Genomic DNA, 132,519 nt, shown 5'->3' on the forward strand with positions numbered 1-132,519 from the left:
TTGTGGTTCGGCCCCATCGACCTTAATGGGCAAGTTTGACAAGCAGTCTGTCAAACTTCCATGCTGAGTTCAAGTTACCGCAGCAGCCAAAGCATGTGTACTATCCCTACCAGCTGCCATGCCTGCTTATTAGGTGGGCTACCGGGGGAGGTATATACGTTTATCAACCACCTGTTTTACCGCCCTCCCTGGGGATCCAGAGGAAAGAACACTAAAGGCAAAATGTAAAAATTATTTAAGATGTGGAAATGTAGCTTTAACTAAATGCAGCAGCCTAACCGCCCTCATTCGCCCATCTGCATGAGCCCTTACTAAGCAAAAATCAGTGACGTTACCCACATGGAAGAAAAATATATTTGAAATATACTTTAAAAATATTCTTCCCAAATCTATTGACATATATTTGAAATGCTACAATTTTGGCCGTATTCAATATATTTGAAAATATATTTCAGTAAATATAAATATATATATATATATATTATTATACAGTATTTATAAAGCGCCAATAGTTCGCTCAGCGCTGTACATTACAAAGGGGGACAGAACATGTGACAGAACAATACCAATACAATGCAAAACATGAGGGGATGAAAAAAATATATATTTCAAACATACTATATGTCTTTAAAAATACAAATCTACATTTTTGGAATGCATTTAAAATATATGTTAATCTGAATATATTTTTAAAAAATATAGATGAATATAGATGAATGGGACCTCACCCATGTGGAAAAAAAATATTTTAAATATATTTAAAAAATATTCTTCCCAAATATATTGACATATATTTTAAATGCTACAATTTGGGCCATATTCAATATATTTAAAAATCTGTTTCAATAAGTATATATATATATATATATATATATATATATAATATGTATATATATGTAGATATATATATATACTTATATATATACACTGCATGTTGAAATGCGTTTTTATATATTACAAAATATATAAAAAATATTTTTTAAATATATTCTTAAGATTTTTTTTTAACATTTAAAAAAGTTATTTTAACCATTTCAATACCGGGCAATTTTACACCTTCCTGCCCAGGCCATTTTTCGCGTTTCAGCGCTCTCACACTTTGAATGACAATTGCGCGGTCATACAACATTGTACCCAAACTAAAATTTGATCATTTTCTTCACACAACTAGAGCTTTCTTTTGGTGGTATTTAATCACCGCCGGGGTTTTTATTTTTTGCTAAATTAACAAAAAAAGACCAAAAATTTTGAAAAAAAACCCACGTTTTTCTTTGTTTCTGTTATAAAAGTTTACAAATAAATAATTGTTCTTCATAAATTTAGGCCGAGATGTATTCTGCTACGTCTTTGGTGAAAATAACCCAAATTAGGATGTATTATTTAGTCTGTAGTAAAGTTATAGAGTTCACAAACTATTAGATAGATCTGAAAATTGATCAATCCTGAAGTACTGACAGCCAATCTAAATTCTTGAGGTCCAAGAATGTCAGACTAGTACAGATATCCCCCAAATGACCCCTTTTTGCAGAGTAGACAGTCCGACGTACTTCATAAGAGGAGTGGCGAGTTTATTGAAGTTGTATTTTTTTGTCATCATTTTTCGGAAAATTAAAAAAATTATTTTCACAATTTTTTTTTTTACATAATGTCACCAGTGCAGTACAGCGTCATCATATAACTGGCATGGCGGTGAACAGGGACACTGACTGGTGACAGTATGAAAATATATATATATATATATATATTTTTTTTATTTTTTTTATTTTTTTATTATTTTTAATTTTTTATTAAATTTTTTTTTTTTTTTAAGATTTTTTTTTCGTATTTTACTATGACCAAAGTAGTACAATGTTACCATAGTAACATTGTACTACTTTGGGGAAGTGATCAGTATTTTTTTTTTTTTACACAACTTGCTTATAGCAAAGAATTACTTGGCTATAAGCAAGCATTTACCTGAATTACATTGATTCATTCAAGTTTTTTTTTGTTTTTTTTTTTGTGCTTAGCTGTGATTTGGCCACAGCTAATCACATGACATGTGCATGTGATCTCTGGGACCATTCACAGCTAGACACTAGTATACAATGGATGGCATGAATGAAGCCATCCATTGTATACAACTGTCATGTGACCTGCTGTGATTGGTCACAGCAGGTCACATGGTACCGGCAACGGGGGCCGGTACTCAGATCTATCATCGGCTGTGTCCGAGGTACACGGCCGGTGACAGATCGCGCCGCTGTGCGGCTCTGCAACCGCGCGAACTGCGCATGTGCGGGAGGACGCCAAATGGCGTACACCCTAGAAAGCTAAACCATTTTTGCGGCCGCCAAACGACTATAGGCCGGGCGGCTAATGGTTAACATACATTTTTACATATATTTGTAAATGCATTCCAAAAATGTAGATTTGTATATTTAAAGACATACAGTATATTTGAAATGTATTTTTAAAAATATTTTTCATATATTTTGTAATAAAAACACATTTCAACATGAAGTATATTTATACATTTATTGAAATAGATTTTGAAATATATTGAATACGGCCAAATTGTAGCATTTCAAATATATGTCAATATATTTGGGAAGAATATTTTAAAAATATATTTCAAATATATTTTTCTTCCATGTGGGTAAGGTTACATTCACACTTCGTGTAGCAGGAACTCATATTCCCGCTTGTGATATGGCATAGGCGATTTTCACGCGATTGGGCGTGTTACGCATAGGGCAGCCTCTTCGCTCCAATAGGCTGCACTATGCACGTTTGTTGGCAAAAAGAAACTCCCTCTCCTTTTTGGGTGACAAGCGTTATGTGATATTTGGTGCGTTTTGCCTTGCGATTCTGTTGCTCGACAATCATGACAAATTAACATTGCGTTCGGAGTGCCATTTAGAATGACACCCAAAGGCACATTGCGCATTTTGCAGCGATTCCATATCGCCAAGTGTGAATGGGGCCTAAGAGAGCAGTTTTTCTTTTTCTGAGTTCCCCTCCAACCATATTTTTTTTTTACCTGTCCATCCAGCCGTTATCTTTCCATTTCCTGTAACAGGGTGACCACACTGTTTAATCATCAGTAAAATACACAATGTCTTCCTAATAAAACACTCCCAGATGTTAACCCCTTCCTGCCCCTTCCTGCCCAGTGTCATTAGTACAATGTCAGTGCTGTTTATTAGCACTGATCACTGTATTAGTGTCACTGGGGATGTCAGTGGCAGTTAGTCAGTTCCCCCCCGTGTCAGAATGCCCACCGCAGTCCCTCTATAAGTCGCTGATCGCCGCCATTTCTAATATAAAAAAATGTAAATAAAAATTCCAATATATATACTGCCATTTGTAGACGCAATTACTTTCACGTAAACCAATTAATTTGCACGTATTGGGATTTTTTTTTTTAGCAAAGACATGTCGCAGAATACATTTTGGCCTAAATTTATGACAATTAGATTTTTAAAATGTTTTTATTGGATATGTTTTATAGCAAATAGTAAAAAAAATATTGTTTTGTTTTTTTTTCCAAAATTGTCAGTCTTTTTTTTTTATAGTGCAAAAAATAAAAAATGCACAGGTGATCAAATACCATCAAAAGAAAGCTCCATTTGTGGGGAAAAAAGACATTTCATTTATGTACAGCGTTGTATGACCGAGCAATTGTCAGTTAAACTAATGCAGCGCTGTATCGCAAAAAATGTCCTGGTCAGGAGGGGGGGTAAATCCTAAAGGCCTGGTCAGGAACGTTGGTAAACCCTAAAGGCCTGGTCAGGAAGGGGGGTAAATCCTAAAGGCCTGGTCAGGAAGGGGGGTAAATCCTAAAGGCCTGGTCAGGAAGGAGGGGTAAATTCTAAAGGCCTGATCAGGAATGGGGTAAATCCTAAAGGCCTGGTCAGGAAGGGGGGTAAATACAAAAGACCTGGTCAGGAAGGGGGGTAAATCCTAAAGACCTGGTCAGGAAGGGGGGTAAATCCTAAAGACCTGGTCAGGAAGGGGGGTAAATCATAAAGGCCTGATCAGGAAGGGGGTAAATCCTTAAGGCCTGGTCAGGAAGGGGGGTAAATACAAAAGGCCTGGTCAGGAAGATGGGTAAATCCTAAAGGCCCAGCCATGAAAGGGGGGGGTAAATCCTAAAGGCCTGGTCAGGAAGGGGGGTAAATACAAAAGGCTAGGTCAGGAAGGGGGGTAAATCCTAAAGACCTGGTCAGGAAGGGGGGTAAATCCTAAAGACCTGGTCAGGAAGGGGGGTAAATCATAAAGGCCTGATCAGGAAGGGGGTAAATCCGAAAGGCCTGGTCAGGAAGGGGGGTAAATCCTAAAGGCCCAGTCATGAGGGGGGGGGGGGTAAATCCTAAAGGCCTGGTCAGGAAGGGGGGTAAATACAAAAGGCTAGGTCAGGAAGGGGGGTAAATCCTAAAGACCTGGTCAGGAAGGGGGGTAAATCATAAAGGCCTGGTCAGGAAGGAGGGGTAAATCATAAAGGCCTGATCAGGAAGGGGGTAAATCCTAAAGGCCTGGTCAGGAAGGGGGGTAAATACAAAAGGCCTGGTCAGGAAGATGGGTAAATCCTAAAGGCCCAGTCATGAAGGGGGGGGGGGGGTAAATCCTAAAGGCCTGGTCAGGAAGGGGGGTAAATACAAAAGGCTAGGTCAGGAAGGGGGGTAAATCCTAAAGACCTGGTCAGGAAGGGGGGTAAATCCTAAAGACCTGGTCAGGAAGGGGGGTAAATCATAAAGGCCTGGTCAGGAAGGAGGGGTAAATCATAAAGGCCTGATCAGGAAGGGGGTAAATCCTAAAGGCCTGGTCAGGAAGGGGGGTAAATACAAAAGGCCTGGTCAGGAAGATGGGTAAATCCTAAAGGCCCAGTCATGAAGGGGGGGGGGGGGTAAATCCTAAAGGCCTGGTCAGGAAGGGGGGTAAATACAAAAGGCTAGGTCAGGAAGGGGGGTAAATCCTAAAGACCTGGTCAGGAAGGGGGGTAAATCCTAAAGACCTGGTCAGGAAGGGGGGTAAATCATAAAGGCCTGGTCAGGAAGGAGGGGTAAATCATAAAGGCCTGATCAGGAAGGGGGTAAATCCTAAAGGCCTGGTCAGGAAGGGGGGTAAATACAAAAGGCCTGGTCAGGAAGATGGGTAAATCCTAAAGGCCCAGTCATGAAGGGGGGGGGGGGGTAAATCCTAAAGGCCTGGTCAGGAGGGGGGGTAAATACAAAAGGCTAGGTCAGGAAGGGGGGTAAATCCTAAAGACCTGGTCAGGAAGGGGGGTAAATCCTAAAGGCCTGGTCAGGAAGGGGGGATAAATCCTAAACGCCTGGTCATGAAGGGGGGTAAATCCTAAACGCCTGGTCATGAAGGGGGGTAAATCCTAAACGCCTGGTCATGAAGGAGGGTCAATCCTAAACGCCTGGTCATGAAGGGGGGTAAATCCAAAAAGCCCGGTCAGGAAGGGGGGTAAATCCAAAAGGCCCGGTCAGGAAGGGGGGTAAATCCTAAAGGGCAAGTGGTTAAGAAATGCATTAATCTTTGCAGTGTGTAATTTTAGACTAGTTTAGACCTTTCTGTGTACTCAGCACATCGAATGAAATAGAATTCTGTGGAAGTTCAGTGTTAACACATTAAAAGCCGTGTAAAATGTCTAACAATTGTAGTCTGGAAGCCAAAGTCTGTTTTTTTTTTTCAAACGTGTCAAAAAAAAAAAAAAGGAATTCCATTAGAAAATAATTTAATAACTTTGTCAACCTATAGTCCATAAAACAGTATCACTTGAAGGGATCCTAAGCGAAATCCTTATTCTCCAAAATAATCTGTACACATCCACTACGTAGCCTCCCTGGCGGTATTCCCGAGTGTAGTTCGGGGTAAAGTTTCAGTACCAAAGCGGTAACCCCGAGCTACACTCGGGCTTACCATGCGGCGCTGCTCTGGGATCCCTCAATCACTTACCTTGTCCTGCGCTCCCGCGATGTCCCCCCTGCAGTGTCCCCGGCAATGTCCTCCGGCCGATGCCGGCATTTGTCTTCCGGGTTCTGTCCCCTGTGACGTCGGGACGTACGGGGGACGGAACGGCGGGAAATTTGAAAATGACAAAAGTGACATTCACTAAATACATTAAAATCACATAGTATAACATTCCTGTATCAAACCATTTCACATACATTTTGTCCCGAGTGCTTTGTCCGGCGCCCTGCCTGCATTTTTACTGCTCTTTCTGTCTGGAAACTGAGAAACGTCCATGGCGTCCAAAAAGCGTCCCTTTTGGTCAAAAGCGGTTTTAGACCGGTTAGAGAACAGCGATTGTAAATCAGAACCACTTGCAGAATTGAGTGATAATGATTCGTGGGGGAAATTCCTCATCAGACACTGAAAACGATTCTGCGACTTTGCTCAGTGATGTGCGAACTTGGCGCTCTATTTCAAATTATTATTTTAATAATATATAATTATATTATTATTTTGTATGATTATTTGTTATATTATAATTTATGATTTCTTGTTTAAAATTTTATCATCCCCGGGATGTTTACTAGACTCTTGTTCAGACAGATTTCAGTGAGTTATTCCTAAAAATTACAGGCCTACAATAAAGGAAATACATATTTCCATGCAAAAAAATGTACCACTTTGAGGACAGAAATATGGACATAATCAGACCACTAGGAAGGTTAATGGCCCTGTAATCTATTTTTCATGAAAATGTTACTGTGTTTTTCTGCCTCCTTGCAACATCCTCTGTGAGCTCAAGAACCTCTCCTTTTCCCCCTTGCTTCCTGTTGTGTTGAATGAGCAGTGCATATTAGTTGCACTTCTCCGTTCCCACTACAGATCCCATAGTCAAACAAGTCGACGCGGTTCAGCCCTCATAACGACTAAGGCTCATTTAAAACGCGCCAACTTGTTTTGAATATAGAATTTAGATATGTCTGTGCTCAAATCCCAATAACCTATCCATATATATATATAACCCATCAGGTGCTAAAAGGGTGTGACCACATGCGAACAATAAAAAAATCAGCATCAACTCTATGCACGTTGCTATATATTCTTTTGAGCATAGTTTGCACAAAAACAGAGATTTTACATTCACATACATTGCAATACATGATTAAGCTGGCCAACTGCTTCAGTATGTTAGCACACCTGGAAGGTACAGGTGCAGCACAGGTGCATGAAGGAAATAGCCACAAAAAGGTAGCAGTGGATGAGCAGAAGTTGAATATCGCCTAGTGTTTAGTGTTTTATAGTGTTTATGATCTATCTTATAGGCAGGGGCGGACTGACAACTCATGGGGCCCCCGGGCAATAGGGGATCATGGGGCCCCTGTTTCCTTGCCCAAACTCAAAAAAGCCTATGAAAACGGTACCAGGGGCATCTCATGGGGCCCCCTACTGACCCCGGGCCCTCGGGCAGTGCCCGAGTTTCCAAATGGTCAGTCTGCCCCTGCTCATAGGTCAAGGAAGGAGCCTCTTCTATATGCTTTTTTTTAATGGGTTGCTGGCCGGCCGGCCGGCTTTCAGTGACAGATCCTGAGTCTTCTCCAGCGCTCACCACAGTGCACACATCGAGGACGCTGCCTTACCCCTCGGTTCATCATTTATGTCTAAGCCTGTTGTTTTACCTCATCATGTGAGTGGTTCTTATTATGTTGCTTTATAAATATGTTACGTATTACACTTAGAGGCGCTTTTTCTCCTTGTAGAGAGTTCCAGAGGAACGGGTGACTCTGGAGAAGTCCTGTAGACAAGCATGGGAGGAGAAGACAAGGGAGCAGGAGGTTGTGGGAGGACCGGAGAGGACAATTTGGGTGATTTTTGGAGACAAGATTGGTGATGAAATTTGGAGCAGAGTTATATATAATGAGTCTCTGGTAAATTCCTTGATTCCACCTTTGACAACTAGTATTGAAATGGAACTGTCAAACTAAATTTAGGAATTTAATCTGTCTGAATTTGTTAGATGCAAAAGCATTTTTTTTTTTTGTTAAATATGTACTTTGTCTGTGAGTCAGGGATCATTAATATACAGAACCAGTGTTGCTACCGGAACGAAAAGTAATAGAGTTGCTGGAAAAATAATTATCAAGACAGCTGCACATTCTGTAACATAGCAAGGGAACATACGAAGGTCCAGCAACATGGGATAAGGTCCAATCTTCTTTATTAATGTTCCATCAGGACATAGGGGGAATTCAATATACAAACACGTTGATGTGTTTCAGCTCCCACATGAGCCTTAGTCATTACGAGGGCTGAAAAGCATCAGCTTTTTATATATTGACTTCCCCCTATGTCTTGATGGAACATTAATAAAGAAGATTGGATTTTATCCCATGTTGCTGGACCTCCGTATATTCCCATGATATCTCAAGAGCTTTTTTGCGTCCAGTGTTATCATGGATCCCATTGGTCAGGCTCTGTTTTAGGCTGAACGATGGAAACTGACTGCTGGAAAACGTAGGTTAAAAAACGTCTGTTTAGCCACGTTTGCATACCACGTTTATGAGCATTTGCGTTTAGAAGCATTTTTTAAAGATAACCTCAGGAGACCTTCCAAAATTCCCAGAAAGCACTGAAAAACAGTAAATAATTAACTATTTCAGACATTTTGAGGGAAATAGAGAGAGCAGAAGCAGAGAGAGCAGTATGTGTTGAGATTAGCTGTCTTTTTTTTTTGTGGTGTTTGGATGTGTTCCAGCTCATTTCTGTGCAGAAATTATTGCAGCAGTGTCTAACATATTTTCTTTCATGCGAAACCTCAAAGTATGGTGTACCGGGTTCATTTGAGTACCGGGAAAACGCTTTGCATGCATTTTTCATGATGAAAAAAGGCTCTGGACAGCATCTGGAAATGGAAGAGTTAAAAAAATGTTCCAAACGCAAATGCTTATAAACGTGGTTAGCCGCGTTTACAAGCATTTGGCGTTTGAAACGCTGATAAAATCTACTCCTGAACGCAAGTTTGGTGCGTTAAAAAAAATGACTGTAAACTCAACTGCCTGTAAACGACGATGTGTACATGGACACATAGGAAAACATTAGGGAGAGTTCAGGGGCTGCTGAAAAAAACACTGAACAGCTCCTAAACGTGAGTTTATCAGCTGCCGTGTACATGGAGCCCAACACCTTTTAACTCTCTGTCCATGCATGTTATGTTTGAGTCCCCCAGAATCTCATTCTGCTTCAATAATATAATGAATCTCTGGTAGATTCATTAAGTCCACTTTTGACAACTATCACAAGAGTTTCTTCACATCCAATGCTACCCAATGATCAGGCTCCTTTATATTCACTTCCCAGGCATGTTTTGTGTGAATTGGTGACTGAATTAACCAAGCATGGGAAGAGGAGTATAGGAGTTCCGCCGAATTTCATGCTGATTCAGTACTGTAATGAATATCTAGCACACTGGTCTCCAAACTGTGACACAGGGGCCAGACGTGGCCCTTTGCTTGCTTTTATTTGGCCCTTGGGGAGAGATTTCATCCACTTATATCAACAACGGGGCACAATTCCACTTATATCAACAATGGGGCATAATTCCACGTATATCAACAACGGGGCATAATTCCCTCCACTTACACCAATGAAGAGGCACAATTCTTCCCAATGACACGAACAATAGGGCCAAGTGATAGCAAGGACGGGGCAAAATTCCTCACAATGACACCAACAATAGGACCCAATGATAGTAACAATGGGGCACAATTCCTTACAATGACAACAACAATGGGGATCCATTTTTCCCACTGACGTCAAAGAAAAGACAAAGGTTTATTCCCTTTGACGTTGGGACATTTTCTACTCCCAATGGCCATAATCCAGGTCCCTCAAAGTCTGAAGGAAAGTAAAATGGCCCTTCGTTTAGGTAGCTTGGAGATCCTTGTTCTATCAGATTTTATATTCCTTTCTTTGAGCTTTTTCAAGTCCAATGGTATCATGGGACCCAATGATCAGGCTCTGTTTTTAGGTTCTTATGTCCCCATAGAGCAGTGGTTCTCAACCTTCCTAATGCCGCGACCCTTTAATACAGTTCCTCATGTTGAGGTGACCCCCAACAATAAAATTATTTTCGTTACTACTTCATAACTGCAGCAGCTCTTCTCATTCGCGCTATACAAGGCATCACACCTCCCCCATCCCCACCACACAGAGCAGCCAGCTCTCTTCACACACGGCCCGCTCTCACCTCCATACCGCCACCATCTTGGATCCGCTCTCCCCTCTCCTCCACCCAGTCCCCAGCTAGCCAACTTCCTGACACAGGCCACGCCCAATCTGAGGACCTCAAAACTTCTTCATTGGCGCTTCCCATTGACACGTCACCTCATCTGGTTGGTCAAGTTCTAGTTTAATCCCGATAAACCCCGTCTCACATTTACAGCTGGGATGATGTCGCCGCTCAGCGATGATTGGGGGAGCAGTGCAGACAATGGGCAGGGTGGATGTTGTGGGAGATGATAGACTGGGGCAGAGGGGTCAGGTGTCATCACTGCTGACTGTTCTATTACTCGTATGTGGGCGTATCTGCATGTGGGAGGACCCGTCTGGAGACGGATAGAGGAGCAATGTCTCGTTTCCAAAGACCATCGGAAATATGTGTTTTCCGATGGTTTTAGGCAACCCCTGTGAAAGGGTCATTCGACCCCCAAAGGGGTCGCGACCCACAGGTTGGGAACCGCTGCCATAGAGGAAAGAAAATGGAAAATGGTACCACCATCTTGGAAAAAGAAAAATTCAATGAGATTAATGTATTACAGTGGTAAAAAGAAGTCATTGTTTTAATGAGTTCCCCTTTAATAGATTATTTAGATAACTATGTGATCATTTCATTAGAAAGAAAACATTTCACTTACACTAGATTTCTTCTTCGCATCACCCAACCAATGGAGAGGCAGAGATAGTGATCAAACAAGGGACTTTCTGTTGAGGGATTATTACCATAAAATGGGGAAGAAGCAAATCGGTGGAAGACATTACTAATAACAAAAGAGAATTGGAGGCAAAAACATATCTCTGCTATTTTCTGATTTACAATGGCTTCATTTTCCACCCACTAACACTAAATTTAGGAACAGCTAATTATTGTATTAAAAAGAGAAACTGAACTATGGGTAGAGTATGTGCCCAGCCCCGCATCCCTTTAAAAGGGTCAGTAGGGAAGGATCAGGACATCATGTGACCATTGTGATTTGCAGTCACAAAGGTCACATGATTGGGGGTTGACCCTGCATAGTCATTTGTAGGAACTGAGAGCTGTCCTTGACAGATTGGTCACTGTACAGAAAGCATTACGTGGGCGGCAAAAGGTTAAAAAGTAAACTTTAAGATGCACATAGGACCGTTTACAACTTTAACGCTGAGTATTTCGACATTTTATCTATAGAAATGCAGAAAACAGTGCAAGACCAAAATCCGATGAAAGAGTCCAAGACCATTTTATTTGTTGTAAAGAGTTATATAAAAACAGCCAACACGTTTCAGGGCAACACCATTTCCCCTTCATTAGGGTTCAACAGCGGATGAAACTTAAATGGACAGTGACTTCACAGATCTATATCATTGCTGTTAAGTTGTTACTCCATGTGAAGAGCCTTGTAGAACCAATATTTAACTCTCCACATGGGATACAAAATGTAAAGCAGAACTTTGCTTAAAATGTGAAGTTCTGCTCATCCTCCTCCTCCTGTCCTGCCTCTCCCATTAATGGAAGTTATTCCCACCCCCACCCCCATCCTTAGGGCTGGATTAAAGTGTTAGTAAACCCCGAACCCTGCCTTCACTATATCCGGTCTCCCCGGACCCTGCCTTCACTATATCTGGTCTCCCCGGACCCTGCATCCACTATATCTGGTCTCCCCGGACCCTGCATTCACTATAGCTGGTCTCCCCAGACCCTGCATTCACTATATCTGGTCTCCCACAGTACATAGAACACCAAAGTGCAATTATTTTAGTAAATACTGTATAAACTGCTAAATACCTTTTCTCATCAGCAGTTAGAGCAGTCTTGTGACTTCTATCAGTGTCCAGCAGAGCACTGGTTAAAGCTTGTACAAGGAGTTTTCTTTCTGCTATAGGAGGATGCAGAACCCCTGACCTCTGCCTTGACAGTGCTGATTGGCTCTGTGCTGATCACATGTACTCTCCCCCCCCAAAAAAAAACCTCTCCAGCAATACACATCAAACTGAGCATGTGCAGAGTGTCTCCACATGATACGTCTTATCAGGACATAGGTGGGTTGAACGAAAAAAAGAAAAAAACGATTCCTCCATCAACTTACATGATGTGGATGGAGGATTCACTCCCACAGTGCTAGTTTTTCCTGCCAGCGGGGAAACTTCCCCACCAGCAGAATACAATGATCAGTGGTGCTGCCTATAGCCAGTGGCACTGATCGTTCAGGAAAAACCTGATAGGCTGGTTCTATACAAGTCAATCAATAGATCAACTTGTGTACAACCAACTAGGCTATACAAGGATCAAAATTTCTCCAGATCCTGCTGAACCGGACAAATTTTGATCTATGATTGGTCGGATTAATGTGTTTTATTTTTCTCGAAGTGTGTACCTTTTTTGTGACAGGTACCCTATACGAGAATTTCATCAGTTTGGCTCATCCTCCCCTTTCAGTAATGTCCTTCCTGTCCTAGGATGACAATAATTACTCACTGTATAGAGAAGCAACCTTCTCACACTAGGACAAGAAGTGTGTTAGGACTACATAACCCCCACCCCACCACCACCACCTCTCCTTTTGTCCATAACATAGGGAAGAGGTGTTCCACAGTCCACATGAACATCTGGTAACAATGTAACACAGGCAGATAATACGGGAAGTTTTCCACTCACAAGATTTCCGGCAAATTCAATGTGTTTTTTTGTACTTACTGAACAAATACAACAAAATGCTTTCAATGGGAAATTTAAACTACCAGAGGACATGTTGGGGGGAAAGGTGCTTTTATAAACGCCCTAGCACAAATATACTTCTGGCAAAGCACTTTTTCCTCGTCACATTACATTTTATTAACAATAACTGTTTCATATGTACAAACAATATCATTCATCTTGGTTAATGCTTATATGACTGTGGTAGTGCAATGGAGTAGAAGGGGATTTTCACAGAATAACTGATCTGTCCTAGTTTTCCCATGAGCATCAGAGCCAAAAAGTGAAGTAGTGGTATGTGATGAGCATTTGTTTACTTCTGTTTGCAATAGTCATATGTTTCTAATGTGCCCTAAAACTGTGGCACCGGAATTTATTATAAATAAATAATTTAATTTAAAATATATAAATTATATATATATATATATATATATATATATAAAATATATACACACTTTTTTAATATTAATTAATTAATTAATTTATTTATTTTAATGTATTGAAACACTAATGACCAGTTCAAATTTAATAATAATTATATATATATATATATATATATATATATATATATATATATATATATAATTTACAACCATCATGTTTACATTAGGTATTAAAATATATATATATATATAAATATATATAAATGTATTATTTTATAAATATTTTATTTTATTTTTATTATTATTTTATAATTTACTGTACAACCATCATGTTTTCATTATCTATGTATTAAATAATATATATAAATATATATTATATATATATATTTATGTGTATGTATTATTTTTCTTTTAAATTATGAAATCTTATGTTAGGGTCACCTGAATATGTTTAAATATATAGTATGTACATGTGTGTATAAATGTGTTTTTGTTCCCTTTAAATCTATTGTAAGGGTTTTTAGTAAAATAAAAAAAAACTATATATATATATATATATATATATATATATATACATTCTTTGAACTCCTATGGCTCATTTTTAATAATTTGATATTGGAAAATATTGGAAATAGAAACATTTAATTACAGTGTTCAGGAATCAACAATTACACATACCATTGCTTCACTCTCTGTGATGCTGCTGGGAAAACTGGAACAGGTCAGCTGTTCTGTAAAATTCCCCTTCTACTCTACTGTACATCATTACAGCTATCATGTAAATATTAAGCAAGAGGAATGCATTGAATGCACATATAATACAGTTAACTGCCAAAAAAAAATGTAATGCGACAATGAAATAGTGCTTTGCAGGAAACATGTTTGCATTAGGGGGTTTAAATCAGTAAAAGCACCTTTTTTACCCACATTTTCCCTTTGGTCTCTCAAGTATAGCCTGTCATGACTTTGAAATAGTGCTTTACCTAACTATTTTTTTTATGCCGAGGGTTTACCGTATATTAGTATAAGTACCGTTCTTTTTTTTTTTTTTTTTTTTTTTTTTAATCTTCATTTTCCAGACAAATTTTATCTAGCTTACATATATCATGAACATTCTGCATCAACACTTGTAAAAAATTAGAGAAAAAAATGCAGTCATCAGGAAGGCATATTTATAATAGGTCAATGTATAACAATAAGGATACAAGGTTGTCATGAACAATTGTTTTAATTTTTTGTCAGAGTTCAGCAGGGACCAGCTGAGCTGCAATCCATCTATGGGCAGGCTGGTTGTACTGAAGCCAATCCATTGATCGACTTCAGTACAACCAGCCTGTTGGATTTTTTGCATTCAACTGCTGCCAGCAGCTGTACCTGCCAGCAATGATCATTGTTTTCTGTTGGCTGGGAAGGCTCCCTGCTGGCAAAACACAACAGCTCTGCAGGAGGGATTCCACCATCAACACTGACTGTAGTGATGGGGGAATTGAGTGATTTTCTTGGGTTGCATCATTGATGGCTTGCCTTAGGTAAATGGAGGTACCACAGAAAGTCAAGAAAAAAAAGAAAGGGTACGGTGAGAAATGGACTCCAAATTCCAAAATCATGGAAAATGATGGAACTTGAAGAGTGATAAAGGGCCATAGCAGGGGCAGACTGACAACTCATGGGGCCCCCGGGCAACGGGGATCATGGGGCCCTTGTGTCCTTGCCCAAACTCAAAAAAGCCTATGAAAAATGTACCAGGGGCATCTCATGGGGCCCCCTACTGACCCAGGGCCCTTGGGCAGTGCCAAATGGTCAGTCCGCCCATGGTCGTGGCTGGGATTCAAATACAGTATATATATATATATTTTTTTTTTTTTGTTGGCATTGTTTAGTATCCAACATAGGCTATACCACCCACAGGAGATGCAAATAAAAACAACAGGCCACTTAACTTCCAATATAATGAGCGATTCAGCTAAGTGTCTACCTAGGTCCATCATTTGTTGCTGCAGTGTGAACAGCCCTTGGGGCTAAGGGCATAATGACCAGCTTACATGCAGTGCTCTTTTGTGTAAGATTTTGGTATTGTTGCTGACCATTGGAGTTTCATTTGTGCTTTGTATAAATTACAGGGACTTTAATGCCAAGATATTCAGAATTCTTGGTTTCAACCAAACAGCCATTAGAAAGAGAAATGGTGTCACAACTACTCAACATATTTAACCTATAGTGTGTGTAAACTCTAAACATTAGACAATTGAAAGCAGATGCGTCACTATGGTGGGTGTCACCTAGGGCGGTAAAACGAGGTGGTTTTAACCCCCCCCCCCAGCAGGACAGGCAGTAGGGCACTAAAAAGGCTTGCACATCACTGTGGCTCCCCCCCCATTTTTGTCCTCAGTGACCCAGTTACTGTCCTCAGGCCCCCATTACTGTCCTCAGTCCCCCAATTCCTGTTCACAGCCCCCACCAATAATGTCCTCAGTCCCCCCCAATAATGTTCTCAGCCCCCCCCCAGTAATGTCCTCAGTAACCTCATTAATGTCCTCAGTGACCCATTTATGTCCTCAGTCACCCCAATTACTGCCCTCAATGACCTCATTACTGTCCTCTGTCCCCCCATTACTGTCCTCAGGCCCCCACTTACTCTCCTCAATGACCCCATTACTATCCTCAGTCCCCCCATTACTGTTCTTAGTCCCCCATTATTGTCCTCAGTGACCGCATTACTGTCCTCAGCCCCACCATTACTGTCCTCAGGCCCCCAATTACTGTGCTCAGTTTTCCCCATTACTATCCTCAGTCCCCCCCCATTAATGTCCTCAGGCCCCCATTACTGTCCTCAGTCCAGGGGCGGACTGACCATTTGGAAATTAAAAGTCCCGGTTTGACTAGAATGCCCCTTATATATAGTATTCATACAGCATTCATTGGTATCTTTTTATACCCGCCTGGAGCTTGGCTTTAATGTCATGATGCATTCTTGCATAGGAAAATACAAGTCTCAGCATCTTCAGACACATTTAAATTAGAAATAAAGGCATGTTGGGTTGGATAGAATAAAGGAGGGTTATAACCACTGTTTTTTTCCATCTATGCCCCATTGGGTGATTTTCCTTCACTTCCAGTCCCATAGCCAAAACAGGTATTAAGAGGAAATCCCTGAAAAATAAGGAAATCCCTAATTGTCACCAGAACTAGTGTTCCCATTGGAAGATTTCCCCTCTATTTCTGTTCTGGTGACAACACAAAATTTGGAATTTTCTGCTAGAAATTTTGTTACAATTCATTTCTAGGATGAACATTTCATTTTCAGAGACTTGGATGTATACAAATCTTCGAATGGACATAGTAGTGAATATCAATAAACTGGAAAAAAGTTATAACAAAATTAACAAATGCATTTGTTTCACTTGTTTCATTTGGATGATGTCACATGATGTGATAGTAGTTCAGACCCACGGGGAAATTAATTCAATTTTCGAATTTGTTCAATAATTTGTATTCAGAAAATGAATGGATCTGTATTTTGTTCCATTTGTTAAATCAGATGCACATGATGCCAGTCCCTACTGGCCAATCAGCTCATTCCCAGGGGCGGACTGACAACTCATGGGGCCCCCGGGCAATAAGGGATCATGGGGCCCCTGTGTTCTTGCCCAAACTCAAAAAAGCCTATGAAAAAGGTACCAGGGGTATCTCATGGGGCCCCCTACTGACCCCGGGCCCTTGGGCAGTGCTCGAGTTTCCAAATGGTCAGTCCCCCCCCGGCTCATGCCACTCCTCTTGGGGGGTTGGACTAGCATTAACAATATTGAATTTTTCCAAAATGAATCTATCCGATTAAATAATATATCGAATATATATATCAATCTTCCGGAAAAACCGCAAAATAGCACTGATCTTCAGAAGTAGGGCATATACATTGGTTAATGCAAGTTTCCAAAGAAAAACCTCTATCTACAACGAGCTGTGAACAATTAATAAAATGTTGATTCATGTTTCTTAGGTATGTGAATATCCCCAGGAAATGTTGGGAATCACAATGTGAACTTAGTGTAATGAAACAGGAAGTCTTATCCACCTCTGCAATGTTCTGACAAGGAGCAACGTTGAGGCAAGCCTGCAAGGAAACACTTAAAAAACAGAAATTTCACAACATGTAAGTTATTGCTGCTAGAGAATGACTCAGATCTTTGCTGCATACAGGTTCTTTATGCTGTATTCCTCCTAAGCAGGCCAGCTTAATTCTTAGGGACAGACCTGATGCTGATGGGTTGACTTGGCAGGGAATTGTAATGTAACACATACAAGGGTTTAATTAGCTATATTTTCTACTTGGTGTAAAAAAAATAAAGGATGGGTAATCTGTAAAAGAAGAAGATCAGAACTTCCCATCCAACAATTGGTGAGTCTGGCCTTTCTTTTTTTCAAGAGATGCCGATACCACTGCTATCTGATAATTCCAAGTGTGTTGGCTAGAGTTTCTCCTGCCATACGCTGCGGTTCCTTCTTTCAGTCACTATTTCATGATTCTGTTCTGTAGGGACAGTGGGAGGAACCACAGCATGTAGCAGGGGACACGCTATCTGACACACCTGCAAGCAGCAGGGCTGGTATTGCCTAACGCAAGATTTGACTTGCCAGATGGATAAGAATTGATTTTCTTCTTTTACATCAAGAAACAATATTATGCATAATAAAGGTACATATCAGACCCAGCACTCCAAAGACTAAGGATATGAGGCCATACAATCCATAAAGTCTATAAAAAGGTTAAAAAGGGGTATAGAACCAGCCAAAATTATTCTGTAGCTCCTTGTTTGAAGATCTGGGAATGATCAAAAAGAGGTGGAAGAGGGGTATGGAACCAGCCAAAATTATCCTGAAGCTGCTTGTTTGAAGATCTGGGAATGATCATAAAGAGGTGGAAGAGGGGTATGGAACCAGCCAAAATGATCCTGCAGCTCCTTGTTTGAAGATCTGGGAATGATCATAAAGAGGTGGAAGAGGGGTATGGAACCAGCCAAAATGATCCTGCAGCTCCTTGTTTGAAGATCTGGGAATGATCATAAAGAGGTGGAAGAGGGGTATGGAACCAGCCAAAATGATCCTGAAGCTGCTTGTTTGAAGATCTGGGAATGATCATAAAGAGGTGGAAGAGGGGTATGGAACCAGCCAAAATGATCCTGCAGCTGCTTGTTTGAAGATCTGGGAATGATCATAAAGAGGTGGAAGAGGGGTATGGAACCAGCCAAAATGATCCTGCAGCTCCTTGTTTGAAGATCTGGGAATGATCATAAAGAGGTGGAAGAGGGGTATGGAACCAGCCAAAATGATCCTGCAGCTGCTTGTTTGAAGATCTGGGAATAATCATAAAGAGGTGGAAGAGGGGTATGGAACCAGCCAAAATGATCCTGAAGCTGCTTGTTTGAAGATCTGGGAATGATCATAAAGAGGTGGAAGAGGGGTATGGAACCAACCAAAATTATCATGCAGCTGCTTGTTTGAAGATCTGGGAAGAATCATAAAGAGGTGAAAAAGGGGTATGGAACCAACACAAATGATCCTGCAGCTGCTTGTGGGAAGTTCTGGGAAGGATTTTACATGCCTGTATTTTTTTTTTTTTGTTGCGGAATGGTATCAGGGTTGCTTTAAAGTTAACCTTTAATCTTAAACTGGGTATAGACTAGTAGAATTTTGTTCAACATATTTCGTTTCAAGAAAGTTGTAAGAACGTTTGTTCATTTTTAATTATTAAAGTGATACTAACCAAACACTGTTTAATTTACATTATCGCTTCTCGTTCTGTATGTGGATGAGGGCACTGTAAATATTTCAGTTTAAAAAATACTGTATCTAAGTACCTTTCTTCTAATTCTGTGTTTCTCAGCCTTTTTTCAATCAAGGCACCCTTTAAAATTATGGACAGTCCCGAGGCACCCTTTAAAATTATGGACAGTCCTGAGGCACCTTTCAAACTTATGGACAGTCTTGAGGCACCCTCATTTTAGAATGGGGTACCTCAAGATTGTCCATAATTTTAAAGGGTGCCTCAGGAATATCCTGAATCTTAAAAGGGCACCCAATTCTAAAATGTGAAAAACGATTCTAATAGTTTTATATAACGCAGCAACATCCACACATGTAGGACACCCAACGTTAGGCAGTTTATTCTTCCAGAGCAAACACACTTTTGCACACTGGTACTGACTAGTATTCCACTGTTTCTTTTCCCTCTAGGTTTTTCTCCATCACTGACCTAATGTGGCCCCAGCACTGATGGAGAGGGTCAAACTAGTATGCTGGGCAGGCAGCTGACATCCTCCTTATCAACTGATGATGCCATTGGTTGTCAGGATGCTGGCGGCTAGAAGGTCGTAAATGGTGCGCAATGAAAACCTGCGACTTTGTGTAACTAAAAGGCAGGTTTGTTCCACCCACTGGCTTGTATACAAGTTTTGGGCAATTTTTAGACATTTTGCCAAGACACCCCTGAAGAAACCTCAAGGCACCCCAGGGTGCCTGGGCACCCTGGTTGAGAAAGGCTGCTGTAATTGATATACAGCTGTCATGTGACCCAGCTCTGAAGAACCCAGCATATTTCAATTGTCTGCCTTATTGTAGATTGACTTTAACTTGCTGTGTTACTTTGAAAATGCACTCACCGGCCACCTTATTAGGTACACCTGTTCAATTGCTTAGTAACACAAATTGCTGATCAGCCAATCACATGGCAGCAACTCAATGCATTTAGGCATGTAGATGTGGTGAATACAACTTGCTGAAGTTCAAGTCGAGCATCAGAATGGGGAAGCAAGGGGATTTAAGTGACTTTGAACAAGGCATGGTTGTTGGTGCCAGACAGGCTGGCCCGAGTATTTGTCATGTACCTGGTTGGGGAGCCTGACGTGGAGAGAAGGCGTCCTCTTACGACTCCCACTCGGAGCCCCTGATAGTGGGAACAGAGGGCGCAGAGCCAGGAGTGGCATGAGTGCCGGGTGGATCTGGAGGCAGGTAGCTGGAGACCCAGGAGATCCGGATGCAGGCCAGGTGCGGATGCAGGAACGTAGGTGCAGCAGCAGGCAGGTATGGCAGCAATCAGGATGCAGGCTGGGACTGGACACCAGAGCGTGGATGCAGTAGCAGGCAGGTATGGCGGTGACCAGGATGCAGGCCAGTTGCAGGACTGTGGGTGCAGCAGCAGGTGAGTATGGCAAATGTCAGGATGCAAGCCAGATGCAGGATCGTGGGTGCAGCGGCAGGTATGTATGGCAGCAGTCAGGATGTAAGCCAAGTACAGGTGCAGGTAAGTAAATGCAGCAGAGTCAGACAACCAGGGTCAGTATCAAGCGGGCAGATGAAGTACAAGGGAGCAGGCAAGCGGATGGTCAGGGAAGGTTGGTGCAGGCGGAGTTCTTTCTTAGTCAGGCAAATCAGAATACAGGCAACAGGATCAGGTAATATGTGCAGGAACATTGTAGACCAGAAGGCATTGATTGTACTGTATTGCAGGTTTAAATAGCCCGCCTGGCGGTGACGTGGGCTCTACTGCGCATGCGCGCACTTCCGCGATTCTGCGCATGCACGCCTGCACGCTCCACTCGCACCGCCACGACTGCACGGCGACAGGGTCCCTGACAGTATTTCAAAAACTGCTAATCTACTGGGTTTTCCACACACAACCATCTCTAGGTCAGAAAAAGAGAAAATCTCCAGTGAGTGGCAGTCGTGTGGACATAAATGCCTTGTTGATGTCAGAGGTCAGAGGAGAATGGGAAGACTGGTTGCTGCAACATTCAGATGGTAGGGTCAGAATTTGGCATAAACAACATGAAAGCATGGATCCATCCTGCCTTGTATCAATGGTTCAGGCTGGTGGTGGTGTCATGGTGTGGGGGAGATTTTCTTGGCACTAGCAAGGTGTACCTAATAAAGTGGCCAGTGAGTGTACATTAGGATGCAATTGTTCTTCCCTATCTTTACTGCACTGGAGAGTGACCTGCTCCTTGTTTTCTGGCAGCAGCTTGGTGTGTGGAGATCAGGATGGCATTAATATTAGACATCTTTAATATAATGAGATCCTCTATATATAATAATCATCTGAAAGGTACTAAAAAAAAAAGCCCAAAACAGCCACCACGAAATCATGTTCTTGCAACACCACAGTACAAACCAGTTACAAAGGGCTGCTACAGTGGTGCATGGTCCCTACCAAGCAGGTGCATATCTCCATAGGTTCTTCTTCCATAATGTTTCCGTGCCTGATCAACTACTGGCTCCTTTCTCCATACCTGGTGGACTTGCCCAGTTGCCTAACACTTTTGACAGCAGGTTTACCAGCTTCTACACACCCTTTTCCAACAAGCCCTTACGATGAACCCATCAGAAGTTCTACTCAAAAGCAAACCCGAGGGGATCTGTAAAACCCATTTTGCCCTTATGTCTCATGTTTTCACAGCTGCAAAACAAGTCATAAAAAAGACTAGTGAATGCAGGGTCCGGGGAGACCGGATATAGTGAATGCAGGGTCCGGGGAGACCGGATATAGTGAATGCAGGGTTCGTGGAGACCAGATATAGTGAATGCAGGGTCCGGGGAGAGAGGATATAGTGAATGCAGGGTGCGGGGAGAGCAGATATAGTGAATGCAGGGTCCGGGGAGACCGGATATAGTGAATGCAGGGTCCAGGGAGACCAGATATAGTGAATGCAGGGTCCAGGGAGAGAGGATATAGTAAATACAGGGTGCGGGGAGAGCAGATATAGTGAATGCAGGGTCCGAGGAGACCGGATATAGTGAATGCAGGGTCCGGGGAGACCGGATATAGTGAATGCAGGGTCCGGGGAGACCAGATATAGTGAATGCAGGGTCCGGGAAGACCAGATATAGTGAATGCAGGGTCCGGGGAGACCAGATATAGTGAATGCAGGGTTCGTGGAGACCAGATATAGTGAATGCAGGGTCCGGGGAGAGAGGATATAGTAAATGCAGGGTCCGGGGAGACCAGACATAGTGAATGCAGGGTTCGGGGAGACCAGATATAGTGAAGGCAGGGTCCAGGAGACCAGATATAGTGAATGCAGGGTCCGGGGAGACCAGATATAGTGAAGGCAGGGTCCAGGAGACCAGATATAGTGAAGGCAGGGTCCGGGGTTTACTAACACTTTAATCCAGCCCTAAGGATGGGGGTGGGAAGAACTTCCATTAATGAAAGAGGCAGGACAGGAGGAGGAGGATGAGCAGAACTTCACATTTTAGGCAAAGTTCTGTTTTACATTTTTATCCCATGTGGAGAGTTAGAGACGAGATATAGTGAATGCAGGGTCCGGGGAGACCAGATATAGTGAATGCAGAGTCCAGGGAGACCAGATATAGTGAATGCAGAGTCCGGGGAGACCAGATACAGTGAATGCAGGGTCCGGGGAGACCGGATATAGTGAATGCAGGGTCCAGTGAGACCAGATATAGTGAATGCAGGGTCCAGGGAAACCTGATATAGTGAATGCAGGGTCCTGGGAGACCAGATATAGTGAATGCAGGGTCTGGGGAGAGCGGATATAGTGAATGCAGGGTCCGGGGAGAGCGGATATAGTGAATGCAGGGTCTGGGGAGAGCGGATATAGGGAATGCAGGGTCTGGGGAGAGCGGATATAGTGAATGCAGGGTCCGGGGAGAGCGGATATAGTGAATGCAGGGTCTTGGGTTTAGTAACACTGTAAACTAGAAAAATAGCCAAAGACATTAATGTCCAACCTGAACCATCTTCAGATCCTCCTCCTATGTAGGGGAGTTGATTACATCCCAACTTTTATAGATACTTTTAAAGATGTGCACAATGAAAACATTAATTTGTTACATTAATCATTTTGTTTCAACATATTAATTGTTGGAGTTTTTTTGTATATCCGGATTAGTTTTGTACATTCAAATTTGACTAATCCAACCCACAAAGAGAAATGAAATGAGTTTATGTGAACGATATAAAAAAACAACAGCAGAGTTAATTTCAGATTCATTCATTATGTTCATCCCTTATAAAGAGAAAAGGAATGAGCTGATTGGACATCCACCTCCATCCAGCCCAAACACAATAAGTAGTTAAAGCGGAGCTCCACCCAAAAAGGGGAAGTTCCGCTTTAAGGACTGCTCCCCCACTCTCCATTACGGATTGGCATCTTTGGGGGGTGGGGGGAGCGGGTGCCCGAATTTGACAGGTACCAGCTCCCAATTGTGGTCGGACAGCCTAAGCGATCGGAAACAAAAGGTGTCCTCCCTCCTTCCCTCCCCGTAGTCTTCTGGGACACATGACAGGTCCCAGAAGACTACAGGACCATTCATGAAGCGCAGCACTACTCGCACATGTGCAGTGGATACCCGGCTATGAAGCTGCAAGCTGTCACAGCCCAGTGCCCACACTGAAGATGCCGGCCTCCAGGAATCCAGACCAGCAGGTGAAATGGGCTGTGGAGGACACACCACAGGAACGAGGGACAGGTAAGTGGCTGTTTTTAAAAGTCAGCAGCTACAGTTTTTGTAGATGCTGACTTTTATTTTTTTGACAGAATGAGTGGAACTCCACTTTAATTAGAATCATCATCTTATTTCACTTTTATATATTTCCATTTCATATGTAGTGCATTTTTTATAAAAATGTTAATGCAAAAAAAAAGAAATGGATACAAAAGAACGAATACAACAAAATTAATTTTGGATCAATTTATTATGTTATTATGTTATATCGGATGCTTCACATATTAACAACAGGCCCCAAATATTGCATCATGTCATCCGAATGAAACAAATGAATACGATTGAATTTTGTTGTTTATTTTTTTTTTTTGGATTCGTTGAAATTTGACTATTGTAATTCGGAGATTTGTATTCAGTCTCCAATAACAAAAATTTTGTCCAAATTTCATTTAGAGAGGAAAACGAATAGCACATTTCTAGATACTTTTTTGCAAAAAGTATGTAGACACAGGGCACACCCTGCCATGTCCCCAGTTACTTGACCTGTACAGAATTAGGCCTCATGCACACAGGGCATTTTTGCAGCCACTTTTTAGGGGCATTTTTGTTTACTGCTTCTAAACGGCCCTTCATGTTATCCTATGTGTCCATGTACACATAGACTTTTAGAAGCTTTTAGTTGCAGTAGCGTTTACCAGCAGAAAAAAAACCCCAGGGCCAGTGCGTCCATGAGCAGTAACATTATGGCAAAAAAAATGCTTGACGCGGCTAAACACGTCTAAACATGCCTGAACGCATCTAAACGCCAGTGGCGTTTAGCGCTTGAGCGTAATTCATTTCAATAGGCCAGAATAAATGATCATTTTTGGCCAATGAAATGAATTAACTCCCAAGCGCTTGATGCTTGTAAATGTGCCTAAACGCTTGTAAAAGTGTTAGAAACTTTTACAAGCGTCAGACGTTTTTTCTTTGCTTCTAGGAGAGTTTATTTTTTTATGTTCTGTGTGCATGAGGCCTTAATGTTGGCTTTTAAAATATCCAGTGCAATATTTTAGAGTTCAGATGACAGGTTTGGTGAGGTGTAACAATTTTAATAGCTAAATAATATTATTATTATTTTACAGTATTTATAAAACGGCAACAGTTCGCTCAGCGCTGTACATTACAAAGGGGGACAGAACATGTGACAGAACAATACCAATACAATGCAAAACATGAGGGGATTGAGGGCCCTGCTCCTTGGAGCTTACAATCTAGGAGGGAGGGGAGAGTGGTACAGGAGGAAATAGCTGTGGGGGATGGAGTGGTAGGAAGAGTGGAGTGGATACCACCCAGTCCTCCAAAAACACTCTAGTGCTCAATCCAAAGTTCTCCCAAAGGTGCTCCAATGCGTAAGGCTTCCTCAGGTGCAGGGGCGGACTGACCATTTGGAAACTCGGGCACTGCCTGAGGGCCCGGGGTCAGTGGGGGGCCCCATAAGATGCCTCTGGTACCTTTTTCATAGGCTTTTTTGAGTTTAGTTAAGTACACAGGGGCCCCATGATCCCCTATAGAGGGCCTGAGGTCACAGATATTGCATGTAATACGCATTCGCACCGCATTAGTGTGAATCCAGACTCAAAGAATTAATTTTTCACCCGAAGATGAGGCTCATTACAAACTTATGTTAAAATAAATAAATTATTTTAATTTAATTATTAAAATAATAAAAATAAAGTCCATTGTGAAAGCAAATAAAAATAGATAAACACAGAAATAAATATATTGATATCATATAGGCAATGAAAAGGCATTACAGGCCTCAACTTGGAGATCATTTCAAATTCAAAGATAGCCTGCCAGATACTAAATTCTAGGACTGCAGAAGGCAGGATGTACATAACAGGGGTGGACTGACCATTTGGAAACTCGGGCACTGCCAGAGGGCCCGGGGTCAGTAGGGGGCCCCATGAGATGCCCCTGGTACCTTTTTCATAGGCTTTTTTGAGTTTGGGCAAGGACACAGGAGCCCCATGATCCCCTGTTGCCCGGGGGCCCCTTGAGTTGTCAGTCCGCCCCTGCTCAGGTGCAACCCTCCTCCAGAAATTTTTCGGTCATCTGAAACTGTATTTTTTTGCAGTTAGGGAATACATTTCATAGGAGTCTGATCATACCAAAAAGAAGGAAACTGAGCAGGAACAAAGGACAGAGGGATTTGGATCTAAACGGGGACAGTCCCTCTAAATGAGGAACAGGTGGAAACTTTGGAGGTGTGTTTGTCATGTCAACATTGTCGTCTATTTATATGCATGCACTTTGGTACACACTTGAAATGCAGAGCTTTGTATAACTGGCAGTTCATCAGACACAGGTGGATGAACCTTTAGCTTTCATATCGTAGCATTGTCCGCTTTTGTCCTCTGCCAAGCTTCATGGTTCCAAAAACACCTTTGCAGGTTATTTACGTAATCCATTTATAGATCCTGTCCTCACTTCACCTGTACTCCTCCCTCTGCTTGTAATCTGTGGGTAAGGAGATGTAGATGGCAATCAGGTTTTTGCCAACACAATGTGTGTACTTCTGTTTCAAATAAACATCATGCCAACTACAACTTACCCTGAGCTAGCTGCACTGAGAAGCCTTTGTTTTCTCAAGAACATTGACTCTAAGCTGGACATCAGCAATGCATTATCTTCTATAGGTGGTTCCAGGGGTGGACTGACAACTCAAGGGGCCCCCGGGCAATAGGGGATCATGGGGCCCCTGTGTCCTTGCCCAAACTCAAAAAAGCCTATGAAAAAGGTACCAGGGGCATCTCATGGGGCCCCCTACTGACCCCGGGCCCTCGGGCAGTGCCCGAGTTTCCAAATGGTCAGTCCGCCCCTGGGTGGTTCCTGTCTGCAGTACGGTATAACCAAGAATTGCTTCTCCATGGCCGATTATTGGCATTGTAACAAAAGGAATATACGAGGGTTAGTCAAAAAGTTCATGGAAAAATGTAATCAAAAGCACAAAATGTTATGAATTTATCTTCATTTTTCTACATACGCTTCATCCACCTCAAGAAACTTCTGTAAGTTATGATTCCAGCCATTTATACCATCCCTGAAGGAAGGTCCTGAGAATTTAAACATGTCAAAGCAGCCTTATTTACATCATTTATGGTATCAAAATGGGCACCTTTCAAAAATGTTTCCAGGTTAGGGAATAAGAAAAAGTGTGAAGCAGGGCCAGCGCTACCACAAGACGAACTAGGCAGCGACCTAGGGCGCTGCCACGACCATGGCCACTGGAAATTGGCATGCCAGATCATTTGTTGGTTGGCACTGATCCATCTCCAGTGGTGATGATGTGATGACTCAGCATGTTGGGGTCCTTTGGCCATGTGTCATCACAGAGTAGATGTTCTTTCGGCGTGTATTGTACAATTGGAATGGTCAGGTCCTGGTTCTGTGGATCCTCCCTTTCTGGCCCCTCCCCTGGGCTTGCTGTCACTGTCAGCTCATCCTCCAACCGCAGACAAAGCCGGAGGCCGGTGGTGGTGTGTTTCCACTCAGCGATGAACAGCAGCCCAAGTGCCATTCAGACACAGACCAGCATCCCTATCCCCACTCAGCCTGACCTGCTGAGGCTCTGTCCCCATCTCTTACAGCAGGGCTTCTGCTGATGAGAGCTACACAGGGCATGAGGCAGCTCCCAGACCTCCTGACAGCCTAGCCATGGGTGCTCAGAATACACTAGGCATCCATTGGCACTGTCACCAACCTATAGTAGATCCTCCAAAGGAACCAATGGAGACTGAAATAGAGAGAAAAGAATAATGAACTTAGCTGGTACTAATCTGATATTTTCCACCAGGCAGAAAGGGAGGGGGAATTATTCCTTACAGCAGCCCTTTTCAACCAAGGTGCCTTCTGGGGTCTTCCGTAGACATGTGTGGTTTGTTTTGATTAGTTTTTCAGACTAAGATTTATTTTTGGAGATTCAAATGCATACGAATCTCTGAACGGACATAATACTGAATGAATACAAATAAAAAAAAGTTTAAAAAAAATTAACGAATGCATTTGTTTCATTCAGATGATGCCACATGATGCGATAGTAGTTCAGACCCATGGAAAAATGAATGCAATTTTCAAATTTCTTTGATAATTTAGATTCGGAATACAAATGCACATGACACCAGTTGATATTGCCTAATCAGCTCATGCCATTTCTCTTGGTGGGTTGCACTAGCATCCGAAAATATTGAATCCTTCAAATTCAAATCCATCCGATTCAATAATATATCAAATACATAACAATCTTCTAGAAAAACTGTAACATTTTTTTTAATCCACCTGGACCAATGGATATATTAACCACTTCCCGCCCGGCCTATGGCCAAATGGCGGCCGGCAAAAACCCTCACCTTTCCGGGTGGACGCCATATGGTGTCCTTTCTGGCATGCGCAGTTTGCGCGCCTGCAGAGCCGCGCAGTGGCGCGATCCGCCACCAGCCGTGTACCTTGAACATGGCCGATGACAGATCTGAGTACCGGCCCCGTTGTCGGTACCATGACCAATCACAGCAGGTCACATGACAGTTGTATACAATGGATGGCTTCATACATGCCATACATTGTATACTAGTGAGTCTAGCTGTGAATGGTCACAGCGATCACATGCACAAGCTGGGCCAATCACAGCCCAGCTGTGTCATGTGATTAGCTGTGGCCAAATCACAGCTAAGCACAAGAAAAAAAACCCATGAATCGTTGTCATTCAGGCAAATGCTTGCTTATAGCAAAGTAATTCTTTGCTATAAACAAATTGTGTAGAAAAAAAAAATACTTATGGTAACATTGTACTACTTTGGTCATAGTGAAATATTTAAAAAAAATCTTAAAAAAAAGAAAAAAATGTAATAAAAAATTAAAAATAATAAAAAAATTATATATTTTTTTTTCATACTGTCACCAGTCAGTGTTTCTGTTCACTGCCATGCCAGTTACATGATGATGCTGTACTGCACTGGTGACAGTATGTAAAAAAAATAGTGAAAATAATTTTTTACATTTTTTCATTTTCCGAAAAAATTATGACAAAAAAATACTACTTCAAAAAACTCTCCATGCCTCTTATGAAGTACGTTGGACTGTCTACTTTGCAAAAAGGGGTCATTTGGGGGATATCTGTACTGTTCTGGCATTCTTGGACCTGAAGAAATTAAATTGGCTGTCAGTACTTCAGGATCGATCAATATTCAGATACTGTATATCCCATAGTTTGTGAACTCTATAACTTTCCTACAAACTAAAAAATACATCCTAATTTGGGTTATTTTCACCAAAGACATGTAGCAGAATACATCTTGGCCTAAATTTATGAAGAACAATTATTTATTTGCAAACTTTTATAACAGAAACAAAGAAAAACATGTTTATTTTTCAAAATTTTCGGTCTTTTTTTATTAATTCAGCAAAAAATAAAAACCCCAGTGTTGATTAAATACCACCAAAAGAAAGCTCTAGTTGTGTGAAGAAAATGATAAAACTTTAGTTTGGGTACAATGTTGTATGACCGTGTAATTTTCATTCAAATTGTGAGAGCGCTGAAACCTGAAAAATGGCCTGGGCAGGAAGGGGGTAAAAGTGCCCGGTATGGAAGAGGTTAAACAGATGGCGAAGATACGAAATGAATTCCGAAAACGAATTGGGTCAACATAAAGAATATGAGGAAAATAAATTCATCAATGAACTAATGCATTCGAAACCAAACAAAAATTTCCATTGTGTACATGTCTAGTTTTCAGGGGTGCCTTGGCTAAATGCCTACAAATTGTCTCCAATTGCTCAAAAATTGTCAAGAAGCCGACAGGTGGATCAAAAAATGCCTTTTAGCCACGGGTTTCAATTGTGCAGCGTTGCAATCTTGAGCACTGTGCTGGCCAGCTACTGGCATTCTAATAGCCAATGATGTCATAGGTTGATAAGGAGAACACTGGGCACCTGAGGACACCCTTGTTTGCTCCTCTACGTCAGCACTGGGGTCAGATTAGCTGAATGAGGATGAGAAATTGAGGTGGAATACTAGTCAGTACCAGTGTGTATTTGCTTTGTAAAAATAAATCTCTAATGTTGGGTGTCCTGTGAGTAGATGCTGCTAAATTATGTAAAACTGTTAGTTTAGTTTTTTCCATTGTAGAGTAGGGTGCCTCGAGATATGCACCTCATTTTAAAGGGTGCCTTGCCTGAACAAAGGTTAAGAAACATTGCTTTACAGAGAGCAATTTATTTCAGGTACTTATATAGCACCATCAATTTGCACAGTGCTTTACATATATATTGTACATTCACATCTGTCCCTAACCCTCAAGGGGTGTACAATCTAAGGTCCCTAACTCACATTCATATATTAGGGCCAATTTAGACAGGATCCAATTAACCTACCAGTATGTCTTTGGAGTGTGGAAGGAAACCGGAGCATCCAGAGGAAACCCATGCAGGAACAGGGAGAACATGCAAACTCCATGCAGGAGGCACCACGGTCAGGAATTGAACCCATAACCCATTTACTGCAAGGAAGACGTGCTAACCACTAAGCCACTGTGCTGCTCCACGAGAGAGAAAACTGAAGAGAGGAACACACCTCTTCTCTTGTTAGTCAAAACTAAAAGGTTTTGGCTGGAATTCTGCTTTAGGACTTTTGTGGGCCTATAAGTGGGCTTAGCCAGTGGTTGTAGTACAGAATCAGAACTAATTAACCTCCCTGGCGGTATTCCCGAGTGTAGCTCGGGGTAGAGTTTCAGTATCAAAAGCGGTAACCCCGAGCTACACTCGGGCTTACCATGCGGCGTTGCTCAGGGAGTCCCTGCAGAGCTTACCTTGTCCTTGCAGCGTCCCGGCCATCTCCTCCGGCCGATGCCGGCATCCGGCTTCCGTGTTCCGGTCCCTGTGACGTCGGGACGTACGGGCGCCGGAACCGGGGGCAAATTTGAAAATTTTAAAAAAATTACATTTTTTTTTTTAAAACGATTATTACATAGTAAAACATTGCTGTTTCAAAGCATTTCACATACATTTTGTCCCGAGTGCTTTGTCCGGCGCCCTGCCTGCACTTTTACTGTTCCTTCTGCCTGGAAACTGAGAAAAGTCCATGGCGTCCAAAAAGCGTCCCTTTATGTCAAAATCGGCCAGACCGGCTAGAGAACAGCGATAGTAAATCAGAATCACTTGCAGAATTGAGTGATAATGATTTGTGGGGGAAATTCATCATCAGACACTGAAAACGATTCAGTGACTTTGCTCAGCGATGTGCGAACTTGGCGCTATATTTCAAATTTCAGTGTTTTTGGTTTGATTATATTATTGAATTAAATTTATTATTATTATATTATTATTTTTTATGATTATTTATTAAATTATAATTTATGATTTCGTGTTTCAAGTTTTATCATACCCGGGATGTTTACTAGACTCTTGTTCGGACAGATTTCAGGGAGTTATTCCTAAATATTACAGCCTACAATAAAAAAACTACATATTTCCATGCAAAAAAATGTACGCTTTCAGCACCAAAAATCTGAAATAATCAGACTGCTAGGGAGGTTAATGTGTTAATGTAATGTACCCAATAATAATTTAAAGTACATAAAGCATAGATGTCAGCTTCACTTTACAATTTGTTTCTTAGAAGCTCATGTGTCAGTTTGTAAAAACATTTGGTGCAACCTACGTCCAAGTAATGTACATTGGTGACGGTCACCTCCATCTGGCAGCTGACATGCACACTACTTAGCTCAATGTTATCCCAATGGAGAAACCCGCAAGGGGGCCCCCAAGGTTTCAAATGACTAGGGACCTCCGCAGAGTCTAATCTGTATGTATGTATCTGGCTGAGATTTCTTTGTCAATATTATTGATTTTTAAAAATATTACTGAAAAAACGTTTGTGATATGCAGAATTTGGTTGATAAAAAGTGATCTTCCCCGGGTTTATATAATTTACTTATGCCACATTCTTTATTCTTTTTTTCTAAAACTTTCTACATATTCCTGATCGATCTAATGTACCATGAGCTGTAGGCAGGGGCGGACTGACAACTCATGGGGCCTCCGGGCAATAGGGGATCATGGGGCCCCTGTGTCCTTGCCCAAACTCAAAAAAGCCTATGAAAAAGGTACCAGGGGCATCTCATGGGGCCCCCTACTGACCCCGGGCCTTCAGGCAGTACCCCAGTTTTCAAATGGTCAGTCCGCCCCAGGCTGTAGGTATTATCATTTTTAACAGGGGTGCCCTGAGAGCTGAAAGTTATTTCAGAGGGTTTTTTTGTGATACGGCCAGGGACGGACTGACCATTCGGAAACTCGGGCACTGCCCGAGGGCCCAGTGTCAGTAGGGGGCCCCATGAGATGCCCCTGGTACCTTTAATAGGCTTTTTTGGGTGTGGTTTGAGTGTGGACGAGGACACAGGGGCCCCATGATCCCCTATTGCCCGGGGGCCCCATGAGTTGTCAGTCTGCCCCTGGATACAGCACTGCATTATTTTAACTGACAATTTTGCAGTCATGCAATGTTGTACAGAAATTAAATTTATGTCCTTTTTTTCCCCCCACAAATAGAGCTTTCTTTTGGTGGTATTTGATCACTTCTGAAATAAATAAATAAATAAATAAATATTAACAAAAAAAAAAAAAAACCTAGATCAAGGTTTGATCTAGTTCAGTGCCAGGGTAAGTGCTTGGCTCAAAGTCAGGGTCAAAGGTCAAGGTCAAAAGGTCAGGGTCAAAGGTCAGGATTTTTAAAAATGGTTTTTATTTAAAAAAATTGGTATAAGTGTCAGTTAGTGTCAGTGTCAGTGTGATTAGGTATAAAAAAAAACAAAAACAAAATGCGCACTATTGTTTCTGGGTTGTAGTACAGGTACAAACAACAAATAACGTACACATATATGGTATCGCTGCGATCGTCAGGAGCTGGAAAATGTATTTTGTTCTTTGCTGGTAGGTTATGGTAGTAACAAGAAACACTCAGCTAAATTAGAAAAATTATTTTTTTTTTTTTACAATTCTGGGCCAGTTTTCCTTTGATAATACTAAAGAAAAAACATCAGGAGATATCCATTACCATTTACCACCAAATGAAAGCCCAATTTGTCCTGAAAAAAACGCGGTATAATCCACCTGGATGTACAAAGTAGTTGTGATATGTAGTTTAACTAACACATGTTAAAGTTGTAAAATTGTGCTTAGGCATTAAGATTTGTTTTACCCTTAGGTGTGAAGGGGTTAAGTACCCTTTTTGGACTTTTAAATAATACTATACACATTACGTAAGCCCAGCACGCATTTTGATTATTTTATTCCCCACTGCCTTCATCATTAGGATGCCACTAAACTCTGGTTTAAAAAAAATATTTTTTATTTAGTGATTCTAAAGGAAAGTAATATAAATAAATAAAGTAAAAAAAATAAAGTAAAATAAATAAATAAATACCAAACATGTCATACCTACCTGCTATGTGCAATAGTTTTGCACAGAGCAGCCCTGATCCTCTTCTTTTTGGGTCCACTTTTGGGGGTTCTGGCTCCTCCCCCCTGTCAAGTGCCCCCAATAGCAAGCTTCTTGCTATGGGGTCACTCAAGAAGGCTCACTCTCAATCCTCACTCCTGTGGATGGACGATGTTCATTCACACACAGAGTGTGACACAGCCCCGCCCCTGCTCTCTCCGCATTGACTCACTGGCTGTGATTGACAGCAGCAAGAGCCAATGACTCCCGCTGCTATGTGAGCCAATTAGGAGAGAAAGACCTGGGAGAGCCACCGCTCTCCTGCACAACACTGGAGCAAGATCAGGTTCAGGTGTGTGGGGGGGGGGTGCTGCACCCAGAATGTTTTCTACCTTAATACATAGAATGCATTAAGGTATAAAAAACCTTCTGCCTTTAAAACCACTTTATGTATGAATTCTTAACTCAGAAAAGTCCCTTCTGTTGCTCTCAGCCTCCTCCAAATCTACAAATTATTATTTTTTTCTGCTGTGATCCTACTTTCTGTTAGAGGCAGGGGCGGACTGACCATTTGGGCTCTCGGGCAAAGCCTGAGGGCCCATGGTCAGTAGAGGGCCCTATGAGATGCCCCTGGTACCTTTCATAGGCTTTTTTGGGTGTGGTTTGAGTGGGCAGGCCACAGGGGCCCCATAATCCCCTATTGCCTGGGGGCTCCATGAGTTGTCAGTCCGCCCCTGGTTAGAAGGTGACTATATTCATTCTCCATGGTTCCACCGTATGTAGGAACATAGCCACCCTCTTTTGCTTGCTGCCGAGATGACCTATGGACGATGGACTATGGGATGTGTAGTGTGCATAGAGCAGTGCACATGACCACAACTAATGCGCATTGCTTGATCCAAACAAATTGAACTGAGCAGGGAAAAGGAGAGGTTCGGGAGCTCATGGAGGGCGTTTCAAGGAGCCAGAAAAACACAGTAAGAAACAAATGAAAATAGATGACAGGGCCATTAATTAGTGCATAGAGAGAGAACAGGTGGCGCACACACCTAGTGCATTATCCAAGGTTTATTGTAGGAGTGAAAGAATAATAAAAACATACTGACAGACGAAGCATGTATCTAAAAAGCATAGAAAAATGACAATGGCCACAACGGCAGGCAAGGTGTTCTCACTGTCAGTGCGGTCAAATGGCTGACGCGTTTTGGGGACGAATCCCTTTCCTCAGAGCTGATGACCAACCTCTGATGCTGATGTATGATGAATGGAAAGTAAGAGCCTTGCTGTTCATGCCAGAGGCATCAGCATCAGAGGTTGGTCTTCAGCTCTGAGGAAAGGGATTCGTCCCCGAAACGTGTCAGCCATTTGACCGCACTGACAGTGAGAACACCTTGCCTGCCGTTGTGGCCATTGTCATTTTTCTATGCTTTTTAGATACATGCTTCGTCTGTGAGTATGTTTTTATTATTTCATTCCTACAATAAACCTTGGATAATGCACTAGGTGTGTGCTCCACCTGTTTTCTCTCTATCTAGTGGCTGATTTCCCCGTCTGAGGAGGGCTGCACCCCTGGAACATTTCCTTTGGTTGTCGCTGTCCTGGTACCCTTGGCTTCCCCTTTGGCTGTGCATATCTTGAGGCGCTGGAGAGTACATACGATATCCATTAATCAGTGCAGATGTATGAATTATTTTTTCGAAAGTAAGGGGATTGTTTAGTGTCACTTTAAGCACATAAAGATTTATTCTGATTTAAATTAAAAATATAAAAATATTTTCACTTTCATTTTTAGAATCTATTTTTTTAACCACTTTGTATGAATAACACAAGCAAGTGATTGTAGGTGGTAAATAAAATTCCAGGAATAATTGCAGCTAACCCCCCGCAGTAACTGTAACTGAAAAGGAACAGAAATCAACTCTACTTTTTGGATTACTTCTGCTTTTCAGATGTGAAATTTTATTGCTAAGCACACCAAAACATAACAGCAAACAGGAGGATAGAAAAGATCGCCTTGCAAATCTCCACTTTTCATTAACCACTTCAAGTCCGGACACTTTTACCCCCCTTCCTGTCCAGGCCAATTTTCAGCTTTCAGCGTTATCATATTTTGACAATTGCGCGGTCATGCAACACTGTACCCATATGAATTTTTTAGCATTTTTTTTTAGAAAGATAAAACTTTATTTTGGTGGTATTTATTCACCACTTATTTTTTTTGCTATAAAAATGAAAAAGTCCAAACATTCTGAATAAAAAAATGTATTTTTATACAATTTTGCAAATAAATAATCTTTCTTCATAAATCTTGGCCAAAATGTATTCAGCAAATAACCTAAATTAGTTTATAACCAAAAATTATAATTTTTCAAAAAGTTTTTTTACACTTTTATTTTATTTTTTATATTAATATTATTTATGTTTATTTGTTTTTTTTTTAACATACTGTCACCCTAGTAGTACAGTGTCACCATGTGGGGGGTGATGAAGATTTTTTTTTTTTTTACACTGATTGCTTTTACACCCATACAAGCTGTAAAAGCAATCATTTCTCCTTCTCTCTGGCTGCATTCCTGCAGCCATTGAAAAATACTGTGTGAGCTGTGATTGGTCACAGCTTGTCACATGGTACAAGGCTGTTGTGAATAGTTATATTCACAACAGCCTTGTATATAATTTATATATATATAAATTATAATTTTTCTAAATAGTTTTTTACATTTTTGTTTTTTGTTTTATATTACTATTTGTTTTTTTTGTTGTTTTTTTTAACATACTGTTACACTAGCAGTACAGTGTCACCATAGTGACACTGTACTACTTGAGGAGGGTGATGAAGATTTTTTTTCTTTTTTTACACTGATTGCTTTTACACCCATAAAGGTTGTAACAGAAATCATTTTTCCTTCTCTCTAGCTGCATTCTTGCAGCTATTGAGAAATACTGTGAGCTGTGATTGGTCACAGCTTGTCACATGGTACAAGGCTGTTGTGAATAGCCCTGTACCATGTGACCTCTGTGATCATTCACAGATTTCACATGTAGTAAGCAATTATGTCAGAAGTGACATCTTGCTTACTACTATTCATGTGATCACTGATTGACCAATCAGTGATCACATGATCGGGACCTCACAGCGATCGGTGTTCCGCTGGGTCCGGAGGACACAGTGTGCACCGGATCGTGGTGCCGCACACTCCCAGAGCACGCACAAGCAGGGAAGCAGGAGGACGTTTATAAACGGCCACCCGCCCCTGTACTGTTCCCATCCGGCCGTTTATGTACATGGGCCGGAGGGGAAGTGGCCAGCTATCTTCAACCTAGAGCTGTGCTTAGAGTGTTTCTGTTCCATTCACAATTCAAAATCAGAGTGACTATGCTGTGCTTCACCCGCACAGCCATGTCATTCATTCACTAGGATTTGTAAATTAAGTCATTGGACTTCGATGACTGAGGACATCACGATAATTGTGTGTGATTATTGCTGACACTTTCGTTATATTTCTCACTATTTTTGTTCACCATTTTGATCCCAGGGAGATCATATTTCAAATTTATATCTCACAATATAGGCAGCACCTTTATATTAGATATATTCATATATCTTCCACTTGTATTTGTGTGCTGCACATATGTATTAGTGCTACATCATATTTTGTGTATGTATTTTAGATCATTAGGTATATGATTTGATGTTGGCAGCTTCATTAGTTTAATATTGTAGAGATTTAGGTAGCAGCGCAGGAGGTCTTCAATCTTATAGTGAATGCAGGGTCCGGGGAGACCGGATATAGTGAATGCAGGGTCTGGGGAGACCAGATATAGTGAATGCAGGGTCCGGGGAGACCAGATATAGTGAATGCAGGGTCCGGGGAGAGCGGACATAGTGAATGCAGGGTCCGGGGAGACCAGATATAGTGAATGCAGGGTCCTGGGAGACCAGATATAGTGAATGCAGGGTCTAGGGAGACCAGATATAGTGAATGCAGGGTCCGGGGAGACCAGATATAGTGAATGAAGGGTCCGGGGAGACCAGATATCGTGAATGCAGGGTCTGGGGAGACCGGATATAGTGAATGCAGGGTCCTGGGAGACCAGATATAGTGAATGCAGGGTCCGGGGAGACCAGATATAGTGAATGCAGGGTCCTGGGAGACCAGATATAGTGAATGCAGGGTCCGGGGAGACCAGATATTGTGAATGCAGGGTCCGGGGAGACCAGATATTGTGAATGCAGGGTCCGGGGAGACCAGATATTGTGAATGCAGGGTCCAGGGAGACCAGATATTGTGAATGCAGGGTCTGGGGAGAGTGAATATAGTGAATTCAGGGTCCGGGGAGACCAGCTATTGTGAATGCAGGGTCCGGGGTTTAGTAACACTTTAACGCCCAACTGGTGAGCTGTAAAGGTTTTTAATTCATCACCCAATGAAAATGTTGGGTTTTGTAGCTTGATGCTGTACAGAGGGAACAATCTCTTTGTTTCTTCTCCCTGCACAGCAAGGAAAAGGGACGAATAGATTTTTAGTAAAAAGCAGCACATAATACACATACACATAATAAAGCAGTGGAGATGTGTTCTCTGGAGTGACCAATCATGCTTCTCTGTCTGCCAATCTGATGGATGTGTCTGGGTTTGGCATTTGCCAGGAGAACGTTACTTGGCTGACTGCATTTTGCCAAGTGTAAAGATTGGTGGAAGGGGGGGATTATGGTGTGGGGTTGTTTTTCAGGGGTTGGGCTTGGCCCCCTAGTTCCAGTGAAAGGAACTATTAAGGCGTCAGCATACCAAGATATTTAGGACAATTTCATGCTCCCAACTTTGTGGGAAGGGTTTGGGGATGGCCCCTTCCTGTTCCAACATGACTGCGCACCAGTGCACAAAGCAAGGTCTATACAGACATGGAGGAGCCAGTTTGGGATGGAGGAACTTGATTGGCCTGCACAGAGTCCTGACCTCAACCCCATAGAACACCTTTGGGGTGAATTAGAGCGGAGACTGCGAGCCAGGCCTCCTCCCCCCGACATCAGTGCCTGACCTCACAAATGCGCTTCTGGAAGAATGGTCCAACCTTCCCATAGACACCCTCCTAAACCTTGTGGACGGCCTTCCCAGAAGAGTTGAAGCTGTTATAGCTGCAAAGGGCGGGGCCAACTCAGTATTGAACTCTACGGACTTATGCAGGCCATAGACGGGGAGAAAACCAGCCATTTTTTTTTAATAAAAACGAAAAATCGGTCGTTCAATCAGCCGACGTTACCACCATTGGTAAAAAAAAGTCAGCTGATTTTTGTCCCGTCTATGGCTGGCAATTAATATAATAGCGGTGTCCCTGCAGAGAGCTCCGCTATTATATTTGACATTTAAAGAAGAAATAGAATTTGAATAAGAAAATGAAGTAATAGAATATGAATAAGAAGAAGAAATAGAATATGAATAAAAAGAAGAAATAGAATATGCAGAAGAAAAAAAGGAAATTGAAGAAGAAGAAGAAACAGAATATGCAGTAGAAGAAGAAATAGAATATGAAGAAGAAGAAGAAATAGAATATGAATAAAAAGAAGAAATAGAATATGAATAAAAAGAAGAAATAGAATATGCAGAAGAGGAAGAAATAGAATATGAAGAATAAGAAGAAGAAATAGAATATGAATAAAAAAAGAAATAGAATATGAATAAAAAGAAGAAATAGAATATGCAGAAGAAGAAGAAGTAGAAGAAATAGAATATGAAGAAGAAGAAGAAATAGAATATGAAGAAAAAGTTGCAACATTGTATCTATTTGTATCCATTTCGGATACAGATGTTTGTATTCGGATACAAATAGATACAATGTTGCTATACTTTTAAATGTCAAATATATTATCGGACTGAAATTATTTTTTTTCTTCTTCTTCATATTCTATTTCTTCTTCTTCTTCTTCTTTATATTCTATTTCTTCTTTTTATTCATATTCTATTTCTTCTTATTATTCATATTCTATTTTTTTCCTTTTCTTCTTTTCCTTGTTCTGTCATGTCACTGCTCATGAGCATTTTTTTAAAATCGGTAAAAAGATCGGCCGATTTGTCCATCATTGCCGCGAAAATCAGCAGAACGACAAATTTGTCCGATTATTTTCCAGCAGGACCGATAATCCAAAAGGGCAAAAATCACGAAAAACGCCCGACCGATTATCGCACTAACAATCCGAAAATTGGCCGATTTTTTTTTTCGGGCCGATTTTTGGACATTTTTTGTCCCATCTATGGTGGCCCGCATAAGACTGGGATGCCATTAAAGTTCATGTGCGTGTAAAGACAGGCGGCCCAATACTTTTGGCAATATAATATATATATATATATATATATATATAAAAAATACACTGTATATATAATTGTGTTTTTGCAGTGACATCTAGTGGAAATATTGTAGTATTACATTTAGTGAATATAAAGGAAAGCTGTGCAAAGAGAAATACTTCCCTTTCTGACCTCCTTCGGAAAGAGGGTAGTAGCCTGGTTATCCTGCTGATCCTCTGTGCACCCTTGTAATGTGTGATGGCAAATGAGTGTGGGCTTTGATACCTACATGCTGCACAGATGCGTCCATGTATGGCTGAGGTTTCCGTACTGAGAGTGCATTCACAGCATGCTTGCAGCACAGTGACTGAGCTGTCTTAGATAGCTCTTGATCTCTTCTTATGATAGAAATCTAGTGAAATATGCTCCAGGTAGATGACCACTTTGACAGCCATTCATGTGATCAAGAAGTCCATCCTAGCCCCCAAGCATTTAGACCCACTAAAAGGGATTCCATGGCTAGGCAGGAAGGGGTTAATGCCCTTTATAGCCTGCAACAAGTTCAGAGCCAGTAAAGTCAGAACTTTTAATCAAAATGTTCGATCTGGGACTCTTAAAAGTATTGAAGCCATTAGATCACCATGACTAGCCTGGTACTAGAATTTGTAGAGAGTTTGGCAATATCAGCCAACATAGTTCACTAAACTCGGGTTTCCTTTATCTAGACGTCCTATTCTGGAGAGCTGCTGCCACAAAAGTCTGATTCTAATACTCATCCCAGTATAATGTAGGGAGGGTAATGGAAAAAGTCCCTACAATGTCCGGACATGTTTGAGATGTGCTGTAATCAGTAGCAGGCTGTATGATCGGTGCACTTGGTGCCATAAAGATGAGAGTTCCTTGCCCTTGTCCTATATGAGCAGGAAATCCCTTGCTATTTTAGACCTGTAATTGCCTTGAAATGATATCATAAAAAAAAAAGAAAAAAAAAAGGGCTTTACTTTATGGTATTTTATCGAAGGGGTTTTTGGTTTTCTTTGCCTTTCCTACCACACCTTGACTAGACAACCTGCATTGATGATGCATGAAATCATCACCCTTGCAAAACGTATGAAGCTGGCACATTCTTATCCATGTACAGATATGATAGGCCTCCTTGGGTAATATAAATACAATGTGAATATGATATCAAACCAAACCAAAAAAAACCTTAACCCACTCTAATTCCTAATTAGAAGAAACTTTCAACCCCTGAAAGTTTTAAAACCAAATATATTATTCCAAAAAAGAATGAATTATTCCAAAAAAGAATCTTCCCTCTTTCAACAAATTACCACCTATATTAAAACACCAAAACCTCCCCTTATCAGTGATAATCATATAAACAAACTAACAAAAAACATAAAGTCCAGTGTCTCGGTAGTCAATAAATCAAAAGTGTAGAACTTGAAAATTTTCTTGCAATGTTGATTGTGTCCAATGACTTTTGTGAAAAACCTTCGTACGTCGAAACATCCTGGTTTCTGCACCTTCAAACCCCGGACCACCACAATTTCTGCAACAGCAGACCTTAAAAATCAGTCCCAATTCTTGCTGCTTCACACCACATAATTGTTTGGTTGCTCCCCAGTCTGTTCTGTACAGCAAACTGCTTCCAGGCTATATCTATTAACCGCTTCCCGACCGCCCTATAGCAGAAATACTGCTACAGGGCGGCAGGGGTATGCAAAATCCCGAGTATATATACGTAATTTTGCATCTCCAGGTAGGGGGCACCTATTTGCGCCACCATTCGCGGCCGTGGGTCCCAGCCGGTGATTACTCGCGGACACCGAGTGATTGCCAAGCATCTCCGACGGGGGGGGGGGGGGGGGGTGTAGAACTGTTTGTAAATCTGTACTCAAACCAAAGACTATTGTGTTGCAAGTTATAGGTTGCTCACATGATATGATGGCTCTATTCCAATCCAGAGGAGCAAAAGCTTTATACAGAAAAAAAAATGGATACATAGTCATAAAATTTAAAAAAATATTTATTTGATTGCTGTAATCTGATCAATTAAGGTGTAAAAAGTCATCCTTGGAAGTATGTTAGTCTCTGCTTTGAAGGCTGTAGATACTTTCCTGCCTTGAACAAGTCATGGGAGTGAAAAATAATTAAAGCTTGCATTGGAAATTACCTTTTTTTCCTGTTTGAATGCCTTTAGCTACTACAGAGAAGCAAATATTCAAATGTCTCTAGTTGGGTTCTAGCAGGTAGAGATACAGGCAGGGGTGGACTGACCATTTGGGAACTCGGGCAGTACCCGAGGGCCCGGGGTAAGTAGGGGGCCCCATGAGATGCCCCTGGTACCTTTTTCATAGGCTTTTTTAAGTTTGGGCAAGGACACAGGGGCCCCATGATCCCCTCTTGCCCGGGGGCCCCATGAGTTGTCAGTCCACCCCTGGATACAGGTATAGCATAGAAACTTTTTTAAAATTTTATTAAAACAAAAATAAGGTTGTGTTCCATTTTATAGACAGGTAATGATTCGCTTAAATGGCTGTTTCATCTACACAAGGACAAAGTTCACAGTCAGTGTAGTAGTGTTGTTCCATCCCTGTTTCACAGCTCCTGGAATGGACATTGCATAGATAGTGGAGAATTATAAATGTACAATAGAACAGCGGTCGTCAACCGATGGTCTGTGGACCACTGTGGTCTGCGAGGAAATGGTGGTCCGCAAAAAAATCTGGACACTATTTGCATTTTTTATGTTTTATTAATAAAAAAAACTAAAATAATATTCTAAGAAATTCTTATATTCTGAATGAGAATTTTTGGATTTATATTGCACTAACTGTACTAGAGAGGGGGAAACAAGAGAGGTGCAGCGGAATGTCAGAGAAGTCCCAAGTTGTATGAGGCAACCGTTGCCGAGCCGTACGCTTCAGTATTATCGGTACCGGTCTCGGCTTGCAATAAAAACAGGTCTCCGTCTTGCAAAAAATACAACTTCAAAAAACTTGCCATGCCTGTTATGAAGTACGTCGGACTGTCTACTCTGCAAAAAGGGGTCATTTGGGGATATCTGTACTGTTCTGACATTCTTGGACCTCAAGAAATTAGATTGGCTGTCAGTACTTCAGGATTGATCAATAATCAGATATATCCCATAGTTTGTGAACTCTATAACTTTCCTACAGACTAAACAATACATCCTAATTTGGGTTATTTTCACCAAAGACATGTAGCAGAATACATCTCGGCCTAAATTTATGAAGAACAATTATTTATTTGCAAACTTTTATAACAGAAACAAAGAAAAACGTGTTTATTTTTCAAAATTTTCGTTTTTTTTTGTTAATTTAGCAAAAAATAAAAACCCCAGCGATGATTAAATACCACCAAAAGAAAGCTCTAGTTGTGTGAAGAAAATTATAAAATTTTAGTTTGGGTACAATGTTGTATGACCGCGCAATTGTCATTCAAAGTGTGAGAGCGCTGAAACCTGAAAACTGGCCTGGGCAGGAAGGTGTAAAATTGACCGGTATTGAAACGGTTAAATAAGCTTCAGTTATTTTGTAATAATTAAACTAACTTTAATCATTTTGTTACAATTAAACAACCTTTAAAGCTTTCCTTATGATTAAATACGCATTTATAGTTTTGTTATATGAAATAGGTGCATTTCATATTAATAAAATGGACGTTCTCTGATCATTATTTTACAAATGTATTTATCTTTTTAAAAAAATTCACAATAGTGGTCCGCGGGATTTAAAATGATGAATGTAGTGGTCCGTGAGGTCCGAAAGGTTGGCGACCGCTGCAATCGAATATCTATAGAGAATACGTATAACAGGGTGCAATCCTTGGAGCTTTCTGAGGGCAACCTTGACTGGTGAACCTCTCTGGGCTGCTTCTCTGAGCGATGAGGTAGCCAACAGCTGTGAAAGAAGGCAAGGAGTCTGTATTCATGTATAAAGCCAATAGAGCCTGCCTTGCTGCCTTTTTATAATGCATTAACGGGTACTATTTAGTAGAGGTTGGCAACCTTTTCCACATCAAGGTTTCTGTTTATTAAATTTATCAAAATTTCGCTGTTTGAATGCCTTAGCATTCGGACAGCTACCTGGAATAATCCCTGTACCATTTCTAATATACATATTTCCTATGATTATGTGCTCCATCTAGTGGTCATAATGTGCTATTTTTCTAAAATACCACAATCAGGAGAATGTCACATTATGGCCACTAGATGGAGCCAACAATAATAAGAAATACATGTGTTAGACATATTAGGGTGATTACTCGTGATGGCTGTGCGAATGTTGAGGTGTTCACACAGCTATTTTTTTTTAGTGGACCCCTAAGTGTCATGTTTACAAGTGATAGATGGCTTCTGTGATAATGAGTTTGATAATGCCTGAACATCAGCCCAATGCATAAACATGAGACCTCAGATCAGCCCATATACGTGAATATCAAACCTCAGATCAGCCCCAATGCATGAACACCAGACCTCAGATCAGCCCCAAGGCTTGAACACCAGACCTCAGATCAGCCCCAAGGCTTGAACACCAGACCTCAGATCAGCCCCAATGCAGGAACACCAGACCTCAGATCAACCCCAATGCATGAACATCAGACCTCAGATCAGCCCCAATGCATGAACACCAGGCCTCAGATCAGCCCCAATGCATGAACATCAGACCTCAGATCAGCCCCAATGCATGAACACCAGGCCTCAGATCAGCCCCAAATCATGAACACCAGACCTCAGATCAGCCCCAATGCATGAACACCAGACCTCAGATCAGCCCCAATGCATGAACACCAGACCTCAGATCAGCCCCAACGCATAAACACCGGACCTCAAGTCAGCCCCAATGCATGAACACCAGACCTCAGATCAGCCCCAACGCATGAACACCGGACCTCAGGTCAGCCCCAACGCATGAACACCGGACCTCAGATCAGCCCCAACGCATGAACACCGGACCTCAGATCAGCCCCAACGCATGAACACCGGACCTCAGATCAGCCCCAACGCATGAACACCGGACCTCAGGTCAGCCCCAACGCATGAACACCAGACCTCAGATCAGCCCCAACGCATGAACACCGGACCTCAGGTCAGCCCCAACGCATGAACATCAGACCTCAGATCAGCCCCAGTGCTTGAACACCAGACCTCAGGTCAGCCCCAACGCATGAACACCGGACCTCAGATCAGCCCCAAGGCATGAACACCAGACCTCAGGTCAGCCCCAACGCATGAACACCAGACCTCAGGTCAGCCCCAATGCATGCACACCAGACCTCAGATCAGCCCCAACGCATGAACACCAGACCTCAGGTCAGCCCCAATGCATGAACACCAGACCTCAGATCAGCCCCAATGCATGAACACCAGACCTCAGATCAGCCCCAGTGCATGAACACCAGACCTCAGGTCAGCCCCAGTGCATGAACACCAGACCTCAGATCAGCCCCAGTGCTTGAACACCAGACCTCAGATCAGCCCCAATGCATGAACATCAGACCTCAGATCAGCCCCAGTGCTTGAACACCAGACCTCAGATCAGCCCCAATGCATGAACATCAGACCTCAGATCAGCCCCAAGGCTTGAACACCAGACCTCAGATCATCCCCAGTGCATGAACACCGGACCTCAGATCAGCCCCAAGGCATGAACACCAGACCTCAGATCAGCCCCAAGGCTTGAACACCAGACCTCAGATCATCCCCAAGGCATGAACACCAGACCTCAGATCAGCCCCAGTGCATGCACACCAGACCTCAGATCAGCCCCAAGGCTTGAACACCAGACCTCAGATCAGCCCCAAGGCAGGAACACCAGACCTCAGATCAGCCCCAGTGCATGAACACCAGACCTCAAGTCAGCCCCAATGCATGAACACCAGACCTCAGATCAGCCCCAACGCATGAACACCAGACCTCAGGTCAGCCCCAATGCATGAACACCAGACCTCAGATCAGCCCCAACGCATGAACACCAGACCTCAGGTCAGCCCCAACGCATGAACACCAGACCTCAGATCAGCCCCAACGCATGAACACCGGACCTCAGATCAGCCCCAACGCATGAACACCGGACCTCAGATCAGCCCCAACGCATGAACACCGGACCTCAGGTCAGCCCCAACGCATGAACACCGGACCTCAGATCAGCCCCAACGCATGAACACCGGACCTCAGGTCAGCCCCAACGCATGAACACCGGACCTCAGATCAGCCCCAAGACATGAACACCAGACCTCAGGTCAGCCCCAACGCATGAACACCAGACCTCAGGTCAGCCCCAATGCATGAACACCAGACCTCAGATCAGCCCCAGTGCATGAACACCAGACCTCAGGTCAGCCCCAGTGCATGAACACCAGACCTCAGATCAGCCCCAGTGCTTGAACACCAGACCTCAGATCAGCCCCAATGCATGAACATCAGACCTCAGATCAGCCCCAGTGCTTGAACACCAGACCTCAGATCAGCCCCAGTGCATGAACATCGGACCTCAGATCAGCCCCAAGGCTTGAACACCAGACCTCAGATCAGCCCCAGTGCATGAACACCAGACCTCAGATCAGCCCCAAGGCTTGAACACCAGACCTCAGATCAGCCCCAAGGCAGGAACACCAGACCTCAGATCAGCCCCAGTGCATGAACACCAGACCTCAGATCAGCCCCAATGCATGAACACCAGACCTCAGATCAGCCCCAATGCTTGAACACCAGACCTCAGATCAGCCCCAAGGCATGAACACCAGACCTCAGATCAGCCCCAAGGCTTGAACACCAGACCTCAGATCAGCCCCAGTGCATGCACACCAGACCTCAGATCAGCCCCAAGGCTTTAACACCAGACCTCAGATCAGCCCCAATGCATGAACACCAGACCTCAGATCAGCCCCAATGCATGAACACCAGACCTCAGATCAGCCCCAAGGCATAAATATCAGACCTCAGATCAGCCCCAAGGCATGCACTTCACACCTCAAACCCTGTATCAGTTGTAACAGTTGAACAACAACAAGAAAAAAGAAAAACAATCAAGCACTGGAATGCGTAAACAGAATGCATAGCAGTGCACATCAGCGGACACGTGGTATATGCTATGCATTATGCGCTGTGCAGTGAGAATGAGCCCTAACGCCAACCAAAGCTTTTTCCAGAATATTTTATAGAGAATATAGGTTTCAGAAATGTCGAGTTTTTATTGCTGTCTGTGTTTTTATTGGGGGGATTTCCCCTTGCTTCCTACCCCAGGACAAGAAACAGTCCTGTATTTTAGTTATGTAAACATCAGCAGTCAAGCAAATCAGGAGATTTCATCTGTTTAGTTCATTGTAAGGGCTTTCTGATGCATACTGAAGAACCTGTAAGAGAACAAAAATATCTGAATGTATATACGGTATAGAAAAAGAAAACTTCCCCAATGCCAAATAACATTAAAAAATGATCAGTATTTTGAATTGTAAGCAGTTGCACCGTGCTAATGCGGGGTTCAAGGGGCGAAACAACATCTTCTCATCCCTGTCAAATGCCCAAATGCCCCCTGAAGAGTGATCTAAACATGGATCACTCTTCAGAGACCAAAGCAACTTTGAAGGTGCCCTTAAAAATGTAAAAGTGGTACATCACTTACATCATGCTTCCCCACAAAAAATGCCTTTACTTAATAGCCCGAGTCGTAGGAAGAGAAGGATGGTGTCTTTACTTTTTTGGGTGAAAGTCCACTTTAGGGTGATTGACAGGGCTGCTGTCAGAAACCAAGGGGCCCCATACAGCCAACCTGACAGGGCTCCCCTCCCCAAACAAACGCACAGTTTACTATGCTTCAGTTATGAATGAACACATTGAGCGATCAGTACTGATCACTCATTGTGTTTATTCAGGAAAGGAAGGGGCTGGTAAATGTGACATAGTTACCAGAACCTTCCCCCACTTTCCATCCTTAAGGATCTTATTGTGTGCTTGCAGCTGCCGGTGAGAAGGAGAGGAGGGAAGCCGGCAGCACTGCGGGGGTGCGGGCACACAGGGGGGCTTGGGCAGCAGGGGGAAAACGTATTGTACACAGGGAGGGTGATGGGTGTGGTAAGGGGGTCAATTACTGGAATTTAGCCCCCTGTATAACTCTGCAGCAGCTGAAAGCCAGCAGGAGGGAGAGGAGAAGAAGCCAGCTTTCAGCTGTTCCAGAGCCATACAGGGGATCAATTTCAGTGATTGACACCCCCCCCCCACCACCCCCCTGCTGACTTGGGCCCCATACAGAAGGACTGGTGGTACCCCCTTATCCACAGCCTCAGTGATTGAAACCATATTAGTGCATGTGCATCAAAACAGCTGAGTACTGTCTCTGCAATGCTTTTTTAAATGGCACCATTCACACTTGTTCGACTTGTCATGCGACTTTGGACAAAGTTGCATGACAAATTGCAGCCCATTCTTTTCAATAGCATCCATTCAAATCAGCGTCACTTAAATTGTTACTAAACCCAGGACCCTGCATTCAACATATCTGGTCTCCCCGGACCCTGCATTTACTATATCTGGTCTCCCCAGACCCTGCATTCACTATATCCGGTCTCCCCGGACCCTGCATTCAATATATCCGGTCTCCTCGGACCCTGCATTCACTATATCTGGTTTCCCCGGACCCTGCATTCACTATATCTGGTCTCCCAGGACCCTGCATTCACTATATCTGGTCTCCCTGGACCCTGCATTCACTATATCCGGTCTCCCCAGACCCTGCATTCACGATATCTGGTCTCCCCGGACCCTGCATTCACTATATCTGGTCTCCCCGGACCCTGCATTCACTATATCTGGTTTCCCCGGACCCTGCATTCACTATATCCGGTCTCCCCGGACCCTGCATTCACTATATCCGGTCTCCCCGGACCCTGCATTCAATATATCTGGTCTCCCTGGACCCTGCATTCACTATATCCGGTCTCCCCAGACCCTGCATTCAATATATCTGGTCTCCCCGGACCCTGCATTCAATATATCTGGTCTCCTCGGACCCTGCATTCACTATATCCGCTCTCCCCGGACCTTGCATTCACTATTTCTGGTCTCCCCGGACCCTGCATTCACTATATCTGGTTTCCCCGGACCCTGCATTCACTATATCTGGTCTCCCCGGACCCTGCATTCACTATATCCGGTCTCCCTGGACCCTGCATTCACTATATCCGGTCTCCCCAGACCCTGCATTCATGATATCTGGTCTCCCCGGACCCTGCATTCACTATATCTGGTCTCCCCAGACCCTGCATTCACGATATCTGGTCTCCCCGGACCCTGCATTCACTATATCTGGGCTCCCACAGTACACACAACATGGAAATGCAATTATTTTAGTAAATATAAACTGCTAAAAACCTTTTCTTTTCAGCGGTATATAGCAGTCTTGTGACTTCTATCAGTATCCAGCAAAGCACATGTTAAATCTTGTAGGAGGAGTTTTCATTCTTCCCTATGAGGCTGCAGAACCCCTGACTTGTCTGGACAGCGCTGATTGGCCTTGTGCTGATCACATGCACCCTCTCAAGAAAAAAGAAACAAACTCTCTAGCAATACACACTAAACTGAGTATGTGCAGCTTGCCCCCAAGGCTCTGTCCCATCAGCAGATGGATTGGGGACAGTAGAAGAATGGGAGGATCAGAGAAGACAGGATCAAACAGCCTTTTTACACAATGCAGAGGATTAACCCCTTGGGTTCCACAGTGAGTATAACAAGCTTGCTTTACTGAATATACAGACTGATTTTACTGTTGTGGATTTAGTAACACTTAAAAGATGCAGCGACTTTGAAAACGTCACATCAAAGTCACGCTCCAAAGCCGCACTGGAAATCACGCGACTTTGGTGTCATGTAAGTGGAGTCTAAGTCTTGGTTCACAGATACAAGCGTGACCAAGCATGGGGCAACCCATTCATTTCAATTGGCTGCCTTATGTGCCAGAAATGCAAAAAAAATGTCTTTGATTTCTACATAAAGGCGCCACACTGAACCTCATGGTGCTGTTACACTTTATTGTTTGGCACACGTCTGCAGATAAATGGGGGTTCCATTACAAATTAATGGCACTGCCCCATGTCTGCTAAATGGCAGCACTTTGCCGAGTTGGGTCAGCATGTGACTTTGTGCCTATTCCCGACATTGGAAAGGTTTGAGCCTAGCTTTACAATTACATTTTCAGGACAAACTTTCGGGGTGTTCCCTTCAAAACCGGTGTACTGTGTAAAGCATATTATAATTTTTAATGGCAAGGGGATGGCACACCCGCAGGCTTCCTTTATCCCATGTGGTGAGATCTCCCTATACCAGCTCCTGGCAATGCCCCATCCTGCTCAGGACATTACATTGTCCAATTAATGGGCTCATGGGAAGAGGACGGAGTTGGGAACTCAAAAGCAAAAAATGTCCCTGTTCCCCCGAGAAGAATCCCTTGGATGGTTTAATCAAAAGCTGAAATATTTCTGAGTGAAAGCTGCACATACTCAGTTTAGTGTGTATTGCTAGAGAGTTTTTTTTTTTTCTTGGGAGGGTGCATGTGATCAGCACAGGGCCACTCAACTCTGTCCAGAGGGAGGGTCAGGGGTTCTGCAGCCTCATAGGGGAGAATGAAAACAATGTTGTCTAGTATAATGATATTCAGTCTTGTTTTAATCAGTTCACACTAAATGTAAGGCCTTACCATGTATGCAGGTTCCTCTTTTGACCTCTGAGCCTACAATGTTTAAAAGAAAAAAAAAAAAAACAACATTCAGTCATCCTATCAGGTTAGAGATTGCTTTACAGAGCTCACATGCTACCATGTACTGTACATGATCAATTTAAGGCAATTTAAAACAGTCTGAACTATGTCTGGAGGGAAAGAAATGCAATCTCCAAATACGGAAGGTTTCTTCACAGTAAGAGCTGTGAAAATGTGGAATAGACTCCCTCAAGAGTTGGTTCTGGCCAGCTCAGGGGGGATATGATCTCCATGTATAATACATAAGGGGGGATATGATCTCCATGTATAAAACATAAGGGGGGATATGATCTCCATGTATAATACATAAGGGGGATATGATCATCATGTATAATACATAAGGGGGGATATGATCTCCATGTATAATACATAAGGGGGGATATGATCTCCATGTATAATACATAAGGGGGGATATGATCACCATGTATAATACATAAGGGGGATATGATCTCCATGTATAATACATCAGTGGTTCATATAGTGAACTCAGTGTAGTTATTCACCCTGAGGTCATCACAGAGGACAAGGGGGCACTCTTTATGTCTGGAGGAAAATAAATTTAATCTCCAAACATGGAAAGGTTTCCTCACAGTGAGAGCTGTGAAAATGTGGAATAGACTCCCTCAAGAGTTGGTTCTGGCCAGCTCAGTGGATTGCTTTAAAAAAAGGCCTGGAATCTTTCTTGGATACACAGAATATAACTGGATACTAACATTTATAGGTAAAGTTGATCCAGGGAATATCCGATTGCCTCTCGGGGGATCAGGAAGGAATTTTTACCCCTGCAGGAGCAAATTGGATCATGCTTTGCTGGGTTTTTTTGCCTTCTTCTGGATCAACTGTGGGTATAGGATTATAACTTTTTTTTTTTATTTTTTTTATGATTGAACTGGATGGACTTTTGTCTTTTTTCAGCCAGACTAACTATGTAACTATGTTACTTTGATTCATAAACACCTAAACCAATGGCTACAACCTACCACCCACAGTTTATTTCAACACCTTCAAAAGATCTTAAGTGTTAGGTGTAGGTCGCTGCTGTGCTTTGCTTGATGACATCACATGCCACATAGACTCCACTCTATGCGTTTCGTCATTTGGTGAGGTCATCAGAGGCACCATATGACAAAACACATAGGATGGAGTCTACGTGGCATGTGCCATCATCACGCAAAGGACTGCTGAAAGTATTACAGGATTTGTATTTGTAGTTTTGGATATTATTATTATACAGTATAATATAATGAAATCCCATTAATTTCCTTCATTTCCAGAGCATAGAGGATAATTGCTCTGTAGCACAAGCAACTAGGAGGATTCCTTGAGCTACCACAGGAAGTCTGCCATGCAAGACGCAATGCTCTTTCCTGCAGAAAATCGTTGGATTCCCCCATCCCAGAAGCTATGTGTTCTCCCAGCAGGGGGGCTTCGGGAGCTGTCCCTGCTGGGAGAACTCAATGATTACTACTAGCAGCTTTAGCTCTTAGCAATAATCACCTGTAAAATTCCGACATGCTGGTTGTACCCAAGTTGATAAATGGATTGACTTGGGTATAGTCAGCCTGCCCAAAGATGGTTCAAAACGCGGCCAGTCTCTGCTGAACTGGCCAATATTCAAACTATGGCCGTCTAGGTATATGACATGGCATTAGGTTTTTATTTTGCACTTATAAAACAGATATAATGAAATGCTCTGTATATTTAATATATAACAAATAAGAGAAGGTAATGGTGAGGGTTTACATACACTTTGTCAGCAATTGAGCAAGGCCTTCCGTTTCCTCTTGTACCAAATTGTATTGTAACTGTAATGTCTACCTGCATTTTGTAAAGCGCTGCGCAAACTGTTGGCGCTATATAAATCCTGTATAATAATAATAATAATTTAACATTGACAAAAGTTTACCGAATAAGGATGAATGTTCCTCGCTGGTGTCAGATCTAGCACATTGTCATATATGACACAGGGGTCTTCTCTTTCATAGGGTGATCCTAAATGGAGAATAAACAGGTTGAAAGTAAATTGTCTGTAAAGGTCCCCCAGGTCATGATTTATCTAATAGTACTTAATCACATTCAAGCGGACCTGTTCTGTAATGTAGAAGATGCTTTATAGTTTATCCAAGCCCCTCTTCAGTTCTAATGAGTGTCTGGAAAATGCACCATCATCATGGAAAGACAGATGTTATTGTCCAAGGAGGCATCAAAATTGTGGAATTGCCTCGTTCTAGTTATATAATTCCATTCTTGTTGTCAGGAATTCTTCTAAATATTTCAATGCTACAATTTACATGGCTGATGGTGTCAATTTTTGTCAAAATTCCATTGCAGAGAGTTTAAAACAGCATTATATGTAGAAGACATGTTGAAGGCCCCACCTCTGTTCAAAGATGTCTGTTCCAGTTCAACATTTAACAGTTGGATGGCCTTTTTCATGCCATTTTTCGAAGTCAGTTGTCTTCTCTGTCCAAAATGTCCACTATTTTTACAGTTATTCCACCAACCCAGAGTGGAAAGATTTTGTTTCCAGGAGACTTACTTCAAAAGCAGTTATTTATTAAATTTTTTAATCCTTTGATATACATGGCTGAAGTGGGAATTGCTCAGTTCCAATAAGTTTCAGCAAAATGCCCCTTGCCAAAAATTGGTTTTCAAGAGAAATGAAAGGGGCCAACTACATCAAAATGGAACAACCTTCATTGTACAGTAGTGAGGAACAGGGGTGGACTGACAACTCATGGGGCACCCGGACAATAGGGGATCATGGGGCCCCTGTGTCCTTGCCCAAACTCAAAAAAGCCTATGAAAAAGGTACCAGGGGCATCTCATGGGGCCCCCTACTGACCCTGGGCCCTCGGGCAGTGCCCGAGTTTCCAAAAGGTCAGTCCGCCCCTGGTGAGGAACTTCAAAACCTTAATTCCACATATAATGTTGTTTTAACATCATACACCAACATTTTGACAACATTACACACTTTTAGGCTGGACATAGATGATTTATTTTTTGGTCAGCCAGAAGATATCTAGTAAATAAAAAAAAAAAAGGATTTTCCTATCAACACATTCAAGGTGGAAAAAGGAATACCTTTCTGCTGCGGTATTATGTTCTAACAGTGGGACTCCTCCACTGCCCAAATACACTGATCAGTACTGTAGCTGATTGGCTGCATATACTGATCCAACTCAAATTTTCCAACAGTCCAGTTCGAGAGTAGCTGATAACAAAGTCGGCTCCTATCGGAACAACCATAGATGGATCTAAGTTTGGCTGGTCTCTGTTGAACCGCCCAAATTTCAGTCCATCTATGGCCAGGTTGTACTGAATATTGTAAAAGTAGTATGAGCTGCTAAATAGCCGTTAGACCTCTTTTAAATGCGGTCCACCCTCCGCCACCTTCCCCAACTTTCCTGGGCTCTCCAGTTCCACCGACTGGCTATAGAGATGAGGGAGGAATGGAAGCAAACAATAAGGATTTTGACCCTTCCAGTTTTAGTTTGTTGTTTAAAAGTCGTTTCCAGACTTGTGAAAACATCTGATAAAAACTGATCTCGGTTTGAGTAGTTGCATTTGAAGGCAGAGGAGAGACCTCGGGTCTAGTAGACCCAAGATCTCTCCATATAGGGGACGTTTTACTGCCCCAGCTATCACATGGGATGTTATTCATCCCTTGTGATAGCAATAAAGTTGATTAAAATATTAAAGAGATGGTGTAAAAAATAAATTTAAAGAAAATAAAGAAAAAAATAATAGCAGGGCCCCCACACCGTACTCAAATGTCAGAGCGAGAACAATAATTCTAGTGCCAGACCTCCTGTATAACTACTAACTGGCAAATTGTAAAGGTTTTTAAACACATTGCCTGTGGAGATTTTTAAGTGCTTTCGTTTGTCGCCATTCCACGGGCGTGTCCAGTTTTAAGTGTGACATATTAGGTATCTATTTGCTAGGTATAACATCATTATATTTTACCAAATAATAGGGTATTATATTTTGTTTGTGTGCACTAAAAGTCATTATATTTTCCAAAAACAATTGCATTTGTAAAAATGCAAATATCATGATATAAAAAATTGCAACAACAATCATTTTTTTCTACAGGGTCTTTTTTTTCAGAAAATATATCATTTTTTGGGGGGATTCTTAGTAATTATCTAGTAAAGAAAAATGCTGATTTGGACATATATATGAGAAGTGTTAGAATAGGTTTGGGGGTCACGTTGTTAAAGGATAAGTTCACCTTTTCAGAAAGAAAAGCACTTTTTTTGCAGGTACAAAAAACGTGCATTTATTATTTTTTGTTTCTGGAGCCTGTAAAGCATTGCACCAGATCAGCAGTTTTTTAAAAACTGTGACAGCTAGCAGGGAGGAAAAGATCCCCCGCTAGCTGTCACAATGGGGATGGGGGGGGGGGAGGTGAGGGCTGGTCCATTTGTAACATGTTAAACCCTGAATAATGGGTGTAACATGTAACATGTTATGAAAGGTGAACGTATCCTTTAAGTTGTGTAAGTCAAAGGATTGACACCTATGCAGACTTCCCGAAACCAAGAATGGGAATATATAACTAGAACAAGGTGGTTCCACAAATTTCACATCCCATCCTGTTCTTCGATAACAACATCTACACATTCCATGGTGATTGGATTGAGATGATGGTGATATTTATATGGATATACTGTACAGTATATGCTGGGTATTTTCTGACTCGGATTTGAAGAAGTGACTTGGATAAGCTACGCAACGTAACAAGTCCAGTTAAATGTGACCAACTTTCTCAAGATATACTGAAAGTAAAAACTTTGTTAGATTTACATTTAGAAGCAAACTCTACTAGTGATACTGTGCTGTGCAATATTACAAAACAAACACTTGATTTTCCCCGACTCTCCAAAACATATGTTAAAAGAAGAATATGATGTTTTTAGTGATTTTTTTAATAGATATATAAAAGGTCAGCTGATGTAAATAAATCTACATATGTACGTTTATACATACATATGTAATGTATGTTAATTATTTTTTAAATCTGTTTCTGTGTATAGTTTAGAATTATAGGTGTAGATGGACAACTCCTCCAGAGTTCCCATGGGCCTCTTGGCTGCTTCTCTGATTAATGCTTTCCTTGCCTGGCCTGTCAGTTTATGTGACGGCCATGTCTTGGAAGGTTTGCAGTTGTGCCATACTCCTTCCCAGGGGCGGACTGACCATTTGGAAACGAGGGCCCGAGGTCAGTAGGGGGCCCCATGAGATGCCCCGGTACCTTTTTCATAGGCTTTTTTGAGTTTGGGCAAGGACACAGGGGCCCCATGATTCCCTATTGCCCGGGGGCCCCATGAGTTGTCAGTCCACCCCTGCTCCTTCCATTTTCGGATGATGGATTGAACAGTGCTCCTTGAGATGTTCAAAGCTTGGGATATTTTTTTTATAACCTAACCCTGCTTTACTCTTCTCCACAACTTTATCTCTGACCTGTCTGGTGTGTTCCTTGGCCTTCATGATGCTGTTTATTCACTAATGTTCTCTAACAAAACTCTGAGGGCTTCACAGAACAGCTGTATTTATACTGTGATTAAATGACACACAGATGGATTCTATTTACTACTTGGGTGACTTGTGAAGGCAATTGGTTACACTAGATTTTAGTTAGGGGTATCAGAGTAAAGGAGGCTGAATACAAATATACGGCACACTTTTTACATATTTATTTGTAAAAAAATTTTAAAACCATAATTTTCCTTCCACTTTACAATTATGTGCCACTTTGTGTTTATCCATCACATAAAATCCCAATAAAATACATTTACATTTTTGGTTGTAACATGACAAAATGTGGAAAAGTTCAAGGGGTATGAATACTTTTTCAAGCCATGGTACTTGTATGCAATTCATACTGGCACATTATGCTATTATTTTGCAGGGGACATTTTTGGGGGATTTTTTTTTTTGTTTTGCTGTTTACTACTGCGTTATGTCTAGTTCTTTAGATAAGTCATATACAGAGTTCCCTCTAGTGGTTAATCTTCAAATTTCTCATAGCAGCAAAAATAAATTTTAAAATACGAAAGTTACATCAAATATTTACAATTCAAAATATATGCTGGCTAAAAATACACTACTCTGTTCCTTTAAATAGATTTAATCGTCATTCACCTTTGTCTCCATACATACTTGGAATGTCATCTACGGGACGGACACATTTCTTGTAGAGGAGGAAGCAGATGCTGAGCAGTACAGTAATAATGAGGACCGCCGCACAGGCAACTCCTGAGATGATGGCAGTGTTTGTACTACATGTAGAGCATTCGGAGCCATCTGAGAAAAAGACACATCTTGTTATAGATATATAAAATAAATTCATAAAATTAATAGCAAAAGAGTATAAAGGAGCTAGCTCAGGGGTGGGCAAACTTTTTGACTTGAGGGCCGCAATGGGTTCATATATTGGACCCGGGGGCCGGACCAAGAGTAGATGAATGATGTGTATGTGTCATCCATAGTAAGTATAGTAATATTCCCCCATAGTAAGCATAGTAATTAATCCCCCATATAGTAATTCATCCCCCATAGTAATTCATCCCCCATATAGTAATTCATCCCCCATAGTAATTCATCCCCCATAATAATTCATCCCCCATATATTAATTCATCCCCCATATAGTAATTCATCCCCCATATAGTAATTCATCCCCCATAGTAATTCATCCCCCATATAGTAATTCATCCCCCATAGTAATTCATCCCCCATATAGTAATTCATCCCCCATAGTAATTCATCCCCCATATAGTAATTCATCCCCCATAGTAATTCATCCCCCATAGTAATTCATCCCCCATATAGTAATACATCCCCCATAGTAATTCATCCCCCATAGTAATTCATCCCCCATATAGTAATTCATCCCCCATAGTAATTCATCCCCTATATAGTAATTCATCCCCCATATAGTAATTTATCCCCCATAGTAATTCACCCCCCATATAGTAATTCATCCCCCATATAGTAATTCATCCCCCATAGTAATTAATCCCCCATATAGTAATTCATCCCCCATATAGTAATTCATCCCCCATAGTAATTCATCCCCCATAGTAATTCATCCCCCATATAGTAATTCATCCCCCATATAGTAATTCATCCCGCATAGTAATTCATCCCCCATAGTAATTCATCCCCCATATAGTAATTCATCCCCCATATAGTAATTCATCCTCCATAGTAATTCATCCCCCATATAGTAATTCATCCCCATATAGTAATTCATTCCCCATATTAAGTCCCCAAGTCCCCCCTGAGTCAATTCACTTACCTTTGCTCTGCGCATTCCTCTCGCCATGTTCCCGCGCCGTTCCGGTGTAGCATGAAAATCTGTCTCCTATGAGGATCTGTCCCCCTTGACGTATCTGCGTATGTGCCAGTTTCAGGCATTAGCAGCCGATCGATGATCTCCGGCACATGCGCAGATACGTCGAGGGGGACAGATCCTCATAGGAGACAGATTTTCATGCTACACCGGTCTTCAGGGCGGACTGTGAGAGGAGCCTAGCTCCGCAGGCCGGATTAAAAGGTCCGCCGGGCCGTATACGACCCGCGGGCCGTAGTTTGCCCATTGCTGAGCTAGCTTATAAAACTGGGGCAACAAGAAGAAAATGGGTGGGTGCCCAGAGAACCAATAAGGTGTAATTTATCTGGCCTGCAAAAAAAAATGAGATCTGATATGTGATTGGTTGCTATAGGGAAGACCTATCTGAGCATTTATAAGGCATTTCTCTATGCTCAACCACTACAGTATATACTATGTTGAGAAATGTGCAATTGGCAAAAATCTTCAACTGATCAGAATTAGCAATAAATATGGAAATATTCACTATAAGAATTAGCCAGCAAAGCGCACATTATTTAACTTTTACCTGTTCACATGTCATGGCTGCAGCAATTTTACCGGACCTACAGAGTTTGATAGGTGGTACCAGGGCTGCTGTTAGAAACCATGGGGCCCCATACACAGGGCTGCTATTAGAAACCATGGGGCCTCATAAACAGGGCTGCTGTTAGAAACCACAGGGTCCCATACACAGGGCTGCTTTTAGAAACCATGGGGCCCCATACAAAGGGCTGCTGTTAGAAACCATGGGGCCCCATACACAGGGCTGCTGTTAGAAATCATGGAGCCCCATACACAGGGCTGCTGTTAGAAACCATGGGGCCCCATACACAGGGCTTCTGTTAGAAACCATGGGGCCCCATACAGCCAACCTGACAGCCCCCCCCCCCCAAAAGCTTCAGTTAAGAATGAACACAGTGAGTTATCAGTATCAATCACTCATTGTTTTTATTCGGGAAAGGAAGAAACTGGTAAATGTGACATATGTACTGGACCCTTCCCCCACTCTCCATCCTGAAGTATCCCATTGTATGCTTGCAGCTGCCGGTGGGAAACAGGAAGTACAGTGGGGTAGGGGCACTAGGGGGTCCTGGGAAGAAGGGAAAAACATATGGTGCACAGTAATGTAGGCCATAGACCGGTCATTTAAAAAAAAAAATAATGAAAAATCGGTCGTTCAATAGGCCGACGTTACCACCAATGGTAGAAAAAAATCGGTCGATTTTCGTCCCGTCTACGGCCGGCATTTAATTACTTCTGTCCTTTGCAGAGAGCTTCGCTGTTATATTTGATATGAAAAAGTCTTGCGGTTGCAACATTGTATCGATTTGTATCCATTTTTTGATAGATGTTTTTATTCGGATACAAATGGATACATTGTTGAAACCGCAAGACTTTTTCATGTCAAATATAATAGCGGAATAGAATTCTTATTCTTCTTTTTCTTCTTCTTTTTCTTCTTCTTGCAGGTCATGGCTCATGCGCAGATTTTTTATCAGTAAAACGATTGGCCGATTTGCCCATCATTGCTGGGAAAATCAGCCGATCGGCAAAATCGGCCAATTTGTTTTTCCAACTTTACCGATAAAAGAAAATGTGCCAAAACCCCGAAAAACGGCCGAACAATTAACCCATTAACAGTGCGAAAATCGGGCAATTTTTTTTTCGGCCGAAAAATCAGCCGATTTTTGACCCGTCTATGGCCTGCATTAGGGTGATGGGTGCAGCAGGGGGGCAATTACTACAACTGATCACCTGTATGGGTCTCTCTGCAGCGGCTGAAAGCCAGCAGGAGGGAGAGGAGAAGAATCCATCTTTCAGCTGCTGCAGAGAGAGCCATACAGGGGATCCAGTAATTGCCCCTCCCCCCACTGTGCCATTTTCCCTTTCTGCCCATACCCAGTTCAGTTGCTTGGGCCCCCCTGCTGCCTGAGCCCCATACAGAAGGACTGGTGGTACCCCCTTATCCACAGCCCTGGGCGGTACCACATATCAAACTTGAGGTCAAAGGGAGTACAAAGCAACTGCAAGCCAAATACGGTTGCAGTGTGGTATTTTAATTAAAAAAACAAAACAAAAAGAACAGACATTCAAGAGCTACCTCCTGAATGCCAGTCGCTGCCATACCGCCCTCTGAAAATCCTCTGCAGATTGTATTTCAGAGGTCCGTAGGCACTGCCACCAATATTATTATTATTATAATACAGGATTTATATGCTCAGCGCTTTGAAAGAATCCTAAAAGAGGTGCTGAAGCTGTAAACGTGACAATTTCAGCATGAGGGTATTATTGTTGAATGATTCAAATCTGAAATAAATCTAAAAATATATAACTATATCACAGCTGAAAAGGATTAGTAAGGAGACAATTTACTGTTGACCTTTACATTTGTTCTTTATTTGTTGCAATTCAAAGAAATATTGTTTGTTTACTTTTTTTGCAGACTGTTACTTATTATCCTGTAAAATATTTTGATTACATGTTTAGGTGATAAGTTACATTTTACCTCCTCTACTAGTCAACAATATTACAACTGCATCTCCCTCTACTGGTCATTTGCCATATTTCATTATTTATAATTCCTTTATTCCTTTCTGAACTTGTGAATTTTTAAAATTATTTTATTTATATTATTATTATTATTATCTTATAATATCATATTATTTTGTAAAGTTTTACCATAGTGCATTAAAATTTCCAGGTCTTATTTTATTTAACCTAGGAAAATAAATCAGTAGGTTGTTTTTAAAATGCTTCAAAGGGAATTCTTTAATTTTTTTTTATTATTAGCCCATTTTATTCATTTCACTCTAGATATATTACTTACTCCAGTGCACCCTTTCTTTCTGATTGACGCTCCACAAAGACTTGTAGTCTTATACTTAACCCCTTCCCACCCAGCCTTGGCATCCTTAAGTGGATCTTTATGCCCAGGGATGGGGCGGACTACCCGATTACATGATCAATGTGATTGGCTGTCATAGCGGTTACATGGTTGCAGGGCTTTTTTTCCCCTAGACAATAGGTGCAGGAACTCTCCCCAGGGGCGAACTGACAACTCATGGGACCCCCGGGCAATAGGGGATCATGGGGCCCCTGTGTCCTTGCCTAAACTCAAAAAAGCCTATGAAAAAAAGTACCAGGGGCATCTCATGGGACCCCCTACTGACCCCAGGCCCTTGGGCAGTGCCCAAGTTTCCAAATGGTCAGTTCGCCCCTGACTCTCCCTTTTCAAGCCACCACTTGTCTCAGCCCCCTACCTGCCTGTGAGTCCTGTTCCTTGGTTGCACCCCCTCCCAGTACCACTCTTTTAGAAAATACAGAACCAAGTATCATTTTGTGGTGCTAAGTAATTTGTTAATGATAACAAGAAAAGCAGTAAAATAGATTCCCTGCAGCAACAATAGACCCCCATCCAGCAACAATAGATCCCCCACCAACAATGGATCTCCTCTCAGCCAGCATGAATAAACCCTCCAGAAATCAGCAATAATAGACCACTCTTTCAACAGTAGATTCATCCCATTAGCAGTTGACCCCCCAGAATATAATAATAACAATATATCCTGCACCAGCAACAATAGATCCTGCACCAGCATCAATGGACATCCCCAGCACAGCAGAACCCCTCTGCAACAATAGATCCCCACCAGCCAGCATCAATAGACCCTCCAGCAATAACAGACTACTCTTTCAACAGTAGATCCATCCCATTAACAATTGACCCCGACAGCAACAATAGATCCTGCACCATCATCAATAGATCTCCCCAGCACAACAGACCCCCTTTGCAACAATAGATCCCCAGCAGCCAGCATCAATAGACCCTCCAGTAGACCCCAGCACCCCTTGCCATTGAAAGCCCATACTGCCAACTCCCAATCATTACTAGAGACCAGAAGCTGTCTATGAGGACTCAAGGGAAGAATTACTCAAACTGGAGCACTAAGAATCGGGTGCAGCTGGCAGCCAATCAGCTTCTACCTTCAGCTTGTTCAATGAAGCTTTGACAATAAAACCTGGAAGCTGATTGGTTTCTATGCTGAGCTGCACCAGATTTTTCACTATGCAGTTTTAGTAAATAAACCCCTCAGCAGGGGCGGACTGACAACTCATGGGGCCCCCGGGCAATAGGGGATCATGGGGCCCCTGTGTCCTTGCCCAAACTCAAAAAAGCCTATGTAAAAGGTACCAGGGGCATCTCATGGGGCCCCCTACTGACCCCGGGCCCTTGGGCAGTGCCCGAGTTTCCAAATGGTCAGTCTGCCGCTGCCCCTCAGTCACTGTGCTGAGAGCTTGCAGAGAGCACATTCCCAGCACTGAAACCTTGGCTGTCCACAGGGACGGACTGACCATTTGGAAACTCGGGCACTGCCCGAGGGCCCGGGGTCAGTAGGGGCCCCATGAGATGCCCCTGGTACCTTTTTCATAGGCTTTTTTGAGTTTGGGCAAGGACACAGGGGCCCCATGATCCCCTATTGCCCGGGGGCCCCATGAGTTGTCAGTCCGCCCCTGGCTGTCCATGGATGCAAATATGTGGCATGTGAATATTAAAGAACTTGTAAACCCAACATTTCCTATTCCTGATCTGTGCCTGCTGTACCATGGACTATGAAATGTCTCCTGTTCTCTTTGTATTGCTTCCTTTGTGTGAAATCAGCCTGCTCTCCTCCAATGATCAGATTTGTCTTGACACGCCCCTCCTGCACAGCCATTCACTGGGAATCTCAGTGTCCTGCTGTTTCTTCTACCCCATCTTTCTGTTCTCAGCTGCATAAGGAGTTTAGAGGGTATATGATCACTTATAAAAAAAAAATAAAAAAGGTATTTATAATGCTTTTATATCTATACACAGATGTTTTGCCTTTCATTTCTATTTTAAACTGAATGGATTGTTTTGCAAGGTGAGGGTGTACATATAAAGCCCACCCTCCGTCCACTGCAAATATGTGTTACAGGGGCAGCAAGAGGTTAATATTATCTTTGTATGTATCAGTATCATTTTCCTTTTTCCCCAGTTTTACCTGTTTATGGGTCATGGGTTTTGAAGGTCTCCCATCCTTTCTTCTGCTCCTTGTGTTAGAAGGCCTCATGCACACAGGACCAGGGGCGGACTGACAACTCATGGGGCCCCCAAGCAATAGGGGATCATGGGGCCCCTGTGTCCTTACCCAAACTCAAAAAAGCCTATCAAAAAGGTAACAGGGGCATCTCATGGGGCCCCCTACTGACCCGGGCCCTCGGGCAGTGCCCAAGTTTCCAAATGGTCAGTCCGCCCCTGCACAGGACATTAAAAAAAAGCTCTAGAAGCTGTCTTCCTGGCAGCAGCGTTCTTGCAGAAAAAACGCTTGACGATAAAAGTATCTATCGCTTTTACAAGCATTTAAGTGCGTTTACAAGCGTCAAGGGCTTGGGCGTTAATTCATTTCATTGGCCAGAATGATCATTTAATCTGGCCATTGAAATGAATTAATATTCAAGCGCTAAACGGGCTAAAGCATTTAGATGCGTTTTGACTCGTTTAGCCACATCAAGCTTTTTTTCTGCCAAAACGCTGCTGCTCCTGAACGCACTGGTCCTGGATTTTTTTTTCCTGCTGGTAAACGCTACTGCTACTAAATGCTTCTAAAAGTCTATGTGTGCATGGGCACAAAGGATAACATAGAGGGCCATTTGGAAGAAGTAAAAAAAAAAATGCCTGATGCCCCTGAGTCCTCATGCACACTTGACGTTTTTACAGCGGGTGTTTTTGGCGTTTGACTTTTTTTCTACAGCTAGTAAACCCCCCAGCAGGGGCGGACTTACAACTCATGGGGCCCCCGGGCAATAGGGGATCATAGGGCCCCTGTGTCCTTGCCCAAACTCAAAAAAGCCTATGAAAAAGGTACCAGGGGCATCTCATGGGGCCCCCTACTGACCCCGGGCCCTCGGGCAGTGCCCGAGTTTTCAAATGGTCAGTCCGCCCCTGCCCCCCAGCATGTTATCCTAGGTGTCCATGCACACATAGACTGTAATCGTTTTTTGGCAGGGATGTTTTTTGGCTGGAAAAAAACGAGGACTAGTGGGTTTCTAGAGGGGATCTTTAGCTGTAAAAGCACTCTAACAAAACTTGGTAAAACACTGCAAACCAGTGTTTTTGGACTTTTTTTGACCAAAACAAAATAATTTTTTGGTAAAAAAAAAGATGCTTAAAAAGCACAAACATGGTAAAATGCAGCAAAACACTGCTAAACACTAATTCAAAAATGCTTAAAAAAAGCTGAAAAACAGATTTTCAACGTGACTTTACATAGCTAATGTTACCAGCGTTATCAAAACGTCCCGTGTGCATGAGGGCTAAAAGTGGCTAAAAAAATGCCTGATGCTCCTAAAAGTGGCTACAAAAATGCCCGATGCCTCTAAAAGTGGCAAAAAAAATGTCTGACGCCCCTAAAAGTAGCTACAAAAATGCCTGATGCTTCTAAAAGTGACTACAAAAATGCCTGATGCCCCTAAAAGTGGCTACAAAAATGCCTGACGCCTCTAAAAGTGGCAAAAAAAATGCCTGACGCCCCTAAAAGTGGCTAAAAAATACCTGACGCCCCTAAAAGTGGCTAAAAAAATGCCTGAAGCCCCTAAAAGTGGCAACAAAAATGGCTGATGCCCCTAAAAGTGGCAACAAAAATACCTTTATGCCCCTAAAAGTGGCTACAAAAATGCCCGACACCCCTGAAAGTGGCTACAAAAATGCCTGATGCCTCTAAAAGTGGCTAAAAAAATGCCTGATGCCTCTAAAAGTGGCTAAAAAAATGCCTGATGCCCCTAAAAGTGGCTACAAAAATGCCTGATGCCCCTAAAAGTGGCTACAAAAATGCCTGATGCCCCTAAGATTGGCTACAAAAATGCCTGATGCCCCTAAAAGTGGCTACAAAAATGCCTGACGCCCCTAAAAGTGGCAAAAAAAATGCCTGACGACCCTAAAAGTGGCTACAAAAATGCCTGACGCCCCTAAAAGTGGCTAAAAAAATGCCTGAAGCCCCTAAAAGTGGCTACAAAAATGCCTGACGCCCCTAAAAGTGGCAACAAAAATGGCTGATGCCCCTAAAAGTGGCAACAAAAATGCCTGATGCCCCTAAAAGTGGCCACAAAAATGCCTGATGCTCCTAAAAGTGGCCACAAAAATGCCTGACACCTTTAAAAGTGGCTACAAAAATGCTTGACGCCCCTAAGAGTGCCAAAAAAAAATGCCTGACACCCCTAAGAGTGCCAACAAAAATGCCTGACACCCCTAAGAGTGGCAACAAAAATGTCTGACGCCCCTAAAAGTGGCTATAAAAATGCCTGACGCCCCTAAAATTGGCTACAAAAATGCCTGACGCCCCTAAAAGTAGCTACAAAAATGCCCTGTGTGCATGGGGCCTTACAAGACATTTTCTTTTAAATAAAACATTTAAAACCTTAGCCCATCCAAAACTTATATTACATGTTTGGGGTTGATGCTGGCTATTTGAATCACTCACCGGCTTCCTCTACTGCTTGGGGACGTCTTTAGAGAGAGTTCAGCAGTAAGAGTGAGACCAACACAGATTGGGGGTGGCAGGTGGGTGGAGCCAGGAACTTAGAACCTAGACCTCGTCCCTGGAGTTCCCAACTGCTGTGAAAAGCCAGCAGGTGACGCAAGCTGCCAGTATCCACCCAACATTGAAATATCAGTTTTGGCTGGATTTACCTTAATGTAGTAATAGGTAAGTGCTCACAGGGGATGGTCAGGGTGTAGAGGTCACTGGTGCTTTGGCTGACTATATTCCAAGCCTCACACTGATATGCCCCGGCATCTGTATAATTCACACTGGAGAAGGTGATGGTCATGTTATCCGCTGACAATCCGACGTCATCGGGGAGAGTGGCATCGTCCTTCTTCCATATTATCTGATCCGCATTGGCTGCAGAGCATGTCAGGTTAACGGCATCAGTTTCCTGGACCTGGGAGTGTGACGCTGTGATTATAGGTTTACTGACCAGCTCTGTAAATAGAGTACATCAAATTATTAGATACAATTCAAACATTTGGGATCAGTCCTGATCTATATATCATACCATCTAGGATCATACCTCCCAACACTAAAGGGATCTGTTTATAAAATATTCCCTACACAAAGGCCTCAACATTTGCTCAGCTATTGCAAATAATCCCTGTGTTCTGCTTAATATGGATATTTCCTAGGATCATCAGCTCCATCTAGTGGCCATACTGTGGTATTTTCATGAAATACCTCAAGCAGGAAAATACTGCATTATGGCCACTAGATGGAGCTGGCATTCATAGGAAATAAACCTATTGGTCAGATTGATACAATAATATTAAATAATAAAATATTTTTGATACAATAAATAGTCAAACGATATTATGCTATGGCGAGTGTTCTTTATTTACCTACATATGGAATTGGATTATCTCCTAGATTGTAAGCTCGAAAGAGCAGGGCCCTCGAACCCCTCATGTTTTGCATTGTATTGTATTGTTATTGTTCTGTCCCCCATTGTAATGTACAGCACTGAGCGAACTATTGGCGCTTTATAAATACTGTATAATAATAATAATAATACTTACCTTGATGGAGTCTATATGAATCAGCCATCTGATGAATGAATATTTTTTGGATTGATCGGTGTTGTAATGAATCTTCCACATCTATTGAGATTTGATTGAAATGCTGATTAAACACCCGCATCTGGTGAGTTAGCACTTTGATGGGGTGTTGAGCACAAAGGAATTCACGATTGTGGCGAATATATATTTTTTAAAGAAAGTTATATATGGACTACAATTTATTATGGACTTATAATTTTTGATAGGTATAGATTAATCAGAGTGACTTGCGAGCCACAGGTGTGATAATTACTAGAGGATCGCAAACATGAAACACATAACTACAACTGTGTTGGAAATTTCTACAAATATATGTTGCGCTCCTAAATACTTCTCAATAAATAATAATTAAATTTTATTGAGAAGTATTTAGGAGCGCAACATATATTTGTAGTTATAATTTTTGATGTCTCACAATTTTGGCACATATTAATTAATTTTTTTTGGTGGCAGTTTTTATTTTATTTTATTTATATATAATTTAAGGGCATATATAGTTTTGAGAGCACTGTTTATAGTATTTCCATTTATTTATATACTCTTTTATTTGTTTAAAATAGCAGCTCTCTTCACATATTTGAAGATTAGGAATTTGATTCTTATTATATCACGTCAGTTTGGTGCGGTGATGTATCTATCAATTTGTCAATGTATTTGATATATTGATATTAATTTATTCTAGCCTATATACAAAGATTAGTTCTATTGGTCAGATTACTGGAATTATATGCAATGGTTGTGTGAATGCTAATACATTCACACAGCTATTTTTTTTTTTTATAAATAGACCTTTAAGAGTTATATGCAACTATGCTACTATGTATTTCCCATCAATTTTGTGAAATTCCTATAAAATATATTTAGACTATGAAGGTGGTTTACTAAAACGGGTGAGTGCAAAATCTGGCGCAGCTGTGCATAGTAACCAAGCAGCTTCTAACCCCTGACGACGTCTTTCTGATGACGAAACGCGTTGGGTGGAGCCTCGGCATGTGACATCACCGTGTTCTGGAGGGACGGCGGCCATGTTTTTGGTTTGAAACAATTTCAGTTCAATGCTGGTTATTTGAAATTCTTGATGTATGTGGATCTTGTAATAAATATGCCAAAACTTTAATTAATTACTGCACCATGAGTTGCTTTTGTTCTTTTGTTTGATTGTCAGATGGGAGTTTCTTCAAGTTTTGGAGGTTTTTAAAACAGAGGAACCATCCTATATCTGGAATTTCTACTGACGATTACCTGCCATACTGGTTCTTTATTACACTGTGCTTATTGACAAATATATGTAAAAATATATGTTAATATGACTTTTTTATATGTTAAAAAAAACTGAAGAATATATGTAATAAAATCTACTTTTAAAAATATATTTTTAAAAAATATATTCTTCAGTTTTTTTTAACATATACAAAAGTCATTTTAACATATATTTGTAAATGCATTCCAAAAATGTAGATTTGTATATTTAAAGACATACACTATATTTGAAAATGTATTTTTTAAAATATTTTTCATATATTTTGTAGTAAAAACGCATTTTAACATACAGTATATATATACTGATGCCAATGATGGGGGACTATTCATCCCACAGACACCAATAATGGGGCATTATTCCTCCAACTGACACCAATGATGTAGCACTATTCATCCCACTGATGCCAATGATGGGGCACTATACCTCCCATTGACAACAATGATGGGGCACTATTCCTCACACTGATACCAATGATGGGGCACTATTCCTCACACTGATGCCAAGGATGGGGCACTATACCTCCCATTGACACCAATGATGGGGCACTATAATCCCATTGACACCAACAATGGGGCACTATGCCTTTCCACTGACACCAATGATGGGGCATTATTCCTCCCACTGACGCCAATGATGGGGCACTATACCTCCAACTGACACCAACAATGGGGCACTATTCCTCCTCCTAGTACCAAAGATGGGACACTATTCCTTCCCTTAATACCAAAGATGGGGCACTATTCCTCCCACTGACACCAATGATGGGGCACTATTCCTCCCACTGACACCAATGATGGGGCACTCTTCCTCCCACTGACACCAATGATGGGGCACCATTCCTCCCACTGATTCCAATGATAGGGCACTATTCCTCCTCCTAATACTAAAGATGGGACACTATTCCTTCCCTTAATACCAAAGATGGGGCACTATTCCTCCCACTGACACCAATGATGTGGCACTATTCCTCCCACTGACACCAATGATGGGGCACTATTCCTCCCACTGACAGCAATGATGGGGCACCATTCCTCCCACTGATTCCAATGATAGGGCACTATTCCTCCCATTGACACCAATGATAGGGCACTATTCCTCCCACTGATTCCAATAATGGGGCACTATTCCTCCCACTAATACCAATGATGGGGCACTATTCCTCCCACTGATACCAATGATGGGGCACTATTCCTCCCACTGATTCCAATAATGGGGCACTATTCCTCCCACTAATACCAATGATGGGGCACTATTCCTCCCACTGATACCAATGATGGGGCACTATTCCTCCCACTGATACCAATGATGGGGCACTATTCCTCCCACTGATACCAATGATGGGGCACTATTCCTCCCACTGATACCAATGATGGGGCACCATTCCTCCCACTGATTCCAATGATAGGGCACTATTCCTCCTCCTAATACTAAAGATGGGACACTATTCTTTCCCTTAATACCAAAGATGGGGCACTATTCCTCCCACTGACACCAATGATGTGGCACTATTCCTCCCACTGACACCAATGATGGGGCACTATTCCTCCCACTGACAGCAATGATGGGGCACCATTCCTCCCACTGATTCCAATGATAGGGCACTATTCCTCCCATCGACACCAATGATAGGGCACTATTCCTCCCACTGATTCCAATAATGGGGCACTATTTCTCCCACTAATACCAATGATGGGGCACTATTCCTCCCACTGATACCAATGATGGGGCACTATTCCTCCCACTGATACCAATGATGGGGCACTATTCCTCCCACTGATACCAATGATGGGGCACTATTCCTCCCACTGATACCAATGATGGGGCACTATTCCTCCCATTGACACCAGTGATGAGGCACTATGCCTCCCATTGACACCGAAATTGGAGAACTATTCCTCCCCTATTACCAAAGATGGGACACTGTTTACTGGCATTGACAGCAAGACATTTTTCTACACCCACTGACCACAGTCCGGCCCCCCTAAAGATTGAAGGACAATAAACTGGCTCTTTGTTTAATGAGTTTGGAGACCCCTGCTGTGGATGAATTAGTACTCACCATACACTCTCAGGAAAATTGACTTTTGTTCTGCCTTCTCTGTCTGTATCTTGACTATGTAATGACCGCCATCTTGGACACTGAGATCTGTTATGGCCAAAGAACCATTGGAAAAAGCTTGGGCCCGTTTAAAATATTTATCTCCCACAGCTATAGGGGAATTATCATTAGGGAAGTAGGTGAGGATTTGATTTTCTTTACTCGTGTCTGATCCTTTAAACCAAAGGAAAGTCCGTATCCTGCCGGTAATGCCAGTAACACTTAAAGTGACGGAACTTTGGATCACTGGATACTGCGGGATCAGCTGAATGTTGATTGCAGAGACTATGGTCATCCATGCACTGAGGACTGAAGATAGAACATGTGAAAAAAGAATTCAGAACTAATCTTGCAATTGATATAGTTTATAACAAAATAGATCATCACTTAACTGATACAGTTCAAAAAAAGGCAGATTATTGCCATTTTTGGGGTCCATTGACACCTCAAAGTGTGTGTTGAGTGCAGGTTAATGCAATTGCGTTGCCATGAGTTGTCATGTTGTATTGCGTTTTAACATGTGCTGGAAGAAGAAAAGGGTAGAGGAGCCAAACTTGTGTTGGCCTTCTGTTCTGCCTGTGTGTTGATGCGCACGGTGCTAATTTGTGTTAACCAAGTACTGCATGGAAAGCAAGCAGGACTTGCTCTACTTTTCAGATCTGCATCGGGTCAAACACAATCCAACAACAGTGTACAAAACAGCCGCTATGCAATTGTGATATGGAGAAAGTGCAGAGAAGGGCAACCAAACTGATAAGAGGCATGGAGGAGATCAGCTATGATCACCATGTGTAATACATAAGGGGGGATATGATCTCCATGTGTAATACATAAGGGGGGGATATGATCACCATGTATAATACATAAGGGGGGATATGATCTCCATGTATAATACATAAGGGGGGATATGATCTCCATGTATAATACATAAGGGGGGATATGATCTCCATGTGTAATACATAAGGGGGGGATATGATCACCATATATAATACATAAGGGGGGATATGATCTCCATGTATAATACATAAGGGGGATATGATCTCCATGTATAATACATAAGGGGGGATATGATCTCCATGTATAATACATAAGGGGGGATATGATCTCCATGTATAATACATAATGGGGGATATGATCTCCATGTATAATACATAAGGGGGATATGATCTCCATGTATAATAAATAATGGGGGATATGATCTCCATGTATAATACATAAGGGGGTATGATCTCCATGTATAATACACAAGGGGGATATGATCACCATGTATAGTACATAAGGGGGGATTTGATCTCCATGTATAATACATAATGGGGGATATGATCACCATGTATAATACATAAGGGGGATATGATCTCCATGTATAATACATAAGGGGGGATATGATCAACATGTATAATACATAAGGGGGGATATGATCACCATGTATAATACATAAGGGGGATATGATCTCCATGTATAATACACAAGGGGTATATGATCACCATGTATAATACATAAGGGGGGATATGATCTCCATGTATAATACATAAGGGGGGGATATGATCTCCATGTATAATACATAAGGGGGATATGATCTCCATGTATAATACATAAGGGGGGATATGACCTCCATGTATAATACATAAAGGGGGGTATGATCTCCATGTATAATACATAAGGGGGGATATGATCTCCATGTATAATACATAAGGGGGGATATGATCTCCATGTATAATACATAAGGGGGGATATGATCTCCATGTATAATACATAAGGGGGGATATGATCCCCATGTATAATACATAAGGGGGATATGATCTCCATGTATAATACATAAGGGGGGGATATGATCACCATGTATAATACATAAGGGGGGATATGATCTCCATGTATAATACATAAGGGGGGATATGATCTCCATGTATAATACATAAGGGGGATATGATCACCATGTATAATACATAAGGGGGGGTATGATCACCATGTATAACAGATAAGGGGGGATATGATCTCCATGTATAATACATAAAGGGGATATGATCTCCATGTATAATACATAAGAAGGGATATGATCTCCATGTATAATACATAAGAGGGGATATGATCACCATGTATAATACATAAGGGGGGATATGATCACCATGTATAATACATAAGGGGGGATATGATCACCATGTATAATAGATAAGGGGGGATATGATCTCCATGTATAATACATAAAGGGGATATGATCTCCATGTATAATACATAAGGGGGATATGATCTCCATGTATAATACATAAGGGGGGGATATGATCTCTGTATATAATACATAAGGGGGATATGATCTCTGTGTATAATACAAAAGGGGGGGATATGATCTCCATGTATGATACATAAGGGGGGATATGATCTCCATGTATAATACATAAGGGGGGATATGATCTCCATGTATAATACATAAGGGGGGGATATGATCTCCATGTATGATACATAAGGGGGGATATGATCTCCATGTATAATACATAAGGGGGGATATGATCACCATGTATAATACATAAGGGAGGGATATGATCTCCATGTATAATACATAAGGGGGGATATGATCACCATGTATAATACATAAGGGGGAAACGATCTCCATGTATAATACATAAGGGGGGGATATGATCACCATGTATAATACATAAGGGGGAAATGATCTCCATGTATAATACATAAGGGGGGGAAATGATCTCCATGTATAATACATAAGGGGGGAAATGATCTCCATGTATAATACATAAGGGGGGGATATGATCTCCATGTATAATACATAAGGGGGGATATGATCTACATGTATAATACATAAGGGGGGATATGATCTCCATGTATAATACATAAGGGGGGATATGATCACCATGTATAATACATAAGGGGGGGATATGATCTCCATGTATAATACATAAGGGGGGATATGATCTCCATGTATAATACATAAGGGGGGATATGATCTCCATGTATAATACATAAGGGGGATATGGTCACCATGTATAATACATAAGGGGGGGATATGATCTCCATGTATAATACATAAGGGGGGATATGATCTCCATGTATAATACATAAGGGAGGATATGATCTCCATGTATAATACATAAGGGGGGATATGATCTCCATGTATAACACATAAGGGGGATATGATTTCCATGTATAATACATAAGGGGGGATATGATCTCCATGTATAATACATAAGGGGGGATATGATCTCCATGTATAATACATAAGGAGGGATATGATCTCCATGTATAATACATAAGGGGGATATGATCTCCATGTATAACACATAAGGGGGGATATGATCTCCATGTATAATACAAAAGGGGGGATATGATCTCCATGTATAATACATAAGGGGGGGATATGATCTCCATGTATAATACATAAGGGGGATATGATCTCCATGTATAATACATAAGGGGGGATATGATCTCCATGTATAATACATAGGGGGGGATATGATCTCCATGTATAATACATAAGGGGGGGATATGATCAGTATGTATAAATACATCAGTGGTTCATATAGTTTGGTAAGACCGGACCTCATCTAAAATGGCTAGCGTGCCACTTCCGGTTGGCGTCTGACGTCACTTACTGACACGTTTCAGCATTATGGCTTTGTCAAAGGATCCTTTGACAAAGTCATAACGATGAAACGCGTCAGTAAGTGACGTCAGATGCCAACCAGAAGTTGCGCGGCAGCCATTTTAGATGAGGTAGGGCTACATGTTTTGAACCAACGCTGCTGTATATCTTAACTATGTAATCGCTTTTTCATCTACTATATCAGATGGTTTCGATATATTACACGATGGTGCCTATTCTGTCTTTGATTCATGTTTTGGCGTTGTGATAGAACAACAAGAGCGATATTGGTTGGAGAGTGGTCTGCCTGCTGAAAGTTGTGTTTTCTCTACAGTTTGGTACGGTGCATGGACTGGAAGGTGGTGGATTTCTCTATTGTCTCACTCAATTGGTGGTTACTGGTTTGATATTACGAGAGCACAGAGTGGGACGATATGAAATTTGTTGAAAATACTACACTATATGCAATTTATATTTTTGGAGGGACGATTACTCATGAGGAGAAATTTTGGAGAAAGATCCCACGTGTTGGAAATACATTTGAGCAAGTTATGCATACCCAGAGGGTAAGAGTAGGAATTACAGACATTGCATGTGAGATGACACTTGGTGGAGTTTTTGTATGTTTTGAGTACTTTTATGTGAGTGTATTTTAGTTTGGCTATAACTGTGTGACATAGGTAATGCGCTATGTGTGGTCTATTTAATTTTTTTTGAGGGTTAAAGAGGAAGAGGAGGACATCACTTTATTGAGAATATAATGAGTTTTGAAGAATGATGAAGTCACTTGAGGATACATATTGAGGATGTTGATTGGATTCTGATGAATAATTTGATTTCATTATGGACTTCCTGGGGAGGAAGGGACTACTTGGCGATCAGGGGTTGGGCATTACACATTGTATTTTGGAGTTTGTTGGTGTTTATTTGTATACTCTTACCAGATCTGGTGGACCATAAAGTTATAAATGGTCAAATTCACTTAAGGCTCCTTTTAGATGGGGTGGACCCGTCAGTGGTTCCGCCTGCTCAGCTGGGATATCTCTGCTGATCCCCACTGAGCAGGCGAATGACAGGTCCATGTCCACTTGGCTGCTTCAGAGCAGACACAGACACAGTCCACTATCTTCTCCAGGATGGTCAGATGGAAAGGGACCACCTGTCCATTTCCACCCAACTGTCATCTGATCCAATCCACCAGAAGTATGGGGAATGGATTCCCATCCATCTGTTTTTGACATACAGGATTGGATCAGATGCCGGCAGGTGTCAGAGGACACTTGCCTGCTGACACCCGATGGTCCATAGAGGTCTATTGATGGTCAGATCGGGTGTCAGTTTTTCAGGTGGACTTGATCGGACCATCAGTATGAAAGGGGCCTAAGTGGTTTGCTCCTCCAATCACTCCCAGCATAGGATCAGACACCACAAGTCCGCTTGCCGAGATTGGCACCAGAGAAAAAAAACACATACCTCCATTGTGCAGTACATTTAAAAATAATGCCTTTTATTTGATCCAAAAGTTTCCATAAGAATTATCGAGGTTAAAATCATGCAGCTTCACCACATATATACAGCATTTAGAGTAAACTAATTAGCAGGCTGATAGCTTACGAAAAAATGCAGACTCTGATAGGCACACATGCGTGATGACGTCATGTACAGGCCATGCCCTACATGTTTCATCAGGGGATAGGCATTGCTCTACTTTTGTCCAGCTCAAACCAGCATAAATCAATGCACAATGACAGTGTGAATGGTCCCCATTCACATATCTAATTTTTCACAGGTCCTTGTGTTGGCATGTGTTAAACAAAATGTGCTCAAACACAATATTCCCAACATACAAGTTTCTGAAAAATGGCTGGCAATGTTAGTGGGTGCTACAGCGACCACTGGCTGGGAACCAAAGATGTTCAGAGCACAAAATATAACACCAGCAAGCCAAGGATCCCCAGAATGGGTGTAAGTTTTATTCAGTGATCACATCTTAGTTACAGAACCTATGTTTTGGATCCTCCTAGGACCTGGTGGCTGTCAAAAATTTCAAACAATGCCTACATCTGATTGGCTGCATCTGATTGGCTGCATCTGATTGACTGCAGTCACTGCTCAGCCAAACAATTTCTAGCAGGCCCATACATTGCTGGAATTTCAAACGAAGCCAGCAGGAAGCCGTAGACATTCAAGCAATGTAAGGCTACTCAATGTTTTTTGCTGTTGAAAATGATGAAAGTTGGTTAAAGTGTAAAGCATTAAAGGTAAAAATGGCAGTTGCTAAGTGATGATCTAAAGTGTTTGTAATCCTCAGACATGAAAGATGAACAAAGTATTTCCCTCTTTAGTGTGTACTTGTCTCAATCCAGAGCACCAAGGGGTTGATTTACTAAAACTGGAGAGTGCAACATATTGTGTAGTTCTACATAGTAACCAATCAGCTTCTAGTTTTTTTTTTTTCTCAACGCTTAACTGAACAAATTGAAGTTAGAAGCTAATTGGCTACCATGCACTCTCCAGTTTTAGCAAATCAACCCCTAGGTGTCATTTCTGTCTGTTGCTTTGTTCCTCTGCTATCATTATAAATCACTTCTGGCAATTTTCCTGACACTAAGAGAAAAAGGTGACGGGGGAGGGAGCTTCAGCATACAGCATGTGATTGACAGCTTCAGCTCTGTTTCTGTGTGCTATATAAAGAGGGGGGGGGGGGCATGTTTGGGGAGTTAAAAAAAAAGCCCCAAAAACACCTCTTCCCATTGAAATCAATCAAAAACGCCTGAAAAACGCCTCAAATATGCCTTAAAAACAAAGAAGCGTTTTTGGTGCAGTTTTCAAGTCACGTGTCCTTTAAAAAACACTCAGAAAGTGCGGCAAAAGTAAAAACGCCTATATGTTTTTGCGGTATATCAGTGCGAAAGTAGCCTTAGTGCTACTACATTTTGCCATTAGGCTGCTTTTTTAGGCTGTTTTTCAAGGATTTTTGGGTTTAAAAAAGCGCCTGGAAAGCTCAAGAAATCTGCTTCCCTATGTATGTGAATATATATCTACGTATGTTTTCACACTGAGGCGTTATGTTTGCGGTGCGGTGTAAAAACTCCTGCTTGCAGCATCTTTGGGGCATGTTTGGGAAGTTAAAAGAAACGCCCCAAAAACACCTCTTCCCATTGAAATCAATGAAAAAGGCCTGAAAAACACCTCGAATATGCCTTAAAAACGCCTCTGAGGAGCGTTTTTGGTGCAGTTTTTAAGTCCTTTAAAAACCGCTCAGAAACTGCGGTAAAAGGGCAGTAAAAACACCTATGCGTTTTTGCGGCGGATCAGTGTGAAAGTAGCCTTAGTGCTACTACATTTTGCCATTAGTGCTACTACATTTTGCCATTAGGCTGCTTTCACATTGACGAGTTTTTCAAGCGTTTTTGCGTTAATAAAAGTGCCAGAAAAGCTCAAGAAATTTGCTTCCCTATGTAAGTGAATGTATATCTACGTATGTTTTCACACTGAGGCATTGTGTTTGTGCTGTGGTTTAAAAACTCCTGCTTGCAGCATCTTTGGGGCATGTCTGGGGAGTTAAAAAAAAATGCCCCAAAAACGCCACTTCCCATTGAAATCAATAGAAAACGCCTGAAAAACGCCCCAAAAATGCCTTAAAAACACCTCTGAGAAGCGTTTTTGGTGCAGATTTTAACCTCCCTGCTGGTATTCCCGAGTGTAGCTCGGGGTAAAGTTTCAGTACCAAGAGCGGTAACCCCGAGCTACACTCGGGCTTACCATGCAGCGTTGCATAGGGAGTCCCTGCAGCACTTACCTTGTCCTTCGCTCCCGCGATGTGTCCCCTGCAGCGTCCGCGGCCATCTCCTCTGGCTGATGCCGGCATCCGGCTCTTGTGTTCCGGTCCCTGTGACGTCGGGATGTACGGGCGCTGCCGCCGGCGGCGGGAAATTTGAAAATTTTAAAGAAATTTCATTTTTTTCAAAACGATTTTACATAGTAAAACATTGCTGCTTCAACCCATTTCACATACATTTTGTCCCGAGTGCTTTGTCCTGCGCCCTGCCTGCATTTTTACTGTTCTTTCTGCCTGGAAACTGAGAAACGTCCATGGCGTCCAAAAAGCGTCCCTTTAGGTCAAAAGCGGTTTTAGACCGGCTAGAGAACAGCGATAGTAAATCAGAACCACTTGCAGAATTGAGTGATAATGATTCGTGGGGGAAATTCGTCATCAGACACTGAAAACGATTTTGCGACTTTGCTCAGTGATGTGCGAATTTGCCTCTGTATTTCAAATTTCAGTGTTGTTGGTTTGATTATATTATTGAATTAAATTTGTTATTATTATATTATTATTTTTTATGATTATTAATTAAATTATAATTTATGATTTCGTGTTTCACGTTTTATCATACCCGGGATGTTTACTAGACTCTTGTTCGGACAGATTTCAGTGAGTTATTCCTAAAAATTACAGCCTACAATAAAAAACTACATATTTCCATGCAAAAAAATGGTACCGCTTTCAGCACCAAAAATCGGAAATAATCATACCGCCAGGGAGGTTAAGTCACATGTCCTTTAAAAAAAAACGCTCGGCAAAAGCACAGTAAAAACTCAGTAGAAACACCTATGCGTTTTTGCGGCGGATCAGAGTGAAAGTAGCCTTAGTGCGACTACATTTTGCCATTTGTGCCACAGTAGTTGCCATTTTTCCATTAGTGCTACTATATTTTGCCATTTGAAACGTTTTGCCATTTGCTGAAGAACAGCAATGACCAGGGGCGGACTGATCATTCAAGCACTCGGGCACTGCCCGAGGGCCCGGGGTCAGTAGGGGGGCCCCATGAGATGCCCCTGGTACCTTTCATTGGCTTTTTCATAGGCTTTTTTGGGTGTGGGCGAGGACACAGGGGCCCCATGATCCCCTATTGCCCGGGGGCCCCATGAGTTGTCAGTCCGCCCCTGGCAATGACTACTAATAATAAGCAAAATCATAACTACAGTAGTTACCTTTTAACAAAGTTTCTTACATTAATAAACAAAAAGTTGGACACTGCTCTGTAGATTAAAAGGTGAATTCTGATTGGCAGCTGCACACAACGAGAAATGTTCGGACATTTGATAATGGAGGTCCGTTGTTCTCTATATATAAGAAGAAGGGCAGCACAGTGGCTAAATGGTTAACACTTCCACCTGGCAGTTCTAGGGTCATTGGTTCAAATCCCAACCACAGCACCACCTGCCTGGAGTTTGCATGTTCTCCCTGTGCCTGCGTGGGTTTTCTCTGGGTACTCCAGTTTCCTCCCACAGTCCAAAGACATGCTGGTAGGTAATTGGCTCCTGTCTAAATTGGCCCTAGTAAGTGTATGTATGAATTAAGGACCTTAGACTGAACCAGGGGCGGACTGACAACTCATGGGGCCCCTGGGCAATAGGGGATCATGGGGCCCCTGTGTCCTTGCCCAAACTCAAAAACGCCTATGAAAAAGGTACCAGGGGCATCTCATGGGGCCCCCTACTGACCCTGGGCCCTCAGGCAGTGCCTGAGTTTCCAAATGCTCAGTCCGCCCCTGGACTGAACGCCCCTTGAGGGTTAGGGACTGATGTGAATGTACAATATATATGTAAAGTGCTGTGTAAATTGATGGCGCTATATAAGTACCTGAAATAAATAAATCATAAAAGAACACAAAAAGTGAAAGAATATCCATGGTCCATGTTAGCCACGTGAACACTGGAAAGTTTTGTTTTCTTTGGGATGCATTTGTTTATGGAAGACTTTTGTTTTCTTGTGTTCATTATGTTTCCTATGTTCAACATTCATTATGTATATTCGTCAGTCTGGGTGGATTCGAAAAATGTTCCAGTTTTTCTGGATGATTGCTGTATATTTGATATATCACTGAATTGGATGGATTCTAGGGACTGATGTGAATGTACAATATATATATATACATGTAAATTGATGGCGCTATATAAATAATAAATGATATACAATGCTGTGAGTGTAAAGTATCCCCGATATTACCTGTTATTGTAGACCCGCTCATGGCTCTGTCTTCTGCCGCTGTTGTCTTCCTTCTGTATGACATCTGTGGTTGGCCTTCCTTCGCAGGATACACTGCCCAGTGGTGATAACAGCGGAAAACTTCCTGATGACGGACAGGATCCCAGAGCCTCCGACTCCTATTTCTGGAAAGGAAATCTTACTGGCTGACTTGTTACATTCAGCAAATTTACCATTAATGAGGAAATGACTTACAAGTGGCTGTACTCAAGGCGGCTGTGGACTGAAAGGAAAACGACTTCCAGCCCAGTTCACATCAGACAATGAAGCAATAAATTGAACCTCCAGTTTATTTTTGTAATGTTAGCATTGACGCCTAGTTCACATATCCGCGATTTTTTTGCGCTTTGCAGGAACACAGTGCATGCCATTTCACATTATTTCCTATGGATCACATTTACATCTGTGCGGTTTTTGCAGGCGCGTTTTTTAGAAAGGGTCAGGGACTTCTTTTCCCACTGCGGTTTGCTTTTTTTTGGACAATAGACTTCAACCATATCTAAAACGCTAGTGCTCCATATTTGCTCCAAATATATATATGTATATATATATATATATATATATATATATATATATATATTTATTTATTTTTTTAATACATTGAATATGGCCAAAATTGTAGTATTTCAAATATATAATATATTTGGGAAGAATATTTTTAAAATATTTTTTTCTTCCATGTGGGTACAAGTGCTTTTAACCACTATTCCTAGGAACATTGCTATTCCTTTATATTGGCTTTTGAAATTTACAGATGCAGCAATTTAGAAATTGTATAGAAGGTTTAGCACTGTAAAGCACTTTTTGATAGATAACTAATGCATTTTATATGCAACTCTATAGATCAGACCAAATGAGGGACAAATGAGGAGGAAGGAGGGAGAGTCCCTTCAAAATCAGGGCCATTTGGAAGCTATGGCCCAAGGGCTTGTTGTATCTGTAAGATTAGATGTCTAGAACACCCCCCCCCTTTTATCAGATGTCAAAAGCCCCCCCCCCATGCACCATGAGTAGTCAAGAGTCCCCCAACCTACTTTACATCACAGTGCACCCCTGTTAGGAGGAAGGCTGGAGTCAGCTGCTTGAGTCTGCTAAATGTTAAGACCGGGGAGTCGGAGACAAGGGGGTGCTGCTTCAGCCCAAAGAGGAGCACTCTGTTGCTGATAGCTGCATCCAGGTCTTATCCAGGTCTTACATCACCAAGTGCAATGCCTAGCATCGGATGCCGTGGTGTAAAGCATGCCACCACTGGACTCTAGAGCAGTGGAGATGTGTTCTCTGGAGTGACCAATCACGTTTCTCTGTCTGGCAATCCGATGACTGTGTCCAGATTTGGTGGTTGCCAGGAGAACGGTATTTGCCTGACTGCAATGTGCCAAGTGTAAAGTTTGGTGGAGGGGGGATTATGGTGTGGGGTTGTTTTTCAGGGGTTAGGCTTGGCTCCCTAGTTCCAGTGAAGGGAACTCTTAAGGCATCAGCATACCAAGACATTTTGGACAATTTCATGCTCCCAACTGTGTGGGAAGAGTTTGGGGATGGCTCCTTCCTGTTCCAACATGACTGCGCACCAGTGCACAAAGCAAGGTCCATAAAGACATGGAGGAGCCAGTTTGGGGTGGAGGAACTTGACTGGCCTGCACAGAGTCCTGACCTCAACCCCATAGAACACCTTTTTGATGAATTAGAGCAGAGACTGCAAGCTAGGCCTCCTCCCCCGACATCAGTGCCTGACCTCACAAATGCTCTTCTGGAGGAATGGTCAACCTTCCCATAGACACCCTCCTAAACCTTGTGGACGGCCTTCCCAGAAGAGTTGAAGCTGTTATAGCTGTAAAGGGCGGGGCCAACTCAATATTGAACCCTACGGACTAAGACTGAGATGCTAGTTCAGGTGCGTGTAAAGGCAGGCCGACCAATACGGTTGGCAATATAGTGCATCTATCTCATTTTAACCTACTAACAGGTACACAACTATCAGTTGCAGGCTGATGATAAGTTTGGTGAACGTAGAGGACTTGCAGATCACAAGGAACAAGGAAACACTCAAAGGGAAGCTTTGCCAATTCACATAATTGGAGGAAAAAAATGAAAGGGATGGATATTTTATTGTTAATTACATTGGTCAAGCATGAAAATTAAACGAAACAAAATTTCCAGTGTGGACATCTCAAATGTAAAGTGTTCAGGGGGCCACTTCCAGAGTTTATTCAATATTCCTGATAAGCCAAAGTAATATCTGGATTACAATATAGAAAAGTTTTGTTCATTCTTCTGCATTATTATTTAACATGATATCTTCCTTTTCAGAATATAACATTTGTTATTCATCCTTGGATAGATTGTTTTTTGTTTAGAAAATCTGCAACAAAACAAACATATTCAACATTAGTAAAAGGGAATTATAGAAAAGGTACACACTTTTATAATACAATTTTATTTTGTGCAGCATGCAAAAACATAGTGACTTGAGTGAGGGGGGGTGGTAGTGGAAGGCTCTCCCGGGTGGGGGGCCGGGGCAGGGGTGGACTGACAACTCATGGGGCCCCCGGGCAATAGGGGATCATGGGGCACCTGTGTCCTTGCCCAAACTCAAAAAAGCCTGTGAAAAAGGTACCAGGGGCATCTCATGGGGCCCCCTACCAGGAGCGGACTGACAACTCATGGGGCCCCCGGGCAATAGAGGATCATGGGGCCCCTGTGTCCTTGCCCAAACTCAAAAAAGCCTATGAAAAAGGTACCAGGGGCATCTCATGGGGCCCCCTACTGACCCCGGGCCCTCGGTCAGTGCCCGAGTTTCCAAATGGTCAGTCCGCCCCTGAGCCGGGGTGTTGTTGGTTCAGGCTCCATGCACACGGAGCATTTTAATAACTCTGGTAATGTTAGCTGTGTAAAGTCACGTTTAAAAGGTGAGTTTTTCAGCATTTTTTAGCGTTTTTGCATTAGTGCTTGGCGGTGTTTTGCCGCATTTTTTGCGTTTGCGGTTTTTAGCATTTTTTTGGGGTCAAAAAAACACAAAAAACGCCATTTTGAAGCAATTTACCGTTTTTTGCTTTTTGTTTTTCAGCAGCAGAGCATTTTTACAGCTAAAAAAACTCATCTAGAAACAGGTGCAATGCTTTGGCCAATCACAGGGCATGATGACATTACAAGGAGCGGGGTGATCCCGCCCCCTTGTGATGTCATCACCATATTTAAGAACTGTTATCGCGGCACAGCTGTCAAACCGTGGGAGCCAGCGTCCAGGGGCCGGAGTGGATTGTTTTTACTTTTTTGGGTCAGTGGTGGTGGCGGGCATCGTGATTGACGTTGGATCTACTTCGGGGGACTTTTTTTATTTATAATTTTAATGAAGGACTTGTCAAAGACTGTCTCCTGTCTTTTCTTACACTACATTTTTTTTGTGGATAAGTAGCGGTGCCATGTATCCCATACTCATTCACATGGGGGGATGTGGGATCTGGGGGCCTGCAGACCCTCACAACCACCGACCAGGGTTGTGGGGTTGTTGTTCCCATCCACATGGGGACAAGGTGCTTGGGGGGGAGCACTCCCGCCCCAAAACCCCCCTCCGCATGTTGAGGGCATGGTTCAGGAGGGAATGGTGTTCGGAAAAGGGTCTGGTATGGATTTTGGGGGGTAGGACCCCCATATCATTTTTTTTTTATTTCGGCATAGGGGTTCCCCTCAAAACCCATACCACACCTGAAGGGCTTGGTAGGAATGGGGGGGGGGGGGGGGGCACGCCATTGTTTTTTTAAATTGTCAGACTATGCCAACAATTCTTTTTGACGTTCAGCTGCTAGGCTACATTCACACCTCAACGTTTTGTGGTGCAAAGCTCGACGCTCCAAAACGCTCAGGGGGAAAAAAATCAATATTACTCTGTAGAGATGGTTCACATCTCCACTCCAAGTCCCCTGAAGCAGAACGCCTGAAGCTCAAAAATGTTTTAGAGCTGCTTTTGTAGCTCAATTTGGACAGATGTGCATATTTTTGGAGCGTTTATATTCCCATAGAAAAGAATAGAAACGCGTGATTGATGCGTTTGTGCGCATATTTGCTCACGTTTTGTGCGATTTTCTGCTTAAATGAAAATGTAAAATCAAAAATAATAATAGTATATGAATAAATAAATGTCAAATAAATACACATATAAATAAAAAATCACATATAAATAAATAATAAAAATGAATAAATTATTATTATTATTATACAGTATTTATAAAGCACCAATAGTTCGCTCAGCTCTGTACATTACAAAGGGGGACAGAACATGTGACAGAACAATACCAATACAATGCAAAACATGAGGGGATTGAGGGCCCTGCTCTTTCGAGCTTACAATCTAGGAGGGAGGGGATGGTGGTACAGGAGGAGATAGCTGTGGGGGATGGGGTGGTAGGAAGAGTGGAGGAGGTCGGTAAGTTAGCAGGGGGTGGGGTAGGCTTCCCTGAAGAGGTGGGTTTTCAGGGTGCGCCTAAAGGAGAGGAGAGTAGGTGATAATCTGATGGGTTGGGGCAGGGAGTTCCAGAGGATGGGTGACACCCTGGAGAAGTCCTGGAGGCGGGCATGGGAGGAGGAGACCAGGGAACGAGAGAGAAGGAGGTCTTGTGAGGAGCGGAGTGTGCGTGTTGGGCGGTATTTGGATATTAGGTCAGTGATGTAGTTCGGGGCAGTATGGTGGACAGCTTTGTACGTCAGCGTTAGGATTTTGAATTTGATCCGTTGCGCAATCGGAAGCCAGTGGAGGGATTGGCAGAGGGGGGGGGCGGAAACGGAGCGGTTGGAAAGGTGAATGAGTCTGGCATCCGTATTCAGGATCGACTGAAGCAGGGATAGCCAGCGGCGAGGCAGGCCAGTGAGGAGGGAGTTGCAGTAGTCGAGTCGTGATATGATGAGGGAGTGGATGAGCTGTTTAATAATAATAATTAACTCCTAACCTTAAAAAAAAAAAAATACACTACTATTAATAACAATAATAATAATAATTTGTTATATTTTTTAAGGGTTAGGGGTTAATTATTTATTTATTAATACCTAGTATTTATTTATGATTTTTTTTTTACTTGTCTATTTATTTTACATGTATTGATTCATTTTATTATTATTATTATTATTATTATTATTATTACTACTACCGTAGCAAAAAAATCAATAAATAATGAGAAAATAAGGAAAATACTATAAATAAATAATAAATAAATAATAAGAAAATAATAAATGAAATAGTAATCCCAACCAAAACCCAATCCTAACCCTAATCTAACCTTAACTAACCCCTTACCCTAACAAAAAAATAAATAAACAATAATAATAACTGAATAATAATATTAATAATAATAATATCAAAAAAAGCTGATGGAAAAATAATAAAAAAAGAAAAACCTAGCAACAAATGATTTAACAGATGATATTTTTCTCTATTGGCAAATAAAAAACTCCAAAGTTCAAAAAATGCCTAAAAAACGCTGTATGAAAACACGCAAAAACGCTGCGCTCAGATGTGAATGGAGCCTTAGTGGGGAACCCCGCTGACAGCTGAAACATGAATAAATGCGGTAAAATACTGCTCAGTAAATTGTCCTTGACTGAAGTTTGCGGTCGAACTTTTAGTAGGTTTGAATGTTCGACCGCAAGCCAAACAGGGGGGAGTTCATCTCATCACTAATGTGGACCTTAAAAAAAGTTTTAAAGGGTTAGTTCACTTTTACCAAAGAACTGCCTATTCAGGCAAGTGTTGCCTGTAGATAGAAAAAAAAACTGTGCAGCTTTGACTAGAGGTTAATGCCATTGCTATAGGTGTAGGCCATTTAGGTACCTCCTGTAGCCTGACTGAAAACTCCCAGAGATGACATCATCCCATCCTGCCTTGTTGCTAGGCTGTTGCTAAGACGCTCCCAGCCATTGCTGTTTACCCCAACCAAGACAGGAGCGAGCTTTTAAACCCCCGCACATGTGTGGTCCTCTATCTGCTCCATTGTAGCATCGCTGAGCTCCCCTGTGACAGGGGACAGAGAGCATATGTGAAGGGGTTTGAATGGGCTGGGAGTGACTTAATAAACCGCAGACATTATATGAAATAATAATTATTAAGTATATATACACTCACTGGTCGCTTTATTAGGTACACCTATTCAATTGCTCAGCAACACACACTGATAATCAGCCAATCACATGGCAGCAACTCAGTGAATTTAGGCATCTAGATGTGGTGAAGACAACTTGCTGAATTTCAAACCAAGTATCAGAATGGGGAAGAAAGGGGATTTAAGTGACTTTGAACGTGGCATGGTTGTTGGTGGTAGACGGGCTGGTCGGAGTATTTCAAAAACTGCTAATCTACTGGGATTTTCACACACAACCATCTCTGGGGTTTACAGAGAATGGTCCGAAAAAAAGAAAATATCCAGTGAGTGACAGTTGTGTGGACGAAAATGCCTTGTTGATGTCAGAGGTCAGAGGAGAATGGACAGACTGGTACGAGATGATAGAAAGGCAACAGTCAGAATCTTTAACATGTAATTATAGACCTGTTAGTTTAACTTCTATATTTGGGAAGATACTGGAGAGCTTAATAAAAGACCACATAGATGAGTTCTTGCTGGAAAAATATATTTTAAGCAACAGACAGCATGGATTCATGAAAGACAGCAGTTGTCAAACAAATCTGATTTCTATTTATGAGGAGGTGTGCAAAACCTTGATCAGAGGGGTGGCAGTGGATGTGGTATACTTGGACAGAGGGGTGGAGGTGGATGTGGTATACTTGGACAGAGGGGTGGCGGTGGACGTGGTATACTTGGACAGAGGGGTGGTGGTGGATGTGGTATACTTGGGCAGAGGGGTGGCAGTGGATGTGGTATACTTGGACAGAGGGGTGGAGGTGGATGTGGTATACTTGGACAGAGGGGTGGCGGTGGACGTGGTATACTTGGACAGAGGGGTGGTGGTGGATGTGGTATACTTGGGCAGAGGGGTGGAGGTGGATGTGGTATACTTGGACAGAGGGGTGGCGGTGGACGTGGTATACTTGGACAGAGGGGTGGTGGTGGACGTGCTATACTTGGACAGAGGGGTGGCTTTGGATGTGGTATACGTGGACAGAGGGGTGGTTGTGGACATGGTATACTTGGACAGAGGGGTGGTGGTGGACGTGCTATACTTGGACAGAGGGGTGGCTTTGGATGTGGTATACGTGGATAGAGGGGTGGTGAGGAAGTGAGCAAAACCTTGGACAGAGGGGCGGCAGTGGACGTGGTATACTTGGACAGAGGGGTGGCGGTGGACATGGTATACTTGGACAGAGGGGTGGCGGTAGACGTGGTATGCTTGGACAGAGGGGTGGTGGTGGATGTGGTATACTTGGACAGAGGGGTGGCGGTGAGCGTGGTATACTTGGACAGAGGGGTGGCGGTGGACGTGGTATACTTGGACAGAGGGGTGGCGGTGGACGTGGTATACTTGGACAGAGGGGTGGCAGTGGACGTGGTATACTTGGATTTTGCAAAAGCGTTTTACACAGTTCCCCACACACAGCTAATGTGTAAGGTAAAGTCTACAGGCTGGAAAAATCTGTATGTAAATGGATAGAAAACTGGCTAAAAGATCGTATTCAGAGAGTAGTGGTTAATGATTCATACTGAATGGTCTAGGGGTGTCAGTGGTGTACCCCAAGGCTCAGTGTTGGGACCCTTACTTTTAAATATATTTATAAACCATATAGGGTCTGGGATTATAAATCCCATTTCAGTCTTTGCAGATGACACCAAGCTGTGCTGGGGAATAACGTCCTTACAGGATGTCTCCAACTGACAAGCCGACCTCAATGCTCTGTGTAATTGGGCAACTATGTGGCAAATGAGGTTTATTGTTGATAAATGTAAGGTTCTGCACTCGGGGGCTAAGAATATGCATGCATCATACATACTAGGGGGGGTACAACTGAGGGGTCAATGGTGGAGAAGGATCTGGGAGTTCTGGTAGATCACAAGCTTAATAATGGCAGCAATGCCAAGCTTCGGCTTTTAAAGCGAGCAAAATCCTCTCTTGTATTAGGAGAGGTATAGACTCCAGAGAGAGAGATATCATTTCCCCCGGTACAAATCATTAGTAATACCTCATCTGGAATATGCAGTTCAGTTTTGGGCACCAATTCACAAAAAGAACATTGGGGGACTGGAGAAAGTACAGAGAAGGGCAACCAAACTGATAAGAGGCATGGAGGAGCTCAGATATGAGGAAAGATTAGAGGAACTGAATGTATTCTCTCTTGAGAAGAGGAGATTAAGGGGGGATATGATCTCCATGTATAATACATAAGGGGGGATATGATCTCCATGTATAATACATAAGGGGGGATATGATCTCCATGTATAATACATAAGGGGGATATGATCTCCATGTGTAATACATAAGGGGGGATATGATCACCGTGTATAATACATAAGGGGGGATATGATCACCGTGTATAATACATAAGGGGGGATATGATCTCCATGTATAATACATAAGGGGGGATATGATCTCCATGTATAATACATAAGGGGGATATGACCTCCATGTATAATACATAAGGGGGGGATATGATCTCCATGTATAATACATAAGGGGGGTATGATCACCATGTATAATACATAAGGGGGGGTATGATCTCCATGTATAATACATAAGGGGGATATGATCTCCATGTATAATACATAAGGGGGGGATATGATCTCCATGTCTAATACATAAGGGGGGATATGATCCCCATGTATAATGCATAAGGGGGATATGATCACCATGTATAATACATAAGGGGGGGATATGATCTCCATGTCTAATACATAAGGGGGGATATGATCCCCATGTATAATGCATAAGGGGGATATGATCACCATGTATAATACATAAGGGGGGATATGATCTCCATGTATAATACATAAGGGGGGGGGGATATGATCTCCATGTATAATACATAAGGGGGGATATGATCTCCATGTATAATACATAAGGGGGGATATGATCTCCATGTATAATACATAAGGGGGGATATGATCTCCATGTATAATACATAAGGGGGATATGATCACCATGTATAATACATAGGGGGGGGATATGATCTCTATGTATAATACATAAGGGGGGGTATGATCTCCATGTATAATACATAAGGGGGGATATGATCTCCATGTATAATACATAAGGGAGATATGATCTCCATGTATAATACATAAGGGGGGATATGATCACCATGTATAATACATAAGGGGGGATATGATCTCCATGTATAATACATAAGGGGGGATATGATCTCCATGTATAATACATAAGGGGGGGATATGATCTCCATGTATAAATACATCAGAGGTTCATATAGTGAACTCGGTGTAGAGTTATTCCCCCTGAGGTCATCACAGAGGACAAGGGGGCACGCTTTACGTCTGGAGGAAAATAAATTTAATCTCCAAATATTGAAAGGTTTCTTCACAGTAAGAGCTGTGAAAATGTGGAATAGACTCCCTCAAGAGTTGGTTCTGGCCAGCTCAGTGGATTGCTGTAGGAAAGTCCTGGATTCTTTCTTAGATACACAGAATATAACTGGATACTAACATTTATATGTAAAGTTGATTCAAGGAATATCTGATTGCCTCTCAGGGGATCAGGAAGGAATTTTTTTCCCCTGCAGGAGCAAATTGGATCATGCTTTGCTGGTTGTTTTTGCCTTCCTCTGGATCAACTGTGGGTGTAGGATTATAACTTTTTTTTTTTTTAATAGTTGAACTGGATGGACTTTTGTCTTTTTTTCAGCCAAACTAACTATGTAACAGTAACTCATGTCAATATGGACCAAAATATCTGAGGAATGTTTCCAACACCTTGCCTCGAAGAGTGAAGGCAGCTGTGAAGGCAAAAGGGGGTCCAACCTGGTACTAGCAAGGAGGACCTAATAAAGGGTCGGTGAATGTATGTGATGCAGGTGACTCTTCCTTTTTGAGGCGATTTATTGTTTCTTGACTGTATAAAATGATAAATAAGGTTAGCAACTTTGTTAGAAAATGTATCAAACGCACATATATGGAATATACAGAAATGAGTTCTTCTAAAAGTGAAGTAAACCTACGACTTCAACTATTGCTACCAACAAGAATTGAGTTGCTTACCATACTTGTATAAAGCGCCTCCCCTGGGACTTCTTTGCAGGTTTCATGTTCCTTCCCTTGCTCTGAAATTAATCAGACATGTATTTATTTGTCAGTTACTTAAAGAACCAATCAATATCTTCTGGAACCACAATATTTCAGCCTTTGGGACTTGTATACTATTATTGGTGAGTTAATAAAGTGATATTAAAGTGTTACTAAACCCACAACAGTAAAATCAGTCTGTATATGCAGTAAAGCATGCTGGTTATACTCACTGTGGAACCAAAGGGGTTAATCCTCCACATTGTGTAAAAAGGATGTTTGATCCTTTATTCTCTGATCCTCCCCTTCTTCTACTGTCCCCAATCCATCTGCTAATAGGACAGAGCCTTGGGGGCAAGCTGTACAAGCTCAGTATAGTGTGTATTGCTATAGAGGATTTTTTTTATGTATATGATCACCACAGGGCCAATCAAATCAGTGCTGTCCAGACAGAGGGTCAGGGGTTATGCAGCCTTATAGGACAAACAGGGAAGAATGAAAACTATGTACTGCTGTTTCTCGACCTCCTGCTGGCACACCCCCATGCACAGCTCATCACAGTGTATTTCTGTCTCTGCGTTTTACATAGGACACTGTCTATGCTCTGCTCAAGCTGCTGCTGCCACATCCCTCTATCCTCACAAGGAGTCTCCACCCCCACCTCTCTAAGACCCTTATGCAGAGAACAGAAGTCATTTGATTATCTATAAGGAAAAAAATAATACAAAAAATATATATACTGTATAGTATATATACACTGTACAGTGCTCAGCATAAATGAGTGAGTACACCCCTTTCGAAAAGTAAGATTTTAATCAATATCTCAATGAACACAAGAACAATTTCCAAAATTTTTACAAAACTGAGTTTTATAGAACATTTGTTTAGCTCATTACATGAAAGTAAGGTAAATAATATAACTTAGGTTACAAAATCTTCAGTTTTACTCCAAATTAGTTGATGCAAAAATGAATACACCCCCCAACAGAAATTACTACATCTAGAATTTTGTAAGACCTCCATGATTTGTAAGAACAGCACCAAGTCTTCTAGGCATGGAATGAACAAGTTGGCGACATATTGCAAAATCGATCTGTTTCCATTGTGCAAGAGTGACCTCTGTTAGATCCTGGATGCTGGATGGAGAGTGATGCTCAACTTGTCTCTTCAGAATTCCCCATAGGTGTTGGATTGGGTTCAGATCAGGAGACATACTTGGCCACTGAATCACTGTCACCCTGTTCTTCTTCAGAAATACAGCAGTGGCCTTAGATATATGTTTTGGATCATTGTCAAGTTGGAAAAGTGCACGACGACCGAGGGCACAGAGTGATGGTAGCATCTTCTCTTTCAATATAGACCAGTACATCTGTGAATTCATGATGCCATCAATGAGATGCAGCTCCCCGACACCAGCAGCACTCATGCAGCCCCACAGAAGTACACTGTCACCACCATGTTTCACTGTAGACACCATGCATTTCTCTTTGTACTCCTCACCTTTGCATCGCCATACCATTTTGAAGCCATCAGTTACAAAAACATTTATCTTGGTCTCATCACTCCAGAGTACAGAGTCCCAATAGTCTTCTTATTTTTAAGCATGGGCCCTGGCAAACTCTAGGCGGGCTTTTTTGTGCATGGGCTTTAGGAAAGACTTCCTTCGTGGACAACACCCTCGCATGCCATTCCTCTGCAGTATACGCTGTATTGTGTCATGGGAAACAATTACCCCAGTTTGGCTTTTATCTTCTTTAGCTAACTGAAGTGAACTTGCATGGCGATTTTCTTCAACCCTTCTCATCAGAAGACGCTCTTGTCGAGGTGTTAACTTCCGTGGATGGCCTGGACGTCTCTGTGAGATGGCTTCAGTTCCATCTTTGTTAAATTTTTGTATCACTTTTGCTACAGTATTCGGACGGATAAGTAAAGCTTTGCTGATCTTCTTGTAGCCTTCACCTTTCTTGTGTAATGAATTTATTTTCTTTCTCAGGCCATGTGACATTTCTGTTCCATTTGGTGCCATTGCTGACAGCATGAAATGGGAGGGGTTTTCTTTGTTAAGTAACGCCCTTTTATAATCAACTGTCTGCTGGACACCTGTTTAATGAAAAATTAATCTCACCTGTAGTTGAATTCTTGTTAATTAGGATTTTGTTGTCTAAAATGTAGCTTTGCTTCTAAGACTTTCATTGGGGTGTATTCATTTTTGCAACATGGTCTTGAATGAATTTGTTAGAAAAAATACTTTTGTGTGTGCAAATTAACAAATCTTGTTTGCAATCAGTGGCCTGCATTTGTGGGAGTATTTTGTAGTATAGTGTCCCATAGAAAATGTTGATTCTGAAAGGAAAGTAAGGTTTTCTGATAAATTTGTTGGGGTGTACTAATTTATGCTGAGCACTGTGTATACATATCTATATATATATATATATACACACACACACACACACAGTGCCTTGAAGTGGAAATGATAAATGGTTTTCAAAACTTTTTTACAAATTAATAACCTGAAAAGTGTGGCATGCATTTGTATTCAGCCCCCCTGAGTCAATACTTTGCAGAACCACCTTTTGCTGCAATTACAGCTGTAAGTCTTTTTGGGTATGACTTTACCAGCTTGTATTCAGCCCCCTTTACTCTGATACCCCTAACTAAAATCTAGTGGAACCAATTGCCTTCAGAAGTCACCTAATTAGTAAATAGAGTCCATCTGTGTGTAATTTAATCTCAGTGTAAATACAGCTGTTCTGTGAAGCCCTCAGAGATCTGTTAGAGAACATTAGTGAACAAACAGAATCATAAAGGCCAAGGAACACACCAGACAGGTCAGGGATAAAGTTTTGGAGATGTTTAAAGCAGGGTTAGGATATAAAAAAAAAATCCCAAGCTTTTAACATCTCACAGAGCACTGTTCAATCCATCATCTGAAAATGGAAAGAGTATGGCACAACTGCAAACCTACCAAGACGTGGCCATCCACCTAAATTGACAGGCCGGGCAAGGAGAGCATTAAACAGAGAAGCAGCCAAGAGGCCCATGGGAACTCTGGAGGAGCTGCAGAGAATCTGCCCACAGGACTACTATTAGTTGTGCACTCCACAAATCTGGCCTTTATGGAAGAGTGGCAAGAAGAAAGCCATTGTTGAAAGAGAGCCATAAGTCCCATTTGCAGTTTGTGAAAAGAAGCCATGTGGGGGGCACAGAAAACATGTGGAAGGTGCTCTGGTCAGATGAGACCAAAATGTAACATTGTGAACACTGCACATCACCCTGAACACATCATGAAACATGGTGGTGGCAGCATCATGTTGTGGGGATGCTTTTCTTCAGCAGGGACAGGGAAGCTGGGCAGAGTTGATGGGAAGATGGATGGAGCCAAATACAGGGAAATCTTATGAGAAAACTTGATAGAGTCTGCAAAAGACTTAAAACTGGGGTGGAGGTTCTCCTTCCAGCAGGACAACGACCCGAAACATCCAGAGCTACAATGGAATGGTTTAGATCAAAGCATATTCATGTGTTAGAATGGATCAGTCAAAGTCCAGACCGAAATCCAATGGAGAATCTGTGGCAAGACTTGAAAATTGCTGTTCCCAGACACTCTCCATCCAATCTGACAGAGCTTGAGCTATTTTGCAAAGAAGAATGGGCAGAAATGTCCCTTTCTAGATGTGCAAAGCTGGTAGAGACATCCCCAAAAAGACTTGCAGCTTTAATTGCAGCAAAAGGTGGTTCTACAAAGTATTGACTCTGGGGGGCTGAATACAAATACACGCCACACTTTTCAGATATGTATTTGTAAAAAATTTTGAAAACCACATAATTTTCCTTGCACTTCACAATTATGTGCCACTTTGTGTTGGTCTATCACATAAAATCCCAATAAAATACATTTACATTTTTGGTTGTAACATGACAAAATTTGGAAAATTTCAAGGGGTATTAATACTTTTTCAAAGCACTGTATATACACTATATTGCCAAAAGTATTGGGAGACCCCTCCAAATCATTGGATTCAGGTGTTCCAATCCCCTCTATGGACACAGGTGTATAAAATCAAGCCCCTAGGCATGCAGACTGCTTCTACAAACATTTGTGAAAGAATGGGTCGCTCTCAGGAGCTCAGTGACTCCAAGCGTGGTCCCGTGATAGGTTGCCACCTGTTCAATAAGTCCATCCGTGACATTTCCTGGCTACTAAATATTCCACGCTCAACTGTTAGTGGTATTGTAACAAAATGGAAGCAACTGTGAACAACAGCAACTCAGCCACCAAGTGGTGAGCCACGTAAAATGACAGAACGGAGTCATCGCACGCTGAAGCGCACAGTGCGCAGAAGTCTCCAACTGTCTGCAGAGTCAGTACCTAAAGACCTCCAAACTGCGTGTGGACTTCAGATTAGCACAACAGTGCGTAGAGAGCTTCATGGAATGGGTTTCCATGGCCGAGCAGCTGCATCCAAGCCTTACATCACCAAGTGCAATGCAAAGTGTTGGATGCAGTGGTGTAAAGCACGCTGCCACTGGACTCTACAGCAGTAGAGACGTGTTCTCTGGAGTGACCAATCTCACTTTTCTGTCTGGCAATCCAATGGACGTGTCTTGGTTTGGCAGTTGCCAGGAGAACGGTACTTGCCTGACTGCATTGTGCCAAGAGTAAAGTTTGGTGGAGGGGGATTATGGTGTGGGGTTGTTTTTCAGGGGTTGGACTTGGCCCCTTAGTTCCAGTGAAGGGAACTCTTAAGGCGTCAGCATACCAAAACATTTTGGACAATTTCATGCTTCCAAATTTGTGGGAGCAGTTTGGGGATGGCCCCTTCCTGTTCCAACATGACAGTGCACAAAGCAAGGTCCATAAAGACATGGATGAGTGAGTTTGGGGTGGAGGAACTTGACTGGTCCCGACCTCAACCGACTTCTGTGCACTGTGTGCTTCAGCATGCACTGGCCCCGCTCTGTCATGTTACGTGGCCTACCACTTGGTGGTTGAGTTGCTGTTGTTTCCAGTTGCTTCCACTTTGTTATAATCCCACTAACAGTTGAGCGTGGAATATTTAGTAGCCAGGAAATGTCACGGATGGACTTATTACACAGGTGACAACCTATCACGGGACCACGCTTGGAGTCACTGAGCTCCTGAGAGCGACCCATTCTTTCACAAATGTTTGTAGAAGCAGTCTGCATGCCTAGGTGATGATTTTATACACCTGTGGCCATGGAGGTGATTGGAACACCTGAATCCAATGATTTGGAGGGCTGGCCCAATACTTTTGGCAATATAGTATATGTCTGATGATAGGTCAAATTTCAGTGAACCTCCTGCTTTGCAGAGAACAGGTTATCTTTAAGCTTGGTGGTAGCACAATGTACACATACGTGTCTGTTCTGTCTTTGCTGGAGAGGAACATCTTTTGCACATCATAGCAACTACAATAATGATCAACACAAAGGCCAGCCCTGCGCCACTGACGATGCCAGCTAATACCTCCATTGTAAAACCAGATTCTAGAAGAAAACAGAGTATTACATTCAATTGTTTTTCACATAGCAAATAAAATAGACTGCAGGGCTGTATATGGCTATATGATATGAAAATGCTTTAGATGCAGTAAGCTATTGAGAGCTGGAATGGAATTCATCCTTCAGGCTGGGTTCACATATATGCGGTGCTGTACATCACAAGTGATTCGCACAGGAACCGCACCGCATTCCTGTGCAAATCACATGCGAATTGTGTGCGGTGCGATCGGATTCGTACATTTTGTATGGCTCAAATCGCACCGCACCCGCACCAAAAACATGCAGGACCCTTTTTCGGGTCCGCACTAGAATCAGATCGCATGGGAATTCACACCTATGTGATCCGATTCTGCACATCGCACCGCGTTTTGCGGACCAATTTCAGGGTGTTGTTAACTGAACATACACACCCGCAGCGGTTCGCAGAAACGGGGTGCCATTCTGATGCGGTGTGGAATTCGCACTGAAAACGCTGCAAATTCCTCACTGTATCAGTGTGAACCCAGGATAAAGGGTATTTCCACTTTTGGCTATCAAATTAGAGAAAACCCCACGATACGGTTTACGATTGATTTACTAAAACTAAAGAGTTCAAAATCTGGTGAATAGTAGCCAATCAGCTTCTATCGTCAGCTTTTTCAATTAAGCTTCAACAAAATAGCCTGGAAGCTGATTGGTTTCTGTGCAGAGCTGCACCAGATTTTGCGCTCTCCAGGTTTAGTAAATCAACCCCTATATCTATGTAATGTGGTCACACAGCATACAATACCTACATTTTTTTTAATACTTCTTACTTTTTAAATGTTTAGGTGTGATGACTGATTCTATGAATTTCTGGAAAGTCTTGCAGTGTATTTGCCCCCACACAGGGTGAGCTACCCTGTTAATACATACAACGCAGGACGGTAGCGTCCACATTTTTAACCCTTTGTTAGAACAGATGGTGTTCAAATCTACTTTGCAGCTGATAATGAAGAACTGCAAACGCAGTACAGACAAGGTTCATTCTCTCTTAACCCCTCGCCTATCGGCAGGGGTGGACTGACAACTCATGGGGCCCCCAGGCAATAGGGGATCATGGGGCCCCTGTGTCCTTGTCCAAACTCAAAAAAGCCTATGAAAAAGGTACCAGGGGCATCTCATGGAGCCCCCTACTGACCCGGGCCCTCGGGCAGTGCCCGAGTTTTCAAATGGTCAGTCCGCCCCTGCCTATCGGGCACTTTTACCCCCTTCCTGCGCAGGCCAATTTTCAGCTTTCAGTGGTGTCGCACTTTGAATGACAATTGCACCGTCATGCAACACTATATCCATATGAAAATTTTTATCATATTTTGCACACAAATAGGGCTTTCTTTTGATGATATTTAATTACCACTGGGTTGTTTTATTTTTAGCACTATAAAGAAAAAAAAGCAAAAAATTTAAAAAATAAATACATTTTTGCAAACAGGTACATTTTCTCCCTCACTGATATGCGTTGATGAGGCTGCACTGATAGGCAGCACTGATGGGTAATTATAGGCTACACTGATGGGCACTGATAAGGCAGAACTGATAGGCAGCACTGATGGGCACTGATGAGGCAGAACTGATAGGCAGCACTGATGGGCACTGATGAGGCAGAACTGATAGGCAGCACTGATGGGCACTGATGAGGCAGAACTGATAGGCAGCACTGATGGGCACTGATGAGGCAGAACTGATAGGCAGCACTGATGTGCGTTGATGAGGCTGCACTGATATGCATCATTGATGGGGAATTATAGGCAGCACTGATGGGCACTTATGAGGCAGAACTGATGAGGCGGCACTGGTGGGAATCGATGAGGAGGCACTGATGATTCCGCACTGATATGCAGTACTTATGGGCACGGATAGGTGGCAATGATGGGTACTGATTGGTGGCACTGATGGACATTAACTGGCGGCACTGATGCCACTGCTTCGCAGCACCGCTGGGCGGCACTGATGGGCACTTTTGAGGCTGCACTGATAATCAGGGCAGATGTCCTCTGTGACACTTTCAGTTTATCTGCAGTACTTTCCTCAAGCTGTGAGAGCATGAGGAAAGTGCTGACAATAACCAGCAACTGTATGTATTTTGTGATCAGCTGTGTCATTGGACACAGCTGATCACATGGTAAAAGGCCGCTGTGATTGTAAATTTGCTTCTACCTCTTAGCAACCTAGCTAGGAGTTTGCTACATGGGGGGCGAAGGAAAGGTAAGTATGTATTGCTTGTGGATTGGACATAAAAGCAAACCTTCTGCTTTGCCCTCAGTGGGCACAGGTTTTCTTAAGCATGTTCCATATGTCTGATATGACTGTAATCATACTTCAGTTTATTGAGATCAGATCATCTAGCAAGCCATTTGTAAAGGAAACAGAGGTGCCAAGGCACTGAATCAGTAAATGCCAACCAGGGCAGACTGACAACTCATGGGGCCCCCAGGCAATAGGGGATCATGGGGCCCCTGTGTCCTTGCCCAAACTCAAAAAAGCCTATAAAAAAGGTACCAGGGGCATCTCATGGGGCCCCCTACTGACCCCGGGCCCTTGGGCAGTGCCTAAGTTTTCAAATGGTCAGTCAGCCCCTGATGCCAACATTTATTCAAACAATAAAAAACTATTTTACACAAAGGCAATGGGACAGCAGCATCAAGGTGGACAGCAACAGCCGCAGCACAGCAACAAAGACCTGCAGCGATCGATGAGCTGGGTAATGGAGAGCCAGACCCTACAAACACAGGACCTGGGAGTGATGCCGGGAGGAAAGTAGGCGGGCAGATGTCTTTGCGGCACTATCCGTTTTTCAAAGACCCAAAGAAGTACTTTTGTGTTTTTTATAAGTATCCAAGTGCCGGCCATGTCACTATGTAATTCAGGGACACTTACAGATGGGATTATAATTACGTCTTTTTCATTAGTGCCCAGCACTAGGGCAGCTACATCCCTTCCTTTTAGCAGAGTTGATCCAATTCTCCTACAGCAGAGGATCTTGGGATCTGTAGTCCAATAGTCAATGCATACTGTATTCCCGAGTACTGAACGAACTGCGCATACCAGATGGTTTCTGGGAGAGAAGATATATTCTATTTCAAGGGGCGAACGTGCGCTCTTGGAAGGTATTCAAAGCTGGATGCAGGGAGACTGCAGTTCTTCTCAAGAAAAAGTCTGTGGGCCTGATCCTGGGCAACAGTTCTGCATAGCTGTGACGCCAATCGCCGCACCAGGATCGCATCAGTCCTTCTCTGCACCGGGACTGTCCTTCTCCACACAGACATCTCTGCTCACCTCACTGATAGGCTGTCAGAATGTAACTCTACATTCTCTTCAGACAGTCAAGAGCCTGTTCAAGAACTCTTTTTCTGAGGAGGCCATGCTATCTACAGGATTGGTGAGTGGGCAGATGCCCAACCTCTTTCTGTCATCACTTTCAGTCACCGCACTGTGCTTGCTGGAGTGCTGGACTGTGGAGGAGATGGGAGCGGCTGGTTCTAGCTCTCAGCCGCGTGCTGAGAAGCTGAGACAGCTGCCAGTCAGGCATCTGGGTGGATCCCAAAATTATTGTCGGGATCTCTGCAGAGCCTGGACCGGGTCTGTGACGTCAACTGACAGCAGTCTTTACCCCACTGTTAGCTGAATCTGGGTCACAGTAGTGCAGAACTTCACTTCTGTAACCCAGAAGAGAAGTATAACCAAAAGAGCTTTGACCTTCACCTTCTCAACTTCTCCTTTGTGAAATGTGAAAATCAAAAACACCCTTAACCCTTTGAGGACCATAAGATTACGGAACGCCAAAAGAATCCATTTTTTGTTTTTAAAGTTCGTACACTTCAGTTGCTGTAACTAAGCCATTTCATGAAATAATTGGCAAAAAGCTAGATCCATTTGTTGATAAGAACTAATATTTTGACTCAAACCAAAAAAAAAAAAAGTATTTTAAGTTCTTAATCAGATGATACAGGCAATTAAAAACATGGGACAAATACATCCCTTGGTCCTCAAAGGGTTAAAAACATCACAGAAGAGTCTAGGTCTTTATTAAAACTGTGTTCATGATAAATGGACATAGATATGACCCGGGACACAGCGTTCATGAGACAGAGGACCAAGTTGCAGGACTGTCCCAGCAAAAAACTAGATCCATTTGTTGATAAGAACTAATATTTTGACTCAAACCAAAAAAAAAAAAGTATTTTAAGTTCTTAATCAGATGATACAGGCAATTAAAAACATGGGACAAATACGTCCCTTGGTCCTCAAAGGGTTAAAAACATCACAGAAGAGTCTAGGTCTTTATTAAAACTGTGTTCATGATAAATGGACATAGATATGACCCGGGACACAACGTTCATGGGACAGAGGGCCAAGTTGCAGGACTGTCCCGGCTAATCTCGGACAGTTGTCATCTATGTTTTCTGTTTTCGACAAGATACAGAGGAAATTGTCCATAGATGATGGTTAGAAGTTATTATTTGTAATAAAAAAAACCCCAAAAAATACAACTTTGTGATTCAGTTTCCTAATGTGTGTTATGGCAAATAGCAAATGTTATCACTTTGTGAACTGATCCTTATATCTTAGAACTTACCCATCACTGTAATAAACATGGAGGCACTGGCGGAGCTCTTTGTTACCAAGTTCTTCACTTCACATGTGTAATTTCCTTCATTCTTTGAGGTGATCTGCTCAATGAGGAGTGTGTGATTGTGATGGAGTGTGAGGTTCCTTTCATTTAATTGCCAGCTATAGATGGAGACGGGAACAGAATCCGCAACACATATCAATGACATGACAGAAGCAGTGGTCACCTGGGAGGAACCTACGATGCTCACGTTTTCTGGACCATCTGTTATAATATTAGAAAATTTAAAGACATTATATTTTTTAGTCCTGACTATAAATTAATAATTAAAAACTATATAAAAAATGGAAAAAATCACTACACATTACCTTTAATGTCATAAATTACTTTATATATACAGTAACTGTAAAATTCATTTTATGTAGCAGTGCTGAGCTTGTCAGTAAGGGTGGCAGGCCTCTCAAACATATCTGTAGCCCGGCCAGTGGCCCTTTAATTGGTGGAGGCAACATATTCTGGGGAAATTGCAGAAGTTCACTCAATTACAGTATATGTGTAGCCTGTAGATATGTACAGGCTGAAAATTTTTGTTTTGTTTCAGATACATTCATTATTGAAGAATTTCTTTGCTTCTTATTAGTTATGTTGACCTGATTCGTTTTTGGAATTTGTTTAGTGTCTTCGGCATTTGTTCCATATATATGTGTTGGTCCGGGTGAATTCAAAAAATTTAGCAGTTTTTTCTGGAAGATCACTGTATATGTGATATGTTATCAAATCAAACAGATTCAATATTTTCAGATGCTAGTCCAACCCACCAAGTGAAAAGACATGAGCTGATTGGATATATTGACTGGCATCATGTTCGTCTAAATCAACGAAAGGAGCAAAATTCAGATCCATTCGTTATCCGAATCCGAATTATCGAACAAATTCAAAAATTTTATTAATTTCCCTATGGACCTGAACTACTATCACATCATGTGACGTCATCCAAATGAAATGAATGAAACAAATGCACTTTGTAATTTTGGTATAGCTTTTTTCGGATTTGTTGCCATTCATTTTTGTGTCCATTTGGAGACTCGGATACATCCAGATCTTGAGAATTAAATTTTCATTCGAAAAACGAATCAGAACTAAATGAATTGCACATGTTTAGTAACTGGGCCACAGCTCTTTAAATGTTGGGAGCCACATGTCCTGGACATGTGCAGCTACACCTCTACTACTATCGCATCATGTGACGTCATCCAAATGAAATGAATGAAACAAATGCACTTTTTAATTTTGGTATAGCTTTTTTAGGATTTGTTGCCATTCATTTTTGTGTCCATTTGGAGACTCGGATACATCCAGATCTTGAAAATGAAATTTTCAATCGAAAAACAAATTAGAACTCTATGACTCTCACATGTTTAGTAGCCGAACCACAGCTCTTTAAATGTTGGGAGACACTTGTCCTGGACGTGTGCAGCTACACTTCTGCTTTATGTCTCCAGCTTTAGAATAGGACTATGAGCTGCAGGAAGAGACAGAGAAGGACTTACAATGACCATGTGAACTTTACTCCACTTACTGACTCCAGGACTGAGGAGAAAGTGTCCCCAGCATAGATGGAGGGAGCGGCCATCTTGGGGATGACCATAAAAAACAGAACTCTGGTGGAAACTTTAGCCTCACCCATCAGATCTGATAGGAAGAGAAGAGACCATGCTGAGGGAAACACGTAGGGAGATGGAGAGCCACTAAGGCACTGTGCCCAGAGCTGCAGATCATGATGACACTGTTGACTCCAGAAGACAGAGACTGGTTGCAGGGGTCTACTGTGCCAGATCCACAACCGACAGAGAGCCCAAACCAACAGTATATGTTTTACTCTCAAAATTGCACTGTACCATGCCTATTATGAGATCACAACAGGGCCCCATTAGTCAAAGAGTGGTAAAAATACAATGGTGACAAGAAAACTTTGTGCATTTGCATTTTTTGGTAACTTGCAAGAAAAAAAAAGAAGAAACAACTGATATTATTTCCAGCCAATTTGCCAAATTTGCTGCCATATCAGGGCCATTGCCACCAGGCCGAGGTTCTCAAGGCCATGCTCACGTTTAATTGGGATTAAGCCCACATACAATCCTCAGTTTTTCTCAACCTCACAGTCTCCGTAGTTTAGATTGCTGCCCACTGCCCAAACTGGTGCAGCACTCACCCCCTATAGGCACCGCTGTTTTGGTACCAAGCTTCTTTCCTCAGTAGATGGGCTAGCAGCCAGGCACACAGTCTCAGTCACCCTTCCAACACAATGATCAGTCTAGGGGTATGTTTGTTGATGCTTTAATGAAAAAACATGAACCTGGATGGGTGTAGGGAAACTGTGGGATACCCCAGCAAATTTCAATAGCAACTTGAGAAAACCTGTGTTCCTCCTAAAGATTCTGATCACAGTTCTTGTGACAGCAGAAAATGGTCTGAGCTACACAGGGACACCATGAACAATTTCCACTTTTAAGCAGAGACTGACTTTGATGCAAGAGGGATAGTGGCAGCACACAGTCACTGAGATCTCGCCCACTGGTCTGCACTCACCAAGGTCGTTGGATAGTTGGATGTCTCCTTGCGAAATCTGCCAGACGTATCTCCTGTGATCTCCTCAGACAAGATCCTCAAAAAAGAAGTCCCCCAGTCAGCTGCAGCAGAGCTCAGAAGAGTAGGCCCCCAGGCTAGAACATCCAGGACCTTGATGAGCAAAAGAAGCATACCTGGACTGCTCAGAAGAGCAGCAGCCTTTAGGCTGTGATCTACTCCTCCTGGACAAGAACCAACCAGCTCCATGTTTCAGACTATTTATGCTCACTACCAGCCATCATCTGGGAATTCTCCCCCAGAGAATGCCTGGGACCAAATAAATATTCATACTGTAGATTTGACTCTCCCAGCCCACTAGTTTCCAGAAAACAGGGGGAAGCAACCAAACCCATAGCCTATGAAACTCCAAGGAAGCCAGAGTAATTACAAGCAGCACCACTGATTGACAGGAGAACTACATTTACCTAACCTAGCTCATATCTAGGAGGTTGTTACACTGGATACAAACTCAGGACAGAAGCTCACTCAGGCTTGCCTTGTCTTTCATGGCCACTGCTCTTCTGATCACTGAGTAACCCAGAACTCATTTCTCTCACAGTTTATGCATAATTACACTTTAAATACTCAACCATGATCATCTGAGAAAGTACTCAATTACAAATTCTTAGTACTCACAAGCTATGGCCAGTGTGTAGGAATCGCTGATCTTCTTACTGACCATGTTCTCAGCCTTGCACCGGTAGTCCCCTGAGTCTGAACGACTGGTCCTGGAGAAGGTAACAGTCCTATTATTTGATGTCAATATAGCCTCAGAGGGCAGAGTGCCACCATCTTTACTCCATATTATTCTCTCAGCATTATAAGAGGCACATGTGAGGGTGATTGTGTCATCTTCCTGTGGCTCAAGTTCAGATACTGTGATCATAGGTTTTGAAACTGGATCTGTTAGTTAAAATAAAACTATAAATTCAAAAACATAACAATATTGAAGTAAACTTAAATACATTATTTTTTTACAGAAATCATTAAACAAATCTGCATTCAGTTTTTAATCGAGGTTTCAGGTCTGTTTAAAGAGGAACTTCAGATCCTTGTAATTTGCACCCCCCCCCCCATCCCATCCTGGCCGCCATCATCTTTAAAGATCTGGCACATGTGCAGATGGTTCTGCCTGGCCTTTGGGACCCAAAAGAGATTTACATTTATAGGTAAAGTTGATCCAGGGAATATCCGATTGCCTCTCAGGGGATCAGGAAGCAATTTTTTCCCCTGCAGGAGTAAATTGGATCATGCTTTGCTGGTTTTTTTTTTGCCTTCCTCTGGATCAACTGTGGGTATAGGATTATAACTTTTTTTTTTGTTAATGGCTGAACTGGATGGACTTTTGTCTTTTTTCAGCCAGACTAACTATGTAACTATGCAGCACATCTGTACATGTATTAAGGAAACAGCAGAAGGCGCCAACTAAGTGCAGTATATAGGGAAATACTTTATTAAAAATCACAAGCGGCAATTCACAAGAGGCGTAAGGATAAGAGCATGTTATCCACCCAGTGTGGTTTGATGTTGGGCCTCAGTGTGTCCTCAGAAGCTCAGGAGCTCTTTAGGATGCCAGAAACAAAACCAGAAATCCTGGAGCCACCCTGGAGTGCATGGACTGTGCAGGATTGGACGTAGTGTCACAAGTGTGTGGGGGGGGTTGCAGCGTGGGGAGGGTGGCCACATGTTTTGAAGCATAACTGCTCCTTTATCAAGCCATTATCAAATGTTCAATTTAATTAAGGAGAGGGGGAGGAGCCAGGTTCCAATGAATCACTTTATTGGATGAAGGTCCACATGTAAACCTGTTCGTGAAAATCTTATACATGCAGTGTAGTTTTCTCCTTAGTAACACTGCATTTTGGACACTAGATGAAGTTGGTGATGCATACATTAATCTTTTAAAAAATAATGGGACATTTCATCCAACTGGTAAGAACACTTATGACATTCGTGCAGCGAATGTTTTAAAAATAGACCCCATTGTGTCCTATTGGGTGATTTATAACCTACTGTATAACTCCAGTTGTGCAAGAAATATAGAAACCACCACTGCTGACCTCTACTTTGGAAAAATATTGGTTTCTTGATTGTCATGGTGATTCTTTGACATTTCGGTCCCATTCACACTTTTGTGCTGTGGTAATGCATGCTAAAGAGCACACATTAATATTTATTACCACAATACATGGCAATGCACCTGCTCTATGTTCGATGCATTGCAGTGTCACTTATTGTGAATGGCACCTAAACGCATTGTACAGTAAAGACAAAAGCACTGCAGTGCATACCCTAACTAACATATACCATACCTTGTGGATCACTGCTCTGCTTAATCACTTTCCACCCAGGCCAATTCTGACATTTCTCACATACATATAAAAATCAGTGATTTTGTGCTACAAAATGAATTAAAGCCCCCAAACTAGGATAGACAGATAGATAGATAGATAGATAGAGAGAGAGAGAGAGAGAGAGAGAGAGAGAGAGAGAGAGAGAGAGAGAGAGAGAGAGAGAGAGAGAGAGAGAGAGAATAAAATAGAATAAAATAGATTAAGATAGATTAAGATAGATTAGATAGATAGATATACATATACAGTATGTATAATATAAATAGAACAATAATAAATATACATAGATATATTTTATATATATATATATATATATATATATATATATATATTTTTATATATATATATAATTTGTTTTTGTTTTTTTGCAAAGACCGTAGAGAATAAATTGGTGGGTGTTGCAATTTGTTTATGTCACACAGTATTTGCACAGCAAACACTATATAATGCCTATTTTTTTTGTTAAAATATAAAAGATGATGTTACATCATACATAGATAGAGTTACAAGGGAGGTTTGGAGCTAGAATTATTGCTCTCACTCTGACATTCACGACGATACCTGTGGTGCAATCACTGTTTACATATGCGTTCAGGACTTACAGTTGCAAGAAAAAGTATGTGAACCCCTTGGGATTACGTGGAGTTTTGCATGAATTGGGCATAAAATGTGCTCTGAACGTCATCTAAGTCACAACAATAGAAGAACACAGTCTGCTGAACATAATACTACACAAACATTAGATGTTGCCATGGTTTAATTGCACATAACATGTAAACATTCACAGTGCAGGGAGGAAAAAGTATGTGAGGCCCTAGCTTAATGACTTCTCCCAGAGCTAATTGAAGCCAGGAGTGAGCCAACCTTGACTCCAGTCAGCGTGATGATATTGGATGTGTTGCTGACAGCTGTCCTGCCCTTAAAAAACACACATCTGTTTTGGGTTTACTGGTTTCAAGAAGCACTGTCTGATGTGAACCATGCCTCCCAGAAAAGAGCTCTCAGAAGACCTACCATCAAGAATTGTTGACTTGCATGAAGCTGGAAAGGGTTACAAAAGTATCTCCTTGAGCCTTGATGTTCATGTGTCCACGGTAAGACAGACTGTCTACAAATGGAGAAAGTTTAGCACTGTTGCTACTCTCCCTAGGCATGGTCGTCCTGTAAAAATGACTGCAAGAGCACAGCGCAGAATGCTACATGAGGTAAAGAAGAATCCCAGAGTGTCAGCTAAAGACCTACAGAAATCTCTGGCACATGCTAACATTTTTGTTGACACATCTACAATAAAGAAAACATTAAACAAGAATGGAGTACATGGGAGGACACCACGGAGGAAGCCATTGCTGTCCAAAAAGAATATTGCAGCACGTTTGAAGTTTGCAAAAGAGCACCTGGATGTTCCACAGCACTACTGGCAAAATATACTGTGGACAGATGAAACCAAGATGGAGTTGTTTGGGAAGAACACACAACACTATGTGTGGAGAAAAAAAGGCCCAGCACACCAACATCAAAACATCATCCCCACTGTGAAACATGGCGGAGGGAGCATCATGGTTTGGAGCTGCTTTGCTGCCTCAGGGCTGGACGGATTGTTGTCATTGATGGGAAAATGAATTCCACAGTTTATCAAGACATTTTGCAGGAAAATGTACGACCATGTGTCCGCCAACTGAAGCTCCGCAGAGGATGGGTGATGCAACAGGACAATGACCCAAAGCATACAAGTAATTCAACAAAACAATGGCTGCAACAGCACAGAATACGCCTTCTGGAGTGGCCCAGTCAGAGTCCTGACCTCAACCCGATTGAAATGCTGTGGCATGACCTTAAGAGAGCGATTCACACCAGACATCCCAAGAATATTGCTACACTGAAACAGTTTTGTGAAGAGGAGTGGTCCAAAATGACTCCAGATCGTTGTGCAGGTCTGATCTGCAACTACAGGAAACGTTTGGTTGAGGTTATTGCTGCCAAAGGAGGGTCAACCAGTTATTAAGTCCAAAGGTTCACATACTTTTTCCTCCCTGCACTGTGAATGTTTACATGTTATGTGCAATTAAACCATGGCAACATCTAATGTTTGTGTAGTATTATGTTCAGCAGATTGTGTTCTTCTATTGTTGTGACTTAGATGACGTTCAGAGCACTTTTTATGCCCAATTCATGCAAAACTCCACGTAATCCCAAGGGGTTCACATACTTTTTCTTGCAACTGTACATATGGTTTCGCTTCTAAGGGCAGGGTGGGAGCTTTACATTTTTTAAGTTACTATTATTTTTGTTATTTATTTTATTTGAAACTTTTTTTTGCGCTGTCTTTTTATTTATTTATTTTTTAATCAACTGTTTTCACAAGGGATGAACAACATCCCTTGTGAAATTATGGGCCTTGACAGGTCCTCTTTATGGAGAGATCTGGTTTCTCTAGCCTCCAATGCAGTTGATCAGATCGGTCTGATCGGCTGCTTGCCTGCCCACTAATGGCCAGGTAAACAAAGAGCCGAAACTAGAAGTGAGGAAATCCTTGTGGCTTCCGGTTTTCGGGGACCCAGGATCGCTGCAACCGGTTGCAACAGAGGCACTACACAAAAAAGAACTGATGGTGTTCCTCCCACTCTGTGTAGAACCATAGAAAGCAGTCCTGGGCTCTGCAATCAGACAAGAGAGCCCTGGAAAGGTGGCGGTTAGAGGGTGGGGAACCCCTTTGTGCCACCCGCAGAACTCATCGAGTAGTTGTTTAGCCACGTGAATCACTTTTGCCTTACAGGGAATCATCTTCGGATAATCTGATACCGGGATACCAGGCATCTTCCCGATATAACCACTTCAACCCGAGGACGTCATATAATGGCCTACAGAAGGAAGAGGTTAAAAAAGGTTCGTATAGATTTTTTAAAATCCACTTTGGTGTGTCTTCAGCCCATTCGCTGTGAGGGGGTTACCCTAATGCAGTGTATGTTACCATGTGCCATAATGTCCTTTAACACAGGCACCTCCTGCCTGGAGTTTGCATGTTCTCCCTGTGCCTGCGTGGGTTTCTTCCGAGTACTCTGGTTTCCCCCCACACTCCAAAGACATGCTGGTAGGTTAATTGGCTCCTGTCTAAATTGGCCCTAGTATGTGTATGTATGAATGTGAGTTAGGGACCTTAGATTGTACACCCCTTGAGGGTTAGGGACTGAAGTGAATGTACAATATATATGTAAAGTGCTGTGTAAATTGACGGCGCTATATAAGTACCTATAATAAATAAATAAATAACACCATAGAATGCAACAATGCAACAATGCTCCACAAGAGAACGCCCTAACACATCTGACACATACAGGGGTGTATTTACCACAAGGCAAACAAGGCACTTGCCTAGGGCAGCATTTTTCAGGGGGGCAGCACCTCCCCTCAGAAGAAGAGACGGAAGAACGAACACGCGTGATGGGAACCAGGTGGGATCTGAGAGAGGCTGCTTGATGGTGTAAGTAGAGTCTGAATCTCGTTCCCAGGGATGTTCAGAGCTGTGCAGATGAGTGTCTTTCTTTCTATCTATATATGGGGGGGCAGGGGTGTTGGTCAATGTCCGGCTCTCTCCGGTGGTGTTGGTCGGTGTCTGTGGGGGCAGACAATTTTTCTGTTGCCTAGGGCAGCACAAAACCTAAACACACCATTGGACACACAGACCTACTATAATAAGGAGATTTGTCTTTTCTCTGACTTCCATTTTCTACATGCTTGCTCTAGATCTGTGCTTGAGAAGTACAAAGCCAGACACAGCCAAGCAGCTAGCATTTTCAGAAGAAGGTGAGCAATGGCTGTCCATAGACTCCTCTTACAGATAGATCGGAGTGCTCTATGGACTCCCAGCCCATGTTTGAAATAACCACATGTATGTGATTTGCCGTAGATGTTCCCAGCACTGAATAGGTAGGTAGGTCAGCACCCCCTGTTAGCACATTTTGATACAGAATTAAGTATAATGAGAACTCAAAACTCAAGTTAATAAACTGCGATCTGTAAATCAGCAAAGAGTCCAACAGAAAGTCAAATAATTTAGCCCAATTTAAAGCTGAACTCCAGACCAACAGCTAAATACAAAATGATAGTAAGGGGTACTGGTGCTTGGTGCACTACTATGGTCCCCACCCAATTCCTAAATATGAAGTAATATAAAAGAAAATATCAAAAAGAAAACAAAATAAAATGTAAAAAAGTGATAAATGACACTCAAAGGAGGGACAGCACGGTATTTGTTTGCACAGCACCAAATTTGTGACAATGGACTATATACACCATTATGGACTTTTTTGATTTACTAACGTACATATTTAATTACTTAGGATATATATATATATATATATATATATATATATATTTATATATTTTATTTTAATTTTTAATTATTTTAATTTTTTTTTTAATCAAGAGATTTTATGGGGTAGCGCATTACATGGTTGGTATGTAAATACAAAAGGAACAATGTGTATTTCTGTCCTGATATTTACACAATTATGCCACACAGCAGAGTCCCACCTGGAAGTGGTGGGTATCTGATCTTTTTCTGTTGCAGTGTCTCTTTCACTTACAGGTCTTCTCTCCAACCCTTCATGTGATTGGACAGTGAAAGGAAAAGTAGCGTACTGATGAGCTCATCTCTGCGTCACTCTGCTCTCTCCTCCTATCAGCATACCCTGTGCACTGCAACACACCTAACTGGCTTATGGTGCTGATTCCTTCTCCCCCTCTCTGAGCTGTGCAAGGGACTCCAAGAGTTTTCATTTACAAATGGGAAATTTAGATTGTAAGCTCAATGAGCAGGGCCCTCCTACTCTTTCTGTATTGAACTGTGTTGTAATTGTACTGTCCCCCTTTATATTGTAAATCACTCTGTAAACTGTTGGTGCTATATAAATCCTGAACAATAATAATAAGAAATATAAATAAGAAATATTTAACACTCAATCCCTTTTTAAAAATTTGGAAGATGCTGATTGGTTGCCGAAGACCAATAGCATCCTTTTTGCACAATTTCAGTAATGCGTCTTTTTATAACATCATAATATTACTCACCATAGACAGTCAGTTCTAAAGTGCTTTCCAGAGCGCTTCGTGTCTGTACCTTTACTATGTAATTCCCCCGGTCTGTGCTATGGAGGTTGGAGATCTGCAATGATCCATTGGGAAATACAGTGATCCGAGGGCCGAAATGGGGCCCAGGAACTAGGGGTTCACCAGGAAAATAGGTAAGAATTTGATGCTCATGAGATGAAGTTGGTCCTTTAAACCAAGAACAAGCATGAATTCTATCAGTAATCCCAGTAATGTTTAGAGTGACAGATCCCTGGGTCACTGGATACGGAGGGATCAACTGGATACTCATCATTCCACTGGACATGTCCACCAACACACCGAGGAGAACTAAAAGAGAAATCAATAAAATGAAATCCTAACTTACATAATGCAAAAGAACTTCAACATTATAAGTCCTCATGCCCACTTGATGTCTTTACAGCGGCTGTTTTTGTCTTTTGATGTTTTTTTCTACAGCCCGTAAACCCCCCAGCATGTTATCCTATGTGTTCATACACATATAGACTGGAATCAACATTTTTTGGCAGGAATGTTTTTTGGCTGGAAAAAAACCCAGGACTAGTGGGTTTATAGAGGAGTTTTTTAGCTGTAAAAATGCACCAAAATGCAGTAAAATGCTGCGAACCTGCATTGTTGGACTTTTTTTAACTGCATGCCGCCCAGCCACTGTACATATACGGCAGAAAAAAACGCTCATATAGAGATTTTTTGTACATACGTTTAGGAGCAGGTAGTGATTTTTTTTCTGCCAGAAAACTCCACCCAAACTCAGTCCATTAGGGGTTTTTTTTTCTCTGCCTCTAAACGCTGAGCTTAACCACTTGCCGCCCAGCCACTGTAGATATACGGCGCCAGGGCGGCACTCGCAGGCAAAACCTTGTTTTAAAACGTGTGTTTTGTAAACAAATAGAGGGCGCGCAAGGCGCGCCGCCGCCCTATTTGTCCCGCGGATCACCGCCGCAGATGTCAGTCGCCGGGTCCTTAGCGGCTATCTCCCGGCGATTGGCGGCAAACAGTGACAGAGAGCACAGCTGCAGTAGCTGTGCTGTCTGTCACTTCCCTGTCAGCTCGAGGATGAGCTGATCGAGAAAGAAGAGTTTCTCTTTCTCGATCAGCCTTGTCCCGCCCAGTACACACCCCGCCCCCTAGTAAAACACTCCCCCTCACTCCTATAACCCTTCCCTGCAAAATAAAGTTAACCCCTTCCTCCCCATTGCCATTAGTACAGTGTCAGTGTTTTTTTTTGCACTGATCACTATATTAGTGTTTTTGGGGATGTCAGTGACCCCAAGTCAGTACCCCCCAATGTCAGAATGTCCGCCGCAGTCCCGCCATAAGTCGCTGGTCGCTGCCATAAGTCCCTGATCGCCGCCATAATTTGCTGATCGCCACCATTATTAGTATATAAAAAACCCTAAAAATCCCAGTATCTTTCCCGCCATTTGTAAACGCTATAACTTTTACGTAAACCAATTAATTTACACGTGTTGGGTTTTTTTTTAGCAAAGACATGTCGCAAAATGCATTTTGGCAGAAATTTATGACTAAATTTGATTTTTGCATTTTTTCTTGCTGGACATGTTTTATAGCAAAAAATCCAAAATATTGTTTTTTTTGCCTCAAAATTGTCAGCCTTTTTTTTTTATAGCGCAAAAAATAAAAACCGCACAGGCGATCAAATACCACCAAAAGAAAGCTCAATTTGTGGGGAAAAAAAGGATGTACCATATTGCATGACCGCGCAATTGTCCGTTAAACTAGCGCAGCGCTGTATAGCAGAAAAATGGCGTAAATTGCAGTATCTATACCATAGTCTATACCATAGTTTGTAGACGCTATAACTTCCACACAAAGCAATCAATATACACTCATTGGGATTTTTTTTACCAAAAACATGCAGCAGAATACATTTTGGCCTAAATTTATAACCAACTTTGAGTTTACTATATATTTTTTATAGCTGAAAATAAAAAATATTGTTTTTCTTCAAAATTTTTGGCCTTTTTTTGTTTATAGCGTGAAAAATAAAAAGCGCACAGATGATCAAATTACACCGAAAGAAATCTCTATTTGTGTGAAAAAAAGGACGTAAATTTCGTTTGGGTGCAGCATTGCATGACCGTGCAATTATCAGTTGAATTAGTGCAGCGCCGAGTAGCAAAAAGAGGCCTGGTCATTAAGGGGGGTAAATCCTCAGGAGCTCAAGTGGTTAACCAAAAAACATTTTTTTTGGCAGAAAAAAAACGCTAAAGAAAAAAAGCGCGGAAAAACGCAGGAAAACACCACTAAGCGTGGCAAAATTCCGCTAAACACCAATGCAAAAATCCTAGAAAAAGCTGAAAAACTCACATTTTTAATGTGATGTTACACAGCTAATGTTACCAGCGTTATCAAAATGTCAAGTGTGCATGAGGGCTAAGTCCTCATACACACTTGACGTTTTTATAGCGGCTGTTTTTGGCTTTTGACGTTTTTTTTTCTACAGCCAATAAACTCCCCAGCATATTATCCTATGTGTCCATAGGCTGTAATCAACGTTTTTGGCTGGAAAAAAAACCCAGGACTAGTGGGTTTCTAGAGGAATTATTTAGCTGTACAAACATACTAAAGCTGAAAAACGCACCAAAACGCAGAAAACCTGCGTTTTTGGACTGTTTTTGAGCTCCCCAATTTTTTTTGGTAGAAAAAAAAACACTAAAAAACGCAAACCTGGGAAAATGCCACTAAAAGTGGCAAAATGCCACTTAACGCCAATGCAAAAACGCTAAAAAAAGGCTGAAAAACTCACCTTTTTGACGTGATTTTACAAAGCTAACGTTACCAGTGTTATCAAAATGTCAAATGTGCATGAGGGCTATAAGTTACATACATTTTTAAATTTCTTATAATAAAATTATATTATGAAGTGGTAAGCTTTAGCAGGGAACTCTAGGGTAAGAAAAAATAAATCTATGGTACACCACCACCCCCCTCCCTACACAAAACACTAAACAGTTAATACAATTTTGAAAATTGTTACCATTTAAGAGAAAAGTCTAATTGAATTTTCATGACCTGATAACAGCATCTGTTCTTCCAAGGAGGAGGTGTAACAGCAGGGATTACATCATATCCTCTCCTCTCTCTCTGCAGTAAAAGGAAACTACAGTTCCCATCAATGTAGTGAATATGGGTAGGCACACTAGTCCTGTACATGTTGGGTGTGTCTAAGAGTCTGCAAGTGAGGCTGAATGACATCACTGCTTTCTGGAGAAAGAACTACAGAAGGGATGTGCCAAGACCAGTGGCTGCGGGAATAGGAGACATAGCAGCCACTGGTCTTACAAACAGGAAAAGAAAGAGAAATAAAGGTCTGATAAATGAATAGGCTATTTCAGAGCAACTAGTGAGTGAGCCAGAAGATGGATGACATATTCAGTGAAGGTAGGAAATCAGCAATTACTCCATGTAAAGAGGTTTTTGCCCAGAGTTCTGCTTTGAAGGTCTAAAGTTAGAAGGTTTTTTACCTTAATGCATTCTATGCATTAAGGTAAAAAACCTTCTGCATGCAGATTCCCCCCCAGCTCCCCTAAATACCTGAGCCTGGTCTCAATCTAGCAATGTGCATGAGAGCATAGGCTCTCTCCATCCCCATTGGCTCAGTGACAGCAGCAATAGCCATTGGCTCCCACTGCTGTCAACAACAGCCAGTGAGGAGGGAAGAGGGAGCAGTAGTGGGGCGAAGCCATGCTTCGTGTTTTAATGAACACACGGAGATAGCTCCGGTGCAAGCAGGGGCGGACTGACAACTCATGGGGCCCCCGGGCAATAGGGGATCATGGGGCCCCTGTGTCCTTGCCCAAACTCAAAAAAGCCTATGAAAAAGGTTCCAGGGGCATCTCATGGGGCCCCCTACTAACCCTGGGCCCTCGGGCAGCCCCCGAGTTTCCAAATGGTCAGTCCGCCCCTGGGTGCAAGCCTGCACAAGTGCCCCCATAACAAGCAGTTTGCTATGGGGCACTTGGTGAGGAGGAGGAGCCAGGGGCACTGGCAAGGGACATGAGAAGAGAAGGATCAGGGCTGCTCTATGCTCTAACCTTTCAGGGCCTTCTATAGGGAATTGCATGGAGGAATGTAGAACTTTTTTTGCCATTTTGGTTCCACCTTGGTGGGTACGTAGTTCGGGTACCAAAGTCAGATTCATCTAAGATGATCTCTATTCTATGGACTCTATTCTATGGGCAGCCTGAAGCCAGGATTAACAAGAGAGCAATGTATGGGAAGAGTATGTGGAAAACTGTTCTGCATAGACATGTGCTTCAAAAGTTTCTAATAAAAATGATAAAGTTCCAAATATGGTAACTATCATACAAAGAGATGCATACATGGCATATCTAAGAACAGGCCTTGGAATGGGGACGAAGATGAGTCAATGAAGATACATTACGGAGGTCTAACATGTAGTGGAGCTAAAGTAGAAGAGGCTATATTGCCATTGCAAGTGACAACAAGAGGTGATTAAGGAGCCAGCCAGCAGGCAACTAATTGGTGACCTGGCCTGGGTGATGGAAGGTCCTGGTAGTGAAGAACCTTGCAAGCTTGGCTCCCTCCACAGCAACCAGTGCCCCCTATAACCTGCGACTGATACTGTATCATGGCACAGGGCATCCCAGGTACCTATCCTGAGGGGTCATGGAATAGGAATAGTATGTGAGAGGCCTTGGGGGTGAAGAAGCTGAGAGCATGTGAAGAAATGACTTCTTCGTGTCAGGGAGAAGTTTCCTAATGTCACTGGGAGCGAGGTGACACATCATTCTGCGCTGGTGGAGCATAGTACAGGCTCAGTGTTTTATCTATTCGGAATTGCTGCATCCACTAGGAGCAGTCTAAGTGAAATGTGAACAATAAAGAAGTAAAATGTACAAAAAATGGTTAACTTTGAATGTGGAATATGCTTGCATCTAATGTGGAGAGCCACTTTAATGCTGAGTTGAGTAACAGCCAGGGCCCCAACCAGTGGGTCTCTTTCCCTAACCTGCTACTCACTTAAAGTGCATCTGAATGATCCAGGCAAAAAAAAAAAAGTTTTCCCACGTAGTGGAGCTTTGCCTGCACTGCACGTGTTAACTTCTTGTTTTGTCCAGGGATGTCAGAAAGCATATACTCACCTGATCCTCCGATCCAGTGCCAAGGCTGCTCCCCCATGATCCAGGGGTGGAATGATCCTCAAACACACAAGACTGCTAGGGACTGGTCTTGTGCTGGTAGGATTGGAGGATTAGGAAAGTATATCTCCCTTCTCCAATCCCCTAGAGAAAATTAGTAAATAACCTTTGCAATGCGGATACAGCCCAACTGCAAGGAAATTTTTCTTTTTTTTGCCTGGAGTTGGGTTTTAAAGGTTCCCTTGTTAATATGGCCATTTGAACCCTTGCTGGAATTTGACATCAAATTAGATGCCTACCTTCCCAGAGAGTCTAAAGAAGTCCATAAGGGGACAATTCTCTTATCAGGCTCCTCTTCCTCTGTAGCATCTGCACAGTGCCACCTCCTCGTAGGAAGAATGCCTGCACCCTCCTACACTCTGCTACACAATAGCTGAACTTTACTCTTCCTGCCCACAATGCATGTCTATGAGTTTCCCATATGGAAGAAAAATATATTTGAAATATATTTAAAAAATATTCTTCCCAAATATATTGACATATATTTGCTTGAGGTGATTGTAGCCGTATTAGTGCACTTGCCACAGAAACAATTGAGTACTGACGTGATACTTTTTTAATTTGCACTAACATACAATTTTGAGGACAAGATTTTGGGGTATGTCCCCTTCTTCAAGGTCCAGGCAGTACTACTTCACAAAGTTTTAGCAGAATGTTAGAAGATATGTTGAAAGGGGGAGGAAAAAAAAAAGAAACACACACAAACAGATGTACACAGCAATGGTTAAAAGACTAGGATTAGACTGGCGATAAGACACAGCAAAAGCAAAGACTGGGGGGACCAGGGGCGGACTGACAACTCATGTGGCCCCCGGGCAATAGGGGATCATGGGGCCCCTGTGTCCTTGCCCAAACAAAAAAAAAACTATATAAAAGGTACCAGTCGCATCTCATGGGGCCCCCTACTGACCCCGGGCCCTCGGGCAGTGCCTGAGTTTCCAAATGGTCAGTCCGCCCCTGGGGGGAACAACACTCACAGAGGGGGTCATAAAACTGTTGGATAATAACTTGGGTACAGGCCACCGACTCCACCTCCCCTGCGGCACTCACTCATGGAGGTCTCATCTGGACCCATTCACCAAGACTGAGCGATCGCAGAGGTGGTGGTGTCGGCTTGCTCCTGTCACCGCTTAGCACCTTCCAGGTCCTCCCTAACCCACCCTCTCTTTCCTTCCCCTCCTTTGAGGCGCACTGCATCCGACTCTTCTCACCCACCCCCCTAAGGATCGCAGTGATCTACAGGCCTCCCGGACCCATAGCCCGCTTCCTGGATGACTTCGCCGCCTGGCTTCCCTTCTTCCTCTCCTCTGAGCTCCCCACCATCATCCTCGGGGACTTCAACATCCCCATCAACGACAACACCCCGGCTACTTCCCAATTCCTCCACCTAACCTCCTCTTTCGCGCTCACACAGCACACTCAATCCTCCACCCACCTCGGAGGGAACACCCTGGACCTCGTCTTTTCCCACCTCTGTACCCTCAACCAGTTCGCGAACACCCCCTTCCCTCTCTCCGACCACCACCTCATCACCTTCTCCATCTCCCCTTCCCCCAACTCCCCCCCTCAAAAACGCCAAACCATCACCAGCCGCAACCTCCGCAACCTGAACCCGGCCCCCCTCCACTCTGCCGCCGACTGCCTACACGACAGCATCCTCTCACTGTCATGTCCTGACATAGCCACCACCTTGTACAATGACTCACTGTCAGCTGCCCTAGACTCTCTGGCACCCCTTACCACACGCATCATCAAACCCAGACCGCTTCAACCCTGGCAGACCGACAGCACTAAACGCCTCAAACGTCGCAGTCGCGCACTGGAGAGACTGTGGCGCAAAACCAGGTCCCCTCATACTTTCTCCCTCTACAAATCTGCATTTCTTATCTACACCTCCTCCCTCCACGCCGCCAAGCAGGCCTACTTTGTTAACCTAATAAACACCCTCTCCTCCTGCCCCCGCCGACTCTTCTCCACCTTCAACTCCCTGCTCTCCCCCCCCCCTCCTCCACTCAGTACCTCTCTCACCGCCCACGAAATTGCCACCCATTTCCACAACAAGATTGACGCTATCCGTAAGGACATCGTCAACTTGCAATCTACCTCCCCACTTAGCCTCCTCGCCCCCGTCACCCCTTCATCTCCCCCCTCCTCTGCCCTCACAACCTCACTGCCCCCCTCCTCTCCCAATGCCCCGCCCACCATAACCCCCCCCGCACTGCACTCCCTCAGCCCTGTCACTACTGAGGAAGTCGCCAAAGTCCTCTCAAAAGCCCGCCTCACTACCTGCCCCCTGGACCCTATCCCCTCTCAACTCCTCCGGTCACCCCCCTCTTCCCTCATCCGCTCCCTCACCCACATCTTCAATCTCTCCCTCTCTACTGGCGTATTCCCCTCCCCCCTAAAGCACGCGCATATCACCCCCATCCTCAAAAAGCCCTCCCTGGATCCCGCGGACCCCAACAACCTCAGACCCATCTCCCTGCTGCCACTCACCTCCAAGCTCCTTGAACGCTTAGTCTACAATCGCCTAAGCTCCCACCTTACTGACAATAACCTCCTTGACCCTCTACAGTCCGGCTTCCGACCCCTACACTCCACTGAAACCGCCCTCCTCAAAATCACTAACGACCTACTCAACGCCAAAGCCAAGGGCGACTACTCTGTCCTCCTTCTCCTGGACCTCTCTGCGGCCTTCGACACAGTTGACCACCCCCTCCTTCTTAATAAACTACTCTCCCTTGGCATCGGAGATGCTGCTCTCTCTTGGTTCTCATCCTACCTATCCCGACGCTCCTTCAGTGTCACCTACAATGGTGCCACCTCCCCCTCCCTCCCCCTCTCTGTTGGGGTCCCCCAAGGCTCTGTCCTTGGACCCCTTCTCTTCTCCATCTACACCTCCTCCCTGGGCAAACTCATACAATCTCACGGCTTCAACTATCACCTCTATGCTGACGACACCCAAATCTACCTCTCCACCCCTCACCTCACCCCCACTATCTCCGCCCGCATCACTCACCTCCTAAATGACATCTCAGACTGGATGTCGCTACATTTCCTCAAGATTAACCTCTCCAAAACCGAGCTTCTCGTCTTTCCCCCTGCCCACACCCCCCCCCCATCCTATCCATCATCACCAACAACTCCACTATCACTTCCGCCCCGCAAGCCAAAGTCCTTGGCGTCATTCTTGACGCGAACCTCTCCCTCCAACCGCATGTCAAATCACTCACAAACACATGCAGGCTCCATCTTCGCAACATTGCCAAGATCCGCTCCTTCCTCACCCCAGACACCACCAAACTTCTAGTACACTCCCTCATCATCTCACGCCTTGACTACTGCAACTCCCTCCTCACTGGCCTACCCAAGTGCAGGCTCTCCCCGCTCCAGACCATCCTGAACTCAGCTGCCAGACTCATCCACCTTACCACCCGCTCCACCTCTGCCACCCCCCTCTGCCTCTCACTCCACTGGCTCCCGATTGCCCAACGCATCAAATTTAAACTCCTTACCCTGACCTACAAAGCCGTTCACAACACTGCCCCTGACTACCTCACCAATCTGATCACCAGGTACCACCCTACCCGTACCCTTCGCTCCTCACAGGACCTCCTTCTATCCTGCTCCCTGGTCTCCTCCTCCCATGCACGACTGCAGGACTTCTCCAGGTCCTCCCCCATCCTCTGGAACTCACTGCCCCAATCCATCAGACTGTCGCCTTCTCTATTCACATTCAGGCGCTCCCTCAAAACCCATCTCTTCAGGGAAGCCTACCCCACCCTCACCTAACGGCCATCCTCCCTCATTCCTCCTACCACTTCATCCCCCCCAGCCACTTCCTACTGTACCTTTACCCCCTCCCTCCTAGATTGTAAGCTCGTAAGAGTAGGGCCCTCTTACCCCTCGTACGCTGTCTGTCTTTGTTGTACTGTGCCATGTATTGTCCCCCCCTATTGTACAGCGCTGAGCAAACCCTTTGGCGCTATATAAACTCGTAGTAATAATAATAATAATAATAATGATTGAGGAATACCATTTCCAAATTAAGGCGTTATCTCTTGTGTCAAATAGAATTATCTTTCTTAGTTCAAAAGTTTTCCTTTCCTGAATAGATTTGAAATCTCCTTTAAGAACTAAAATATTGAAGTCTTCCATAATGTGGTCTGGTTGTGTGAAATGGTGTCCCGCAGGTGTGCAAAAGTCATCTTCTTTATGTTCCTTGATGGTATGTCTGTGCAGATTCATCCTTGTTTGCAACTTCTGTCCTGTTTCGCCAACATAAGATCCTTTGCTGCATTTTCTGCACTGGATAAGGTACACAACATTACTGGAGGTGCAGCTGTATGAGCCGGAGATATTGAAGATCCCTTTTGAGTGTCTGACACTTTTTGATGGATTGATTTGGTTGCATAGCTTGCAGCATTTTTTATTGCAGGGTTTGCTTCCATTGATTGTGACATCATAATCAGAAGGAAGTTTCCTACTGAGCAGGGGCAGACTGACCATTTGGAAACTCGGGCACTGCCCGAGGGCCTGGGGTCAGTAGGGGGCCCCATGAGATGCCCCTGATACCTTTTTCATAGGCTTTTTTGAGTTTGGGCAAGGACACAGGGGCCCCATGATCCCCTATTGCCCGGGGGGTCAGTAGGGGACCCCATGAGATGCCCCTGGTACCTTTTTCATAGGCTTTTTTGAGTTTGGGCAAGGACACAGGGGCCCCATGATCCCCTATTGCCTGGGGTGTCAGTAGGGGACCCCATGAGATGCCCCTGGTACCTTTTTCATAGGCTTTTTTGAGTTTGGGCAAGGACACAGGGGCCCCATGATCCCCTATTGCCCGGGGTGTCAGTAGGAGACCCCATGAGATGCCCCTGGTACCTTTTTCATAGGCTTTTTTGAGTTTGGGCAAGGACACAGGGGCCCCATGATCCCCTATTGCCCGGGGGCCCCATGAGTTGTCAGTCCGCCCCTGATACTGATTAGTTTATTTCTGAGGTTGGGGGGTTGTCTGAAGGCCAGTATTGGGGGTTGCTGGAATATTTCTTTCAGAGTTCCATCCTCTGTTATGATGGGTTGTAAATCTTTGATTATTTTTCTTCTTCCTTCTAGTGCTGGGTTGTATGTGGTTACTAGAGGTATACGGTTGTTTGTTTTTTTCTCTTTGTACTGAAGTAGATTTTCTCTTCGGGTTCTCAAGGCTGTGTTTATGCTCAATTGTTTCTGACATATATTTGAAAAGCTACAACTCCCTGGAGGGAAGTGTGAAAAACTTACTAAACAAAGCAGAATTGTATCAAAGGCGATTTTTTATTGTTTCACATGTGAGTGCATTATATTTATGTAATAAATATTTTAACAAAGAGGATAAGGCACTATATATATTTTCTTTCTATTACATGGAACATTCATATATGGAGGACAAAGTTTGTAAGGAGCCAAGAGACCCCCTAGTGGGAAAAGGGATAACTCCATCCATCCATATTGAGGAAAAGGATCTCTTGATAACGGCGAAACCCCCCTACTGGAAAAAAGGAAAAAAACTCCATTCATCCATCCATCCATCTGGGATACAGGGATTTATCCAATCTGAGCCCAATTAAAGGGACACAAGCTGGTATGACCTCACTTAACGGTTTGGTCATCAGGTGAGAGCACAACTGGTGAAGGAGCACAGCACATATATATAAAAATTTGGTGGACTGTATTTTATTTATTTATTTTTCAATAGACTATAGAAGACACTATAAGATCACAGATTGTTTTGAGGATTTTTTCTGAGGACTTGATATGTGAAGATATGTATGCAGCACTAGCGTGATTGATAATATCAAGTTATGGAAATGTATTAAGGACTCATTATATGGTCTTGCACTTATTGATTTGTGTATATTGTTAGTGAAACGCGACACATATTGATTTTTTAATTTGTTAAAGACACATTGGTATGAGTATGTGTAAGGTGTAGGCGAACCACTTATTCTATTTATATTTTATTTATGTATTAAATTAGTCACATAATAATATATTTTAAAAAATAATTATAATTTACTTAATTAAATGTATCAGTTAATTTAACCGCTAGCCTACCGGGCACTTATACCCCCTTCCTGCCCAGGCCAATGTCCAGCTTTCAGCGCTGTCACACTTTGAATGAAAATTGCGCGGTCATACAACATTGTACCCGTATGAAATTTGTATTATTTTTTTGTGACAGATAGAGCTTTATTTTGGTGGTATTTAATCACCTCTGGGTTTTTTATTTTTTCTTAAACAAACCAAAAACCACTGAAATTTTTTTTAAAAAAAAGTTTTTTCTTAGTTTTTGTTATAAAATTTTGTAAATACCGTATTTTTCGCTCCATAAGACGCACCTAGGTTTTTGAGGCAAAAAACAAGAAAAAAAAATATTCTGAACCAATGGACTGCAGACACAGTACAGGGGATGACCAGAGACTGCGGACACAATACAGGAGATGACCAGAGACTGCGGACACAATACAGGAGATGACCAGAGACTGCGGACACAGTGCAGGAGATGACCAGAGACTGCGGACACAGTGCAGGAGATGACCAGAGACTGCGGACACAGTGCAGGGAATGACCAGAGACTGCTGACAGTGCAGGGAATGACCAGAGGCTGCAGACAGTGCAGGGGATGACCAGAGACTGCAGACAGTGCAGGGGATGACCGGAGACTGCAGAAAGTGCAGGGGATGACCGGAGACTGCAGACAGTGCAGGGGATGACCAGAGACTGCAGACAGTGCAGGGGATGACCGGAGACTGCTGACAGTGCAGGGAATGACCGGAGACTGCAGACAGTGCAGGGGATGACCAGAGACTGCAGACAGTGCAGGGGATGACCGGAGACTGCAGACAGTGCAGGGGATGACCAGGGACTGCAGACAGTGCAGGGGATTACCGGAGACTGCAGACAGTGCAGAGGATGACCAGAGACTGCAGACAGTGCAGGGGATGACCGGAGACTGCAGACAGTGCAAGGGATGACCGGAGACTGCAGACAGTGCAGGGAATGACCGGAGACTGCAGACAGTGCAGGGGATGACCAGAGACTGCAGACAGTGCAGGGGATGACCAGAGACTGCAGACAGTGCAGGGGATGACCAGAGACTGCAGACAGTGCAGGGAATGACCTTTGGGGAGGGAGGGGGAGCGGGTACCTTAATTTGACAGGTACCCGCTCCCACTTCTGCGGAGTTGTCCTTCGCTCTTCTTCCCGGGCCGGCTTCTGTGACAGCCTGGTGCCCACTGCGCATGCGCGAGAAGCGCTGCGCTTTGTGAATGCCCCGGTGCCTTCTGGGACCTGTCATGTGTCCCAGAAGACACCAGATCATTCACAAAGCGCAGCACATGCGCAGTGGGCACCCGGCTGTCACAGAAGCCAGCGCGGGAAGACTGTGCAGCGCTGGAGCGAGGAACAGGTAAGGCCCTGCAGGAGACAACAGCTGAGCAGCCGGCCCGGTATTCTGACATGGTGGCGGCAGAAATACCGGACCGGCCGCTTTATATTCGCTCCATAAGACGCACTGACATTTTCCCCCCTTTTTTTGGGGAAAAAAAGTGCGTCTTATAGAGCAAAAAATACGGTAAGTGATTTTTCTCCTTCACTGATGTGCGCTAATGAGGCTGCAGTGATGGGCACTGACAGGCTGCACTGATGGACACTGGTAGGTGGCACTGATGGGCATTGGCAGGCATCACTGATGGGCATTGAAAGGCAGCACTGATACATGGCACTGATAGGTGGCACTGACTGGTACTGTTAAGCGGCACTTACTGGTACTGTTAGGCGGCACTGACAGGCACTGATAGGCGGCACTGACTGGCACTGATAGGCGGCACTGATTAGCAGCACTGATAGGTGGCACTGATTGGCATTGATAGATGGCTCTGACTGGCACTGATGGGTGACACTGAAAGGCAGTTCAGATGGGCACTGATATGTGGCATTGATGTGCACTGGTAGGCACTGATATGTGGCATTGATATGGCACTGATGGGCACTGGCACGAGGCACTGATGAGCACTGACACAAAGCACAGATGGACACTGACAGGTGGCACTGCTGGGGCTACACTGATCATCAGTGCCCCGATGATCAGTGTAGATGTCCCCTCCACGGAAAGCTGATTACCGGCTCTCCTCTGTCAGCGTGACAGCTCGAGAGGAGAGAAATGCCGATAACTGGCATTTCCCTGTTTACATGTGATCAGCTGTGATTGGACACAGCTGATCACATGACCGAGCCGACATCTTCGGCTCTTTCTGTGATTGGTGATCCTCTGTGTCCGAGGGACACAGCGTACCGCCGATCGCCGCGCTGCGTGCTCCCTGAGCCGCGCATGCGCGGTGAGAATGGGAGGACATCATATGACGTCCTCCCAGAACGAGAGAACCACCTTGCGTCCCTCATATTACTATATGGCGGGTGGGAGGTGGTTAAAATACACCATAGTAGCTCACAAGAATCACACAATTTTATATTTCCATTTAATGTCGTCTTGCTTTTTACTTCTGGTGAATGCATAGTGGTGGAGAAGTATCACAGAAGTCACAGTCATTACTGGTCACTACTGGTTCACATCACACTTTGGATTATTCTGGTCATTATTGGCACCTAAGAGTTTTTTCTTGGGACATATCATAGTGAATTACATTCACATTTTTGCTATTCATTTTTTGTTATATGTTGGATGTTTATTTTTGGTCATTATTCTTTTCATCTTTTTTGGTACACTGCTATATTGTCTGGTAGCATATAACCTTCAATTTCACCTACAGTACATACCGTATATCACCGCTGCACCTTTTGTTTGTATAACTTTCATACAGACTAGATAATATACACCGATTTTTGGTTATTTTTACTAAAGAAATGTAGCAGAATACATTTTGGCCTAAATTTATGAAGAAAGATCATTTATTTGCAAGATTTTATAACAGAAATGAAGAAACACACGTGTTGGGTATTTTTTGTAAATTTTCTTTTCATTTATGGAGCAAAAAATAAAAAACCCAGAAGTGATTAAATGCCATCAAAAGAAACCTCTATATGTGTGAAAAAAAGATAAAAATTTCATATGGGTACAGTGTTGCATGACTGCGCAATTGTCATTCAAAGTGCGACAGCGCTGAAAGGTGAAAGTTGGCCTGGGCAGGAAGGGGGTAAAAGTTCCCGGTATTGAAGTGGTTAAGCCCAACTGAAGATGAAACGCAGTCGACAAATATATACATTATATCGGGTCTGGGATTAAAAATCTCATTTCAGTCTTTGCAGATGACACCAAGCTGTGCCGTGGACAGGGGCAGACTGACAACTCATGGGGCCCCCGGGCAATAGGGGATCATGGGGCCCCTGTGTCCTTGCCAAACTCAAAAAAGCCTATGAAAAAGGTACCAGAGGCATCTCATGGGGCCCCCTACTGACCCCGGGCCCTTGGGCAGTGCCCGAGTTTCCAAATGGTCAGTCCGCCCCTGACCGTGGAATAATGTCTTTACAACTTACAAGCCAACCTCAGTTCTCTGTGTAATTGGGCAACTATGTGGCAAATGAGGTTTAATGTTGAGAAATGTAAAGTTCTGCACTTGGGGGCTAAGAATATGCATGCACCATACATACTAGAAGGGGTGTACAACTGGGGGGGTCAATGGTGGAGAAGGATCTGGGAACACCCATGCGATGTGATTCAGGTGCGGTAAAAAAAGGGTCCTGCATCTTTTTGATAAGGATGCAATGTGAGCTAAAATCGCACCGCACAGATATTGCATGTAATACGCATTCGCACCGCATTAGTGTGCATCCAGACTCAAAGAATTCCTTTTTCACTCGAAGATGAGGCTCATTACAAACCTATGTTAAAATAATTGAAGTCCATTGTGAAAGCAAATAAAAATAGATAAACAGAAATAAATATACTGATATCATATAGGCAATTAAAAAAGGCATTACAGGCATCAACTTGGAGGTCATTTCAGATTCAAAGATAGCCTGCCAGATACTAAATTCTAGGACTGCAGAAGGCAGGATGCTCATAAGATAACAGTATGTACTATATTCCAGGTTTTACATGCATAAACACCTTACAAACAGTAAAAATACCTATACACTGAATTCTGAATTCCCCTACATCCTGGTACCCAGCGGGGTCTTACCTTACCTGTAACAATACAGATCCACATTTTGCAATCTTGTATCCCCCTTGCAGCCTTCTGATTTATGCTCTTGTCAGAATGAGGATGTGGTAATACTAGTAATCGGTCATAGTTACATTGACCGTGGGACTTCCTAAACTGCAAACTATCCTTGTTTTGTTTATATTATATATACAGTATATAGTATTATTAAAGTCCGGTTTTAGTTTTTCACTAGGGTAGTCTGGCATAAAGTATAGAGTGGAGAGGGGTTAGAACCCACATGGAAGAAAAATATATTTTAAATATATATTTTAAATATTCTTCCCAAATATATTGCCATATATTTGAAATGCTACAATTTTGGTCATATTCAAAATATATTTCAATATATATACACACACACATCTGTCTATCTATCTATCTATCTATCTATCTATACACACACATATATTAATATTATTATTATTATACAGGATTTATATAATGCCAACAGTTTGCTCAGCGCTTTACAATATAACGGAAGACAATACAGCAACAATACAGTTCAATACAAGAGGAAAAGGAGCTCCTTGGAGCTTACAATCTAGGATATATATATATACACACTCACACATATATAAATATATATATATATATATATATATATATATATATATATATATACTGCATGTTGAAATGCGTTTTTATTACAAAATATATGAAAAATATTTTTAAAAATACATTTCAAATAGACTGTATGTCTTTAAAAATGCAAATCTATATGTAAAAATATATGTTAAAATGACTTTTTTATATGTTAAAAAAAAAATCTGAAGAATATATTTAAAAAACATTTTTTTTTAAATATATATTTTTCAAATATATTCTTCTGATTTTTTTTTAACATATTAAAAAAGTAATTTTAACACATATTTTTATATATATTTGTAAATGCATTCCAAAAATGTAGATTTGTATTTTTAAAGACACACAGTATATTTGAAATGTATTTTTAAAAATATTTTTCATATATTTTGTAATATAATAAAAACGCATTTCAACATGCAGTATATATATATATATATATATATATATATAGATATAGATATATATAGATATATATATTTATATTTATTTATTTATTGAAATATATTTTGAAATATATTGAATATGGTAAAAAATTGTAGCATTTCAAATATATGTCAATATATTTGGGAAGAATGTTTTTAAAATATATTTCAAATATATTTTTCTTCCATATGGGAAATCCTGCAATTTTTATTGCTGTCTGTGCCCCCATTGCGGAGATTCACTCTCTATATATGTCTTGTTTAGCATTATCATTGTAATTGAGACAAAAAGAAAATCCCAGAATTTTGGGTTGTCCTTAGAAAAGTAATAGAGGGGAAATGTTCCAATGGAGACACTAGTTTTGGTGACCTGGGGGTCGTCAAATAATTCCGATAATTTGCAGGGATTTCCTTTTACTTCCTGTTTGGCTATGGGACAGGAAGTGAAGGGAAATCTCCACAATGGGACACAGATGGCGAAAACAAATATGACAGGGGTTATAACCCTCTCTTCTGCTATCCAAAATTAAAAAAAAAAGAAAATTTGCCTATAATTATACTTTACTTTCCCTAGAAATGTACTTCTGCTATTCTAGATCCCACAGGGCCACCACTTGTTACTTTATAACAATTGCAGGCTCAATTGGTGAGCAAAATTTGTTTTTTTTTCTTGGGGCAATACCATAATAACATTTTGGACAATGCACCATAAAACGTTAAGCTGATCATTATCTTCCATTACCGGCTGTTAGTGTGGCTCTTGAAGCTTCTTCTCATTCGAAAGCCAGTTTCTTTTTTGCTGTACTAGCAAGATGAGGGATGTGGTGGCAACTATCTGACCTTTACTATAGACGGGTGAGCTAAAATAATCTTCTTCCTGTTACTTTTCATATTTTGCTCTAACTGTAATGTAGCTGCAAAATCTGTTGTCTCAGTACATGATAAATGTTTCATGGTTTTGAAGTGGAACTAAATTGTATCTGAGCACCACAAACTCAAAATGTTATTTAAATCATTTTTAACCACTTCAAGTCCGGACCAGGGGCAGACTGACCATTTGGGAACTCGGGCATAGCCCGAGGGCTCGGGGTCAGTAGGGGGCCCCATGAGATGCCCCTGGTACCTTTCATAGGCTTTTTTGGGTGTTGTTTGAGTGTGGGCAAGGACACAGGGGCCCCATGATCCACTATTGCCCGGGGGCCCCATGAGTTGTCAGTCCACCCCTGGTCTGCACATTTTCACCCCGTTCCTGTCCAGGCCAATTTTCAGCTTTCAGTGCTATCACACTTTAAATGACAATTGCGCGGTCATGCAACACTGTACCCATAAGACTTGTTTAGCATTTTGTTGAGACAGATAAAACTTTATTTTGGTGGTATTTATTCACCACTGGGATTTTTATATTTTTTTTTGCTATATAAGTGAAAAAGTCCCAAAATTTTTTTAAAAAAAGTGTTTATCTTATAACATTTTGCAAATAAATAATCTTTGTTCATAAATATTGGCCAAAATGTATTCAGTTATCTTTTTAGTAAAAAAAACAAAAAAAAAACCCAAATTAGTTTATAACCAAAAATTATAATTTTTAAATTTTACATTTTTTTTTATTTTTTATATTATTTATGTTTTGTTTTGTTTTTTTTTACATACTTTCACCCTAGCAGTGCAGTGTCACCATCAGGACACTGTACTATTTGGGGGGGGTGATAAAGATTTTTTTTTTTTTTACACTGATTGCTTTTACACCCATAAAGGCTGAAAAAGCAATAATTTCTCCTTCTCTCTGGCTGCATTCTGGTAGCCATTGAGAAATATAGTGAGAGCTGTGATTGGTCACAGCTTGTCACATGGTACAAGGCTGTTGTGAATAGCCTTGTACCATGTGACCTCTGTGATCATTCACAGATTTCACACGTAGTAAGCAATGATGCCAGAAGTGACAGCTTGTTTACTACTGTTCATGTGATCACTGATTGGCCAATCAGTGATCACATGATCGGGACCTCACACAGAGGTCCCGTACAGCGATCGGTGTTCCGCTGTGATCATGGTGCCACGCGCTCCTAGGGAGCGCGCGCAAGCAGAGAAGCGGGAGGACGTTTATAAACTGCCACTCACCCCTGCACTGCTCCCGTTTATGTACATGGACGGGAAGTGGTTAATATCCAGAGCAAACTACCCCATCCATGTCTCCATGCTTTAATATATTAAGAAATCACTGGAAAAACATCCCTATGATATTTCTGGCAGTGGCCATCTTGAGTAAGAGCAGATGATTCATGTAGCATTTACTTGGAACCAGAGGCAGACTGACCATTTGGGAACTTGGGCACTGCCCGAGGGCCCGAGGTCAGTAGGGGGCCTCATGAGATGCCGCTGGTACCTTTCATAGGCTTTTTTGTGTGTGATTTGAGTGTGGGCGTGGACACAGGGGCCCCATGATCCCCTATTGCCCGGGGGCCCCATGAGTTGTCAGTCCGCCCCTGCTTGGAACCCATTTGCCCTTAGCATACAAGCCGGAGGGTGTTGCTTAGCTGAGAAAACTCCTCCTCCCCTTCTCCAGATGAAAGAACAAAAAATGCTCATGAAGGCTCCTAGGCTGTATGACATAATTTTGGCCAAGGCCAGAAATCGGAAGGAACGGAAGAAATGTAATAAAAAAGTTTAAGACCAGTAAACATGATATACTTTCCTATCCATGTTCACACATCCTGGGTCAGATGAAGTCACGAGTAGACGGTGACGTAACGCGTAGGTACGCGAGTTTGTAGTTCCGGTGCGTGGTGACGCATTTCCGGCGGGAGACGCCATTTTGCTACACCCAAGAGGTCCCAGCCACATGCAGTACACCCACACATCAGTGAGGAGGGAAGATTGTCTGTAATGTGAGTGAAACCTTTTTTACTCTTTTAAATAAACCGAGTTAATCGAATACTGCACTTAGAGGCTTTTTTGTGGCTCACTGGATTGTGAGCTATTACTCTTCAGGACCGCCCTGACTGAATAGGGGAATTAGGAGCCCCTCTAAGGAGATCCAGGGAAGGAAGGAAGCTGCTGGCCATGGTCTATTAAGGATCCAGGGTGATCCTGCAAGCCTGTTGGCCCCTTGGGGTCAGTAGGAGGAGGTTTTAGACCGACTAGAGAACAGCGATAGTAAATCAGAACCACTTGCAGAATTGAGTGATAATGATTCGTGGGGGAAATTCGTCATCAGACACTGAAAACGATTTTGCGACTTTGCTCAGCGATGTGCGAACTTGGCGCTCTATTTCAAATTTCAGTGTTTTTGGTTTGATTATATTATTGAATTAAATGTATTATTATTATATTATTATTTTTTATGATTATTTATTAAATTATAATTTATGATTTCGTGTTTCAAATTTTATCATACCCGGGATGTTTACTAGACTCTTGTTCGGACAGATTTCAGTGAGTTATTCCTAAAAATTACAGCCTACAATACAAAAAATAAATATTTCCGTGCAAAAAAATGTACCGCTTTGAGCACAGAAATACTGACATAATCAGACCGCTAGGGAGGTTAATTGCAAGACCTGCAGACTCATTCTGAACAAAAACTCAATTATCACATATGAAAACACTGCAATATCCATATTAAATGAGTTTTTTATGGAATTGTAGAAGCAGAGGACTGCATTTGTAGGTGGAATGAGACAAAAACATTATTTATGGGCTACCCAGCCTCCTGAGAATCCAGGACAATGGTGAAGTACAGTTCTTCTCTAGACCAGCAGAAGACTGAGTGGCTTCATGCAGTGCCCAATCTAATTTCTATTTCTCAATTTCCAAGACCCCAAAAAAGTAATATATTTCCTGAACGTTGCTTCTCTTATGTATGTTCCCTGTATTCTGTTCTGTGTCCCTCATTGTCATCTACTAAGACACCAAATAAATAAGTGTGAATACAATAAAACCATTTCCTTTCTTTACATATGTGGTGTGTTGGCTGCAACTGATGAAAAGATACAAAATATTTCACTTGTGGGCATCTGTGGTAACAACGTGTGGAAAGTCATTTTGTTGTCTTTTATTTGTATGTGAACAAAGAAATAAGAAAATGAGACAACTGTTCCGACTCATTTTAAGGGAGATATCTAACTGCAGTGTATTTTGTGCGTTCAATATATTGCGCATCTTGTTAAATTACATGCCAGGGACTACACATCTAAAACATCTCCACCAACCAAATCCCAGTCAGCTCTGCCTCATCTGTTACTAAACCCACAACAGTACAATCAGTCTGTATATGCAGTAAAGCATGCTTGTTATACTCATTGTGGAACCTAAGGGGTTAATCCTCCGCATTGTGTAAAAAGGCCATTTGATCCTGTCTTCTCTGTTCCTCCCCTTTTTCAAGCAACCACCTCTTATCTCCTGATAAGACAGACTGAACCGTAGGCATTTTGCACATGCTCAGTTTGGTGTGTATTGCTAGAGAGGTTTTTGTTTTTTTCTTGGGAGAGTGAATGTACTCAGCAGAGGGCCAATCAGCACTGGTCAGGCGGGGGTTCTACATCCTAGAGCAGAAAGAAAATGCCTCCTACAAGCTTTAGCTAGTGCTCAGCTGGACACTGATAGAAGTCAAAAGACTGCTATATACTGCTGATGAAAAAGGTATTTAGCAGTTTATATTTGCTAAAATAATTGCATTTCCATGTTGTGTGTACTGTGGGAGACCAGATATAGTGAATGCAGGGTCCGGGGAGACCAGATATAGTGAATGCAGGGTTCTGGGAGACCAGATATAGTGAATGCAGGGTCCTGGGAGACTAGATATAGTGAATGCAGGGTCCTGGGAGATCAGATATAGTGAATGCAGGGTCCGGGGAGAGCAGATATAGTGAATGCAGGGTCCGGGGAGACCGGATATAGTGAATGCAGAGTCCGGGAAGACCAGATATAGTGAATGCAGGGTCCGGGGAGACCGGTTATAGTGAATGCAGGGTCCGGGGAGACCAGATATAGTGAATGCAGGGTCCGTGGAGACCAGATATAGTGAATGCAGGGTCCGGGGAGACCAGATATAGTGAATGCAGAGTCCGGGAAGACCAGATATAGTGAATGCAGGGTCCGGGGAGACCAGATATAGTGAATGCAGGGTCCGGGGAGACCAGATACAGTGAATGCAGAGTCCGGGAAGACCAGATATAGTGAATGCAGGGTCCGGGGAGACCGGTTATAGTGAATGCAGGGTCCGGGGAGACCAGATATAGTGAATGCAGGGTCCGGGGAGACCAGATATAGTGAATGCAGGGTCCGGGGAGACCAGATATAGTGAATGCAGGGTCCGGGGAGACCAGATACAGTGAATGCAGAGTCCGGGAAGACCAGATATAGTGAATGCAGGGTCCGGGGAGACCGGATATAGTGAATGCAGGGTCCGGGAAGAGCGGATATAGTGAATGCAGGGTCCGGGAAGAGCGGATATAGTGAATGCAGGGTCCGGGGAGAGCGGATATAGTGAATGCAGGGTCCGGGGAGACCGGATATAGTGAATGCAGGGTTCGGGGAGACCAGATACAGTGGATGCACTAAAGTGATTTGGATTTAAAGTGATTTGTATTTTTTTTTATATTTTTCACTGGCTGTGATTTACAGCATTGAGAGCCAGTGGCTCCTGCTGCTGTCTTTGAGCCATTGCGGAGGGAGAGAGCCACAGCTCTCACGCATATCACTGGATCAAGATCAGGTAAGTATAAGGGGGGCTGGGGGGGAGCTGCATGCAGAATGTGTTTTACCTTAATGCATAGAATGCATTAAAGTAGAAGTAAAGGTAAAACTTTTTTCTTTTTGGAAAGTGTAAGTGAATGTCAGTTTATTTTTTCCATTTGTGTCCCATTGCTGAGACTTACCTTCACCTCCTGGCCCATAGCGAAAACAAAAAGTGATAGAAAATCTCTGCAAATTAAGGGAATTCGTTGGGGACCCTCAGGACACTAGAACTAGTGTCCCCTTTGGAAAATGTCCCCTCTATTACTTTTCAGTGACAACCCAAAATTTGGGGTTTTCTTTTACTTTCACTTTCGATTATAATGGCAAACAGGACAAATATCCTTAACAGGGGCACAGACCTCAGTAAAAACCTAATAGATGTTCTAATCCCTCTCCACTCTATTTAAAACTAAAAAAAAAAAGGTTTGCCTTTAGTTACATTAACCTCCCTGGCGGTATTCCCGAGTGTAGCTCGGGGTAAAGTTTCTGTACCAAAAGCGGTAACCCCGAGCTACACTCGGGCTTACCATGCGGTGCTGCATAGGGAGTCCCTCCAGCACTTACCTTGTCCTTCGCTCCCGCGATGCGTCCCCTGCAGCATCCCCGGCCATCTCCTCCGGCTGATGCTGGCATCCAGCTTCTGTGTTCCGGTCCCTGTGACGTCGGGACGTACGGGCGCCGGGGGGAAACTTGAAAATTTTTAAAAAATGTCATTTTTTTCAAAACGAATTTTACATAGTAAAACATTG

The 132,519-nt window shown here is 42.5% G+C and overlaps 2 protein-coding genes across 3 annotated transcripts; both read right to left on the reverse strand.

The window, feature by feature from the left end:
* Positions 1-46,183: 46,183 nt before the first annotated feature.
* Positions 46,184-79,474, reverse strand: LOC149443883 (cell adhesion molecule CEACAM15-like). 2 transcript variants are annotated; one of them, XM_089655210.1, is made up of 7 exons: positions 79,242-79,474; positions 69,598-69,945; positions 65,385-65,651; positions 56,435-56,578; positions 52,173-52,258; positions 50,207-50,239; positions 46,184-46,871 (listed from the first exon to the last, which is right to left on the reverse strand). In XM_089655210.1, exons 1-7 carry the CDS (start codon positions 79,303-79,305, stop codon positions 46,824-46,826), a joined length of 990 nt encoding a protein of 329 aa, XP_089511336.1. In that variant the 5' UTR covers positions 79,306-79,474; the 3' UTR covers positions 46,184-46,823. The 2 variants fall into 2 exon arrangements, with proteins under 2 accessions (XP_089511336.1, XP_089511335.1); XM_089655209.1 differs by having other exon boundaries at positions 56,417-56,578.
* Positions 79,475-81,366: 1,892 nt separating this feature from the next.
* LOC149443884 (cell adhesion molecule CEACAM1-like) lies at positions 81,367-109,943 on the reverse strand. Its single transcript, XM_089655215.1, has 6 exons — positions 109,604-109,943; positions 102,822-103,088; positions 99,564-99,821; positions 94,826-94,954; positions 89,423-89,484; positions 81,367-81,639 (listed from the first exon to the last, which is right to left on the reverse strand). The coding sequence occupies exons 1-6, from the start codon at positions 109,926-109,928 to the stop codon at positions 81,631-81,633; spliced, it is 1,050 nt and encodes a 349-aa protein (XP_089511341.1). The 5' UTR covers positions 109,929-109,943; the 3' UTR covers positions 81,367-81,630.
* Positions 109,944-132,519: the final 22,576 nt, after the last annotated feature.

The sequence above is a fragment of the Staurois parvus genome, unplaced genomic scaffold (assembly GCF_062004578.1).
Source record: "Staurois parvus isolate SC_StPar_1 unplaced genomic scaffold, SC_StPar_1.0 ptg000827l, whole genome shotgun sequence".
Lineage (NCBI taxonomy): Eukaryota > Metazoa > Chordata > Amphibia > Anura > Ranidae > Staurois > Staurois parvus.

What these genes read in the sequence shown, in the direction of transcription:
- LOC149443883 (XM_089655209.1), bottom strand. Translation starts at nt 79,305, where the DNA reads ATGTCATACAGAAGGAAGACAACAGCGGCAGAAGACAGAGCCATGAGC. An exon ending in AAGTATGTATGGAGACAAAG is followed by an intron (nt 52,259 to 56,416) that starts GTGAATGACGAT and finishes TTCTCCATTTAG; the next exon opens with GATCACCCTATGAAAGAGAA. An exon ending in AAGAGGAACCTGCATACATG is followed by an intron (nt 46,872 to 50,206) that starts GTAAGGCCTTAC and finishes GTTCTCTTACAG; the next exon opens with GTTCTTCAGTATGCATCAGA.
- LOC149443884 (XM_089655215.1), bottom strand. Translation starts at nt 109,928, where the DNA reads ATGTCCAGTGGAATGATGAGTATCCAGTTGATCCCTCCGTATCCAGTG. An exon ending in TTTAGAACTGACTGTCTATG is followed by an intron (nt 103,089 to 109,603) that starts GTGAGTAATATT and finishes TTTAACTAACAG; the next exon opens with ATCCAGTTTCAAAACCTATG. An exon ending in CATGTTTATTACAGTGATGG is followed by an intron (nt 94,955 to 99,563) that starts GTAAGTTCTAAG and finishes GTTTTCTTCTAG; the next exon opens with AATCTGGTTTTACAATGGAG.